The 110,584-nt window shown below is 42.0% G+C and overlaps 1 protein-coding gene across 1 annotated transcript; it reads right to left on the reverse strand.

Annotated features, from left to right (window-relative positions):
• Window positions 1-5,709: 5,709 nt before the first annotated feature.
• Window positions 5,710-76,955, reverse strand: LOC306793848 (cadherin-7; the record flags this gene model as incomplete). Its single annotated transcript, XM_079291640.1, has 11 exons — window positions 5,710-6,224; window positions 12,627-12,875; window positions 14,934-15,051; window positions 23,352-23,473; window positions 25,430-25,566; window positions 26,568-26,821; window positions 28,435-28,622; window positions 30,479-30,646; window positions 40,313-40,432; window positions 48,312-48,606; window positions 76,719-76,955. 11 exons carry the CDS (start codon window positions 76,953-76,955, stop codon window positions 5,710-5,712), a joined length of 2,403 nt encoding a protein of 800 aa, XP_079147766.1.
• Between the last annotated feature and the right edge of the window lie 33,629 nt (window positions 76,956-110,584).

Consider the following 110,584-nt stretch of genomic DNA (forward strand, 5'->3'; position numbering starts at 1 on the left):
CGACATGCCATACTATGACTTTTTCGATGACTTTCTTTCGACATGCTATACTATGACTTTTTCGATGACTTTCTTTCGACATGCTATACTATGACTTTTTTGATGACTTTCTTTCGACATGCTATACTATGACTTTTTTGATGACTTTCTTTCGACATGCTATACTTTGACTTTTTTGATGACTTTCTTTCGACATGCTATACTTTGACTTTTTTGATGACTTTCTTTCAACATGCTATACTATGACTTTTTTGATGACTTTCTTTCGACATGCTATACTATGACTTTTTTGATGACTTTCTTTCGACATGCTATACTGTGACTTTTTTGATGACTTTCTTTCGACATGCTATACTATGACTTTTTTATGACTTTCTTTCGACATGCTATAGTTTGACTTTTTTATGACTTTCTTTCGACATGCTATACTATGACTTTTTTGATGACTTTCTTTCGACATGCTATACTATGACTTTTTTGATGACTTTCTTTCGACATGCTATACTATGACTTTTTCGATGACTTTCTTTCGACATGCTATACTATGACTTTTTCGATGACTTTCTTTCGACATGCTATGCTATGACTTTTTCGATGACTTTCTTTCGACATGCTATACTATGACTTTTTTGATGACTTTCTTTCGACATGCTATACTATGACTTTCGATGACTTTCTTTCGACATGCCATACTATGACTTTTTCGATGACTTTCTTTCGACATGCTATACTATGACTTTTTCGATGACTTTCTTTCGACATGCTATACTATGACTTTTTTGATGACTTTCTTTCGACATGCTATACTATGACTTTTTTGATGACTTTCTTTCGACATGCTATACTTTGACTTTTTTGATGACTTTCTTTCGACATGCTATACTTTGACTTTTTTGATGACTTTCTTTCGACATGCTATACTATGACTTTTTGATGACTTTCTTTCGATATGCTATACTTTGACTTTTTTGATGACTTTCTTTCAACATGCTATACTATGACTTTTTTGATGACTTTCTTTCGACATGCTATACTATGACTTTTTTGATGACTTTCTTTCGACATGCTATACTGTGACTTTTTTGATGACTTTCTTTCGACATGCTATACTATGACTTTTTTGATGACTTTCTTTCGACATGCTATACTGTGACTTTTTTGATGACTTTCTTTCGACATGCTATACTATGACTTTTTTATGACTTTCTTTCGACATGCTATAGTTTGACTTTTTTATGACTTTCTTTCGACATGCTATACTATGACTTTTTTGATGACTTTCTTTCGACATGCTATACTATGACTTTTTCGATGACTTTCTTTCGACATGCTATACTATGACTTTTTGGATGACTTTCTTTCGACATGCTATGCTATGACTTTTTCGATGACTTTCTTTCGACATGCTGTACTATGACTTTTTTGATGACTTTCTTTCGACATGCCATACTATGACTTTTTCGATGACTTTCTTTCGACATGCTATACTATGACTTTTTCGATGACTTTCTTTCGACATGCTATACTATGACTTTTTTGATGACTTTCTTTCGACATGCCATACTATGACTTTTTCGATGACTTTCTTTCGACATGCTATACTATGACTTTTTCGATGACTTTCTTTCGACATGCTATACTATGACTTTTTCGATGACTTTCTTTCGACATGCTATACTATGACTTTTTTGATGACTTTCTTTCGACATGCTATACTATGACTTTTTTGATGACTTTCTTTCGACATGCTATACTATGACTTTTTTGATGACTTTCTTTCGACATGCTATACTATGACGTTTTTGATGACTTTCTTTCGACATGCTATACTATGACTTTTTTGATGACTTTCTTTCGACATGCTATACTGTGACTTTTTTGATGACTTTCTTTCGACATGCTATACTGTGACTTTTTTGATGACTTTCTTTCGACATGCTATACTGTGACTTTTTCGATGACTTTCTTTCGACATGCTATACTGTGACTTTTTTGATGACTTTCTTTCGACATGCTATACTATGACTTTTTTGATGACTTTCTTTCGACATGCTATACTTTGACTTTTTTGATGACTTTCTTTCGACATGCCATACTATGACTTTTTTGATGACTTTCTTTCGACATGCTATACTATGACTTTTTTATGACTTTCTTTCGACATGCTATACTTTGACTTTTTTATGACTTTCTTTCAACATGCTATACTATGACTTTTTTGATGACTTTCTTTCGACATGCTATACTATGACTTTTTTGATGACTTTCTTTCGACATGCTATACTATGACTTTTTTGATGACTTTCTTTCAACATGCTATACTATGACTTTTTTGATGACTTTCTTTCGACATGCTATACTGTGACTTTTTTGATGACTTTCTTTCGACATGCTATACTGTGACTTTTTTGATGACTTTCTTTCGACATGCTATACTGTGACTTTTTGATGACTTTCTTTCGACATGCTATACTATGACTTTTTTGATGACTTTCTTTCGACATGCTATACTATGACTTTTTTGATGACTTTCTTTCGACATGCTATACTTTGACATTTTTGATGACTTTCTTTCGACATGCTATACTATGACTTTTTTGATGACTTTCTTTCGACATGCTATACTTTGACTTTTTTGATGACTTTCTTTCGACATGCTATACTATGACTTTTTTGATGACTTTCTTTCGACATGCTATACTTTGACTTTTTTGATGACTTTCTTTCGACATGCTATACTATGACTTTTTTGATGACTTTCTTTCGACATGCTATACTATGACTTTTTCGATGACTTTCTTTCGACATGCTATACTATGACTTTTTTGATGACTTTCTTTCGACATGCTATACTATGACTTTTTTGATGACTTTCTTTCGACATGCTATACTATGACTTTTTTGATGACTTTCTTTCGACATGCTATACTATGACTTTTTTGATGACTTTCTTTCGACATGCTATGCTATGACTTTTTTGATGACTTTCTTTCGACATGCTATGCTATGACTTTTTTGATGACTTTCTTTCGACATGCTATGCTATGACTTTTTCGATGACTTTCTTTCGACATGCTATACTATGACTTTTTCGATGACTTTCTTTCGACATGCTATACTATGACTTTTTCGATGACTTTCTTTCGACATGCTATACTATGACTTTTTGATGACTTTCTTTCGACATGCTATACTGTGACTTTTTTGATGACTTTCTTTCGACATGCTATACTGTGAGTTTTTTGATGACTTTCTTTCGACATGCTATACTATGACTTTTTTGATGACTTTCTTTCGACATGCTATACTGTGACTTTTTTGATGACTTTCTTTCGACATGCTATACTTTGACTTTTTTGATGACTTTCTTTCGACATGCTATACTATGACTTTTTGATGACTTTCTTTCGACATGCTATACTTTGACTTTTTTGATGATTTTCTTTCGACATGCTATACTTTGACTTTTTTGATGACTTTCTTTCGACATGCTATACTATGACTTTTTTATGACTTTCTTTCGACATGCTACACTATGACTTTTTTGATGACTTTCTTTCGACATGCTACACTATGACTTTTTTGATGACTTTCTTTCGACATGCTACACTATGACTTTTTTGATGACTTTCTTTCGACATGCTATACTATGACTTTTTTGATGACTTTCTTTCGACATGCTATACTATGACTTTTTTGATGATTTTCTTTCGACATGCTATACTATGACTTTTTTGATGACTTTCTTTCGACATGCTATACTATGACTTTTTTGATGACTTTCTTTCGACATGCTATACTATGACTTTTTCGATGACTTTCTTTCGACATGCTATACTATGACTTTTTTGATGACTTTCTTTCGACATGCTATACTATGACTTTTTTGATGACTTTCTTTCGACATGCTATACTATGACTTTTTCGATGACTTTCTTTCGACATGCTATACTATGACTTTTTTGATGACTTTCTTTCGACATGCTATACTATGACTTTTTCGATGACTTTCTTTCGACATGCTATACTATGACTTTTTTGATGACTTTCTTTCGACATGCTATACTATGACTTTTTTTATGACTTTCTTTCGACATGCTATACTGTGACTTTTTCGATGACTTTCTTTCGACATGCTATACTATGACTTTTTTGATGACTTTCTTTCGACATGCTATACTATGACTTTTTTGATGACTTTCTTTCGACATGCGATACTCATGACCTTCATGACGTTTTCAACAAACTTCAATCTATGAATGAAAATAATAAATATTTTCTACCCCTCCCTCCACCTCTCTGGATCCTTGAGCATTTTGTTTTTATTCATTGATTATTCCTGTGTTGATTCTGGTTGTAGTTTATTAAATTCCCTTTATTTACTATTTACTCAGATGAACTCAAATAAATCCCTTTAGTCTTTTAAGGAACTGAATGTCAATTTTATTTTCAGCAAAAAGGATAAAAACATCATTTGCACAATTCTGCTTCTTCAAAATAAATAATACATATCGGTTGTACATGTTGACACCCAATTAATTCGTTTAAGCTGGGAAAAAAAGAGCATACAGTGTCCCTTTGCCATCATTTAACAAACAACCCACGGACATTATTGATTTAATTTCTGAATGACAATATATGCTTAAATCTGCAAGGCAGAGGCACAATCATTTAATTACAAACTTCGAGTTAATGTCACTTCAGAAACAGATTACTTTTTCTAGAATCTAGGTGGCGTGAATCTTGCCATCAAGCACAACAAGGACCCTCAACAAAGCTTCCTCTTGTCGCAGACGTTCCCCAGATCCCCCCCCCCCCCCTCGTACAAAAGCAGAACGACCAAATGCTGACATTTTATAGCTCAGAAATCATACATTGGACTTGTCGATTGAAAGGCGGAAGAAAAAACAGACAAACACTACTACATTGCAACATCTGCAAGATGTATTGTTTGGAGAATAAGAGAAATTATACTTTCCTGTTCCACCCAGTAGAGACATCAAACACGTGTCATATTTTTTATTATTTGCACAGCATGTCTTCACTTCCTTAGCACATCAATTACTAGTTTATGCTGTATGAGTGCAGCTGAACTTTTCATAGTGTTGAGAGGAAAATGTTCATGAAAAACACCTTATCTTTACCTTGATCCACAACCACAAAAAAAGGAGAAGAAAGTAAAACCCACAAAAATTTGTTGTCAAATTTCATATGTCCAGTCAAGTGACTGTTGGATTAGCATTTCATGAGAAACATTTTTTTTTTTTTTTTAGCACAAAGATAGCAAAGGAATGCATCAAAGCAAGAGAGCTGGGCCCATGCCCATCGCTGGAATGAAAGGACAGGTGCCTCTCCGTAAAAAGGCTCCGACATGTATGCATTCTGCAGTCAATGGTTGGACTGGAGCCCAAGATCTGAAACCTTTAATGTCTTTTGCACACAAGGTCTCCTCCTCAGTCAAAGCCACTTTTGAAATCGGTGTCAAAACTCACCATCGCACGCTTTTGAAAAATCCACACGAAGGAGGTAAACAAACCAAAAACCTTTTGAAGTCAAAGTGTTTTCTTTCAATCTCTCTTCTGTTGTCTTTGAATCTTTTCCTCCAGTGCACTAAGGCAGACAAAATCATTTTCTCTGACAATAAATTACTCGTTTTTTTTTCTTCTTTTTTTTTTAAGTCCGAGAAATGTTAAGAGAGACATTTAGGGGCTATGAGAAGACACTGGTGCCGTCGCTGTTGCCATACAGGTCAGCCAGCTTTTTGAAGCGTGGTCCCCAGTTGCTGAGATAGTCATAGTTCTGATCTGAGTCTGTACTTAGTGACTCCAAAGAGCTTAGTGACTCCGCAACAGAGCCGCTGCCTTCAAAAGCATATGTCTGCAGAGAGTCATACGGGGGAGCTGCCGGGTCCACATCAGCATCCTTAAGTCGCTCCCAAATGAACTCTCGAAACACAACGTTGTCCGGCAGGGATTTATAGGACGGACGAGTAGCTGATGAGTAATGAAAGAAGGTGGGAGTATCTGGTGTTACGTCTCGCCGAATATTGGGGTCTCTGATGACGTTTAGGTTGCGGAGGGTTACCATGTCGAAGGCCTCCGTGTCCTCCTCTCCCCCGCCCTCGTCGTCGTAGCGGACGATGTTCTCCCTTATGTCCCTCTCTTCCTCGAGAATCAGAGGCTCCTTCCTCCTCCGACGCATTGTCACAATTAGCAGAACCATCACTGCAGCGAAAGGGAGAAGAGATGTCAGAGTCAATATTAACTGACAACGTGCATATTTTTGCGTGCCAGTCAGCTGAAAGGATGCAGGGAAATGGTTTTTTTATGGAGCTGAATACAGTCTGACAGAGAGTAAATAATTGAAAAGTATGACTAAAAGTAACACATTTATGGTTGAAACACCCAGCTTCAGTCTCGCTAAATGGTAGTGGTACAAATGCAAACATTGACAGTTAAACTGTAGAGAGATATTATTGCAGCTAACATTACCCACTTTCATGAAATGGCCAGGCTTAAACAACTCCCTGTTTAAAGTCGATTCAAATGAACACATTTGAAACATGACAGGGGTGTCAGTGAAGGGGTGTTTGAGTTCATCTAGCAGGGCTGTGGGGGAACATTTGACTACTATGAATCCAATTATAGTTTACAAAACTCAACCTGCAATGTAATATATTGTGCCCCTCTGTGGTTTCCACCACCTACATCTTCCTTCAAGACTTGTACAAAACTCCGCCACACTGGAGTCGTCGTCCTCCTGAGATCTCACCAGGAGCCCTCCTCCATCCCCTGTTCCCTCTGCCATACATTATTGCTGAAAATAACTCCACGCCCAAGCAAACTGGCAAATGTCTAATGATCCTCTATCCATCAATGTCAAGCTGGTGCCAGTGAAATATCGCTCCGTGGGCCCATTTTTCTTTTCCTTCTCGACGTCGAGCTACTGCAGGTAGCTGAGAGAGAGGCCCAGGAACCGAATTCAAACACCACTTCACATCCTCTAATAAGGGAGCAAATGGGAGAGATGGAAGGGAGGAAAGTGTCACATGGAAAGGCTGCAGGAGATGAATGGGTAGCCCTCTGTTGGCTATTTGTACCTTGCAGCAGTTTTTTTTGTAATATACTTGGACTGTTCCTCCAGTCAACCACTACTAATATCCGTGACACTTTAAGACAGGACGGCAAACATTTCTGTGGAAGATTGTTTCCTTTAATTTTAGGAACTCGAGTCATTCTAAATTATATTCGATTCAGTGGGGCTTCTTCCAAAGTGAATTACAAAGTGGCACATTGAAATAGAATATTCTAAGTGCTTTCCAGCAAAGCTCTTTAGGGTTTAATGCCTAGAAGGCAGCCTTGATGCTTCACAGCCTGGAAACGGGCCAGCATCCAATCACATCCTACTAGGATGAGCAGGTGGATGGCTGGGCATACAAATAGTGAGTCTGTGTCAGGTACCAAGGGTCCTGTAAGAAATGATTTCCAGCGCCGACAGTTGAGCAAACACACACACACACACAAGCTACGACTCTTCATAACACATTTACTGATGATGTACACTAAATTTAGAACGCAAAGGAGATCAAATTTGAGTACAAAGGCTTTTTGCTGAAATTGAATTGTTTGAATGATCTACTCGGCACAATCGATATCGAACAAGGTGAGTTTTCTGAGCTGCCCTTTGCTTACCAGCATGCATCGTTGAATGAACTTTCTCATCACAGTATTTCTCTCCATGTGCTCCGTGATTCAGGTGAAACTGGCACTGATTATTCATTCATTTTGTGTCTCTATGCTGCAGTTCAATTTCTAAGAGAGGCATCAGTCAGCAACTGTCTGCTGGGAAGATCGTCAAAAATAAACCATTAAAGGACCTAAAAAAAAAACAATTTTCTCAGTTCACATTTTATGAAAAAAATCCTCCGTGAATGCAACATTTTCTGCAAAGAGTTTGACAGTTTTGGTCAAATGATTTGGTCATGAGATATTTCTGTATTTGTGTTTTTCTCTGAGCTCTGCTAACTTGTTTGAAATGGGCGGGACTCAGTTGGTATGCAATGATGTCATATTCCTCCATGCACAATCAGCATTTAGCAACATGGTGATCAAACCACACACACACAGTCATGAAGAAACACACTGGAGGAGGCTTTCAATGTTAAATCTCTTAATTAATGAACATTCCTAATTTAAATTTTGACTGTTGCTAACATGACATAGTTGTGACTATTTTGCTGTTCCAATAGATACTTTAAAGCACACAGTGGCACACAGTGGCAGTAAATCCTCACATTTGAGACGCTGGAACCAGTAAATGTTTTCCCCCCCCATAATAAATAACCTAACTAAAGTTGCAACTGGCCTTTGTTTAGCTCTAGTCACCTGACTTACTGACTTAGAATGTGTAACTACGAGAACAATGAGCACGGAAGAGAGCCCGCAAAGAAAACAAAGGTGTCTCGACGGAGGTCTCAAGCGTCCTCATCAACATGACAGACATCACTCTTCTGTATAGAAGACACTGCAACAAAATGCATTCTGCACCACAACGTGACAAAGGGCATAGAAACAATCACCACCTGCAAACACAAATCCTCCATGTTATTGGCTTCTTTATCAGCGCTGCCGTATGTTTGCTGCATGATTCAAACAGCTTTTATGCTTTCTTTGTTGTCGCTGATGTTATCTGTCACACTTGCGTATCCGTCCGGATTGTGGGCCTGCACGTCTCTCTTTTTCTGTTTTTATTTTGTTCTATGTATCCTTCTGCAAGCTGTTTTTTTCCCTCCCGACTCCCTCACAAGAGGTCTTTTTAAGCTTCTGCCAGGCTGTCATTAAGAAGACAAATCTGCTCTTAATTGACTTGCTTCGAAAAAAAGGCCCGATTTGATATTCTTCCTTTATGTTTAGCATGTCCACCAGCGTGATAGCTAATAATTGCACAGTTTGAAGACAGAAATCCGTAGGTTACAACGTGCACAGTGGAGCTTAAAGTTCAGATCTGGGAAAAAATAAATGAGTCTGCCGTCTGGATACAGACTCATAAATAGAAATGCAGATGGAGGAGCAAATATGGGACACAGACAGTAAAATAAGAGGCAGTTCTATAGACATGAAGATTTATAGAATGAGTCTGATAAGCAATACTCAGACAGAAATAACTGTCTGGAGATTTAGAGTGCTACGTAATGTCCTAATTGGCCCTCTGGAGGATTGAGCCATACCTGACATGTACTGGGGGGGAAAGCCACTGGATCTTAACAAGATCATGACTGGCTCAGTAGTTTGGGTGCATCATCCCCAAAGTGATATCATTAAAAAATGTTTTAAATAAAATGTACCAAAAAAAAAAAAAGCAACAACAAAAGAAAACATAGTCGTACCCAGCAAAGAGCAGAGGACAAGCTCTGTAATTAAATCTAAAAATATCAACCTATGATTAATGACCACTTAGCTTATGAGCGTGTAGAGGCAAAGCCATGTGTGACGGAGGAAAGAAAAAGAAGCCGATTGAAGAGTGGGTACTGAAGCACAATTTGGAGGTTCTTCGTTGAGAATTTCCATTTCATGCGACTTTATACTTCTACTTCAGTTGATTTGTATTTTTTTTTTCATTATATATATTTGATAGCTTTAATTACTTTGTCAAGTCAGATTATTAATGTAAAATATAAATCAACTGATAATTAATTCAGCGGTATATAAAGTAGTTCAGATCAGCTCCACCATTACCAACATTCAAGAGATTCATTATTTGAGAGCATCTGAGGACGACAGCAGTTCGGGTCTTATTTCGGCTTGTGTCACATCCACGACGATACAATCACAGCAGCAATTGCTACCTACAGATTGAAAGAGGTCTTGATGGAAGAGCATCAAGGAAGATGATAATAGATGATCACACATGGGCTATTAATACAAGGGGGGGTATGCACAAAGAGGAAACAGAGAAAAGAAGGAAAGAGGCTGATCCAATTGAGCAAAACAGACTGATGGGGACAGCGGAGGACACACACACGAACACAGAGACAAGGCGACTTGGTGGTATATTAAACTGGAGGCCATTAGTCCTGAGCCCGTGGCCTGGGGCCATGCCGTGCAGTACAGAGCCAGCTTTCATGAGCGATGCTGGGTTCAGGGTTTCACCGCCACATATTTCCCCCTGTTGCTCTTTTGAAGTTTTCATTTATCAAGATACAAAGTTGACCCCATCAAAGAACTCATTTGGGCTATTGTATATGCTGTTTAGATGCTCCACAGCTTTCAATGAAGATCAACGCAGCGTTAAAGTACGTCTCTGCCCTGAGGTGGTAACGCTTTGCCCGTGGCTTTTATGAGCAATAACGGAGACGACGGCTCAGTGCAGCATCATCTTTATTAAGGGAATGTTAATGAATCCTAATTTGCAAGTGTCTTTACTGATATCTGTGTTTCACTAACAGAAGCAGGGGGGAGTGCCTGTCCTTGAAATGCAGCACTCCAAACAATACTTCTCTCCATGACCTGAAATACTACAATCAAGTTTTTAAAATACACTGAAACGTATCTGGAGGAAAGAACCACGAGAGCTCTTTTTAGGAGGGGAAATTATCTAAAATCTCATCACTGACTCAGGCTGCCTGCAGGCACTGCTTTCTCACAGTGAAATTACACTTTCAGTTTTTTTTCCAGAATAGTATGCTCGAGCGCAGGAGGAGCACTGTCACATAAATGACACATAATATTAACTGGCAATGGAAAGTTTTAATAACAAGCTGCTGGAGACTTAACCATAAAGTACACATACTTACAAGACCCTTACGTTTAAGTGTCCAATCAAGTGAATGTATTCCTATAAAATTTCATTTCGAGTAATGACATCACAGCTAGTGCGTCTTTTGGACAAATCGCTGATATTTCACAAGGGTTGGACAAACAGTTAAATATCTTAAATATAATCAAGGTTAATACCTTAGCAGAATATATTTTATCATCTGCTGGGTCCGGCTGAACACTCACTACAAATACTCCACCAAAACCCCGGTTTACCGGCTCTACTTAATTGATCCTGTTGGCAATATTTCAGCGGTATTCTACTTGTAAACAGCAGGCTGCTATTGAGAGCCGGCTGACCTTTGGTCACATGTATTTACCAGAGAGGAAATGTGAGGGCAAGATATCTCCCTCCAGGTTTGACATGTGCAAGACCTCAAAATGCAACTCTGTTTTAGCGAAGCTTCTCACACACATTCAATCGCCTGCAGAATGTATAATAGCGAAGACAAGTCCGAATGGCTCGCAAAATACTGGAGGTAAGCAGTGTTTTGCAGTGCAGCACAAATCTAACATTACCACCACTTACCAAATCTGAACTTGAATCAGAACGGGAAAGATTGTCGGCTTAAAATATCTTCCCGCTGCAGCAAAGCCTGCGAGCTACTTCAGGCAGACAACTGGAAAGGTTTGTTATGTTACAGTCGATATAAGCTGTTAATGACCCGCCCGGCCTTTTGATTTAATAAGAGTCTGTACAAACATTACAGTGAGGGGGGGGGGGGGGGGGGGGGGGGGGGCTCCCATCACAGATTCATTCCCCCCATGTGAGATGTATTGCAAAACGAATTGTCATCTGACTCACATATCAGGCCATTTCATATATCATCATAATTAATTATATTTTATAATGTTCAAAAATAGTGAATGGCCTGAATATTTAATGTTGTGTTTGTCATCAATACAACCTTCTATGACATCAGCATGGAGGGTATTGCTTGTTTATTATTCATTTGTTTTGTTTTTTAATTTCAAATCGAGGGGAAGGTCCAAAGAAATATCATAAGACGATAGGGAGCTACTTACTTTTAAATAGAAATAAAACCAAATAAAACAATCCCGCCGCTCCACAAGCATTTTTTGCACGGCCCCTAATGTGATGCTGCCTCTGTAGAGTCCATTTGCTTACTATCTATAACTCTGATGCAAACAACTTTCTGCCATCCCTGCTGCTGCTGCCGGTCATATTTCATATGCATAACAATGTTTGTGTCGTGCTTTCTGCTGCTGCTGCTTTCTAACATTCAGTGATTTGGTTTTGCTTGTCGTCTGTCATTTCAGCTGTGAGGCTAATCGACTTGGCAACAAACACATTCCAAGCTGAAAGTATACTGCTATACACGAGTATGGCACGATGTACTTCATACCTCAACTACAATGTTGCACTTTGTTATAAGAATAAACTACAGAATAAACTAACACGCTGCATATAACATACTTGACATTAATTCCAACTCAACAAAATACAACAGCACAATTCTAAAGCATCAGTAAGATGAAATAATTCACCAATAATAGAATATTATTATTATAACATTGTGGTATTTGTATAAGCAAAGGATCTAAATGCTTCTTCCACCACTGCCAGGTAATATAAGCACCACCATGACGATTTAGTTAGTTATTTTGGTGAGCAACTACGATAAAATTGTCGAATAAAATGTCTTCGTATCAGATAGGAGTAGCGGCCAAAGCTGCAAAAAGATCACCTCTACAGTAAAGATCACTTAATAACAACCTCTTCAGCGACATCAAAAAGAAGAACCACACAAGTTGTTGTCACCGCCGACACCGAGGTCATACAGAGCTTACCCAGAAGCGTGATGATGCACCCTAAAATAGCCATGAGGGCGCCGGTGCTCAGGCCAGTCGCAGTGTAGGCCACAGCTCCACAGGACAAGGCCACGCCGTCAGAGTCACAGTCACACACCCGCACAGAGAGCGTGTTCGTGCTGCTTAACGCGGGACTTCCACTGTCCACAATCAACACCGGCAGCCGATACACCGCCTGCTCCCGTCTCCTGAAACCACCTCGCTTCGTCAGTATTGAAGCCGTGTTGTCTGCAAAGTGGAAGAAGAACATACATCGATCACACTTGTAAGAGATGGCTTGAGAGCCGTGTTTCATTTGCAAATATGTGACGTTCAAATGAAGAATGAACTGCATGTGTATGAGGAGCAGGCGGTTCGACGTCTATTCTGCAATGATCGCTGTGCTTTGGTGCAGTCTGAAATGGTTTTACAGTATTAAAAGCGGGAATGCCAACAGATGGTGTCATTAACACAATTCATTATATGACACACTCTGCCTGCTTCTGGCCACCTGTTGGCTAATAACAGCTTTGGTTTGATGGTGAAAAAAAATGTAAATGAAATCTCAGCGTATGAGAGACAAAGAGGCAGCCAGAGGAGAACAATATGCCATTACAGCAGTGGGGAAAAAAAAACAAAAAATCCATTTCATGACAACTACTTCAATAGATTGAAATGCACTTTCAAATTGAGCAGTCACACTTGAAATGTAGATTCTTCCTTGAAGGACAACTCCTTTGTTTGTGGATGTCCGGCGGTATTGAGATTTCTCTTTGAGTCTCAGAACAAGGTAAAGATGAATACATGCCACAATAGTCAAATCACCAAAGATGTTTTCACCTCTGAAACATAAACACAGTTGGTTGGGCTGAAAATGAAACAATTGGTGTCAAATAAATATCATCTGGTGGTGAATGCGAAACACTTGGTTTGTGTCTGTTACGTGTAATGTATAAAAGATGTTGAGGCATTAAACTACAGGGTACAAGTACTCTGTGGTACCCTTATATGAGTGCTGAACAGTGGCGTAAGTACGCAGATAGAAAAGTAGCAGTACCACAGTGTAGAAATACTGTTGCAGCTGCTAATGGTGGGGCGACTGCCTACTAATGCTCATAATCGATATGTTGATTATGTTTATTTCAAAGCCAAGATTTAGTCTGGATTCAGACCAAATCAGATTGACACTAGATTCATATCTTACCATTAAATATGAAGCTACAGCCAGTAGCAGGTTAGCTTAGACATGATAAATAAATAACATAATCATACATACATATACATATAATCAACATATTGGTGGCACAACCTGGCTGCTGCTGCTGCGACCTCTAATATATAACACTGCAGCTTTACCCGAGCTCAAACAAAAGACGGGGCGTTTACCTCACAGAGTGCATCAGCTCGACACAAAAGCATAAAACAGTGGGGATTGTGATGGACTCTGGCAGAATTATGATGCATTGTTAAAGCTGTATGCTCATTTTCTTCATTCACCCACTACCTTGCGTGTAGGTGGTGAGCGAATCATTACGGTACAAAGGCAGCTTCCAGCCTGTGCGTTAAGGTTCTGTGTACATAGACATCCTGCTGTCGTGGATTCAAGCACTCCGGTTGCTGCGGAAAGTTTGCTTTTGCATTCAGTTTTGATAAAGAATTACAGCAAAGGGCAGCGAGGGCATTGTCATGGCAGAATTATGGTTTCATTTGGCACCAGTTACGCTGTCACTCCTTCTCCTGAGTCAGATTGCGGAGTAGATTGTGAGCAGATTCGGGGCAGATATAGAGAGAGCCAGAGTGAGCAATGGCCAAAGTATCAATTGCTTTGCTGCCAGGCTCAATTCGAAGGAAAGTAAGCAGCAAATAGATCGTACCTAACTTGACCAACACCCTTTATCTGTGGAGGCCGAAGGCCACTGGCAATTTTCTCAAGGGAGCGTTTGATTTAGCAGCTGAATGCAATGGGGTTGATCTGACACGTGGGTCTTTGACAAGGTGGTAGACCTGTGGTATAATATTTTAATTGGTGACTCACTCCAGGGTTTCTGCAGCAAAATGAATACAAAAGTCCACTAAAAAGACTTTTACTTTGAAAAACATTGACGTGATATTCAACATTTTACTTTTTGGTATCTTCATGGCCTTTTTTTTTTGGTGGTATTGAATTCAATGCTTTTGTGGACTTTTACAGATTCCCGGGAATTTTTCTGCAAGATAGGAATATGTCTACATTTTAATCACAGATGATCACAAAACAGCAGTAACACCAGGTATGTTTCCAGCAATAACACGGACGGGTTGTCACACCTTTGTTATCACGCAGGGTGAAGTTGAGGTTGCCGGCTACAGGTGCAGCGAGGGCGAAATAGAAGCGGTGGCCGCTCAGAGGTTCATCCTTATCGACTGCGCTGATGGTCTGGATCACCTGAGGACAACAGGTAAAACAACAAGACATTGAAGATGAGTTATCTTGCTGCTCTTTATCGGATCTCACTGGCAGATTGGGTGTTAACTGAAGCTATGAATTGTTCAATGTGTGCATGCGGTAAGAACTATCAGTTTAAGGAAAGCATTGTATTTGCATCACTTTTCAGTCCGTCATAAAGTTATTTATATGGAACTGTAAATCTTTCTTAAAAAGCAGAGCAATGGTGTGAGTGAACCCGAGCAAATCAACTTGACCGTGATTGATGGAAAGGATTTGTTTTACAATGTTTGGCTGTGGTTTTGTGTCATTTATCTCTTCAAGTGCAGTAAGTGCTTATTTGGCAAGCGCTTGGCAACCTCTTAGGGATGAAGTGTTTTCTTTTGGGAAGTGATTTCTTCTGAAGCTAATTATTGCCCAGCAACTATTCTCTTTGTCCCCACACCTCAGACCATAACATCCATGTTGTTAATTAATAGCCCAACCCAGAAAAACCCCGATGGATTTTATTTTTTTTTGCAGTTTCTTTGGGCAATGACAAGAAAAATACATTTATTTTTTTTCCAGGCATTAGCCTCTACCAAATAGTTGAGATGTCCTTTCATGGCGAACATGCATCTCCACCTGAAGTCAGGTTACAGTAAAAGTAGACTTTTAACAATCTGTATTTTGGTGAAGTAAAATGCATTTTCTGGTTACACAGCTCTTTCATTGTTAAGAGCCATGTCCAAAGCAAGAAATTAAGCATTTTACATGTAACGTAAACACGAAAAGATGAAAAGTTACACTTTTTTGAGCGATGGATACATTTCTTTTGTGGATTTCTATGAGCCATATCTGACTCGTATACTTATAAGTATTTCTTCCACTTAAATTTGGACGCACCCTTTGGGCAGATGTTGCACTTCCTTCAGTGATAAAAGTGAAGTATCTACATTTTCACAACTGTTAAAGTGCTTAAATTTGGCATTTTTAACCCGACATATACTAAATGTCAGGTTCGTCTGACTGTTGTTTCTGCTCCTGCGTATGTTATGCAGTCAGACATGGACTTCATTAATACAAGTATGAAAATGACTCATGATAAGAGCTGCTGTTGCTCGAGGCGATGCAAGACAAGCATTCATATCTTTGAGTTAATAAGTGAATGCCATTTGTTTCCGGCCCACTTTATTTTTGCCTCTGAACTCCGGACTGCACAGAATCTTCCTCCCTTGTATAGCAGTGTTGCCATCTATAAATAATGCAGGAAATCAAATGACCAAATCATCCAATTTATTTCCACCCACCAGCATGTGCTGTAAAGATGACTTTTATGCATAAAAACATTCTATCTGAAAATCAAGTGCGCTCTTTTCAGCAAATAAATAAATTAAAAAAGGTTTTCATTTCTCCTGTGCAGCAGCACTTAGATGCAGTAAGATCCACTCGGTACATGCTGTCCAGGAGGAGCATATCACACACAAACACGCCATATGGACGACGAATGATAGCCACCATGACGGCCATCAAAGTGGGAGTTACTGCAGCAGTGTCCTTATAAATTTAGATCAAACCTCGAATCCTTTTGTCGGCAATCTAGGAACTCAACCCGGTGACAACTCACACCCGTGGACGGGATCCAGGAGATCCTTAGAAGCAACTCACACGAAATTATCACATCTCCCAGCACCAAGCAGCTCTGCGACAAACATCAAGTCAAAAACAAAATGATGAAAAAAAATAAAAGCAAATGATCCATCAGTGGTGAGACATGGATTATCAGTTGTCAGCTGTGATTAACTGCTGCTGGTTACAGGCTGTCAGGTATTAGGGGTTGGTGTAGGTGGCAAACAACATCCTGCCAATTATTAAAACTGGCAGGCGGGGTGAAAGATTCATGACTATTTTACTCTTGTTTCTTAACAAAGTTAAAATAGTTGCTATTTCATCAGCCAAAGTCATCATAAAGTCCGCTTTTTTTTTCCTGTTTTCCTGTTGGGTATTGCAGCGCAAGGGGAATTCACACTGGAAGCAGAAATGCAAAGAGGTTATCTGCTCCAGCTCAAGAACGTTTGGGATATCTGTGTACACAGACAGAATTGATGTTTGTGTCAGCACCACATCGGTGCCACAACCACTGAGCACCTAAACATGCAGTGTGTGCATGCCCGACTACATGTCATGAAAGCTGCCATTGATTCTGGGATCATAATAACTCACATGCCTCTCACTCTGTTATGGAAATTTCACATCTGATAGAAACCTCGCTTTGTGGCTCTCACACCGACGATGAATCCTGTACACAATCGCAACCCTTTGATGTCCTTTGAATGTTGCAGATGGATTCCCGAGCTTATCTCCGGAAAGGTTTCTATTTCCCTCTGCTGAGGGACAGGACTGTAAATCATCCTTAAATCAAACACTTTGTAATGTATAATGCCTTTCATTAGCGGGGCTCTGATGCGAGGCATTCCTGAGAACCTTTGGTGGGGAATTCTCTAATGGGTTGAGTGGCAGACAGGAGGGGAGAGAGGCATGGATGTAGACATAAATTCTGGCGGAAAGACATTAACGGCGGCGGCAGACTGGTGCCTGTCGCAAGGCAAGACTGAGGAGGCCCATGAATCACCGAATTAGAGGCATGTTTTGAGTTCACACATCGGCTGCTCAGATCAGATCAAAAAGGATATAAAAAGGACAACGGTGTCTCTGTTTGTCGCTTTGAAGGAGGAGGAGGAGGAGGAGGAGAAGGAGGAGAATGTGCAAACAACAGGGGCATGAACGCACACACTTCCATACACATTCATTGGTAGTTCAAATATTGTCATCTTGCAGTGACTGGCATTCGATTTTCTGCTTTTATCTCAAATATAGGGACATCTCCTGTGTGCTGAAAACCTTTGGACACTCAGTACAGGCGAAAAAAGTCAAAACAATTTAAAATTGTAAAAGACTTTTCTGGGTATAAACAGTGCCTTAAAACAGCGATTCCCTAAATGTTTGACTTGCTTCGTCTTCAAACAAAGCACCACCGAGGTTGGATTGAGACAGAAGTGGGCATTCAAGAGGCACGGAGCGTCTGCTCAAAGTCACTCAATGCCAGTATTTACACAACTAAATTTCCGTGATACCATGTTATGGCAAAATTGACAATAGCTTGCAAACAACAACAAAAAGAGACAAACTCTGAACTGTAATGTGTTCATAGTATTGAGTATTAAAACGTGTCTAATTTGAGATTGAATGCTTGGACAGATGTGCCGTTTATTTGTTTCCGATCTCCGATTTCCTAAAATGAAACAATTAGAACAAATTAGACACTTAAGATATTTTAATCAGGCAACGTTTAAAGAATATGCAATGAGCTGTTTAGCATATCCTGTTAAATGAAAAATAACTGCTTACGGATATATTCTCCACCACAAGGCATCGGTGTAAAGATCAGGCATCATACTGACATCAAGACTCCCACAAATGAGCTTCAACGACAATCAAAAAACAATTCCGTCTTTAATCCAATGCCAACTACTGAGTCCATCATCTTTGATTGAAGACTTCAGTCTGGTAATTTGGACACACATGTCTCCGGACTACGTATCACCTGGATGATTGCGCTGAACCTTCACACACCAAACACTGCTCACTCAAAACGTCCACACACATCAAATCCTGCCAATTAAAATGTGTGTGTTTTCAACGGTTATGGAGGTGGAACATCCGTGATTTAATCAATCCCAAACTACTGAGTGTCTTAGTGAACTACTATGACCATAATCCATTGCACCTTTGACACAAAGCCTCTATAATGAGGACAGAAATGCCAGCTCGACAGAGAGGCTTTGGTGTGTGAACAAATCGGAGCGATAACGAGCTTGAATAATACTTTCCACTCTTTGACACCAGCAGAGTAAATACGCTGCATTTTAAAACAGACTCATTTACTCCTCTCAAAATCTGCAGCGTGTTGATATTGTCTGTAAGAAGACTGCAATTATCAGATACAGTCAACCGGATGAGTCCCATGTCGAAATCAAGCCAGCCACTTAAAAAGTTGAACTAAGAGTATAAATAAGCATCGCGTGAAATAGGTGGCAGTTGTTGCCATGGCGGCAGCTGCCCCCCCCCCCCCGGGGGTTGTGTTGACGAAAGGAAGGAAGGACGGGAGAGGTGATCCTGCGTTTTTCACACCTTTCCGATGACATCGACGACCCAAACATCACCCGTGTGACACCCACAACTGTGTGCACCAACGAATCAACAGCACCTGCACACACATGTCACCCTGCTGTCATCACACACACACACAGACACACAGACACATGCACATTCAACACAAATGCTCTGTGATGGCCGTCAATATGTACAATTCAACAAATAAGCCGGTTCTCTCATTTCACATTGACTGACCGAATCATTTGCTGTGATTGGTCCTCATACATGTTTCGTTGGCCTCGTCCCGGTGAGATCTGAGATTACATTTTCTCCGTGCTCTGTCTTTTTATAGAACAGACGGTTCGCTGCCACGCACTAATCTCTTCCACGTCCCTCTGCGTCGACATATCTGTTTTCATCTCGACGCAACACTCATAATAACCTGATAATTTGAATGAAGACTGGAGGCGTGAAGATGTTTCTTGTGTTTGTGTGACTGATGTTGACAGCCGAGGCAGTCGTTTAGAGGTGTCGAGTAAAGTTTTGATTTGGGAAAAGTGGGGGGAGAAGACACGGTAAATGTTCTTGACGAAGAGTTTTCAAAGTATATCCACATGTTTTTAATACAGGGCAAGTACATGTACATCAAGTCATCATCTCATAAACAATATTTCAATATAAAGGCTTCGTCTTAGTTTTATTTGTGGGATAATCATGCTCTAAGTTTTGGAACGATAGTTCCTATAACACTTTGGGGAACGCAAACAGAAGATATAATGTTTGCAGTGCATGGATGTCCACAACTCCCGACTGGATTCATTTTTTAGAACCCATTTAGAAAATCTCATAACAAAGTATCTTTGCCTCACGTCTCTCCGCTGTTTCCCCAGTTTGAAAACTCCTGTTCCAGACGACCCAACATTCATGAACCTCGGGAGGATGCTGGGCCTCCTCGGGGAGGCTGCAGGAGTTCAGGGAGGGGTAGTAGAACAGATTGGGGGCAGCAGAATGCCAAGTCCACTCATGTATGTAATGGTTACACTGAAGTGATTGTACAAGGTGACCCCCCCCCCCCCCCCTGCCATCCCTACTGCCCCGGTCCTGTCCACCCCATCATAATATCAATTAGTATTGTGGCAGAAGACAGACGCACCGATGATCCGTAACAAGTGGCATCTCTGGAGAGAGCCAGTGCCACGAGACGGCCTTAATTAGGCCTGAAAAATGGCAGGTTATTCCATCCCTGCACTCCCTGTTAATCTGTGCTACAGAGCCACAGAGTCAACCCCGGCCCCAACTGGCAAATGTTGTTATTTCATCTTTGTCGCAGCTGTGAATAAGCCAATGGGCGTGACAGCCAGTGGGCGGCCGGAGATTTTCAACAACGCTTTACAGGGAAGCAAACACAGTTAGTACAGCCAACTGTTCGGCGCTACAGCCGGACATACAGTACACAACAGGAGCATTTTAATAAATTAGGAATCAGGGAGATGGCAGAGCGCACATCTGACAGGTTACGAGTCCAACCAGTCTGTCTGCCAACAGACAAGCCGACACCTAGTTGTAATTCAAACTGGGTTCTGCATTCAAATGTCAACCTCTCTCCTTCCCTTTACTCTGAATGCGTTTTTGGGGTGTAAATTTCATCATGAAATTTCCATTCTGCCTGCCTTCATTACTCAGACTGAAGGTGCAATCCTGCTGGTGCACTTCAGTGATGCCTAAACACAAGGCTGCGTTTGAGTGGGATTTAATAGAAATTTGATCAGAGAAAAATAAAAATAAGAGCACATCTGGACTGTAGGAGCAATAAGGTGGAGGAGATGAGGAAGCACACAACACGAGTGAAACACACATTTACATTTTATTTTGTTAACTGTACATTATACATTTGCATGATATCGGCCTATGATTTTCAGATATTTCACGGGTGAAATGTATGAAATATGTTACACATGTCATGAAGTCAGATGTGGTTTCTGAGCTTTATTGTGATTCTAGGAACAAAAACTCACAATAAAAAAACATTGGTTATGGGAAATTTCACACGTGAAATATCTGAAAATCACATATCAATGTGGAACATTCACATGAAATCTTTGAAATATTTAATATTGTGTTTTTGTGCTTTTTGCATTGATCATGTCATTTAACATGTATTCTTTTTTTTCCACTCAGCAAATCCGATCTCAGCAATCCTCCATATTTTTTAATAATGTTTTATAATATGATACAAATTTGCATGGTATCGACACACATGATCACGGAGATGTAAGCAATTTGTGTAAAACACACTTCAAATATCATTAATTCTTTACAATTTCACTTGTAACTTACCAACTTAGCGAAATTACCAAACTTACCAACTAGCTAAATACCCGCTGCAGCTATTTCAATTTTCAATATTCATCAGTCATTTGGAACATTTCCCTTCAGTTGAATATAAAGGAAGTTAAAAAACAATCCACCCACAACCACAGACACACAAACTATTAGCGTGTTTAAAAAACTAGCTCGTAGCTACAGCAGCTCGTGCGACGACTGCACCACCACAGGACGACACGGAGAGGATTTGATTGCCGCACGTCTTCTCGCCGGTGTGGACGAGGACAGAGGTCTCCGTCACCAACAGCTCCTCACTTTGCAGCAGAGCGGCTCGTACAGCTACACCTCGGGGCGACCTCGCAGCTCAGCTACCGCTGGCATTGAGTAAGCAATCTGTCTGCTTCAGCTGAGTAATTACAGATATGCTGTACCTTTTTCCTGCTGATGATGCTGTCATGGGCCATGGCTGTTGCTTTGTCCTCGGGGGTCCGGTTTGAATTGTTGGGGAATTACTTTGTTTCGGTATTGTCATAGGCTCTGCGCCATAATTTATCAGATGCTAGTGGGGGGAAATGTACAAATTATCTGTTGAATTTGAAAGCCAGGGTGTACTGATGGATGATAGACGGTTGCTATAGGATGCTCTAAATGTGATATTACTGAGCAACAACACTCATCCCAAGATAAGTGGCAGCATCATCAACCAAAGATAGACATTCAGCTGTGGTAGAAGCGCTTTCTTCAATAATGACGGCAACTAATGTAGAGGCAATGTTTATTTCAGCAAATACTCTGCACCCTAAGGCTAGAATGTGATCAATTAAATATAGATTTAGCAATATCTCAAAGCACCTCGAGGTAGGCTGAATTGTATGAACTTCATTAAATTGTTTTTTTTTGTCACAAAGAGAAAATACAACAAAGCAACCCCAGAAAGCTTCACCTGTGAGGCTCCACGTTGTGGTCAAGCATCATGCGCACAGAAAAACAAAACGCAGACATGAAATATGGTCTCCCATTATTGCAAATGAAATTTGTTCACCCTCCCGTGAGCACGGTGACAAACAACTCTGAAATATATAAATGCAAATAGCATATTTAAGAGGGGCATAACAGCCATAATCCAATACAGTGCATCATTCTGATCAATTGTACTTATTCAGGTCTACGCGCCTCTTTTACACTTCGCCTCTGATTGTATTTTCCAAATGCCAGGAACAGACGAATCGCCGCCGCACACACACAAGTCATTGAGCAACAATGAAGCCGAATGCTAACACGGGGGGAAATGCCACGCATGGCTGCAGCTTCTTTTCCTGCATCACATCGTCTTAAAGCCCTCGAATCTCTCTGGGTCCCTATTTGGTGATTTTGTGATGCCTCCTCTGCCTGGCTGCCCCTCTGTGGCCATCGTTTAATTACACAAAGCCTCAGAACGGAAAGTCAAACCACGGCAGTGCAGCAATCCTTCCCATCATGAGGTATCACATTACGTCGGGATATTATTGTGGATTAGGACCACAGGCAGAGTCAAGCACCGTCATTAATTCAGTCGTCTTTGACAGTATGGAATGAGAGTTACATCTCCAATGGATGATAACACCTACAATACCTGCTATTAAATCTTAAGGATGTGTCTCATACCAATGATGCCGTCTCCCTGGGATGACCTCGAGCTGTGAAGTGGATATGTGCACAGTGGACTTGTTTTGAGGAACAAGAAAGAGTTGTAATGGCTTTGAGAGTCAGCAGGCTGTCTTTGTGAGTCAAACTTCAAGCGAGCATGGGGAGAGAAAAGGAAGGGAAGCTGGACAGACTGCAGGGACGTTTCTGGGTCTTACCTGTCCTGGCATGGCGTTTTCACAGAGGATGGTTTCATAGTCTATGGCAAAGACCGGCGCATTGTCGTTTATGTCCAGCACAGTGATGAGAGCGACGCCTTTTCCAATTTGGGTTGGGTCCTCTGAAGGGAAAAAAAGAGAGAGAAGAGAGTCCCTGTTCGTGTCAGAGCTTTCAGCAAACTTTCTTTAGAACACTTTAATCCTTTGCCTTGATGCACTTGGCCATTTTATGGAATATTGATCTTTCTCATGTGTTTTAATTAATCGCGGAGGAGGGGGGGGAGGGACTGCTGCTGTAATGAAATAGTGTACCTCCAACAGCTGGCGTCCTCTGCCGTGGATCAGCCAAAGTGATTACACTCGGTGCCGGCTTGTTGTCGGGGAAAGGCTGCGCGAGCGGACGAGCCATCTTGCACTGTGGGCTTCACGCCTCTGTCTGCCTGACGCACACTGATGGCTAAATGGCTGCGTCTGAGTGCAAGATGATGATTAGGCCTGGCGTCGCCGCCAATGCCGGGGCCAGAGATGACGCGCTGACATTCGGTGGGCCGGCTGATTTGACGGTGATAAAAAGGACGCGCGGAGCTTCGGGCCACAGGCTTCTTGTCAGTGCCGCGGTCTGGCCAGAGCGGATGAAATGTGAGCGACTGCAGCTCAACATGCACAACATCCCTGAGTCCCTGCACTCTCTTCGGTTAGAGAGAACCTATTTACTATAAATACTGTAATCAGGCATGCAGGGCAGTGGATTATGTTGCCAGACTGTAAACTAAAAGGTGTTTTCAGCTGGAAACAGCTCCCAATGTCACGATGAGTCAGAAGCCAGTACCTCATGCATGAGGGACTGTTGTGACATTTCATATGGCTATAATTATATGTTGCCTTCTCTTTGTTGCTGTATCAGGCAAGCGCTCACACTCGGGGAATCAACCGAGTGGTGCGTCTGTGTGCCGTTTGACGTGAATAAAAACAAATCTTTGGAGCAAAGAATGAATAAAAATGAATGCTCTTCGTACACAGTGTTCAGTGAGACGATGTTAAAGCAGTCTTCTTTTTTAACTCATACTAATGTGACGGAGCTGTCGAGAGAGCTCTGCGGATCATGCGCTGTGGATTGTTGTCCATCGTGTTTGCATGATGGAAGTGGAATGATACGGGGAAAAAAAAAGGCACTCGTGTCCTTCGAGCCATTGAGAGATAATCAAAAAGGCAGGCGGCACTTCTTCACATCGTATTAACATAGTTCACCAGTGGGTGAGATCGCCCACTCTTAGTCAGCATCTCGCCCCCCCCCCCAGCTCATGGACACATGGAGGTCGACTGTCCTGTACGTGAATTAACATTCCCCGACAGCCCTACAACAACCCCAGCAACTGTCCTGCCCTCTGCACACAAGGCTATAGGACATCATGAGGATGATAACAGGGCAGATACAGTAGCGTCACAATGACAAAGTAGATGAAACCTTAGATCCCAACAAGTATCTGACCATTCGCTTAGCCCTGGTGGCAGATTTACCGCTCACATGTCTGTCATTTTTGAGGATTTTTTGTACAATTTCCAAAAGGCTTAGACAAAAACAGGCTTCTCGTTTCTAGCCAGGAAGCATCGATTTTGCCGGCCGAACTGACAACTGTTGCAAGCTAATTAGCTGCTGCAGCTAGCTTACTGAGCTAACTTGAGATCCATTAGTTGGTTGAGAACACTGTTGACAGTTTCAACTCCTTTTGAAATGAGAATCTTGTAAAAAAAAAAGAATAATATCTGTACTTGATGGCTACATGCATGATGTACAGAATTGAGCTCAATTTGGACATGTAAATAAACAGCATAACTCTAGCATTGCAGTGTTGAGCTTGTTATTTCAAGTACATTAAAGACAAATGTATGATCAAACTGTTATTTCATGCCATCAGAACCCTGTTTTACTGCTTAGCTTACATACTTGTTTTTATTTTCTTACAAACTCTTAAAATGGTGAGTTTCACTCGAACCACAAACCCACTCGGGGGCTTTAGTGACCGGTCAACTCTGGCTGGTTCGGCTGATTTGAGGACGCGTGCTGTAAGGAAACTCACGGCTCTCGATGGCGAAGATGGTGAGGTTATGGACCGAGTTGACCTCTCGGTCCAGAGGCTTGGCTGTGCTGATGACCCCACTTAGAGCGTCCACGTTAAAGAAGCGCTCCAAGTCTGTGTTTCTGTCAATGGAGTACCTGGACAAAGGATGGAGGTATTGATTGATTGATGACATTTTAGTCGTATTTCTTCTATCAAACTGCACAGAAATCACTCTGAAGATGTTCAATTGATACAGAGAGAGCTTTAATCAACCATCAATGAATTGTGCTTACATTTTATGTGACGTATGAGATGTTTTCCATTTTATAAAGTACTCATAATTAGCTCACTTGAAATTCAGAACTGCAGCAGAAACTTGGACCTTCATAGCATGAAACAAAACCCTATTCTATGTTGATCAAATTGAGGTCTCTCTGCTTGGCCCTCAGCACACAACACCCTTTCAATGCGCAGCAACTCATATTTCTAGAGAAAATTACAACTTCAATTAGCCTACATCCAAAGGGTATTATTGCAATGTAATTCGACTCTTGTGGCTGCATTAGTTCCACAATAATTTTAATTTCAACAGATGTAGTGAAATATATTGCAGACGCCGATAACAGTCACAGTAGCAAAAAGAGGCAATTTACAGCAACAATGGTGCAGTAATTTGATTTTCTGATTACGATCACTGACAATCCCAACAGACCAAGCATGAATACCGCCATATTCATTCAATTAATGCAAAATAGTAGGGGGATCCCGAGACTGACAACGCACAGATTGGCAATATGAGTGCTTGTTTTGACTCACAAATGCCACGACGCAAGTGTTGAGCCTTGACCCTCCTGAAGGAATGCCCTTCTCTTGTTCAAGATGGCATTTCACTTTTTGCAAATGTTGCACTCCTCGGCCTTCCCGCCATCTGGCGTTGTGTTTGCGACAGCCACATGGGGGGACTTTCAAGGGGTCTATGAATTCTGCGCTTGCAGATTATGTGGAGTAGTTGAATACAATATGAACACATTCATTACTTCATTTGGGATTCTAAGAGCACATTTGTTCTTTAACAAACAGCTCAGGAAAATTAGTTTGTACACTTTTCTGAAAACTTGAATGACACAGATGTTCTGGCAGATGGGCAAATGTTTACCTGATGGCGTTGTTGGAGGTGTCCGGGTCATGGGCAGAGACCCTCCCGATGGAGGTGCCCACCCTGGCATCTTCCGAAACAACCATCTTGCTAAGCGGTGTGGCAAAGACGGGCGGCTCGTTCACGTCTTCCACTGTCAGCCTGACTGATGTCGTGTCACTAAATGGGCCCACGCTCAAGAAGTCGGAGTCAATATTCCTGTTCGTGGCCTCGACTCTTAGAGAGAAGGTGCTCTTTGTTTCAAAGTCTAGAGGCTGGGGGGAGACAGAATACACAACATATGTTCACTTTACTTATTAAAATAAGAGAGGTGGCCGAAAACGCTGAGTTGTTCTTTGTCGGAAATGTACTTGAAGCCCACACTGCTATGAGTACTCCACATTTATAGTCAGTCAAGGGTAAAAGAACAGTTTATATACATCTGTGAATCATTCATACAATGTTGAGATATTGATCCCTATTAAGGATGTGGATGGAAAGTCAAACTTAAAGTCATTTGCTGATGGATTATAGTTGTTTTGTGCCGTGAAGCAACACTATTGATTTTTAAGAAAGGCACACAACATGGTGAAAAGCATCGAGAAGTAAATGCTTTTTGTCATTTTGCCTGGCTTATCGAACTCCCCACTGCGACGAATAACATACTGCAGAAGAACGTTGATTTGACACTTTCAGTATCAGCGACTCGCTCCGATGTTGTAACTGTCTTGAGTTCATGAATAAGTGGCTTTGGTTACACATTTAACTTGAGATGTTATATCTAATTTATGTAGGCAGATATCAACGATATTATTTATAGAAATCGTGGCTCCCATGGTGAGAGGAGTGTTTTTAAGTGTTAAAGTCTCTGCTGCCGTCATCGGTCCTGACAGTCATCTCTGTGCTGCGTTGGGGTAAGCACAGCTGCTGTGGTAGTAAACCTTCGAGTGACCATGGGATGTAAACTTCGATCCAAGGTGTTGGAGATAGTCAATGCTGATTTGTCATTGGTGATTATCACCGAATCCAAAGGTGCAGGAGACATCTTGGAACAAGGTGAGGAGAGGAGAAAGAGAAACCGGGGGAGGCAGTTGTGCTTTTCCTCCAGTTGAAATTGTTTTATTATCATTTTATTCTGTTTATTATAACCAAAGAAAAAATAAATGATTGTGCAGGAACTACAATCTTGCTACAATGCTCGTGTACGATCTAATACACCACAGATCCAAAGAGGAAAAAGTACAATGCTGGAGTTACTCGGATGTTCTCATGGTGCCAATTCCCATGAAAAGACCAAAATCAACAAAGCTGCAGTCTCTTCATACTTAATACTTTCTGACTCCCCCACCCTGTCTGTGCACTCAGCCCTATGCCCAGTCAGGCCTCCGAAATACTTCAAACATTTCGTCACAAATATGTAGTTTCTTTCTGAAATAAAAATGCAAAGTAAGTTCCTGAAGCAGCAGCGCACTCTAGAAAATGTTACTCAAACAGGAGTAAATAGTATGTGTGTGTTTGTTGGGGGGCTATTATCAGCAGTGGATTAATACAGTCCCAGTGCGGCTCATTGATGTGTTTTTGATGTATGGCACAGAGGATTCAGCTATCAGCTTTAGGAATCATTCATATCCGCGGGCTGGCTACACATTGAAGTGTACTGTAGTAACTAACACATTAGCTTCTGGACGAAAACAAAAAAAAAGTAGCATTTTGATATGTCTTTATGAGTATTTGCAAGTCGAAAAATATCAGAGTTAACTGTGTGTGGAATAGTCGAGCCAGTTCAATCAATACACACCAGCTGCTCAAGTACAGGGTTCTACCCAACAGCCCAGTGCCTTATGTCTCACTCACTGTGGCACCATTTGTGTGCAGAGATATGCTGTACCTTTAGGAGAATAATGACCCCGTCTTGTGTGTTCTCGTCTGTTGTTATGTTGAACATGCCAGGCCCGTCGCCGTCCATGATCCTGTAGTCCATCTCCGCGTTGGAGCCGATATCTGCGTCAGCCGCTTTGATTCTGGCCACCACAGATTGCACCGGCAGCGACTCCAGCACCGTGTACGGATAGCTTTCTGGAAGAGGAAGGACAGGAGCGGATGCCGGTAATGGATGTGCTTATTTCCCCCACCAACTCACCTTCAAGCAGCTCAGCTTCTTTCTTTTTTTTTATACCCCCTTCAGCTTTGATTCGGCTGCGCGGCTCCTCAATAAATTCATGTTGCATGACACAGACAGGCAGAAATTGTGACACACATGGAATAAAGCACTTTGCTTCCACTTCATACTGCAGCATAGGCGGTGGATGATACAATATATAGGTTGGATATACAATTAAGAAAGCAAAGACCAATTTCAGTTGTCATATTTCTGTAGGTGTTACAGCTGGGAGAGAATATTTAGCAAAATATAAAGCTCCCCTCGTGCTGCTTGGATGTAATGGGTTATTCAAAAAAAGCAAAGCAATAAAAAAAAGAGAAAAGAGTAATGCTAAGATCCTTTCCGTATCTTTCATGGGATGAAATGTCCACTTGAAGATTCTATTACTCAAAAGCTCTCCATTGTGTTCCCTTGGCTTTTCTCTGACCCTTTGGATTTAAAGTACTCGTATAAGAATAAAGAAGGGAATCATATTCATAATCATAATCTCCCCAATCACCATGGCAGAGCTCATTACCAGACCTTTCTGTGTTCCTCACAGTGTCTCCCTCAGCCACCGTCTAAATGCTAATCTGCCTGACATTGTTTGCCGCCATGTAATCTTTATAATGGCTTTTTAATTTGCCGTGGAATAGCAGCTCTTTAAAAGACCGAAGGATTGCTTTCCTCCCTCCGATTTGCCCCGTGCACCGACCTCTTTTCCCATCCCCCACCCCACCCTGTCCGCTCGTGCACGCTAACCTTGGCTTCTTCTTCTTTCATCTCTTCCAAGGACCAGCTCAAGGTACTGGACTCTTTATCAGCTCTGATGCTCCATAACGCTCTATTGATTCTGACCCATGACCCTGTGAGCGCAACAGCAGGAGCAAAAACCCAAATTCTTCCCATCATGACAGCAGTGGGTTAACACTGCATTGGTGACTTGTTGTGTAGTCTTGAACCTTTCTCTCCACCCCCTTGGGGGGGGGGGGGGGGGGGGGGGGGGCAGCAAATTGACTCTGCTTCATAGCGAGTGGCGAGTGCACCAGCCAGACAGTGGTTGCCGGCGCTTCGGATTATCATGAGAAGCACTGCATGCCTTTGAATCTTAAAGCTCGGCCTGGAAACCATTTGCAGCCTGTGAAATAGGCTGACAACAAAACGAAAATAAACGGAGCCCGATTGATCCCGGTATCGAACGCCGAGGCGGCCCCCGGCTCTGATGAAGAGCAAAGCACGGAGGTGCACACCTTGCAGGAAGGCGGCTTTTTAATTTAGTTGTAAAAGTCCAACTGTTTGTTGAAAATATAAATGCAGGGAGGTTGCAAAGATAAAGAGAGGATCGTGTCCGGACGGCAGTTAACACAACTTTGGACAGCGAATGAGATGAGGTTTAATGGTGAAGATTTAACGAGGGTATTTCGCTTCTAACAGTATTTTCAGTTCAACTTTATTCTACCACACAGGAAAAGTGTTGTTGCAGAGTAATAGAGCAAATTAAAATGTTTCCAATGATTTCCTTTCAAGGATGGAATAACAGCCCAGGCATTTTTGTACCACCATCCATTACATACAGAGTATCTGCCCTCGTTTGGTTCTGTGAGTTCAAGTGGCTTTCCGACGACAACAGATCTTTAAGCCCCATTCAGCTGGAACAAAGAAAACATGCAAATTAACCAAGGGAGCTGATGGCTTAACTGCTGATTGCTGAGTAGCTGTTGAAAACATGGCCTGTACTGTGCGTGTCAAACTTTAATTGACCACGTAGGGACAACAGGAACAGGAGTCTTACTGTGAGTAAACCGAGGCGGGTTGTCGTTGACATCGGTAAGCGTCACAGTGACGGTGGTGGTGCCAGAGAGGCCGCCCATCTGGCCGACCATATCTTTGGCCTGGATGACGAGCACGTACTGATCCCTCGTCTCCCGGTCCATGTTGGGCAGAGCTGTTCTGATGACACCTGAAGAGAGAGAGAGAGAGGCAGAGAGTCAGACGTAGATCAGCTCAAGTAACCCTTCATCCACATGTTCCATATGTCTTCTTTTGAACTGATTTTGATTTTGAAAGTGGATAGCCTTTAATAATGTTGTCATGAATGTATGTATTTTTGGTTCTATTCATGTTTGCAAATTAATTTCTGTCCATGCAACTACAACAGCATGTGTCATCTTAGGAATCCATTTCATCAAATCGGAATAGAAACGCATCTTAAACCACAATTTTCTCCAGATACCAATTGAGCAAGATGCTAAATCAAAGGATGTTTCCACGCTTCAGAATGATTGATCGGCATCATTAAAGCTATGATGTCTGGAGGTTGGCAAGTGTGCTGATCAACCGCATGTATTCATCATTGACTTGGCTTTTCATCTGAAGGTGCTGTAACATTGTGCTGGACCTTTTAATCAAAGACCCTGTGGGTTGAGTAGTGATGACCCCGACTCCCGCTGTGGGTCATTTCATGCAAGGCCTTCTCATAAAATGCACTGATTTCACCGATACAAAATCTCCCAGACTAAATACAAAAACGTGTCAGCCCTGATATACACACGTGTTCTCGAAGAAATGTTAAAAATAATCTGCAACAGCTTATTATTTTTGAATAACTGTGATTTAAGTCAGTCGTGAAATCGTGAAAAAAAATTTGAAATTAGTTGAGCTCTACAATCTGTCCACAATGGAAATCACTCATTATAATAGTTGTGTTTCAGTTATATTCATCCATATTTTGCTCGTTCGATTGTGGTCAGAAATGTGTTTCGCCACACAGCTTTCAATGCCTCCATTCACCAAAAGTATTGGTTTTTAACACAAAAGCGTAAAAAGCTCCATCTACCTGCCCGTACCAAGCGAGTTGACAGACCACTCGAGCACTGGAAGGCTCGATACATGTCAAAAACGGATGCTCACATGGGCACATCAACCAAGCAGCGATTACAAGGATACATGATGTGAGGTTAATGGGTTTGATGTCCAGCTCGGCTGGTAGCTTCTTCACACAAAAAGCAATGAGTTGTGACTCTTCCGTGCCCTCAAATGTGCTGTCACTCCAAACGGTTTAGGAGGAGTGACATGTGATGAGGTTAATGCTTAAGACGCTGTCGGAAAAGAGAGCACATGCGAGGGGACATTTTTTATTATGTCTTTCCTCCTGTCGTGATTGATCTGTCATCAGAAAAAAAGCGCCAGCGATGTGACAACAGTGGCATCAAATGAGTGGCATTTCTCTGTCTGTACCCGAGCTGCTGTATGAAACAGCTACTGTTACGCCATGGCACACGTGCACAAAATACTAAAAAGCTTGTCGAAAAAAAGAATCTTCTCACTAATGGCATTTTTCCAATCTCAACTTTATCTATGGACTGCAAAGAATTAAAAACGACCCACACCACGCATTTAAATGCAAAGAAGAAATGTCCTAATCCCTCAAAAGCAATCAATGTTGCTCTCAAAGTTAATGACTTACCACACAATGTGTTTCATTCATTAAATGCCACTTATTAAAGATGCATACAGAACATGGAAGATTGCTCATTAGGAAACACAAAGCCAAAGCACACGGTTCCTGGAGAAATAAATCATTTTTTGTTGCGTTATCGCATTCACGGCCTGATGAAGAAGATCAAAGTGCAGCTCTTGCTTGGAGTTAGTACCTGAAGATTCTTTCATAATCCTTTAAATTACCCAGAAATTTGACATATAATTGAGGTCCAATCTCTCGGGGATGCATTCATTAAACACTGTGTAGACTGTGTTGTTTCTGGAATCACCAAGAGACAGATTTCTGATAAACAGCCTTAACCGCCAATATTAGCACTGTGTATGCTCTGTTTGTGTGCTCTGCTTTGACTCTGAAGAAGACAGGTGCTGGTTGTATATGGCTGCCGGGGGTTAAAGAATAATGTGCCATACACAAACCTTTCCTCCACAGCCCGACTGCATGCCTAACCTTCAACCCTCATTCTTGTTTAAACTCGAGCATCTCTAAACGTTTAAAATCAGGTTATCATAGGAGTACAAGCACACACACTCTCTTAAACACACACACACACACACACTCACAAACACTCACATACTATTTGCAATTAAGCTCGATCCAGGACCAGAGGATGAAGGACAAACAAATCAAGTAAAGTGGGTCAAAAGACGTCAAGAGAAAAATGAAGATGCTTTTTGACCGTCAACCGCGGGTGTACTTGAAAAATAAACAATTCCATTAAGTGTTTAATTTTCTCTCTCTGCCATCCTATATTAATGTCATTACAGTCCCTCCAGCTGAAAACGGTTATTGGCTGCTGTAACTAAATGGCTCAGTTCGCTAAATTATAGTGAGCTGTCCGCTTTCTTCTCTCCAAAGTCCCTGCCAGTGGGCTCACGTTGGGATGACGGTGGTCAATAAAGCAATGATCTTTTGCTGTTGCTCTGCAGAACATGCCATTTTAGTCCTGCTACAAATAATGAAGAGTGGGATGTTGTCACGCAGTAGTGGGGAAGAACAACGCTCCCTTTCTCTGCTTTGCTTAAGCCCCGACGACGAAGTCAAACCATGTCGTCTGTTCCGTTCCTTTTAGTGCTTTTATGCTGAGAATTTAGACATCTATCTCTGTGCTGTGGATATTCACCCATCTGCTCCCTTCATCCCCTGCATCCGTCCTCCATCCGTCCTCTGACCACTTCTCTGAGGCTTTTTCCCACAGTGTAACCTTGTAGCCAATTAAAGAGCACCACCACTGCCCTGGTGTCTGCTGCTGCGATACCTGTGAACCCTGTTTACTTGAGTTGCATCAGAAAACTTACTTCAAGCCTTCAATCCGGCAAGGCTCTCATGTCTGACAGAACAAAACGTCTCTCTTCTTTATTCCATCCCACACGGCCATAGGGACAAAGCGTGCATGTCTGGACTTGAAAGAGGAATCTCTGGTAACATGCGGGTTCGGCATTCCTGAGGAGGACGCTGGATAATGGTCAGATTATAATAACAGCTGCTATAGATGGCTCCAAAAAAGGTGAAATCAACTAGAAAGATGTTGAGCTTGTGCAGCCAGCAGTGAGACAAATGAATGCTCTCACTAAACCATAGATAGGCTTCGCACACAATTGATATACTTATTTAATATCAGCTTGGTGTGTTGGAGCCTGGGAGATATTGGCGGCGGTTAATGATGCCATGAATCCTGATTCCAGCAAGCTAAAACACGAGACATGTCTCTCCCCCCGCCTGGCCAGAAGCACACATACTTGTCGCCGAGCAACACTGCTAATCCACACGGCGATGTTGCGAGACTGTTGTTTGTCTGCTGGTCCCCCCCCCCCCCCCGCCCCCGCGCTCTCTGTCTCTGTTACCCCGTGTGGCGCTGGTGTCATTCCTGGTGAGAGGCGATGATTAAAATCCTTCTGTCGCTATCTCGGCACGGCCTCGCATTGCGCCGTGACTCCTTGCCTCCGGTGCGAGCCAGACGCATTGTAGCCGTGCATTTATCTAGCTGTCTCCACACCACTGGCGGCAGACGGGTGGGCCACGCTCCCTGCTAAAGCCCAGATACGTGACATTTGTCTCGGGAAGAGGAAATAAAAGTGCAGACTTCGGAGGAACCCTCTGGCTCTGCGTGCAGCGATGAGAGGTGCTGATGAAGGTGATGAACACTTAAACATGAAGGGTGCAGTATGCGATTTGCTGAGCCCTCAGGCGGTCCACTTACAAAGAATAGATCCCACAACACGGAAAACAGGCCATACAAACTGGGAATAAAACCTCCAGACCAGGTCGTTCATTACCGAGTGACATTCAAGCATCATGCTCTAATCACGGGTCACCATATCTGCTCAGTGTGAAAGGGCCACAAGTGTTATAGAGACATGTTACAGACCACAGGATCCATTCGTTTGTAATGTTGCGCTGAAAGGGAGTGTGTTCATGCCTGCAAACATCCAGGTGGTGTGTTGTTGTTTGTGATTAGAATTGAAAAATTGCATCTCCCGCTCTATATTACGGGAGACAGCCAGATTTATATCCAGCCTTAAGCTGTAACGTTTTCTCGATTTAGTGCAGTCGCCGCCACAAGAGTCTCGTACGGCCTCGGAACAAAGCGCACTTTTAAAGAAGAGGGTAAAAGAAATACCACGCTAATAACTTAATCACGGGCTGATCGCAGCTGACCCGGCTCCTTCTGGCCTCTGCGTCACATTTTCACACTTGATGATTCCCCAAGGAGTGGACTCTGGCCTTTCCCTTTATTCGAGCGTATTCAGTTTAATTAGATTCCCAAGCTGAGAAGAGACAAAGCTCGGTCCGTCCCGGCTTCTCTCACCTGAGTGCCTGTCACATTCAGATGTCATACTCGTGTCGCTCCGAGAGGCATGCCGTGTCACATCTTAAATACAACCTTCAGAGTGTAATTAATCCTCTCATTCAGGCACCTGGCATTTTCAAACTAACAAAATTCTTCTCTTGTTATTCCAGCCATTTGAGGCTCGTGAGCAGGCGTGCATGCTTAGCGGGGCTAATGTGCGCGGATAATTGTCTCTGAAGGACTTTCCATAACGCCGCCAAGGTGTACGTGGCTGAAGGCAGCTGTTCAAACCTCCTTGAGCCTGCCATCAATTAGAACGCAGTCCTTAACAGAATTCACCATTTTAGCTTCACCTTCAAACTAAACTACGAGGAATCAATCAATATATATTACAAAATGCTGTCTTAACTGAGCACCTTCAGGTGCAGCAACTTATGTATTTTGCCGACATTACATATTGCTTGGAAGTTATTGGAGCTTTTCAAGGATTAAGTACTTTTCCCCAAGGCCAGCTTGTAGATTCAATTTGGGATTAAGAACCGGAGTAGAGAGACTTGTTAGACAGGATGCTATACCCACCGAAGACCGGGTCCCGCGCACCATCCCCCTCCCTGACGATGAGCCCTCTGCCACTTAATCGCTAGTGCAGCAGTGTGGGAGCTCAGAGTGTATTCCAGCCCAGGCACTTTGTCAAAGTCACCCTCTGCTGTGGCCCAGGCGTGTGCCGCAAATGGGACTAATTAGTAACTCGCAAAGACAGAAGAACGCTCATCCCACAACACTCAATCCTGCTCTGCAGTCGAGAAAGATGGTGTCTCACCCCCAGAGAGTATTCTGTAAGATACCTGGTATTGACAATATGTTAAAAACTGACAGTTAACACCAACAATGTGGTCCCTTTCACAGCCAATGCAGGAGGCAGACACTATATTGAACACCTGTGGGGATTGTAATGCCTTTTCGAGCGAGGCTATGTCAAGGAAAAAAATATATCAATTCAATACACCGAGTTGTTTTCATTGCCTTCTTCAGGTATCACCGGTAGCTTGTGGCAGTTCCTTTTAGCTGAAGTTACCAAAATAAAAGAACTCTTTATGCCGAACAATCCATTTCAGAGTCAAAACATTACTGCAGTCTAATAAGCATGAATGTGTTCATCAATTTAATGTTGCAGCTGGTGAAGGTGCAGCTCATTTTGAGTCATCTATACACTGCCAGGTAGACAATAGGAGACAGTAAAGTATAGATGTCATAATTTACTGGTTAAGTCTTATTTTGTCAGGATATTCTAACAGGTCAGAACAGGTTTCAAAGGGGCTCGGTAGCGAATAGTATCATACCATTTGTAGATCAGATTCCAAAGATGGCTGTCTAGGATTGTTTCCGACTTGTGTGAGCGGGGTTGTCAAATAGACACATTGAAACCTTTTAGTTTACTTTTTTTAATATCGTCTATAAACCTTTTCACAGTTGGAAATTCTGGTTTTTTTAACCGGGCTTGAGTCGGGCTTGAACAGATTTGCAGGTTGACTTGGGCCTGGTCATAGTTCTACTGAATACAGGTCACTTACAGTAAGCAATCATAACCCGTTATAATCATTTGAAATATCAAATATTAAAATAACCCACTTAGCTTAATGAAAAACACTTCAGCAACAGAGGCTGTGAATGAATGATCTCTGGTCATTGAGCTGAATGGCTCTAAGACAAACATGATATGAGAGTATAATGGAGAGTTTATGGGCCAGACTTGCTGTTGGAGCATCACTTAAATAAATCTCTGCTCTCGCTCTAATTGGTATTGGTGTCATGAAGTCTAACTGGAGACTCGTCGATGGGTTCAAGTGTTCTCGCAAACTTTGTTAAAGATCACTGAAGAGCCAGAGGCAAGTGGTCAAGTTTCTGGCAGTCGCTGGTTTAGACAATTACTGCTTGGACACAACTTGATAAATGAGCCTCCTTTTTTAGTTCCTCATGAGATCATTGCAATTTAATTTTAAAATAAGAAGTAGCAGAAAGTGAGACGAGTTGCTTTTGGATAATTAAATCATATTTGATACTTTTTTTTAAGTGCTTTTTAAGTGCTGTGCTTTTTCAGAAAAGGTAAAATAAAAACCCCCACAAAGAGACAAATAAATACAAAAGTTGGAAAGTTTGTAAAAGGGGCTACGGAGTTAAAAGTTGATGACACAACAGGATGTTTTTAAGAGGAAAACAGCACAGCGTTTTTTAACAGCGTAAAATATTTCCCCAAGGAAGTTCTTCCTGTAAAGGTAACTAAATTAAGACGAGGACAAAGCTAACCATGCGAACACTTCCTAATACATCAATAATAATTACAGATGTGTCTCGTACTTTTTCCAGGGAGCAATATAGGGGGAAAGGATCTCAAAAGAAATCTATCAAAATAACTTCCACAAACCAACAGAGACCTGGAGACAGTCACAATGCTGCGATAAAAGCCTGCAGGATTTCCCCCTTGTCGCACAAGTCACTGTTCCATGAGCCGTGTTTTTACACTCGGGTGGCGTTGAAGTTAATCTTGTCCAACAACATGTCGACATGCTTCCCCGGCATCTAGTCCCACACGGAGTCGTACCTTGCTGACAGCCGTCCGTGCTGTTCAGTTCTGACACCAAACAGTGCGTCTCGTAACCGTGAGTCTTCTAAGAGGAGGCAAGGAGAGCCAAGTATAATCAGCCGTGGTCAGGGAGAGATGGGCGGCAGAAAGCGAGGCGCTGGCGGGGACCCAAGGGCTGTGTCTGGGTGCACATTTAGGTGTGTGTGTGTGTGTGTGTGCCTCTGGTTTGACAGGTTAATAAACCAGCCATGGTCCTACAGAAAGAGTACCAAACTGGGATTTATCTGTGAGCTTCAAGTTTTACGCTTAAAGCAACTTTGCAGTCTTGAACCTATAAAAAAAAAACACACTTAGAAGACAGCAGTTCTTTCCACACATTGGTAGCAAGTTGGGGTTCACTGTCTTGCTCAAAACACCTTGGAGCCACGAATCAGACCTCATTGGCCTGTGTAGCCTCTGCAGCAGGAAGCTGACAATTCGACCTATTTGTATTGTAAACTGTTGAAGTAGTTTCCACGGCCGGAAGAAGATGTCTATGCCCAGCGTTAGCATTACATTTGGGCCAATACTGGGGATATGTGGCATCTTATCAGGGGAAATTGAATGGCCCAGTGTTAATAAGACATCCTCCGAGGATTCTCTTTCAGAACATTTGGTTTCAGTTCTTGAAAGTGGATACGAAAAAGTTTTCTATCAATAAAAGGGTATGTTAAAGAATGTAAAGAATCCTTTTCAATCTTCACTCATGACCCACTAGAAGTGGGAGGAGGTGTCTGGATCTGCCCTCTGCCTGTATTTTCTGCCTGTAGCCGCTAAAGATCAAGATATTTCCTTCAGGAAATGGTAGAGACCAAATCTGTTCATTGGGACAAATACGCTGAATTTGTGGGGTCGGGCTGCTTCAGCAACATGTTGCCAGCAACGTATCAGTAAAGATTTAAGATCTTACAAACTTCTCTACAAAGTAAAGTGTAGGATAGTCTAGATAGCCATCTGTCCTTAAATGGTCTAATAACCACCAACTTTCTTCACTGATAACAAAGGTCCATCTATGGATGTTCAGCTGCTTGATCACCAGCACAATTAGTTAAGGAACTCAGAAAAACATTAAAGCACAAATAAGTCACATGTTCCAAACCAAACCCATCTTAATGAAGGTGATCACAGCATTTCTATCACATTAATTAGCCCACAGAAGTGTTAGCTTCAAGCAGCCACGAAGAATCACTTAAAATCAAAGATTCACATCCTTTAGAGAAGTCCCAGTGGAACCGTGGGAGCTTAAAGAGTATCCACGAGGAACTTTTTTCATTTAGAGGGGAGTAAAACATGTAAATGTTTGCCCCCAAAACACGGAAACACAGAAATGTTTCCGAATGAAAGCTTCAGCGGGAGGCTTCATTAGTCGAACGTCTCCAGAAAGTGAAAAACAACAGAAATTCTGTGACTTCGCAGCTAAGTGTGCTGAAATCTTGACGCTCACAACATCTTTTCCTCCTCAGACACCACATCCATTATACCGACACAGTTTGAAGTCATTTCCTTTCTTGTGATATCATCATTTTTCTCGAAGGCTTTATTTTCTTCCGGTGGTTAGGCTCATTGAATGTTTACAGTGCACCTCACGGGTCACCGCGGAGTATTTGTTGTCGAGCCTTCCCTCATATTTCTGTGTGGAAAAATAACCGACATTAATCCCTGCATTGCAGTGGCTCTCACCAGTTCATGAACTACATTCATAAAAGAATCCTGCCGCGTGCATGTGTGTTGCTCCCGAAGCGGAGGATGAAGCCTCATGGGATGGCCCATATTTTTCTGTTTTCTTTGCAAGAGTGCTTTGCATGAAGTAGCCAAAGCCTCGGCGGGGCAGTGGCTAATGAGCCAGCTATGGAGATGTAGCGATGTAGCTGCACTTCTCAGGATGAAACGCCCCACAAGTCAACAAACTGCCTCACATCTTATCTTGCAGTTTATTTCAGCCCTTCTTTCGCAGGGTTTAGTGTTCCACTGTTTTCCGATTGCTGATTTGCTTGTTATGCTGCCGTCTTTAAAACTCAGTGCTTGTTGACTGCAAAATGAAAGTATTAACAGTGTTTTCATTGTCCGCATCGATGCAGTTCGTAGATGTACTCATTGTATCATTTTGTTAAAACTAGTTCTAGATACAGATTCAGATTATTAATACAAAATATAATCCACAAATATAATATATATTATTGTAGGTTGAGCTACAAAGCAGTCTGTAAAAAAATCCTGCAACATTAAAGATACGTACATTAATCGATCAAAGACTATAATCCAAGAAAATAATAAAACATATTCTGAAACATGTCATTTTTAATATAATTTTTAAATCATGGAAATATACGTTTTTAAACATTAAATAATGATGACAAAACAAGCAAAAAATATAAATCATTGTTTCAAAAATAACATCCTAATCCATTATCTATAAAGCATTTACCTAAATCTACCAACTGTCCTCTTCATCACCCAACTGTCATTTGATTCATGAACACAAATATAATGTGTAAAATCAAATATAATGTGTAAAATCAACCAATATGTAAAATCAACCAAACCAAATCTGCAAAAACACTGAAACTGTATCTGATAATTCTATCAATGCAGGACCTCAGCACTCATAGCAAACAGCTGATTGAGAAAATGCGTTTTCGGGGCAATTAAATGAGTGACTGTGGCCACACCTGTGCATTACATCACCACCACTTTGTGTGACAAGCGTTGTTCCTACCTGTCTTGGGCTCCACTGAGAAGTACGGCTGTCCGTGGATGATGCTGTAAACCACCCTGGCACTGTTCCCATATGTTGGGTCATCCGCATCTGTGGCTGCCACTTGCACTACCATGGTTCCTATGGGGAGACAACCCTTCATTAATTTCCAAGACAGCATCCAGAAGCCAAGTCAAACAGAGCTAAATGTGGAAACAGTCATCGCATCATCAGAGCGTGTGACCAATTCTACTTGAAAGAGAGGGAGGACAAAAAGGGAGAAAGCAATGAAAATGAAACTTCTGAGGCGGTAAATAATCTCATTTGTCATTAGTCATAACACGCATTCTTTTGTTGTTCACTTTAGTTTTGTTTGGAGTTTCATTTTCATACAAATGCCGGAGCTTAAAGCACTCCTTCACCACCGAAGGCTCTGACATGAGCTGCGTACCGGCTCTCGGCCTCCAACGCTGCGAAACAAATAACACTTTTGTGTTTTTTTTCGCAATCATTTGCAGGGATGCTGCAGCGGGATTAAAGTGTAACTCCGAGCCTTTGGAGACCATTTCACTGCCATTGTTTCCATTTCCCTGCCGCAGATCAGTCAGCAGCAGCTTTTCCGGTAACTTCAATCTGTTGATTCAAATTCAGCAGCCAAAAGGGTTCTGAGCTCTGTTAAACTGGCACTTTACCCCCACCCAGAAAAGTATTATGCATCTCACATCACACTGAGTCAAAGGGTTTGAACTTGTCCTCCAACGATGTCATAGGACGACAGTGTGTCTTTGTGTTTCACGAATAAGGGCTCAATAAAAAGATTTTATCACACAAAGTTTTAGAACTTGGCACAGTTGGGGAAAACGTTTTTTCCTTTCTTTTTTCCCCCTTTTTGCTTTCCACTCACTGTATAATTTCCCAGTAAAAATCATTGCAAGCATGCATGCACAGATGGTAGCCCATTCAGTCACTGATTTCAGGATCCGCAAACTGCTTCTGGAGAAGACGTTCATCTGCAGAGAGGAGAATGTAACTAGGTAAACAAAATAAAATCTGTAAGCGAGAGCCAGGGACAGCAGTTCTGCTGCACACACATCTTCAGTGTCGTTTGTTTAGGATGCTCTGTGAAATTCTGGTGCTAGTACACAGTGCAGGGAAGATCTCCTGGATTAGATGGATGGATACAGCTCTTCGTGAAATGAAAAGGGGGAAAGGGGGGGAATTTAATTCAACCAAAACAATGCAAGTTATCGATGCAAAAAAGGACATACTGAGCCTGGAATCCATACGGTATAAGAGATAATCCCTTCTATTACCAGAAATGAACACTTAATCCACCCATGAAAACATGGATAAAGGTATTAGGTATGGAGCGCACAGATCCTGTCATTTCTGCATTCATCTAAAAAGGTGAAAACCAAGCCCATTAAAAACCTCTTCATTTAAAAAGCCATAAATTGACAAACTCAGTACAGTATAAGGTATGAGTCGCCTGTAATTCACACATACAAAGGCCAGCCACTTAAGAGGCTTTCAATGGGTGATTTTGGCTGTCAGATAAAGAAGCCAATTAATTAATCAGTGCAACTAATAAGTACCAATTCATGCGTTAATCAGTATTATATAATTCACACATCAGTTAGCTATACTGCTAACACAACACCATCCACTGCCTCAAGCCCCAGTTAACGCCGGTCGGTTTGACTGCCACCGAAAGAGATCGTCTGAAAGAAAATACAACATTTGCACTCTGTAAAGAAATCATTGCTGTACAGTTATATCCCATAAGCCTCAGCAAAATATAAAAACTGACATTATACAGTGGAGCACTGCTGATAAAGTTATAAAACCCGAGATATAAAGTCTGATTTTGGTTTAGTGCCCTTTAGAGCCCCGATTCCCCAAACTTCCTCCCAGTTCACAAGGAAGGAAATTTGTTTTCAAACTCGACTGTGAACTCTGCTGACAACTGACAACTGTTTCTGCGTGCAGTACAGTGTTGTCCTCTCCCACGCTTCCTCCGAGGCAGAGAAGACATCAGACATGACTCCTTATGCATTTTTCTTTTTAAACATAAGCGGCTGAACGCGGTTGACGTGACTTGAGCTGACAGCCGTGGGCTTGGAAGGTGAAGGCGGAGAAGCGTTTGAAGATTACGCTGGGAAAACATAATCAGGCGCCCAATCATTGCCAATCAATTTCAATAGGTCGGTGTTACGTACCATAACCGCTACAGATTTTTAATGACAATATATTATTGTGGTTCAGAGCTATTGTTTGGTGTTAGACTGTACGTCAGCGATGGCCTTAAAGCTGACGCCTACCGAACACTTTGCGGCGGTGAAATCATCAACAAAAGCCATTGATGAAATAACCTTGAAAATGAAAAAGAAAAAAACAAAACGTGCCTTTCCCAGTGTGACACATGAATAGCTGCTGGAATATTTCACTTTAATGGGTAGCTGCACATATACGAGCTATAATATTGTCGCATCGGACAGAAAGTGCTGTCTGGCAAGTTGGTGATATTTTACTTTGACGAAAACATCCTAATAAAAACCTCACTTTCTAACATGAGATGTTGTTTTTACAGAATGAAAGTGATCATGGAAATTGAAGATTAAAGTCCTCCATTCTGGCCATGAAGCACAATTAACAGGCTCTGGCCTGAACAATGTAATAGAACACAGCTTGGAGAGAAGCTGGAGAAGTTATCACCAGGCCGGTTGTAGAAGGACACCTCGATTATATCATCACCTCTTAGTCATGACAGCTTATATTACAGGTAGTTTAAAACACCAGGGTCAAAGGATGGCTCTATGACAGAGAGCTCGGGCGATGGGAAAAAAGCTCTATTACGGGTTGACAGAGTGCCCTGCAGACGAGGCTGTAAATTAGCATTCAATACGGACTCGTATGGAGCTTTTAAAGGCTCTTCCTACATGGTTGTCCAACAAACATCGTATTCAAACATATTGCCAGAATGACAGGAAATCCCATCCGAGTGAGCTGGTTGTAAAAAACAAAACATTTTGAAATTTGAATAGATTCTTTCTGCTCCTCGAGGCTGTCATCTGCTACTCAGTTTGCCCCGTCCATGTCCCTTCGATGTCTGTCCGTCTTCACTGACGTGATGGAGCTGATCTCCACATTTGGTTTTTTTTTTATTCCCCTGCAGCTGTGCACAAAAAGCAGGTTTCCTAATCAATTCCGCATCTTGAGTGAGCAACTGTCATCTGCCAGTGATGAAAATAAACGTGGCTCAAACGTGAATGGGAGACAGGTATTCTTCAGCCTCTTACATAAACAAGCCGCGTCCAACTGTCAATATGCATTTCTGAGTGCAGAATGTAAATGGCACGCGTCGTCAAATGAGGGGCAATCTTCTGCATTTACAAATACAAGCATGTCAATGAAGGAGAGCAACAAATAAATAATCTATTTTATGAATATTAAAAGATTCCGTTCATGCCAATTAATCCTGCGATGCCTTCATGAGTATTCAAAGATGCCACCGTTGATTAAGTTGATTGTATTTGTGCACATTCACGTCTGCTTCAGATCAACAGGGTTCAGAGTTCAGTTCGCTTATATTTGCAACAACATTTATCAGGTACACGTGTACAATCGAATGCAATCAAATACAACTGCTCTGCCATAAAGTCCACTTTTATGACGCCTATAATGTTCAATTCAATGGCAAAAGTAAAATAAAAGAAAAATTGAAACAACCTTCAATATAATGCGGCCAAGTACACCCTGAGGTGGAAGAAGTAGTCAGATCCTGTATTGTAGTAAACGTATCAATACTGCTCTGTGAAAATACTCCACTACAAGTACAAGTCCTGCATTCTAAACCTAGAGTATTGTCCGCGAAATACACGAAACATATGAAAAGTAAAAGTTGTAATTGTGCAATAAAATGTTCCCTGGCATGGTTTTCACAGGACAGGAAGGGTTTGGATACGTAACTAAAGCTGAGACGCAAATGTAGTGGAGAAAAAAAGTACAACATTTACCTCTGAGATGGGGTCCAGTAGAAGTATAAAGTAGGATAAAGGGTACCAGGCCCCTACATTTGTAATTAGGTTCAATACAGCAAATGAACTTGAACCACATTTGACTCGGATCTCAGAAATAAACACGATGTAAAAATAGAAGTTGTATTGGACTGCAGGTGTACCTAATAAAGCCGCCACTCAGTGTACATTAGGATCACACAATGCAAAAAGTTAACAATTTGGGTCAACTCTCCCTCAACCGGAAGCCCTTTTTCACCAGCATTATAAAAACGACTGTCCCATCTTTGATCTGACAGCTGGATGGAGGACTGGCGAGTATAATGCAAGAGCTGCGTGGCCTTGGGTTGACATTACATCCTCTATGCCTGTAATGAGCCCTCAAACTGCTCCTATGGCCCCTTCGCTTTGCAGTATAGGGGAAGACTGTCACACCTCCAACTGTCCTCAAGCCCTCTTGTCTTTTATTTGACACCCCCCCCGCCCGTGATTAAGACAAAAGCCTTCGGAGATCCCCGGGCCAAAAGGTCTCCGTGTGTATGGACGAGCGCTGCCTCTAATTACTTTAATTAATTAAATTCATGATTTCCTCTAAATTGAAGTCATTCATCAGCGGTGCCCATTAATGATTTAAAGACATCTATAAAGGAATTATTGAGGACAGGAGGTGCATGCTCTTTGCTGCGTTGATGATTGCCATGTGAGCAGATATTTACAAAAGGTAGGCGACGCATTGGTCGCTCAACTTGCGATGAAGACCTTCACAGGAGCTGGCAGAGTAAACAAAGTGGCGAGGGTGACCCTGCGTCTCGGTCCTCCTCTGTGGTTGATGTACCGAGGCGCTGTCTTATCTCGGGTTGGACACGAGACTCCGAGCCCTTGTACTCTAATCCTCTGGTTCCTTAAGCCGGAGCTCTGTACCCCCCCGTCACGCCGATATGCAGAATGACCTTTTTAGTTCTTTGAGTTTATTGGTGGGCAGAAGAAGTGCAGTGTGCTTTAATTTACCATGCTGGTAAACATAAAAAATAGCATCTAAAAAACCTACTGTACACTCAGCAGCACCCCGCAGACAGACACGGTTAGCGACTAGCTGGTGAATATCAGTGGAGCATTTAGCAGCTAAAGAGAGTGAATATTGGACAAACATTTGTCAGGTGTACAGAAATACAACTCAAAGTGAAAAGCTAATGTTGCTAAAACTTCTGACATAAACTTAAAAGGTTTGTCAGTGTTGTTTTCAGAGCTTGTTAGTGTTGCCCGAGGTGTGCTAAGAAAATCAAATGAATCATCATTGCAAGTTTAAAAAGCAGTTGAACACCCGGTTTAGCTCAAATAAACTCTTTATTTATTCAAAGAAACGCATTAAGATGCAAACATCACTCTCCGTGTTGCCCCAGTTTCCACAGGCCCACTAACGCACGTTCATTCTCTCCTTTTAAATTACAGTCAGCGTTATGATCGTCGATACATTTTTAGAAGTTCTTGATGGAACCAAAGACGATGTGGCGACGTCGCAGAGTTCTGCCCAGAGACCGGTACCAGAATATGTTGATGGTATAACAAAGTGACTGACCATGTAGTCCAAAGGTGGACAGTCTTAGACATTCTCACACACTCGCTGCCTGTTGTGCCTTATCTCACATATTTGAACAAAGTTGTATTGTTTTAATTGTATTTAATAAATGTCTACAATTAACAATAAACAAAAAAAACACCTCAAAAGAAAAATAAATATCATGTATTATTCACCTAAATGTTTAAAATTGTGTTTGTATATTTACAAATTTCAACCTTTTTTCTGTCAATTGACTCCCAAGTTCAATCCTGCCTCCATCCCACCACTCATAGCTCACTTGTGATTGGCCCACAGCTCGCAGCATGCCTGGGAGCGCCTTGAGAACCCTTGGGAGGAGCTGGAGGAAGTTAAGGATGCCTGTGCTGCTGTGTCTAATGGCCGGATAGAAATGTATTTTTCCGTCTCAGACGTTATTCAGAGACGTTTTTCAGCAGAGCCCTGTGAGTAGCGGGCAGTATGAACTCTGAGCCCAATTTGTGGAAAACATGCCCATGGCCTTCAAGCGTGATTCAGACCTTAAAGTTTTGCTCGAGTCACATGCGTCACTCATCAGCATTCCTAAGCCTGGAGGTCTGTGCTGGCATATGTGAGGCGATAAATATGTAAATTTAGGTACATAAGGCTTACTTAAAGAAACCACAAAATAGCGTTTTGGCAGCATTTTATGCTCAGCACCAAACATTACTTCTTGACCAAAAGGTAGAGTTTAACTAGCATGTATTGGTAACCTGAGAAATTCATAAGAAAGACACAACAAACCTTTAAAAATACAGCAAACAACCTTTGTTGAACTAATATGATAGGTGCTATGTTGAGTTCACGATAAAGAGCGCATACACTATGGAGGTCACTCTCTCTGTTTCGTACACACCTGCTAAGCTGAAAAGCCTCAGGATGTTGTTGTGGCTCATTTGCATTTACCAGCATTTGGAGCTGGAGCGTGACCCCGTTCTAAACCTGAGAGGAAATCTTGACCATGCAGCAAGTAGCAGTACGTTAAAGGCAGCGTCTGATACGATGGCTTCCTCCAGGACTGCATTTAAAACAGACAGATAAAAGAAAAATGTCTGCTGTGATAAATGCCAATGATAAATGACATTGGACAGCTACAGCTGTATGATGTTTTTAACTGTGCTAGCAGAGTTGCTCTGTAAGTGGCAATTGTGGTCGGTGCAACACTTTGATCCTGACTGAAATATGGTCACAAATATTGGATAGATTACGATGAAATGTTCCGGCATTCAAGGTCGGATAAATTATAATAACTTTGAGGTTCATTTGTTTTGACTTTGGTGATCATTTGACTTATTTTCCTTTGTAATGACAGCATCAGTGGATGAAGACCTACCCATTACAGGAACAGTCTTGCTGCTTCATTTCATTGTTGTCTGTCTTGATTGCCAGGTAATGTGGCGGTTCACTCTACACTGTGATCTCTACGCTTCAGCTTCAGTCTTTATCTCTTTAACCTGTTTTCACTGCTCAATCAGTTTGACATCCTGGATATGTCCTTCAGGTGCATATTGTAGACCCTTCTGTCTGAAATTGGACAGTTTGATGGAGTAGCCGCGGGGGGCGGGGCTTAGGGAAGGGTGAATCGGAACGATGCTGAATAGAAGGTAGATAAAAAAAAGTGTTGCTTATTACATATTTTGTCTAAATCAATTCAATAAATCAAATGGAACTGATAAATAATATTGTTAAATATTTAAAGACCTAGCCCACTGCTTTTTGTTTATACATAACAGAAATCATGGAGCTGCTTTCAGCCGCTGCTCTCCAAAAGGAATCTCTTCATCATTGCTTGTAATTCGATTTTGCCAGCTTCAAATACTGAATTCTAATTTGCATTTTTCCTTCTATTATTTTACTTTCAATATCTTTTGTGGAGCTCTTTGAATTTCTAAATGTGCCACATGAATGAATTACCTTTGTACAAACAGTAGGATGTTTGTACAACAACACAAAAACTCAACTGAAGGTTTTGAAAAGCTCAAAGACCTCAAGAGGTGGAAAGTACTACCATGTGCTTATTTATCAGCATACAGAATCAGTGAAAAGAACAAAGAAGACAATACACCTGCATGCTCTGGATGACAAAATCCAAGTTGTTGAACCTGGACCTCCATTGATGTCGAGCTCAATTCATGCACGAGAACATGCTCATGCAGTTTAAATTTGGCCCAATGTGATGAGTGCATATTGAGTGTTACAAAGCGAACACGCTGGATTCAAATTAATATTGCAAACTTGCCGATTCCCCCCATGACCTAAAGACTGAGAGAGATGAAGACAAATTCAGCGAGGTGGAAAATGATCAAATGCAGACGTCGGAGCGAGGGCGAGTCAAAGAGAACGTGAGAGGAAGTCAATGAATGGAGAAGGGGACAAGAGGGAACTATATGGGATTATATCGAAGGCTTACCTAAGGGTGACATCTCGGGTACTCCTGCCAAGTACGGTCCATCCAGAAACTTTGGCTCGTTATCGTTGATGTCCTGGACCTTGACCACGAATTCAGACCTGGGCTCCACGGGTATATTGGTGATTCGGTCCACAGCTTGAGCTTGGAGGGTGTAGTAGGCCTGTGCCTCCCGATCGAGGCGCTTGGTGGCGTGGATGTCCCCTGTGTTCTCATCAATGGTGAAGATGGAGCTGGAGCCTTCCCCAGTTAACACATACTTCACCTTGAAGTCCCCTTTGTCCACATCTGAGTGTAGCTGAAGGGACAAAAGAACATCAGATGAATGCGACCATATAAGGAATCTACTGGAGAAAAAATTGAATTTGAACTTGAATGTATTTTAGAACATTGCATATCGCGAATTTTATTGAAGGCAATGTATAAATATCTCATATTAAGTTTTACTAAAATATGTAAATCTTGTTTAAAATATCCACTGACACCATGTGAGCTTCACTGCTGATATGTACAGCAAGCACACACACACACACACACACAATACAAGCAAATACACATGTTTATTGGACAAACAGCTGAATCAGATCAAAGCATGCCGCATTCATGCATGAATTCATTTCGCTACAAAATAATGGAATAAAATGAAAATGGTGCCACTTACTGCAATGCCACTGGGACTGTTACAAATGTAATGGTCATTACAGATGATCAAACCAGCAATTTTACAATGAAACCTCCAGAAATAACAAATGACGATTCACCAAATGGATCTCAATCTTTGTGTCCAGAAACCTGTAATTTGGAACTTCTAGATGAAATGTTTCTTCGGGAAAACACGTCAAAAACATTTTGCCAAAGATTTAACGTAAAGCTTTAACAAAAGGTGCACTTGGAAGTGTTTCTTGCAAAAACACTTCTGCCTGAAGAGACCCTACATTGACCCCGTCTTTGGCATATTTACTTAAATCACACTGATGTCGACACTTCCTTTTCGCCCACAGATTCAAAAAGCCTTTTACGCAGCAGTGACTGAAGCCTCAGTGGTCCATGTTGTGCTTCCTTTCATTCATTTTCAGCCCTTTGGAATGAAAGGCGCACAGATGGTTTGGTAGACCCAAATGTTCTCTTGTGCAATTGCTCAAATGACGTTCCTTTTTGACATAACATCTGATTGTTAAAGTTGAAATATTTTCGACAGTTCCCTCTTGTTTCCATCAAGAGCAAAAAACGATTCTACAGGTTTTTACCCCCTGATAATCAAAAGCAAGAGCTGAGGCCACACTGTCAGTTCAGTCCTTTTTAACGGCCACATTAAACACCCTTGTCTGAAATGATCGGCAAAACAAATAACAGTCGAATGCAAATCTTCAAATCAAATCTTTCCAGCTCAAAGCATGTCGGCTTACACTGCGAAACCTGAGCTGTGTTTCTTCTAAACTATGAATTGGAGTTGTTTTAATGTTTGACAAACAGACATACAGGTCTACAAAGAAGTCAGACAAGCTACATTTGCATCGTTGAACTCGTGCGCTGACAACAACCGTCTTCTTATGGCAGCGTTTTTAATCTCAGAAGAACAAGTCGTGAGTTTCAAGATGACTTTATGACCCCTCCTCAAAGTACGACCGCAACAAAAATAATCCTTGAGCAACTCCGAAGAAAGAACACTTGGAGCTGTTGGAGCATTGAAATCACCATGACAAGTAACCAACCCTGGAACATCCTGTTTGAAGTCGGAGCTGTGTGATACCCACCGACCCCTTCAATGTCTCAACATCAAAGCCATCACAGGAGCTGCCATATCGCTTAGAGGGAGGCCATTGTTGCTGTGTAAAGATGGACAGATGGTGCATTTTCAACTGTCAGCATTTAGCAGAGTGTGTATATATGTCTTTACTCCATCACCTCCAACATGACAAAACACCTCAATTAACAGCATGCAGATCAAGCTTTTAGTGGGGTTTCTTTCCTCTCTCTCTGATTCTCAATATTTGGTGTTAAAAGTGCGCAGATAGAAAAAAAGCTTCAATTGAAGCTGTCATTTCTACTCCTCAACAGTGTCTTCAATCTGATTTGATAGAAATGATCAAAGACGCAATTTACCATCAAAACATCTGGTAATAATTAGCTCATCTCATATAAAACCCAACTTCAGCCAATTTTAAAAGCACAAAATGTGTTTGTATCAACGACTATTTGGTATATTTTAAAACAGGCTTCAGATTCTCAAAGCAGCACTACGAAACACTTTCAGGAAAAATACTGCTGTTGCAGTTGAGACCGATAGCTAGTCCAGGTTATGAGACAGGACATCCTACACTACTCCCTGGCTGTGCTTCAAGATGATGTCCTTGACAATAACAAACGCCGCGCAGGGAGACGGGTAAGGTTCAGAACGAGTACGCCGAAACATCATCATTTGGGTTCAGGAGATCTTCGCTGTATTCCAAACACTGCTTGATCCCCCTGTTGAGGTCAGCAGCCGACTATCGCTGATGAAAAACAGGGTAAAGGTCAGACATCCACACACAGTAAAAGGTACTCAAAGGCACTTTACGTGGTGAAAACAGAAACAATAAAATAAATGCAATAACATCAACAAGGCAGATAGGCGACATTATAAACAAACAAAAACATAAAGGGCAAGGAGGTGGGCGTTGGTGCAGAAGGTGCGAAAGGTATGAAGGGACCAGGTTGTGGAGGGCTTTGAATGTAACGAGGATCATTTTGAACTGGATTCATTGCCGTATGGAGGTTTTTGAGGACTGGGGTGACGTGGTCTCTGGTGCGGGCGTAGGAGAGCAGATGGGCAGCTGAGTTCTGGATGTATCGTAGTTTGTTGATGATTTCAGATGATTTTAATATCCTTACCACACCTGACCCACTGCTCAATAGCACAAAAAGCAGTTCTACTGTGTGCAGAAATAGTTTGAAGAGAGAGAAATTGGAATTTTTTTCATCATTATGATTATTTTCTTTGACCATCAAAATGGAACAGAGTATTTCCGCGTTGCTTACAGTGAAGTTGGCCTCTCTTGTTGTTTATTGTCTCGCGCAATGACAAAAGCCAATTATGAGGCATTTATTTTGAGATTACAACGCACTCCCACGGCACTATTGTTGAAACTCTTCCTTCAATTTGTCTGTAAATGTCAACATCTCATTATGGGATAAATAACAATGGTATTTGCAGGTTCGGAGCCCCGCGCTGCAGGGGAGGTGGAATGATTAGGTCAACAATATATTGGTGGCACTGAAGGAGTACATGCTGAACAGTGGATACAACAACAAAGGTCTTTTATTCATGGCATCCATCAGCCCGCTTGATGGATGCTGCGTTTGGGCCGTGATGATTGCGCTGCTTGTGTCCTCGAGCCTCGGCCTGCATATGTTGCCTCTCTTACGGAGCTCGCCGTGTTTGCTCGCTGTCTCCCGCTGTCAGGAGCAAACTCGAGGTAAACTGTCAAGTCGTGGAGAAAGTCAACATTTAATCTTGAGGAAGCCATCCGTGGCCGTTGATTTCCCGCAAATGCCGTGGACGAGAAGGACAAAGCCGACAGGTCACAAAGCAAGCAAGCTGGGGTCGTAGGTCAAGCACACCATGTGGTCTTTTCAGTGGACTCTTTGCTCCGTTTCCCCTTCTCTGCCTCGCAGCGCAGCAACATGTCGCCACGTATTCCATCTCTGAATCTCATCAACACTGAGGGCTGCATGAAAATGTGTGGAGCGTGGCAGGGCTGATTAGAAGTATACCCTGGTCAGATACTTCTCATTAATCTCACCCATTTTAAAAACCGTCACTGCTCATTTTCAGGTGGTATTTGAAGTTTCAACTCGTATTACTTTTACTCGGCACCATAGTTGCTTCACTTGCAAAAAAAATGCAAAGACTCCGGTGTAATTCTTTTCTCTGCCTCCCTTGAGGCGGGTGTAACAACATGCGGCGTGGCGGTGTAGCTCAGAGGCACTCGGAGGGATTGAGAGGGCGGGGTGGAATCTGAACACGAACCCTTCTGAAATCAGTGCTGACACTTATCATCACTTTGTATGCAGGCAGTCCTCCAGGGACCAGCCTGTTAGCTTTGTGTTTGCTTGTTTACCTTGTAGCGAGGGAGAGGGGTAAAAAGGCATAAAAGAGCCCATAACAGCTCACAGAAGCAGGCTTGTCCTGTCACTAAGCACTGCTGCACAATGTGCTCAAACAGTTCTTGCATTTGAATTTTCATTTTGGCAATTCTACACTACATGAGAAATCATGTTGGAAAGTGTGTAATTCCATTTAGGTCCTCTTTACGCCCATTTGGCTTGGCTCTGTGCAACACGACAAGTAGAAAAGTATAAATACATTTGGAAATACAAATGCTCAAACCCCAAGATGCATGTTTCAAGCTTTGTAGTTGCACTTCCCTTGAGGAGAGTACAAATTCCCCTAGTCAATGGACTGTGCACAATCCAAAATGGATACAAAAGTCCATACCTGCAGGCAACCTGTGAGCGATGCTGGATCCGGTACACCGAAACCCAAGAGCCCTTAATCAACAATCGCCCTCGAGATGTTTCACAGAGCAGCTCAACGTCGAGGCTTCACGGGGTCTCTACGAGCAAGGTATGTTGCACGAACAACCTAAAAATAAAATGTGAAGCATGGGCGACTGCACTCTGAGATTGTTTTCCTGACGTTGCACAAGAAACCTGCACATAATCAGCCTTCCCTCAGTGTGAATCACAAACTGTATCACGGGGTTATATCCAACAGAAACCATCAATTTGCCAGCGAATAAACGTCATTACAGGACTGACACAATACAACATACATGGAGCGCACATAAAGAAGGCGAGCAGGCGGGCAGGCGGGGGAAAGAAGGGTCATTCTGCCACATAAAAGAGTCGAAAATGTAGAAGGGGGGGGGGGGGGGGGCTTCGGTGCAGCTGTTACTGACATGCTTGGCTTTCCATCTATTCACTCGGCCATGTTCTGGTGAGTAGCCATGGTGCTGTGCTCTCGGCCGCCCCTCTTTCAGTTCAAGTTGGGAGGCGGGGAATTCGCGATCGCCATGGAGGAACTGTTAGCTGTCACCCAGTGGTGTGCAGATGCATGGGATCATGAATTATGTCTTTGTGTTTCACTGATAGATCCTCCATTATCTTTTATGTTCTTAATGTTAAATCTTAAAGCTTTTGACAGTGTGCGTTTGTCTGCTGGTTGTCTGATTTTATTGCGTTGCAAAGCACTTTGAGACTTTGTTTTAGAAAATTTGCATTATTGTCACATTCAATCACCTAAACACTAAAACATACCATGATTGCGTGTACTTTTTGGATTAGTGCGATATGAAATGGAGTCTTTGAGTTGAGGTGGATTCCAGCGTAAAGACACACAGTTTATGAAAAGCATAAACCTCTCCGCAATTTGCGAAGCAATTTAAGAGATTTACTGACACGCAGAATTCTCTCCAACAAAGCTTCATGTATTTTTCTGAGCAGCAGTGTTGTTTTTGGACTCATTTGCAGTTAATCAGTCTATTTTCCCAGAATAAACTGGAAGTTATTTACTCTGCCAGATGAAAACCTTCTCAAGCACAAAGATATCGGATGCTGGTGGAGGGTAACATTTTCCTTTTTAGCTAAACTCCCTAAAGTATCTGAGGTTCATGTGTCATTTGAAGAGTTACGCTGCCCTAAAGAGCAAATTACAAGATATTTCACAACAAGTGACGGTTATTTCTGCAGTTAGATGTTCCTGTCTGGAGAAGTTAAAATGTCAATTCAGTTTACACAAAGTATCGCGGCCGCAGTTGAAACACAAGTTAAAGTAGCGTGTCACAGAACAGAGCGAGCTCACTTTTTAAAATGTATTGCACAATTTAAAAAAGGTGAAATTCTATTTTCTGTCCCGGATAAGATAATTAAAAAGTGAATGAGGGTATACTGACCTTTCTTTAGCTCTACTCCAACATGGAACCAACGTCTCCTGTCCTTACTATAGATAAGCAGATATTTTGCTGACCTGTGTGTTTTTAGAATATTACACAAAATGAACAGCAATGGATCGTTAATGAAGTAGGTAATAGAGCGATCTGCAGCCATTCTGATTCGGCAGTATGTGCCCGAGTTGCATTTTAATGCAACATTCAAAAATGTAAAAAATGTTTTCTTGTTTCCACTAACGTGTGAACAACTTAAAATGTCTTAAAACGTTAATTTGCCTGTGAAATATTCTACGGCGCTTGCAGTTACGGTAGAAGAACTGAAAACACTGAAGCGTCAGCTGTTGTTTCAGCACTGAAAGGAGTTGAGGTGTCAGTTGAACTGTTCCAAATAAAAGCAGTCAGTTGAATCACTGAGAGCGTTTTCAGTTTGAAGTTCAAGACCCGTTAGCGGTTGAGTAGCCTCTTGAAGTGTAAGCAATGAGAGCAGTTGAAGGTAAAGCACTAGAAACAGGAAACAGTGTGTGCATTGCAGTGACGCCATTGAAATATAAGTAGCTGAAGTGTCACTTTAAAGAGTAAAAATGTGTTGAATATTCATCAAGAGAAAAGGAGATATTCTATTTTCCGTCCCAAATACGCTGCTTCAAAATGAGTGAAAACGGCAGTTTAATAGACTGTTAAATCTACACAAACAGATGTGTGTGATGGCTTGACAGCAGGTACAAAGGAAGCGCAGAGAGCTTTTTTTAGAGAATAGATATGAAGATGCAGAGAGGCAGTTCTCAGCGGGGATAAGGGACACAGGTTCACGGCGCCCTCTCTCTCCGACGAGGGCGACTGTTCACGTCCGACAATCGGCTTTCAATCGAAGTCAGAAATGATCTTCTGAATTGTGACGGCCATTTGTTGGACACTTTGTCTCCATCCGACAGCCGCAGCTCATATCTGCACCTGCTGGCTGAGTCATAACACCGAAGAGATATCGGCTCTGCTTCCATGCGGCGAGAAAGAAATGGGCTTGAACAATTTCAGTCAAGATCTACAGACATTTTATAAATCCAAGTTCTTTATTAAATGAGTCATTTATGTTTCCTTCCGCGTTTTCACATTCAATCAACATGAACGTGAATGTCAGTTCCGTGTATTTACACAATGCAATGCGCTTTATATAACCCTTAAACATAATGCACTCAGAGCCCGTGATGCATTCAAGAGCCGCTGTTTTGACGAACCGGAACAATCAGATCTGACAGGAAATAATGGAGCAGCCAGTGTGTCGTGTTGGTGAAAGTTACAGGGCCAACAGATGAATAAATAAAAAGGCTGAGAAGAAATAACTAACAGTAAACACCATTTAAAATATTTAAACACTTTAAACATATCGGCAAAGTCAAAATCGTAAATATGAATAATTAACCATTGAGGTGTTTGAGGAATAAAATCGAGTTACATCTAGTTTTGACTCGTCATAATTTCAATTGAAGATATTCTCTCACATATCCCTCTTGAGATCCTCAATACAACTCAAATCATTAAATTCTTGCTCGTCAAAATGTAATTGAAAAGATCTGAAATTGAATTAGTGCACTGTGGATATCTGAACTGTGAATCCCATCAGCATAATAAATAATACATCATAAAACATGCTTTCTGTGAAGTCATTATAGATATCTTAAAAAGATGTCTGACCAGTGGAAATCCATCAGAAGATGCAGCATCTATCACGCTACAGCTGATTATCTGCCCAACATGAGCTCGCAAATACTTTTCAAATGTGACAACAAAAGTTAACTTTGATTTACTGTTGCACAACACGCCGGTGTTCGATGTAGCCTTCGACACGGGCGTGTTAATTGAAGACATGCTGGAGAGCTGCCCAGGTCTGTCAGTCTGGTGCCGTGTGTGGCGTGCCAGCTTTGAGCTTTGCCACCGTGCAGATTTGTCATCCACATCAATGAAAGCAATCAAGCAAGCAATCAGGGCAAGCTTTCACTTATTTTTTATTTTTCTGTCCATCTATGTCGTTCTATGTGTGGGTGTAGCATTCAGCTGCCCTCATCACAGAGATGCACATAAATGGAAGACAGGAATAGGCATCCCTTTCAAAGTATCACGGGTGAGGGACTCAAAGCTCTTTTGTCACAATAAGGCCCCTTAGATGCTATCGGTGTGACGACTGTTTGCTTTTTTTCATGTGCAAGTGAGTACAGGCTACAGCTGACGGCCTATTGAAGGACGAATCACAAGCAGAAGGTGAACATGAAGGAGGAAAGCGTATTCCCAGAGCAGGTGGCGTCAGTGAAAGAAATCATCTTTGCATGCTGGAGCTACAATAGTTGTTTTTCCGCATGTTAAAATGTAGAAAAATAACAAAACTGGATAAACAAGCAGTTAACTTGTTTACTGAAATTAACTAAATCACTGAACATACAGTGGAAGTTTGTATCAGTGTAAATGAAGCACCGACTACAAGATGCTGAAGAAGCAAACTGTACCTCCATCAGCCTCTCAAAGTCTCTCACGAGCTTCAAATATGAGTGTATTGCACATGTTCTTTATCAGAATAACCTGGACGATCTGAAAATGAGTATACATTTGATACGTAGAATTCGGGTTTGTCGGAAAAAAATGTTGCAAAATGCATTTTGTGAGATTTTTGGTGAAAGTGACAGAAACTTCGAGGTTACGACATCCCCAGAATCAACGATAATTGGAGAAAAAGAGGTGAAAACAAACATTTTTGCCATGAAAGCACACAGGGTAGAGCTACAAACAAGCATCATAGCTCATCATAGCTTATGAGGTCATTGATGTGTTGATTGGCAGCGAGACGGACCAATCAGACGAATTGTGTGGACGGGACAGCCGGCGTTCTGCAGGGACTGAGAACGGAGAACTCAAGCTCAGCGTTTTAATAACTTTATTTTCAAAGTACGCTGCAATAAAACAGTAGGAGTTTTGTTTGGGTGACATTGCCGGGGGCTTAGAAATGACATAGTTGCAAAACTACATGCAAAAAGTGACAAAAAGTGACAAAAAGAGCTGCTAGGGATGAGAACAGGACATACAGTACAGTATAAGAGGCCACGGTGGGCTATAAATATCACTTGACATACTGTACGACAGTGTATATTGGTACAGTGCAATTACATTTCTAGAAACAAAAAAAGCAATTCATAACCTTTAACATTTTACTGTTAAAAGTAGATGGCAATCTGAAAGCTATGCATAAAGTATTTCCATTACATGGAGGATTTAAAAATGTCACGATTATAAAAAGAGTCCAGTTGACACAATTAAAGCAACACATAAGTTGTTTTCCTCATTAAATAACACAGTGCTATTGAGAGCAGTTACAAAAACACAAAGACAAAGCATGACTGTGTACATGCGCAGGCTTCAGTTAATGCATTGCGTCTCTTTTGGTCCCTGCCTCGCTATAAACAGACTGCAAAGTTATTTACGTTGCTATGTCACATTGATTGATTTCAGCCTGAGCAAATAAAGTGCCGCACTTTAGCCTTCAAACACGACAAGTATGACAAGTCCAAAGATGACATGAACAACAATGCATGTTAATGTCGGCGACAGAAATAAAAGCTGATCTCAAGTTAAAAAAAAAAAGATTCTTTGGATAGACCATGAACGTGAATGACCTGGTGGACACTAAAAATGGCGATTGTTGCTGAAAGGCGACAAGTTTGAGGGGCGTATGAGCCTCACGGTGATTTTGCTTTCATGATTGAGTTTGAGTTCTACACTTTTCAATGTGACAAAGTAATGTGATCTTGTTTTCTTCTCGGCTCTCTAGAAAAAACATTTTCTGTCGTGCAGACATCAAAAAAAAAGGTCAAAAGATGTTCGTCAGACAAAGAATCAGCACAGCTCCGCAAGGACTTCAAAACCACTCCAAACCAATCTACCGTTATATTGTTATCCTATTGTGTCAGCTGAACTTAGTCTGCTCACAAAAAACGCAGTGCACTTTGTGTGGTGACGTCTGTAATGTTAAAATGCTGTGCAACTTTAGACAGAGCACCACTCTGCCAACAAAAGTGACAGGCCTTTCCAAAGTGGCTGCTTTCCATCTGTCTTGCAGCCACTCACCATTGGCTGTCATAAAACAAAAAGGCCCTGGCAGTTTGTTTACACGCCTTGAAACGGGCCAAAATAGGACGGGGTGTAACAAAACAACTGCGGTTACAAAGGCCTTGTTACCTACTTTTTCGGGATGTCTATGTGTCTTTGTGTGAAAGGTAACTGGCGGTTTGAGTTCAAACGGCGCTCACGAGTCGTCAAAGTCAGGTTTATTAAACTGTGAAGCGGTGTGCAACCGCCTGGGAAGGGGTTTCAGGCCAGCACTTCAAGCTGATGATCACAGACCTGTCCGTCACGTCACACAGGAATACCAGCACGCATCAGATGAATCGCCAGGAAAGTCTTCATGGCTGTAGACCAGGGGTCTCAAACTCCCGGCCCGCAGGCCGAATCCGGCCCGCCACGTCATTTTATGTGGCCCGCGAATCCGCCAGCAAAAAAAAAAAAAAAAAAAGTCATTTTTTTTTAAGTTAGACTTGACAATAAAACTATCCCCATAGTCGAAATGATGAGATAGAAAGTTGAAGTTATGAGATAGAAAGTCATAATGATGAGATACTTAAACGTCATAGAAGCAGCTCTTTGGCTGGTTACTGTACATTTGAAATGGAAATGTATTGTGAGTACATTGAAGACTACTTCAAACGTGACTTTAAAACACATGAAATACTTCATGTGGGATTGTGCAAACGCAACCTTGAAAGGATTTTAAGCTTTGAACAAAGTTATTGTAATAACTTGTTTGATATTTGTCTTTGATGTTTTCTTTAATAGTTTGATCTTTGATAGAGTAATGTGGGTTTCTTCACCATAAATTAAAAGGATTTAAGTTATAATAACAGAAATGTGCTTAAATATATGTTTACATTTATATAACTGCATGTACAATATTTTTACACTTGAATAAACAATAATCAAATGCAGAGACAGTTATTGACCAATATGTTAGGAGTAGTTACATTTACAACCGGCCCTTTGAGGGCGACCGTGATGCTGATGTGGGCCGGAGTGAAGATGAGTTTGAGACCCCTGCTGTAGACTCTTCGTCCATCGCAAATGAAGTGTTCTTCAGTGTCAAAGTCACCTTGTGATAGTTGTCTGTACATGCACAGGTACATTTAAAAAGAGAGAAGTGTTAATAGCTATTTCTGCATGACTTTTAATGGTGTCAATTTGCCAAATTGTCAACGAATATAAGCGTAAAGAATGGGGCTCAAGTTGTAAGTCAGAACACGGTTATCCCCCATATCAACAAAAAGAAACGTCTGATGGCATTAGCGTCATCGTGAGCACGTCAGCGTGCACACTGTGCTTTAAGCATTCACACAGCTGCTAGCATGGCTATAGAATCTGTTTTCTTGTTAAGATGTAGAGAGCAACTCCCTTAACTATTCATGTGTTCATCAGTTCCCATTCTTATAATGCACCCTATGTGTCCCATTGTGCCAAAAACGTCAATCAGACCACATTGTGTGGCAGCGTTTTGTCTATGATAATGTATATGCATGCTCTATGGAGCACAGTCAACAGACATCCAGCTGTGGAAAATCAAATATGAATTCATGCGCCTTAAAAAATGAAATAATCACAGAAGGTATTCTCACCATAAATTCCTCTACTCGCGTTTTCTTCGGTGATTCTGACAAATACTGTTTTCACGCCATTCATTTTTTTTGTTTTATGCTTCGGGAAGCATAATTGCCGTTGTTTGCTTACTTCAGTTATTCACACGCACTCAAGCTCTCCGCAGCAAACAGGTTTGAATGGTGTTTGACACACATTATTTTGATTAAAAACCTGTTCAGCGAAGAGTACTCATCGCTGCGAGCACTCGGAGGTGACCGCCTGGTGACAGTGACATCAATAAAATCTTCTCAGGCAACATTCACCTACAGTACACGGATGAGGATGACCGACAAGGACAATGGACAATCCAAATACTGGAGATGTGGATCAGGAGAATAACCGCCTTATTATTACCCATAAATCAGGCTCTTTCAAGAACTGGAGCCCGACATTACTTAACCATTTATGACTCCAACACACAAAAACTGTTACCCGGGGTTTAGGACATTGGCTGTGTAGTCGTAAAAAAGCCAGGTTCGGGCTGGGACATTTATTGTACGTCATCTTCCCGCCTCACTTCCTGTCGGCCGTCTACTCTCTAATAAAGCTGCACTTTGTAACTGGAGTGAAACAAGTCGTCACCAGTGATGGGATGGGAAGGGGAGGGGCTCAACGTTTGGATGAGTGGGGACGTGAAGTGAAAGGGCAGGCCTCCTCAGTGTTGGGAATAAATAGCGTCGGCACCAGTGGGAAATGCTCCATTTGTTTAATGTGCCGTTTTTACGAAGTGGAACCTTTGTAATCGTGCAGACATGGCAACCTCACCATGTATACCACCCCTCTGGAATTTGATCAGGGCTAAAACTGTTTACCAATGTTTGCAGCCTGACATTTATTGAAAGTGGCCTTTAGTAAAAGTCATAGCTGAAGCGTGAAGAGGTTTTCTGATGAGCTTCTCTACTCGCTGGGCCAATAAGGCAGACACTGGTGTGTTAAAAGAGCAATATATCATTCAGTCACATCAGCTGAGGAACAGGTGCACACAGTTATATCTGGATTTACTGAGACGTGTGCAAATCACTCGGGCGGCATTCAATCTTCATGCTTTTTAAGGTTTGCAAGACACGGGATCTCAAATGTTTGTGATGACGAAGGAAGGGACATTGTGGTGTTTATATGCATCTGTGTTTTAGCCATTGTAGTGTAATGTGTATAAATTATTATTGGATGGATTGCAACTCAATTTGCCACTTGACGAGGGTGGCCTGAGGTTATTCGGCCCCAAGCTTTTTGATCCGTGTGAGCGGTTGGTCACCGTGAACTCTACAAGTGGTTTTCACTGAATTCATGACATACCAAAGTTAAAGTAATTACTATTTGGACTTGTGAATGGGCTAGCATAGCACATCTAGTAAATGTGAAGGAAATGTCAATTGTTTTTTGAAATTGTATACCCTGTAAACCCTGATGCCCTTTTCACTGTGGCCTTTTGCACGTCTGCTAACTACAGGATTTATACTTTGTATTTATAAAGACTTGTTCTTCTGAACAGTCACCTCGCCTTCAACTCTTTTAACCTTTTAGTAACGGACGGTTTCTGAGCAGGCAGCATCTTCCCTTCCTTTTTTTAACAGTCTGTCTCTAAGCAGATTACATACCAGCATTCACACCTACATCCTTCAGAGGAACGGTGTACCTTTAACACCGTGCTCTTGTTTTGTATGATCGGAGTCCATTTGCAAATGCAATAATAAACTCTTGAAAAACATCTTGGTTCTCAATCTTAATTTCAGATTTCCGCCACAAAAACTTCCCAAGTTATAATAACGACTGAGACTTGCATGTTTCTGAAGCTTTGCTTTCTCCAGCCTGAACCTTTCTGATGCTCGAATACCAAAAAAACACGACGGATATGGAAACGTCACACCAGCCAAAGCCGTCGTTCAACTAAATGAAACCCTAATTTAATGGCTATGGGTCTGTCAATGCACAGAATTTGAATCATCGCATTATCGACTCTCATCTCGTCAATGTGAACGCTCAGTCAAGTCATTAACATGGGAATCCATTTACATGGGAATATTTCCCATCACTTCCATCCACCCCAAATGACCACGGCATTAGACTCTTTGTCTTGTTAGCTTGCACTCATCTGACAACATTTTCATGCAGCCTGCTGTTAGTTTGGATGATTAACATACAGTTGAACCAGAAAATCTGGCGACTACATTGAGAGGAAACACTGAGCAGTGCAGAACACCCCCGGATATCCGAGCAGCATGTTTCCTTTGTGAATAATGCGGTATTGTGGGCTACTGTTCAATCTTTTGCTCACATGACATTTGGGAATCTCACTGTCAAGAACAAGTCAGCTTTGATTTTTCCTGCCGCTTGTGGGAAACCGATGTGTTGCACCCATCGCCGTGTCGCTGCCTGAGGTACCCGAGACAGCGCACGAGTCAGCATGACATCTCTGTTGTACGTGCCACAGTCTGCTGAAGAGACCCCGAAGCCAAGAGACGAACAGTCAGCAAAAGTTTGGCCAAACATTTGTTTAAATCTTTAACAAACGATAAGCGCAAAGTTGTGCGATAAGCACAACTCATTTTCAACAAGATATCAGGGACATCATTATAAGCGCTGAACACCATGTGGGCGAGTTCAGAATATTATCCGTGAGGAAATCAGATGCAATCCGCCTGTAATAAATATAATAATTGTGTTTGACAAATCAATATGAATCAGGTCATAAAGTGCAACATGTTTGCATCTTAACCACCACATTTGTATGCAGAAAACCCATTTCAACAACGTAGATTCATTACAGATTTGTTCGCTTTTAATAATGTTATTTAGCCGACACAAGAGTCAAATAGAAAGTCTCGCTCTATGCCTACAGGCCATCATTAATGCTCAGCGCGAGTGCTGGAGAACAGCTTTTTCTCTCCCCATTTAATCTCAGCTTGTCTTCCTCTACTTCACTAAATGAGTGCCTACATTTCCCAAGATGCACAGACAACATACCAGAGGCAGCTTGTATGGATTGTATGTGTAGGTGGAGAGACCAGTCCTGATACTGTAAATACATCTCTACAGTAAGTGCGAGAGCTGAAGTGTTTTGAGACAAAACTCAACATGTCTTGTGGGTGCACTCTGGTCCAATATCAGAGTCTCTTGACAATGTTTTAGACCTTTAAAAAAAACAACAACTAGAATCTGTGAATGAAATCTACGTCAGAAGTTTCTTACGGTGGTGTTTTTGCATTAAATCCTTTCTCGATCAATATCCATGGAGGGTGTCGAGCGAGACAATCAAGCTCGAGACGGATGTAAATACATTCAGGAACTTTAAATCTAGTGTGTGTGGTGAGAAAAAAAGAATATGGGTTACATAACATGAGCGTATCATAAGCGTGTGTCCCAGAAAGGATAGTAAAAATCACATTTTTTAATCCATGTACACATCTGCATGTGGCCAGTGTACTCGAGTCTTGCTCCAGGACCTCCTGGCAAGCAGACAGCTTTATATGATCTACTTTAATTGATGGAATGCCATGTAAAGTAGAGTTGTGATCATATATAGCAAAATAAAACAATAAAACAGACGTGAATGACCCCACAAAGCATTTACCCATTTGCATTACAGTCCACAGCTAATTATGATGAAAGCCTAAAGTAGCACACAGTCAACAGCGGCTGACTCGTGTCCACACTAAACCATTCCAGTGTGTGTTGATGCCAATCTCCTGAATAACTACTGCACTACATCATGCTGCGCCATCCTTTCTCTAAATGGAACACTGTTGGAGGTGTGAAGAATGCTGAAGTCAATCTTTTCCACAGTTTACAAATAAAGTACATCAGTGAATAAAGACAACGCCACTTTTGTTCTCTCTTTTTAAATACCTTCCATTTGCCTGCTATCAGCTAGCAGTTCAGCTGTTCTTATTGAATCAACACCTCCCACCTTCAGGTTCATGAGCGAAACAAGAGCACATAAGAAAGGAGGTGGAGTTGCTGTTTTATTTAATGCTTCAGTCACTGATGTTAAAACCCACAAACCAAGCCAGAAATCTAGGTGTAGTTATGGATTCAGACCTCAACCTGAACAGCCATATCAAGACAATTACAAAATCAGCCTACTATCACCTGAAGAATATATCAAGGATTGGAGGACTTATGTCTCAACAGGATGTGTAAAACTTGTCCACGCATTTATCTTCAGCAGACTGGACTACTGTAACGGTGTGTTTACAGGTCTCTGTAAAAAGTCCGTCAGAAAGCTGCAGCTGATTCAGAACGCTGCAGCTCGAGTCCTCACTAAGACCAGGAGGGTGGATCACATCACCCCAGTTCTGAGGTCTTTGCACTGGCTTCCTGTCCAACAAAGAATTGACTTTAAAATCCTGCTGTTGGTTTACAAAGCACTGTTGTGCACCTTGTTGTACCTTCTGCACCTTGTTGTTGAAATGTGCTATACAAATAAACTTGCCTTGCCTTGCTAAAGGCCTTTGTGTGCATATAATTGGATTTTTTTTCTGACACAAAACAAATTGTCTCAAGGACAATGTCTTTCAGGAAACAACCAGATATGCATTCAACTCGGTGAAGACTTCTTTTCATCTTTGACTTTTTGTATTTGTAGAACTAATGCTTATTTTTATTGGAGCTGAATCTGTCAATTCTTAATTAAATGACTCGCAGACGCCTATAAGCGAGAAAATGTCAGACGCTGATGAAAAATGTCCAAGGAGAGTATTCAAATGTCTTGTTTTGCCCAACTGAAGCCCAAAGATATCTCACTATATGATATATGAAAAGCAGGGAATCTTGCTTGAGAGGCTGAACAAAAAGCATTTATGGATTCATATTTACTAGCGATTAATCATATAACGAAGTAGTTGCAAAAATTATTCTGTCGATCCACTAATTAATTAACCTTTTGTCTATCACCACTGTAATTGTTATATTCTTAGGGCTACGATTCAATTATTTTATTGTTGATCAATGGTATGATTTCAATCCGGAAAAAAGTAGAAAAATGCAATTTACAATTTGAGATGACACAAATAATTATATTGCTAAAACTGACACCAAAAATACTGAGTTTACTATCATGCAAAACAAAGAAAAGCAGCTAATTTACCCTCCTTTAATTCTGTGGGGAAAGAATGAAAAAGCCCACCTGGATTATATGATGTGACCAAAGACGCCGTGTTGGTGAGAGAGAAAAGAGAACACGAGGATAATGTCATCTCTTTTACACTACTGACAGTGCGGCTACGATCCAAAGGGATTATAAACAACTCAAACAAGCAGTACTACTTCAAACAATAAAATGCCTGATTGAACCTGAACATGAGAGGGCCTTTGGGAAGGAAGACTTTTGATGTGTACACAATCCCTCCAGTAGTGAATATATTTAGTATTGCACCAAGAAAAAGAGCAAATCACTGTCCTGCCGCCATTCTTCATGGTGAGGGATATCAGGAGCCAAATTCAATAACTTTAGATCATCGCCTAATCCATCTTTGAATCATCACATAGTCTTTGCATAGCCTTAGCCCCACGGCATAATTTAACACTGTCAGACTATGAACTCATCTCCTCCATGGAAAATGAATGGGCTTGGTTCCAAGAACGGGATATCTTCACAAGAATCCCTCAAACCTCTCTGGAGCCACTCAATTTAACTGACTTCAGGCTGTGTCAGAGCGATATCTGCTGGAAAGACAAAAATAGAATCAAATGGAATCAAATTTTGTCCGATTGTTTTGCAGCTTCAATATACTTTTTAAATAGACCCTAACCGAATCATAAGGCTAAGGCCCTATTGGCAGGAAGTAAAGTTTATTACAGGTAGTTTGGAAATTGTTATAAAAGTAGTGACTTTTATTCGTGTTTTAGTGGAATCAATTACATAAAGTAGGAAGAAAAGGAAAGGAAAATGAAGAAGAAAGGGATCACAGACAGGTTTTTGGCTATAGCCATATAAAAGAAAATGTCCTTGCTTTGTGATTGGCATAAAAAAAACTACAGTCCACTATGAGAAAGAACAATTATGAACCACACGACACAACATTACTGCACCACCCAAGATTCACTTAACCCTGTCGTCCCTGAAATTGAATGAAGGCTTTGGGCTAAGGGAATGAAAAGAAAGGGAATCGATTCAGCCACCGGCTCTTTCCAAGACGGCTATTGTGGTTCTGAATTCCACAATAACGGCGGCTCCGACAGTCTGATCATGACTGGATCGAATTTCCAAAATCAGTCATGCGGAGTCGGTAATGAGGGGGTTAGTTCTGTTCATTGAAGCAACCGAAATTTAAATTGGGCAATTATGTTTTTACAGGCATGCCTGTTCCTCAGATGAAGAGAGCGAGCGGCAAAGGTCACTTTTTTTGCATTCTGATTATTTACTCGATCATTTGGTTGCCAAGCTCAGGCTTTGAGTGAAATACCTTTTTGAACAAATGACAGGTTTGTTTCCCTGTCTACGAATCCTCCAGTCAACCACTTTGGTTCAGACTGAAAAAATCTCAACTCTCGGATTGATTGGCACAAATGTTGCTTCAGTATATATATATATATATATATGTATATATATATATATATATATATATATATATGTATATGTATATATATATATACATAAGTTTGTCTTCCAGTACCACATGATTGATAGTTGAGGCCCATTATTAGCCAAGAATAAAATTGTTTTTCCACATTCTACAATGCAATTAGTGACTGTATGCAATTAAAAGAAAGAGAGACTGTAATGTATTCTACACAATGACTCAAACATGCAAGTCAAAGATAGAAATCATGATTAAACCAACCACTATGCATGATTTATTTTCCATCCATGGCCGTTCGAAACAGAAAAACAAAGTAGGCTTCATCTCTGTGTACTCCTGCTGCCAAGCCTATGTTTTTTTTCACACAATGAACCGGCGACAGAGATCTCGGGCCGCTTCCAACATGGTCTGCAAAATGATAAAATACGCGTCCAAGAGCAAAAGGTACCGAGGCACCATTGTGAATCACCAACATTAGTCCGATGACTGGCCCATACAAAACCTTAATTGCCTGGTGTTACTATGCATGGATTCTTTCTCCACAGAGCAATGAGCCGCTGCACAGCCGATCGCTTTCCAAGTCACGAAACGTTAGCTCTGGAACCAGAACATAAAAAGTAGAAAGAAAAAAAGAGATTTGACCACATCATTGAGACTTAACTTGACATGACATCCTATGAATCTTTTGAAGCCGTTACCTGATTATGTTAACGGCACCTTGTGTGATGAATATATATATATATTTATATCTAAATGAAGAGCACTGATATGGAAATAAGCACACCACATTTACTTTCAACACAGCTCAAAGTGAAGTTTGTGTGTTTGCCATGCTTTCAGAGCAAACGCCAAGTTAGAAAGCTGTAGTAGAAAGGCTATACTAAGAGCTTTTCCAGTACATGTAGGTCATTTCTGCTCCCTGTGGAAATAAAGCCAGTTTTAGGATTAGGGGCTATGATTCATTATGACTGAATTTAATTACAGCGAGAGGTGGTGAATGCACCCTCCGTTTTAACATATATCCATTGGATGGTAAATGTCTCGTAGAGGGTGTGTGGGTGTGTGTGGGTGTGTGTGTGTGGGTGTGTGTGTTGGGGACGGAGGAGGAGAAGAGGCTTCAGGTTACTCTAGTAGAGCTGGAATTTGAACACGTTTACATGCGCACACACACACAAGCAGATTACTGACCGTAATCAAGTTAAGGCTAGAAAGTCTGATAACTCGTTTTTTTGTGTTTTCTTCTCCTACAATTTCCAAAAAACAGTCAGACATCAGAATCAACCCTTCGTGCACTATCGTGAAGACAAAACAATAGAGTGAATGGCAAATTATTATGAAGACTGTCTACCATTGATATAAATCAAACAAACAACCAGTTAATTGTTATCAGAGATAAGGTAGTGCTGTGCTTTTGTACCTTCAAATCTCAATATCAATTACAAAAGTGGATTTTGTTCAAATCATTTTAACAATGTCAACAGCACGTCTCCAGGGACAGACCTCCACTTTGGTCCAGGCTGAAATATCTCAACAACTAATGGATGAACTGTAATAACCTTGGTGGCTCGCTGACTTTTCATCTCGCGCCATCATTGCATCAAAATAACAATTAGTTCGATACTTTGATTTATTACCAAATAACTGCAAAACTAATGATATTCCCACCAGCCTCAGTTTTGTTTCGTTTGGTTACGTTCGCATGCTACCCGGGGATGCGCCGATATGGAGTTCCACAGAAATGATGTCTCAGGTCCATGCATTTTGCATTTACATGCTACCACTTGATCATATCATTAAAAAACACAGTTAGCACCTCTATGCTGACGATACACAATTATATCTTTCCTTTGACACTAATGACACCAATCAATTAAACAACCTCAACATGTGCATTGCACAAATCAATAACTGGATGACGTCAAATTTTCTGCGGGATCATGTTTCCTCTCATCTAACATGACTTACTCCTGAAACCACCTCAACTTTGACCAGCATCATTAAATGGATTACAGAGCTGCTTGCAGTTTCACCATTTATCCATTATTTTGAGTAATTTCATGTTCTCTGCTCACTTGCCAGCTTTCTATTGCATTGTGTGGCCTTAATAAGGTGTAACTGACTCAGGTTAGAGTTTACTGGGGAGTTAATTTGTTGTTGTGACAATATAGATATAGATATATAAAGATCAGCTGCACACCAACTTCTACGTCTACTTGTGTTTATTTTATTCACAATCACATATACGTAATTATTATAAACTGTGTTCCACCAAATCATAGTTTCTGCCCAGATTTTCCAATTATCAATCTTTCCATCTTCTCCCTAGATACAAGTACCCTTCCTTGGGAACCATTAGTGTTCCTTCAGTGGTATTTTCGACCGAAGCATCACATGCAACAAATCCAAGGAACCCAGATGCGGTTATAATATACCAAGTAAGTTGGTTTCCCCTTCACAAATCAACCTCTGTTAATCAAATTCTTCTTCTTCTTCCCTTAACATGAAAAATGACACCAGGTTTCTCACTTAGATGGATGTCTCGGAAATTAGGCTACAAGTGAAGAACAATCGGATTACTACGACGCTTCGATGTTCGTAAGAGTCGATGGAGGTTTGATAGGCGTTAACCTGGGGTCCCAGAAGCAACAGAGGGTAATACAGAACCAACCAATCTGAAAGAAAAAGCGTGATTCTTTGAAGGAGAAATAATTGAGAGGTGAGGAAACTCAATATTGCTGCAATGATCCTTTAAGGAAACATTTATGATTCTGTCTGGTGGTGTATCAGGCTGTATGAAAACCAATTCCAGATACACTTAGACCAAACGGCTTTAATTTCTTACAGATGTGAAATGTAATTAGTCAGAGCATGAAAAATGGCCGCCCCTTTATAATGTCTTTGAGGAAAAAAAGTCAAGTAGCCTCTGCACACCGACGCCTGAGCAACATCTTTGTGCTGTGCCTCCTCAGATCACGTATTTATTTTCTGTTCTCCAACTAATACAAAATACAGATTTCACAAAAGGTAAATGGTCTTCCAACCTCTTATTTAAAACACAAAACCTTCAAGTAGCAGACATTTAACGGACTTCTTTGTTATACATGAGCTGCTGTTAAGCCCTGCCACGCTTACATTATTCATTGGAATGAAGAAGAGTGCATGATACCAAACACAATAGTCTCCGGGCCACCTGTTATCCATTTTGGAGAGCAAGAAAATGTAGAGATCTAAAAAGGTAACTTTTGTGTATTCATGGTATGTCTATACTCTCGGCACAGGCGGAGGACCTCTCGTGAATTATTCAAGGTCAGACCTGTTGGGGATGTGGAAAATCCAATAGATCAGCACTTCAGGAAACTTCCCCATACGCAGACAAGAAAAGCATATAAAAGAGGATTCAGACAGAAAACGTGAAATGAAAAACAACTCCAATCTATCTCCCAACTCCCTCTTGCCCACAATATCCCTTACTGTTTAATTAAGTTACAGTATTACCAGCGACAGGAAAGAGTATTCGTCTCACACAGTACATCCACCTCAATGCCACAATGACGGACATTTGTTTTTACAGAGCCGTAAAAACACCTCCATAAATTTGAAGAATTGAAGGCGAGAGGGAGGTGAGAGGGAGTAAATCCAAGCTCTAAATAACAACTCAGGTTTGCCAAAAAGACAAACTGCTTCTGTGATGAATGCAAACACATGTAGTGTAAATCACGGTACAAGACCAACACTCCTTTCTCAAAAATGACTCCTTCGTCGCTTGCCTACTTTGACTTGCACGGGTCTTTTTTTGTTTTTTAGAAACACGTAAACAAAGGAGAGAATGCTGGGCTGTAGCTCATTTCATGCACCGTGTCTGGAGAACAGCACTTTTATTCGACAGATTTATCAAATTTAGAGTGTGCAAGCTACCCACTGGAGCACATTTGCCTTCGGAGTTTATGGGTCAAAGCAGCTGCAGGCCTACAGTCTACCCACGCAGGTGTTTTTACTGATGTTCTCTGATTAGACCTTTCTCAGGACTGCGTAGGCAGGTACAAATTGTGCTCGGATGATATTTCTCTCACTCTCTCCTGTGACAATTGTTAAAGGTGTTAGGGCAGGCACTCTGTCGCCATTATCATTCTTACAAAACAGTTAGGTGATGATGTATGTATACGTCTAAAAGCTCCGAACGTCCACCTGACTGGAGGTCAAATCAGTCTCTTGCATGGCTACATTTAGACAGCCTTGAAAATAGAGATGCAGCTCTTGACCGGTCAAAACCGGTCGATGGTCAACTGATTGGCCATGACCATGTCGTGTACCTGCCAAAAATAAGCCGTAGAGGAACATCCTTTTGTTCTGTCCTGTAATTGGGTGCAGTTTGGGAGAAAGTTAATGTAATAGTCAATGTTTTATTATGAACACACAATTGGATTTCAATTTTCTTTTTTTCTTTTTTTTTTTTTAATGATAGTGTTTGCTGTCAATTTAGAAGAAAATGGAAATTGGCACAAATCTGAATTGTCGGGGCAGATTTAAAAACAATCGGCCGGGAATATTGCAATAAGTGCTTCTTACAAAACAAGATGCAGCTAAACAATACTGTTTCTGTTGGCTAGCCATGCACATGACCATATTTGTATGATCATTTAGTCCACACAATCAATAGTTAAAAAACGAAAAAACCCTAAATGTGCGATAAATTCAATATTTAGTTGGCACGCAACCCTCAAATTTGAGATTTTAGTTTTCTGAAATAGTGCTATGTAAACTGTACGAACCCATCCATACATTTGGTGTAAAAATAACAATACAATAGCTGCTGAGCTCCAATCCACCTGGGCAGTTCTGAGGTCTTTGCACTGGCTTCCTGTCCAACAAAGAATTGACTTTAAAATCCTGCTGTTGGTTTACAAAGCACTGAATGGTTTAGGGCCAAACTACATCTCTGATCTGCTACTACCTTACGAACCATCCCGACCCCTCAGGTCGTCTGGGACCGGTCTACTTTCTGTTCCCAGAGTCAGAACTAAACATGGAGAAGCAGCGTTCAGTTTTTCTGCTCCACATATCTGGAACAAAGTCCCAGAAAGCTGCAGGTCTGCTGAGACCCTCAGCTCATTTAAATCAAGATTGAAGACTTTTCTGTTTGCTGCTGCCTTTAATTGAACCACATTCAATTCATATATTAATCAATTTCCTGCATTTCTGCATTTTACTACTGTATTTTATTTCTTACACTGTTCTTAATTGCTGTTAAATCTCCTTTTCTTTTGCCTTATGTTTTGATGCTTTTAATGGTTTTAAAAGGACTGCACAATATGTCACCATTTCCTCCGGGACCGAGTTTGTGCAAGGCGTACACGATAAAACGCAGATCGGCAGAGATCTTTTCCAGACGTGGTTTGTGTGCGAGTAATTGCAGAATTGTGGCAGTGTATGGTTGATTGCGTGCAGCGTAATGTCTCAGGGAGACATCGATTATTGTTTCAATGTATGTTTTAAATCTCCTTTACTTTTGCCTTTATGCTTTTAATGGTTTCATGTGAAGCACTTTGAATTACCTTGTTGTTGAAATGTGCTATACAAATAAACTTGCCTTGCCTTACAATCAAAAACAATAATTCATCTTGAATGTGCCATCCACATGAAGTGGAAGAAACATTTACAGAGACTTGTGCAGATGTATCTGAGCCGACAGCATTCATTTGATCTTTTTAAACACCCCTTTGCAATTATGGGAATTCATATTTTGTTCTGGAGAAATATACAGTTTATTGAGCGTTTACACTACATCACACGCTACACTGTCTTGACTTTGTCCTGGCCTTTTTGCTGGACATCTATAAATTGCTCTGCTGATGTTGATCCCAGTCTTGGCCCCTATATGTGAGAGAAAGTGTAAACAATGTTCCTCTCCCGTCCTTTCCCCTACCCCGCCGATAACTACCCTCCAGTCTAGTTTACACTGCTGTTTTCATCCACTGTGATTCCCTGGCTCTGATAAAGGCTTTCCCACCATCCCAGAGGGCCCCCGGATGTCTCATGAGCTCCCCCCCCCCTCTGTGAGCTCTTGTCTCTGGGTGCCGTGTGTATGATGTCCCCTCTGTCAGCTTGAATCACCCTCCTCTCCGGCTCAACATGCTGCTCTCGCCGCTCCCCAGCTGCACCGCTGTGTTTGCGGCACCAGCGAGTGTGAGTCGACGCTACTGAGACTGACCTTTGCGGCGGCGCCCCGTGCTCTGTGATTCCAACCCATTTGACAGCGAGCGTCGAGTGGAATGCTAATGAAGTAGCTTGCATCGTAACATGCTATGTTGGCTCCATTGTAATTACCTGTGGGATTATCCCTGATGCCCATGATGCAAATTGTTTGATTATTAAACAGAATTACTGTCATGCACGACACCAGGCCCCTGCTGCCAGGTCACAGATGACTCATGATGCACACTCGTGAAAATGCGTAATCGCTGTTGCAATAAATCAGATCAAACAGTGGCACGGTTGCAAAGAGGAAAAAGGAAATTTCCAGTTTCCTATGTGAGATAAGTAATTTCCTTTCTGCAGTCTCGCTTGACGACAAGCTATAAGAGATTCTACCATCAAGAGATGTTTGCCATTTGAGGTTTGTTTCTTCTGTGAGTGTGAGCCTGAATGTTTCCTGAATTATAAGGTGATATAAATCCAACTAGTACTCTGATGGTTAGCCGGATTGCCAACTTTGAAGAAATATCTACAAATAAAGTGAGATTCAGCATAAGGGCTTTGTCTGTGTGCTTGTACCTCAAAGGCATTCTCCAGTCATCTTGAATTGGAACTGATCCATGAAAAAAAAAAAAGGAACAAAAGTTATTGAATAGAAGAGGGGATGTTCCAAAGGGTAAAGAGAGGGAAGTCGGTGCATTAACAAAACAAAGATCCAATCATGTGTTCCAATAATTGCACGCCTGCTAACGTTGCTTGTTCAGCAGAAGCTACAGATTGGTGCGTTTCAACACTTGCAAATATTTAATCACATGAACACCGGGCAGAAAATGTTAATCACATCATGTTTACAAGTAAGTGTTTGTTAAGTGGATGAGTCGCGCCGGCATTTTGCGCTTGTTTAAATATGTGCGTGGCCAATTTGCAGCAGGGAGGCTGTGCAGTTTTTGTTCTTTAATGTATGTTTCCGATGGCTTGATGTGACTGCAGCTGATTCCAGGTCAGTACACTTACCCGAGGCAGAATGCCATGGCATAATAGGACATTTGGTTGTGAAATTCAGAATCTGACAGAATGCATTAAAGCCAATCAGACTGCAGATGCAAAGGGAGTAGCCAGGCCAAAGTGATGACTTCCCATTTCCTACCAACTGTATGATATTTCCCTTTGCTTCCAGCCAAACAAATGACCAAATTGTGCAGCAACTGTGCCATTGTTTGGACACAGAGTCCTGTTGTTTGTCATATTATACCCGCACACAGCTGACTAAAACAATTACCGTTTATGTCACTCTGGTGTTTTTGCCTATAACCGGCTGGCAATTTGAGAGCCGAGTGAGAAGCTTTGGTTCCATGCTTTTTATTTTTCTGTTTTCGCAGAAGCGACATAACAAAAATTCATTTCTAAGGTCATTCTCCTGACATGGCAGGACCTTCCACACCGCTCACACTGAGTCACGAGGTCAGGGTGTTCTGCCCTGACTTTGCAGCGTTGGCGGCGTGCCCTTGTGATACCGAACAAACACACACCATGTGACAACTATGATCTTAGGGAACAAATAACGTGACAGCCCATCAAGCGCCCAGGCAGTCTGCTCTGCCAGCGGGGACTAAATGAATCAGATTTTCCATATTTCTGAAAGGGTTAGATCGGAGCATGAGGTCAGATGTAAAGATGTGGCTTTATACACGTTGTATTCACCCTAGACTGCTAGGGCCACCACCAATACAAACACACAAATACAAAACAAAAAATCAATCAATACATGTGTTGACAAAAACGGAGAGAATAGCTTTTAGAAAAGAGGTTATAAATGTGTATATTCCTCGTGGATAAGCAGGTCTCTACACATATATGAATAAATAATCAGCATGTTTGCGTCCTGCGGGATTTACCGACGAGAAAAAGCACGTGTAAAAGAAATGAAACACTTAAAATGTACTGGCCTCTCTCCTGCAACTTTCAAACGGCAAACACAGGACAAGGACACAACATCCAAATCAGAAAACAGATGTTCACGAGCAAAGAAATACTCTCGCCACAAGTCAGCTAGAGTGGGTATCTGGGGACACACAGATCAGATAAGAGGGGGTTTTAAGATACTGCGGACGCCTGGACAAGAAGTGAACCGCCTGGACAAGAAGTGAACTGCAGCAGTGTCACAAAATACACCAGCTCTGGTTTGCTTTACTCCAGCATCCAATAATAGGGCAGTCAAATGTATCCGAATTCCAGCTGGAGACGCTAATCCAGTTCAGAGACGGCAAGGAAATGGGCTTGTGAGAGCAGACCCCGGCAAATGCATGCAGATGAGAATGATTATCCTGCAGATGAGTGGAAAGATGAAAACTAATTTAATAATAAGACCAGAGATAACAGGGATCTGGAGACCAATCCGAGACCCATCTGGCCCGCGCGGCACACACACTGGAGCCATTTTACTATGCGGGAGCTGTCCACTGACAGAGCGGTGCTGAAAGCTTTGTGTACACCAAACACTGTGATGTAAACCAGCAAGTTTACAATGAGCAACTTCAACAATTTCTATTTGATTCGAAGAAGAAATCCTAAAAGTTGATATGATTTGGATATTTAGATGGGAAAGTAACAGTGCAGTGCATTTTGAGGTACTTGTGCCTGCATGAGTATTTCCATTTTATTCTGCTTTATACTTCTACTCTCCTACTTTTCAGAGGGAAATGTTGTACATTGACAACTTTAGTTACTAGTTACTTTCAGTGATGGAAAGTAACTAATTTCAGGAGGAAACATTTTACTTTTTACTTTTGCCATGACAGTTTTTTATCCGCTTTAGTAACTAGTTACTTCCAGTAGTGCAACATTACTTGGTACCTATTCAGGTTCTGTATTTAAGCTCATTTGAGGTACCTGCATACTTGAACAGTTCAATTTCACAATATCATTTCAGCTACTTAACTACATTTCAGAAGGAAAACTTGTGCTTTTTACTTTAGATTTGTAAGAGTTATAGCAACTAGTTACTTCCAGTAGTGGACTGTAACTTAGTACTTATATTCAGGTTCTGTACTTAAGTACATTCTACTTGACTCTTTTAAATTCATACTGTCTTGTACATCTACTTCACTACAAGTATTTTTAATCAAGTTCTGGACTAAAACACATGTATTTATAGGTGTGTGTGTTTGTATTTTTACTTCAGTATTTCCATTTCATGCTACTTTATAGTTCTGACTGTCACTACATTGATCTGACAGCTCCAGTTTATTTTGCTGATTGACAACAAAGGACGACAGCCTCCTCAGCAGCCCAGCAGTATAGAAAGCAGCGTAAAACAGCTCATATAAGAGTAAAACGCTGCTTACACAACACATAATATAATTAATAGTCATTTTCAGATATCTGAACACTTCTTCAACTGGTGTGCATACATTTGTTTTTACCTGAGAAAATGTGATCCATAACAGAAAAGATTTGTCGCTGCGTCCTCACGTTAACTGTAGCGCCATTTGTGACACTGGGAAGGTTTCAAACCTATTTATCTGCCAAAACATGCATTACTTTGATCTAGAACACCTACAGTATAAAGACACATTTGAGTAATATATATATATATATATATATACACATATACTTTACCTTTTTTCTGGGGACTGATTACAATGCAAATGACCCTGTCACGTTGTACACCGCCATCTAAACTAAAACTGCGCATTCATACGAGCACATACTTCAGCCTGGCTGGGGGATAAAATGCAGAATACCTTCCTACGCTGTCTGTTCATACTTCATTTGTTTTACATTGTATATAGGGCATTGGGAATATGTACAACTCTGTAAACCACTGCTGTGTCCCAGGTTTTGCAGGTCATTATGGTAAGAGCTTATTGATATGTGTATCGCTGTTCAGGTGCACTAAACCTGGTGCCAGACCTGCAGAAAATAGTGTGTGAATGAGTTTATCATGAGAGTTTCTTTTTCTTTTTTTGTTATTTTATGTGCGTGTAACAACACATTGTGAAGCCGTGCTTGTACCGAAACATTAATAGTCACAGATCGCTTACCTTGCCGACATAAAGTGGTTCATTTCCTGTGTACTCCTCCAATACGAAGAACTGGTTCCATACCCAGCTGCGTTTGTGCCTGTGCAGGGCCTCCCAGGTGTCTGGATCAGAGTGCGGGGACTTCTCCAGATCCCCAGAGCTGGGATTCAGCCCCCAGCAGCCCCTCTCCCGCAGGGGACACAGGAGTGCCAGGAGAGCCAGGGCTCCGCATATGCCTGAGCAACACCACCCCATCATCTGGGCCCCCTCCAAAAAGCACCGAGGCCAGAAGAGGAGCGGGAAAAAAATGCAAAAGAACAAATAGACAGCAAGAAATGAAATGTCAAAACCCTCAAGGTTTTATCCACACAGTCCTGGTCTTGTGTTTCACCACAGAGCAAGAGCAGTCAGACCAAGAAAAGAGCGCATGGGTTGAAAAAGAGTCAAGCTCTGCATGTTGCCGTGTTGCTCTTCTTTTTGTCCTGATTGGAGACTAGAAGTGGGATAATTCCCTCCACTTAGGAGCCGGGCAGTTGACATTAAAGCTGGGTAACAGGGTCAGGGGCGACCGGCTGTATTATTGGCACCTATCAGAACAGAGAGAGAGGAGAGGGGGTGGGGGAGGACAAAAAGAGAGAGACAAAGACATAGAGGAGAGAAGAGAGAAGGTACCGTCAGCAATATCGCCTCTGTGACCGCAGTCACTTTAGACAGCAAGTAATGTGCTTGCTGATGCAACGATAATGACGTTTTTTCACCAATCCTGAGAAGGTTGGTCAAAAAATGAAGCCACTGAATATTTATTGTCCGTGCAATCAACACGGCGTCCTTCACCTACACGCAGGGCGAAGAAACATTGTCCGAGGTCGAGATGTTAATGAGGGTAAGATGGAGGGGCGGGGGGGGAATGACAATGATTTCACAGCGGCTGAAACAACAGTGGCTGCGTGGAATAGCAATCAAACGGCATTCATCTGGCTCCCTATTATCTGGGCTTCACCTCGCCAAGGTCGTTATTTTGTCACATTTTCTCTCTTTGTGTAAGAGCGCGCGGCGTAACGGCTCAAAACTAACAAGCCACATGATCTGCGCGGCGGGCTCTCATCGGCCCGAGATTAACAATAAATCGGCGCCGTCAGCAGCATGATGGCCCGAGCGCTCCTGACCTCTACTCCGAGCAGTGTGTTCGTCCCGGGCCCGGACTCACGCGAGGGGATCTGTCTCCCTGCCGTCGTCATGCCGTGACAGATGAAGCCCTGTCAGAGCGCTGGAGAAGAATCAGCTCCTGACAGATAATGTTCTTCATGTCACAACACATCCAGGGAAGTCCCGAGCAGTTGCGCAGTTACACAAACGTCCTAATGTAATGTCGCTGGTGTTATCCGTCTAATTTGACGCGTAACAGTGACTTCCCTCAATGTATTATTTTTGAAGGAGGAATATGAAAAGACGTGGGAGAGCTTGCACATTTGAAGCTACATCTTTGGGATGTTGCCGATTCAGAAATGGCATTTAAACTTCAAGAGGTCTTCCAAAAGCAGTCGTTTAAAAAAAAAAGAAAGAAAGCTGAGAGCTTGACCACACATGTGTATTTGCTCGCTGACCTCTCTTGCTCTCTCCTCTACGCTGAGTATTGGCAGGGCCCTGGACTAGGAAGATAATTGCTTTGGCATAAAGTGACCTCTTTCTTCCCACACAGATTCTTCGGTTCTCATTTCACTTCGTCTCTGTTCCCCGTAGCAAAATAAAAACAGCACACCACGACATCCTGTGGAAGCGATTTGCTATATTTCTCATTCGCTGTGGCGAAAGTAATTATCCGGTGCTAACAATCAACGCGGATATGAATACCATCAGCGTGATTGACACCTCTGCAGACACCTCGGTGTTTGCAGAGGAGCACCCCAAGCATTGAAAGTTCAAATTGTTAATGGAGGCATCTTGAAATATGTGTCTCCCCCCCACCTCCTCCCCCCCTCCTCCCCCCTATCCCAACTTTATCCCAGAAGCCATAAATCTGTGGAAACATCCACCCTGATCTGCTCTAACATGGACTAGAAAACAGAATGCACGCTAGGGCTGCAACACATGACTGTGGACACACACACACACACACACACATTCAAAGTCACTGCATGACAATTTAATGGTAGAGGTGGAAAGTGGAGCAGATCTGTCTGCAGGGCAGCTGTGAAGGCAGGTTGCAGCGGTGGTATTGTGGGGGAGAACATCGGCGCAGGGTCAGTCCGAGCCCGGCGTCCAGGTTAATGCTTCTCATTCCGCTAAACCCTGAACACTGGAAGAGATGGGAGTCACATAGAGGCTGGAGACAGCACTAATGGAGCTCTGGGTGCAGCAGATATTGGCTTGTTATTAAATGAGCTTTTACCGATTTGCTGGCGAGTTGATTTGTCCAAATTATTCAGCAATTGATGCTGCGGAGAAATCCATTTTTTCCAATACATCTCTATTGTTGATCATTTTGAAAGATTACAAGCGCGTAGCGTCAAATCTAGCTTGAAATGAGTTGCTCTACTCGCGAAGAAAATACAAGGAGACGCATGTGACGAGAGTGTTTTATGAAGTGTATCTTCCCCGTCCTCTCCTTCCTGTTGGTGTCAGGTGATTGACAGTAAGCAGAGTGGAACGCAACGCAGAGTTGATGTGAAAACGCTCGACTCGGGCACACTGAAGTGACAACGAAGCAGAGAAAGAAAACTTTGGGGCCCCCCCCCCCAAAAAAAGAAAGAAACTTGGACTGAGATGGATTTTCTCACTCTGTCGTTGTTTTTTCATGCTGTACAGGAGTGTCAACCAGTCTTAAATATGTCTTAAAGTATAATGACTGACTGTGGAGCTACAAAACAGGAAATGTGTAAAGAAGAAGAACTGGCACTAATGTTTAAGAAAAGAAAACAGAGGCACATATCAAACCGCCTATTAAAGGCAGTGTTAGCCTTCTGATGATGCATTAAAGCACTGGCAATATGTTGGCGCCAAATGCGCTACATGCTGTGGCCTTTAATTAACATGAACAAATATCAACGCACAATATCATATTCTGGCAGAGTCTATACCAGCCTTTTAAATCAACAGTCAGAGCCCATGTTTGACTCCCTGCGGAGAAGACTCATCGTGTCATCGCCAAGACGCCAAATGAAGTGAAAATGTGAGATAAAGCCGTGAACGTAAAGCCTCCCCTTCATCCCCCGGCTCTGTTTCTCTCACACACAGTGTTCTAATCCCATTTGCCAGCCTCACAACAGGATTACCAGTGCTGGGGCGCTCGGTAACCAATCACACGCTTCCTCTGATCCATATTCCCCTCAATCATTCGAGTGTCTTCAGTCACAGGCCAGATCATCACAAACCGCTGTGAACTTCACTTCGTTATGGTTTCAGACACTTCGCGACGGCTGTTTGATGTTTGATGTTATGGCATGAAGTCAACCGGCAACTTTTTTGTTCTTGTGAAAGCTCTGTTTGCAATGAAAAGAAAAGCTAAAGGCAGCAGATGAACAGGTTTCAACAATGTGGCTAGTCACTGATTTTCTCCTGCACCTCCGGGGGAAGATCAGAGCACAAGTTCATCGCCGGTGGGTCGTCAAGGACACCTTCAGTACAGACGGGCGAGACTCTCGCTGACGCCGGAGCTTGAACCCGGTTGGTTCCCCCATTAAAGGATTTCTAATAACTCATCTCGCATTCATTTGAATTCCTCCCTGCATGCTTCGCTAGCAGATTTGAGGCTGACTGACACTGTGGGCAAGACACAACGCAGCATCCGTAAAGAGTTCCATAATTGGGTTTTTACAGTGTGATACACATGACGTACTCGCCTTTTCTTTTGTTAAATCACTCTTGAAAAAGATGCTTGAGCTGCACTATGAAGCACCGGTCTGTCCACCAAACAGCAGTTGGATAATTGATAAATGAAAAGAGGCAGAGGTGCGACACTGTATGAATCCTACCTTGAATTTGAATTCATGTTCCCCGTAATAAAAGGCAAAAAAAACCCTGAATGAATAATGAATATATTTGAAATAATGATTCTTACAAAGTCACTCAACTGAGACCTTAAGTTCCGCACATGCACAAACAAATCCCTGACCTCACAGCGACATGATCATATCAATCATAAATGCTGCTGATGGGTTGTGCAAAACACCATCACACTGCATAACCTCTCACTGTGGGGACTGCAGGGCTCACAGGCAACCAAAACACATGTATCGCTCCGCACAGTCGGAGATCTCATACAACGTGATGCGTTTTGCTTCAAAATCAACTTGCAATAAATAGCCATCATTCTTGGTCATCTCATTGTGTATTGATCTATGTTTTGTCCCTAAACAAGAGGAACATTTCTTCCTTTTATTCCCACTGCAGTTATCAGATTAATGAATTCCCTTGAAACAGGTGGAGGTATATTAATCTGAAATAGGGCAGATTTTATAATTTAGAAACTCCTGCGTTTGATTGAATATATGATATAACTTGTTGTTTTCCCTGCTTGCAGTTTTTCCCCACTTCTCATTAAAAACTGATATCTTTTTCAGTTCTGCACTCCGTGACTCTTTGACACGCACTCTTTGCAGTGTAAATCAGCAGGTATCCCTCCGCTCGGCCTTGCGACCTGATTGCTTTGACCCTCCTGTTAACTATCAATCATTGCGCATTCGCTGTCAACACCTGCACGACGCAGAAAAAGTTCGCAGGGCGCACCTGTTCCCGACTCGATGAGAGACGGGTTGTCCGATAGAACGAACTAAACTAAACCACAGATCGATTAAACATCTTAACAACTTCGGGGTTTGGAGAAACAAAGCGGAAGAGGACAGAGGCAAACAAGCGCATGATGGGAATCAAGCAGCACGGAAACCAACAGTGAGATCGTCGCCGCAAGAAACCTGTGACCACGGAATACTAATTACAGACGGGACAAAAAAATGCCCAGAATACATAAGTAGAACATAAATTAACTGAGATGCATTATGGGAATGTAAACAACACAACAACAACAAAAAAGTCGGCACATGATTGGAACTGTCCTCACTGCGCTGAGAGATCGAATTACTCACCGACAGGAGATGGAATAACTTCACCGCCGCGCACAGATGGTGTCTGGTGCTAAAAGTTGTGGGTTTTTTCCCCTCTCTCTTCCTCTCTCGCGCTCTCTCTCTTCACACAGACAAAAACAGCTTATGTCAAAATAAATAGTTTAAAAGTTGTCATGATGAAAATAGTCCCGGTGGCAGAGCAGGGCTGCTGGAGATCGGCGACTGGATCGCGCGTAAATGCTTTCCTTCGGAGAGAGGGACCAGACTTACCACAACCCTCTCTCTATTTCTCTATCACACCTCCCTCCTTTTCTCTCGCGCTCTCTCGCTCTCTCTCTCTCTCTCTATCTCCTGCGCAGTGCTGCCTCCGTGCAGGGAACCCCAGCTGCAGGGTTCGGGCATGTATCTATCTATGGCTCTCTTACACAGGCGTCAGGGGACGCGCAGCAGCGAAGAAGAGTCACAGCGCCGCGCGAAACGCTCGCATAAGAGTCAAATCGTCGCTGACTGTGGAAGGAGCCGATCTAAATAGTTTGACCAGAATAAGTTGGCCGGGAGGGAGACAAACAAACGCACGCAGCGTTCCTGGCACAGACAACGAGGCTCCGAATTTCCAAACCTGCCAGGTTATTGGCAGCAGATGGTATGTGTACTGTTCAATCATTGCCTCGCTGGTGGAAGGAAAAAGAAAAACCGATACAAATTTCTTGACAGCTTCAGCCAATGAGAAGGACTGAAACACCCCCCCCCCCCCCCCCTCCTCCCTCCCTCCCCCACCACCACCCTTCACAATGCGAATTAATTAAATAATTACATTACATTTTCATGACAGAAACACACTTGTCCTTCATTTCACTTGCATAATACACACTTTCCAAATTTACTTTTTTGAAGTGCATTTCCACAAAGATATCTGGGCGCTGGTTTCTATTCAGAGGTGTGGATTTATGTCCAATTAGAAGCAAACTGAGCTCCAGTGGTGACAGAAGAATGCAGCATGAGGCTGGCCTCTCTAAACTACTGCACCTCTGAACTCACAGACCTTTGAAACCAAACCAGAATAAGTTACATTCCTAATTAGCGACAGTAAACATACGGTGTTGCGCCGGCGTCTCCAATTAATAACACAGACATTTGCACAGAATATAACACTGTTCTTCTCCAGCCTCGCCAGTGCAAAGAGCTTGAACTCTCATTTTTTAAATATATTACATTTGACATTATTTACACCTTTTCTCACACAAACAATATATACAATATAAACAATATACTGATGACTTGTCATCCAAGCATTCTGCTTCCGTGTGTGTTTTTATGCATTTTTATGAATACATTACAAATGCGCAGCTCCTTCTGTCATTTAGGAAAAGGAGCACTGACACAAACTAATAGAAAGAGCAGCCTCTGTCTGTCATACCTGGAAGAGCAGTTAGCAAAGATGAAATTAGACTCAGGGGACAATGGACAGGTAGGAATAAGCTACAGTACAATGGATTGGGGGGGGGGCAGAGGAAGAATAATGTTGTTGGAGGCAAAGGGATCGTAAAAGGAGTATAATGCCAAGAAGATAAAAGTGGGGAAAGCCAGACTGAATGAGAACTCAACTTAAAGGGAGACAGAGTGCAGAGGGAGAGTGGGTGTGTGATTATAGAAGGAGAGGTGAAAGGGAAGGAGAAGAGGGAGGTGTATCGCAGGAGGGGGTGAACACAGTGGTGGTGGGGGGGGGGAGGCTGCAGTTCAGCGGTGAGAGTTATTTAATTGGAGAGTGACATTGGGAGCTCGGCTTGTCAGCTCTTCCCCATCAATCACTCGCGGTCAGGAGATGCCCGAGGTGATGTGGCCCTGCGTCACGCTCCCTCCCGGCATTTAGCTGCCGTGCCTCCATTAATTCTCCAGCCCCCCCCCCTCCCCTCCTCGCATCAGGATGCTCTGACCTCCGCTCACCTGGCCTACTGTTATCTGCTCCCCTGTGACGCACTGCTTGATGGGTCTTTTTGTTCACAGGCTAACAAGAAACACAGTGAAGGGTTCCGGTATAGCAGCCTATCGAAGCGCTAATAAAATAGGACCTCCAAGGACAAGTTTGGATTGTTGCGTAATATTTGCCACTATATACACTCAATCTCAGCAGCTGGATTCAACATTATGGCCCTTATGCATTCAGATGAGCTGGGGAGAGGTGATCTTGTTTTTTTTTATTGTTATTGCCTACAATAATGTTGTCATACAGTTTAACCATCAATGTCTGGGTGGTTTGGTCTATCACTTGGAATGGCTGAAGCTGGACTGTTTTTAACGAATGCGATACTTTTTACATTACATTGAGCTGTTTAAACTAACAGACTTAGCTGACCATGTTTAACTGTTTAGGCCTATGTAATGTTTAAGTTATTTATTTCAACCACTATTCTGTTCATCCATTACTTTTAGTTGTATGTTTATCTGTTTTAACCGTATATGCATTCGGGTACATTTGACGATTTAAACACTTAATCCTTCACTTTTAGCAAACAGTGCTGCCTATCTTGACTGTTTGACCCATGGAAATAGAATGAGAGAGGAGCAGGTATATTCACATTCAATCATTCAGCTCGATGGTCAGAACGGCGGCCATATTTATGTGTGCTGTTGTCTTTGCAACTCGTGGTGTGTTCTATGGTCAATGCACAAAGCTGTCAGTCATTCTAATTCATTGTTTAACCGCTATTGTTAGCTAACAATCTCGACCTCAATCTCAATACGTTTTAAACATTTATCCCAGACATATTTCCAACTGTATATCCAATATGTCCACCATTCATCCGTTACTTTAGCTAAGTTAAAAAACGGTTTATCTATTCCATTAAAGTTAACTATTTTAACTGTTTCTCCATTACTTTTGTCTAACTCTCTGCTCACTTCACATACTCTGTAAAGCTCAGTGTTACAGCTGACTCTATTCATGGATATATCGTTTCATTAAATTGTCATTTTTATCTCTAATTATGAAATGTAATGAATACGGATTGATACTCTTAAGAGCGAGGAAAGTATATCGCTGGTCAGTCTCTGACCTGCTGAAAGACAATTGACATAATTATAATAATGCCAGCGTCTGCCTCTCACTGTAATTGGAAACAGATGGAAACAGATGATTGTAACATTGACCGAGCAATTTCAGCTGTAAACAAGGTATTGATTTCCCCAGTGGACATTTAAAGACAACATGTCACGGTGCTCACAGCTAAAAAGCTGTCATAACATGTGTTTTTTACTGAACAGCACTGCAGAGACAAAGCACTGAAACACACAGGCAGGCACAGCGAGCACAAGGAGGAGAATACCGTAGAAACAGCCACACATGATCCGGTTGTTCTCATTATGGGGATGCAGATAAGAAAACCCACATTGAAAAACAATGTCCTTGAACTTGCAGTTTAATTCATTTAGATTCAAGTTTTTAGGTTCATGAAAATAGCATTCACTGCACTGCGTTGGCCTTCGTGTTCTTTAGTGCCGGCGGAGCCATGATTCACAGCTGGTGACCTTTTTCACACCGCGATCTTGACAGTGGTTTCCTGATTCATCATCAAACTGAATTTCATTTCGTGGTTGTTCTAATTCATCTCAGACTTCTCTTCGCCATAATCGCACCGAGACACTTGCCCACTTAATTGTTTTATTTTATTTTATTCTAATTCTTGATTGATTTTTGGGCTCGGACACTTTCGGGCGCAGCGTTTCTCTCGGAGGAGGCTTGGCTAGTGCAGGCTTTTGCATTGCACGTGGCAGTATGTGGACATGCATTTCTCTACACGGTGTTGGTGAGGCTGCGGAGGGCCCGGGATCAGAGGGGGCCTTGATGTTCAAAGGACAAGGCCGAGTAGTTGACGTCCCCCCCTGACTCCGGCACCATGACCAAAATACAAAACCTGACTCGTTTGCATACGATGCCTCTAAACATTCCTGCTGCTCCTCTTCTAAACGCAGGGATTTGGACGAATCATCCAGCAAGTATTGAGCGATTACATTTCCATCGAACGCTATGTAAGAGGGTCGAAAGATCAAGTGAACTAATGGATGACCTAATCATGGGGGATTGGCGGTATCGATTCAGATGGTCATATCCGCATTGTCTGTCAGGCCACTGAAGCTGGAGGCGGATACAAACCCCTCACTGGCTGAAACGGCCACATTCAAGAAACCCTCATTCAGATTACACAAATTTAGCCCATACCTCTCCTGTTCCCCTGGGGGTTAAGAAGATTACGGGGGAGGAATGGCAATCTTGCTGAGTTGCAGCTTAGAACTAGTCTTCGAATAATTTAATGTAACAGGTTTTGTTTTTTCTTCATCCCTACTCCCTTTTTAGGTATTTTTGTATATTTCTAATATTTCCTCACAAGGAGATTCTGCAGCGCCCAGTACCTCGATTTGCACCCTCCATATATAAATTGTCTTCATCCTTATTGATATACAGTGTATTGGCAATGTTGTCATGCTTGCAGATGCAATTTTGCGTGCAAGCAAAATTATGACTTGGTGACAGTGGCTGCCGACGCTGCAGAGACGGCCATTCTTCAAGGACAATCTTCCGCATCTGTGCGAATAATCAATGTTTCTGAAAGTTTATCATGAATTCGTGGCATCTCTCACATCCCGTCAGGCAATATCCCTTCTGCAAATCGCATCTACAAGTAGAGTGACATTCATTCTTTCTCGAGACGATCAAGGTAGAAAACCCTTAAAAAGAGAGAAGAAAAAACAAATCTATAGGTAAATACTTGAGATAGATAACAGACAAGTACGGAGGTCACTCTGAGCAATTTCTCCCCCCAGACGAGTCACAGCAGGTTCTGAAAGAGAAGCGTCTCACTGCAGACAGACATGTTCATTCACCTCGGTTTGTGTCGACTGAGACAGCTTCCTGATCCGAATGCTAATGACACACCGACTTGCTAGTGTTCAGTGGCCTGTGTGTCACAGAGCCGTGGCAGCTCGGGCTGTGCTCTCAATTCACACTCGCTTCTGCGCCTACGAAATCTCTGCTAAAGGGAAATAAGGCTGTCAGATGAGATCCTCCTTGTCAACGCAACCATTAGAATATACTGTACGGTACGTACCACTCTTGAAACTTTGGGTTAAAACTCAAAAAATGCTTTTGACTCATGGCCGTCCTTCTTTTTCTCCACTGACCAAACAAAAAGGAAAACTGAAAAGCTCCACAAATAAAAAGTATTCTAAAATAGAAATGGTGAAGGGGGTTTGTTATAAATATAACATTATGAACTATTTATTATAAACTATGCAAGTTAGCTCGCATCACTTCATTAACTCTCTCTGGTCGGCCATGGAAGTTGTGCTAGTTGTTTCCTGCATTTATATCTGATTTAAACATTTAAATCCACCTCTGTGTTTGGCCACAGTCAGTTTTCATTGTTTTCTCGTAGTAAATTTAAATAGTACCAACAATCTTTCCATTACATTCTCAATTGCGTGGCCGTTAGTCAAGTCTGTTTAAATATAAATCACCGATCATCCTTCAGGCGTTTAACAATGACGAATGAGATATCATTGTGTTGATGGTTTGCGTGTCCATGTGATGAATCAGTGGTACAGGAGCTACATATTCACAGAGGTGCGGAGTAAAAGCAGTTCTTCATCCGCAGAAGTATACTATGGACATAATAATGCGCTTCTCCGGCAGCTTTGACAACTTTAACAACTCTCGTCTGTGTTCTCGTCTCAGTATCCGCTGGCTTCACTCTAAAGGTTTAACACCGCGCTCTTCCACCTTTCCGATAAGGCTGACAAGTTGTTAACCGTGGTGCATACATTTAATCCTTTCATTTCTTCTGATAGGTTTCTCTGTCACAGAATTGTCAAAGACATCTTTATGTCCCAGGTGCTATTTTTATTGTCTCCAAGACAACAGGACATCCTTAATTCGGAGCGATGGTTATGATTTACACATCCAGAGGACATACGATGTAAGATTTACTCTGAGTATTTCTGATGACAAATAAACGACAGATGGTCAAAGTTCAGTATCCACTCTCTTTTAGCTCTGGTTTTGCCTCCACAAACTATTTATGGAAATAATTAGCTGTTTAGCTGCTGATTGACTTTCTTAGCTATTCGCTGGCTTTGTCAGTTCCCAGTTTCATGTGCGGCACAGTGGGTTTACCGAGGCTTATTTTGGTGAAATGATGTGGATGAAATTGGAATTTAGAGGATGTACAACCGAACCATGAGATAAAATAGGCTTAAAGGTGCAATGTGTAAGATCTGGCCAGATGCTGCGTAGAAACAGGGAGCAGTATTTCACCACTACTGGGTCAATAAAATCCAAATTTAGAGCCCGGAGAGACGAGAGAAAGACCTTCAGTTAGTGGAGCTTCACCAACACTAATTCAGCGCAAAAAAACAACACCGCAGGTCTGATCCCAGCCATGAAAACATGAGCCAAAATAACTAATAAGTCAAGTTAAAGCTTGATATTCTATTTCAGTTTGTAAAAGTTATCTTGCAGGTTTAACCTTAACTGCAATTTTGCAAATACCAGAACGACACACTTGTTAAACATAGCTTGGTTTGTACAGGCAGCTTAAACCGATATCACCCAAAATCCACCACTTTAGAATCAAACACTGACCCCTTGTATTGCTTGTTCTTTCAGTCGACTTATATTTACATCAGTTATTCCAATGGTGAACCTGTTTCATGGTAAAAACTTCTTGAATCCTCAACTAAACACTTATTGTTGGCTAACCAACATTGAGCTGTACATGGTGCTTTTGTCTCACACATAAGCCCATGCTAGCTCACTCTCACTCATTAGCTTTAGCGTGGTGCTGCACCAATCACGTCGTGGTCAGACCGAACTTTGCCGGAAAATATTTGCTTATTTAGGGTTGTGAAAAGTAGGCAGAACTGCAAAATAGGTTAGTGTTGCCATCAGGGCTAGCAGGCTAACAACAGCAGTCCAGACAGAGATTCCCAATCGAGAAACGTCGCAACCTTTTCCTCACCGATATGAATGTGACCACAGCGTCAGAAGCAAAATGGAGCATGCCATCTAATATGTGAGGTTTTCAGATCAATGGAAGAGCAGAAGGTAGCTTCTAGTTTAGCCCTGAGAGAGTCGTCCCTGTGCATTGTGATCAAAGTGTATTTAGTCGTACGGTATTAGTTCTATGAGCATTAAGCAGTCAAGATAAAGGGCAGACAAGTGGAGTTTGCTACAGGGAGTAGTTTGTGAAGTTTTTGGTTTTAAACTTAAAAGGATTCCTTTTATCCATTGTGACTGCTATGAATCCAAGGTGACTACAGCTACCACCAGGCGCAAAGGAGCTACAACTTACAAATTCAGCGCATGCAAAACAAAGCTTTTGTGAGGAATTATGCAACCAAACAGTCGCCTCTGAAGCCATTCTTGTGTGGGATCGTCTTTCGAAGACGTCCCTTCACATTTAGACACCCCGTCATTTCAAGAAACGTCTTGAGGTTGCATATCAGATCGCATCAGCATTCATTTCTAGTTTACACATTCGTGTTTGTTTCCTGCACCTGCAGAGCCAGGCTTTTCAATTAGGATTTCCTTGAAAGGTGGCAAATGTTCCGAGCTTTTGACAGCTAGCCTAGACCGCATATCACCCAGATGCTTTTCTTTCCATTTTGAAAAGAGGGAAAATAATGTCACCTTGTGTTACACACAATGAGAAAGAAAAAGGAAGACCCGAACAGGGAGCGAGCACAAACAAGACAGAAATGAGGACAGGATGAGACAGAGACATAGACGAGGAGCAGGAAGGGATAGCAAAAGACAAAAAAAAAAGAGGCAAAGGCATTGGCTTTGTCATGACAGTCTCCTCTCCCATGGCGGCGAAGATGCGTGCTCACATGCTCCAGTAGTCAGACTGAAAAACACGGGCCTGTTGCATTCACTCCAGCAGCGTAATAGCACTCATGGCTGCCTGGCTGGCAAAGAGCTTGTAAACCCCCCACGCCCCCCCCCCCCCTTCATCTGCTTGCTGCTCTTCTTTCCACATCCCTTTTTTCCCTCCACGCCACAAGCATCTGCATTCTGTGTGCTTCAACGAACGAGCCCCCGCGTTTCCTGGCCACCATGTAACGAGGAAACGAGCAGCGCCCTTCTTCTTCTTCTTCTTCTTCACCGAGCCACAGGTGAAGACAAGCAGCCCGGCCAAACAGCAGCCCGGCCAAACAGCAGCCCGGCCAAACAGCAGCCCGGCCAAACAGCAGCCCGGCCAAACAGCAGCCCGGCCAAACAGCAGTTGGCGTTTGCGTCCTGATCCTGAAAATCAAACGCAGTCCTATCGGCTGAATGCGGTGGCCCCCGCAGTGCCCTGAGCCGTCACGCCAGTGATGGACGAGAGCCCCCCCAATCTCAAGAAAAGGAAATGAACAGAGATAATCTCATGAACTCGATCAACCAACAAGTGTCAAATGGGAACACACAAACACGCGTGAGGAGCCGGGCTGACTGAATATCCTGGGTAATGAATGACGGCGGGAAAGTCAGGTCTTCTTCTTCTCATTGGGCATATTTCAAATCCTCTTATTAACTCCTGGAGTTGCTATTCTACCGATTGAATGTTCTGTCTTTATGTGAATGGGATTGTGTGAGCCAAGAACTCTTGCTGAGTCAGTGGGTGGAGGGAGAGCAGAACAAAATACATTACCAATATTTCTTTTTTTTCTTCTTTTTTTTTTCTTGAACACAGAAAGGGAATATTAAGTGGGGCGTCGTTTTAGGCACGAAGTAAAAATGGTCTTTAGAGGGGGAGCGGAGCGTGTTGAAAATGGGAAAACAAGGACAAATATATGCTGTCAGGTGTGGAATACCTCAATTTGTTAAAACTGATGCCGCGTTAATGCATCCTCACAATGGAATAAACTTTCAGGGGCATCAGCGTAATTATGAAACTACCTGTGCTGCTTGAGATTCAAGGATGAAATTGCCAAAACTTTACTTTGCAATTTGTTGATTTCCCATGAGGCCACTGGTTTTAGATGAACACCTCAACCAAACGGCTACTGTCGAATTATAGCTGAGCAACTGTAACTACATAGGCACTTGTTGGAGCAGTGTGCACGGGGCCGTGGTAGGAGCTGTACTTAGTCTCATTTTAGCCAAATCGCAGGAGCAAAAGTGACATGAATGGATTAATCAGCGTTCACTGCTCTAATAAAAGCTGCAGAAGTTAACACATCCGGATAACTTCCAAGGCCAAAGAGTGCTTCATACATTTTTTATGAAGTATGCTACATTTAAAAAAAAGCCCACAGTGTGATCTTACATTTATCCTGATCCAATGAATAATGCTAGCACTAACTGCATGGCTCTGCATTTTAATATGAGAATAATATTTCTATATTTACAAGTCTTTTGTTCAGTCCCAGTTTTTCAGCATATTAATGTCAAGTGCAAATTTCGGATCCTTTTATTTTGTCATTATTTTATGTCGTGGAGCTAAGGTCAGCAGTTAGCGAGCTAGCTCGTCATTACAGCTGGCCGACTCAACGCAAAATGAAAAACCTGCTTCAATCTACTTCTGTCTAGGAACAAGAACACATTTCTTCAAAACAAATACGAAGAATTTCAAAAGTTAATTAGGAATGCAATTAACACACAAGTCATAGATTTTTGTTTGACCAAAAAAACGCATTTGAACACTCAATTGTTTGAATGTATGACATTCCGTGCACATACAGATGAGCAAACGAGTAGGATGACAATTAAATCCATTGTCTGAAAAATGGATGCAATCAGTATGAAATAAAGATGACGCGACAATGAGCTCCGTTGATTATCAATGTGAAAAAAAGTCTGCACAAAATAATGCTTTCTGTCCCATTTCCCACTTTTTTTTCTGTTTCCAACTTCAAACACTTTGATTTCTCATGTGAGGGACAAAACCCCACGTTTGAAATGAGAAAAGTCCTGCACAGCGGCGGCAGCAGCAGAGCTCAGTCCAGAGTGGCACAAGTTGATTGAGCTGATGGTGTGAGTGTCTGAAGCCCCGTAACACTTTTCTAGAAAGGCCCCCAGTGGGCTTTCCATGGTTCAGGAGTGTGCCGGGGCCACGCCGGCTTCAGCTGACAGGGCCCCCCACACACTCACACACTCTGACGGCCCGGCAGCTGCCAGGATGAAGAGAATACTGAAGACTGGGACACACGGTGACAGGAGCTGATGTGGTCGCCCACGTCAGTCACAGCTTTCATTTCCGACGCTAAGCCATCGATTCCCCGGCCGGGTGACACTCTCTTTTAATCTGTTGCAAAGACCTTGACCTGTGGAGCACGTCTCCTGAGGATGAGAACAAACTCCAAATGGAAACTATCACTTTCTTCCTGGTTGTTTCAGGGGAAACCTCATCACAGCGACTCTTCTGGACGCAGGGGTTGTTTTGCTGTCACAAAGACAGAATCCCAACGGGGGCAATATAAAGGCTGGGCTACCCGGGAAAGAGCAAAAGTGAGAAAATTGCAAAAAAAAAGGGGACTGGGCTGAGATCAGTGATTAGTTGTTAGAAAGAAACTGTTGGACACCAGGACTCTACAGGGAGGCGTTGGCACATCATTTTCCCGTGGTTATTTGAAACCAAGAGCGGCTTCAATTTGAGCTTTGAGACGAACGGTGGGCTTCCTACGCGTGTCGTCAAAGACGTTTGACATATTGTTTCAGGAGCGGGAACGGGGAGGGTGTGCCGGTGTAGACGCAAGCCTGCATTCGGCGAGCGAAATTAAAGGTCATTGTGAGAAAGTAAAAATTAATGTGAGCTATCAATTTCAGACTTCAAAAAAAAGAAAAGTGACATATTTCAGCCTGACACATTTTAATTAGGCCATCAATAGTATGGCACCAGTGGCTAATGGTGCAGGAGACACAACCAGGATACGTTGCCTTCACTTTAACTGTTGTGGACACATTTGAACCGCATTTAAACCGCTGTGCTGACACAAACCCACTTTTTAGACTTTCTGCAAAAGAACTTGATTCATGCTGTCAATGTGTGCTCTTAAAATATCACCATCAACACTGACTTTCAATGTAATCTGCATGCTTCTGATTTCGTTTCTATAAGTGATCATGAGAGAAAATTGGGCAATCTGCATGGATCTAGTACTGTACGTGATTTAATTAAGGGTTTTTTCTTGAGAAGCAAAACAATCTTGCCCTGGCAGATTTGGGGTTTCCGAAAGCAGGAACCTTCTTCATTAGCGGCCCACTCTTTAAACTGTTCCTGTCCCCCCCCCCCGTCACCCTCCCTCCTCTGCCCAGAGAATAAATAAGATAAGGGAGACCAATGAACACATCCATCATTCAAAGTGGAAAAGGGTAATTTAGCTTGGCCCTCCTGACAGCTTTACAACTTTGCACGCTATTCTATTTTAATTGGCAATCGTGAATTAACTGAATGAAAGCCCTGTTCACTCTCTCATTGCAGCTTTTAATTGGGTTGACTTGATGAGTTCCTGAGATAAAACCAGACAATATATTCTCATGATTGGCAACTCGTTTGTTGCCATATAATTAGGCCGCAGACAAATCAAGTACGCGACTGTTTCCTCCTCAGCCGGAGTCGCATCCTTTCATCAGACGGAGATTGAAGGAGCGCCGCCGACGGTACAGTGAAGTGTTAACGTGTGACACGGTGGCGACTTGGAGCGGGATTCGGACACGCCGCCCTCTTGACACTGTAATCTGTCATTGTTCTATGTCTGCAATTATTGATTCTCCAGGAGAGGTTACCTGCTACGCTGTCACATATCTGTTTTCTCACCCAAAGCGTGATCATAGTTTTACAGGAAAGGGGGAATAATCAAATGCTGCAATAATATGATTTGAATAATATGTAAGTCCGCTCCAGAAGCTGCTGATTTTTAATGATGAAAACAACCCCCGAGGCTCAGACTCACCCTACACTTTTACATATAAGGTCAAATGTTCAAAGCTTTCCTCCATTCTCCCTCCATTTTAGAAATAGGGGGGAAAAAGGGAATTCAACTTTAATGGGCTGATGAATAAATATCCAGGACTCAGCACTTTCTCCCATTCCTACAGCCGGCTTAATTAACACTTCCTCAAGCCTTTTGGAAATTAACACATCTCTTTCAGTGTCCTTCGACATTGTTTTTCTTCTACTTTTTTTTCCACAGTCAAAATTAGTTCGACAGCTTTTTATGCAGCGGTGTGCCACATGCAGGGATGCATAATTATTCGACCTTATAGTTGCCGTTTTACCTTACGGTGCAGATTTTTCACTTCGGATGTAAGTCAGATCGGTTGCTTGAGGCTAGAGCGCACTTAGGATGTTTTTGTACTCGCCAAATAGTGTGCGAATCTCTTCAGAATACAAGACTTGTATTTCTGATATCAAGAGCTAACCTGATGCGCCAGATGGTTTGTTACACAGAAGTGTCTGAGAAGCAATCGTTGGAAACTATTTGGAAAAGGGCAGGCGCTTATAAAACAAAACGTGGCAGGTGATTGGATGAGCCATCGGTCAATCAAACTCTCAGTTGGGAGAAGAGTGAAAATATGTTTTCTATCGAGAAAAGCTGTCCGTGGCGTTCTGGCCTTTTGTGCAATGAAGACATACTCTCTAGTTCTGATACTGGGTATTAAAATATAACGACGCCAACAATGCCAGTATACCTTTAAAGTGATACGGACACCAACTGAGTGATTCATTCAATTCCATTCCAATGGAAGTTTTTACGGCACCTTAAAGCTGTTATCATGTTTGACGTGCTTCCCACACAGCGCATAGCCTACATTTCATGATCCTCATATCATGATGATCAGGCCATGATATTATTACATTGAAGCTTTTTGTAAAATACAGATACCGATCGTTGATATATCTGCAGTGGTACCGTAACAAGCCGGGACAAACTGACAATGTTTTTGACACAAAGAAGTAACTTAATGTATCTTACATTCACAGTATTTGCCATAAGGCACGAATAATTACAAATATGTTGTTATCTTTCAGAAAAGATTAGAATTACATGAATTAGATTGCTGTTGCAATAGCATGAGTTGTATTAGAACTGGGGCTGGGTATCGGTACTCCAAACCTTTACTGCTTCTCAGATGGTTCTGTGGAACAAACTATTAGGTACATCGGGTTAGCGCAGCGTAGGTTATAGCAGATAAACACACCTAATCCATTCCTCTCGGCTAAAAAATATGCTACACACTCTCTCAATGCTGAATGTCGCTTTTCTACAGGCCACCTGGGAAAGCAAAAGGAGACATCACCTTCAAGTAAAGGCCTCGATCCGACTTTTTCCCCTCAAAATGTAATTCTCGCTGTCGTTTTTTTGGGTTCCTGCCGAAGACATCTTTGGCGCAGTCATTTTGGGGACTTTATCCTGCATTACTTCCACTGTCAGTCAGAGTGCAGCTCCTCTACCCGGCTTGTATTGTTTGTTTTTAGCTTTGGCCTGTGCTCGCCCCTCACATTCCGCCCTGTCACATCTGCCGGCGAATGATAAATGTGATGTTACTCCATCAGAGGATCATTAAATGTCCTGCCGTGACAGCGGAACGTCATGGCGGAAAGTCAATGGAGTGGGGGGATGGGGCCGTGCGGGTGAAAGGAATCACCTGGTGGAAAAGCCTGCTGGGAAGGATCAATGGCTCATCTAACACCCACATGCCTGCTCCTGAACCAGGCGACACCACTCCACACCACTCTCACACTCCCCGCCTGGCAATGAGGTTGTCCAGCTGCTCGGAATGAGTGTGCACAGTCAGATGCAACCACTTGTGGCGATTTCGTTGATGAATTACGCGGAAGGGTCAGTGACAGAGTGAGGAAAGTCAACTTTGCACTCTCCTATGTGTTCTCAAAATTGGCTGTCTTGTATTCGTCTCGTCCCTCTGGTATCCTTTCATATAAAGCAATTCTGTGTGAAGTTTACCACCATCATGAGCAGGGTTTAACATTTATATCAGAAATGTACTTACCCTAAGTATATTTTGACTTGCCCTTCAACAGACAAATTACATCAAATGTCGAATGACTGTTCAAACAGCATTCGAATCTAAAAAGTCATATTTGTAGTTGACCTTTCAATACCGACATTAAATAATTCTTATCGGTTAATGTATTCTGCTTAAAGAATCCTCTTGCAGGTTATTTTGATTTCCTCTGTCATGTTCCATGTATTCAATGTGGTGAGAAGGTAAAGAAGACAACAGATGAAGGATTAGCTTGGCAATATTTGGAATAGGCTTTTTCGGTCCCCTGCTGAGGGATAGATGAGAAGATTGATACCACTCTCATGTTTGCAGGGTAAATATGAAGCTATAGGTAGCAGCTAGTTAGCTTAACTTAGTATATAGACGGAGGGAAACAGACAAGAACCCATATATGACATAATTCATGAGCTTTAGAGGAGGTGGAAGGTGGATTTTGTTTCCTTTGGATAGGGCGAGGATAACTCGCTGCTCTCCCGGCTTCCAGTCTCTGTTGTCTATGTTAAGCTACGCTAACCCGCCGCTGGATGGTAGCTTAGCACAAAGTCTGGAAACAAGGGAAAACGCTGGGTGAAATTGTATTTCTTGACTGGGAGCAGTGATGTGTAAGAGTTTAGGTTTTTGTGCAGTTTAATCAAACAAAATAGGGCTGGGCGATATAACGATACATATCGCCAAACAAGACAGAAATGTATAATCTTTTATATTTTGTCTGTATCATTTCTATCATTATGTACCAAGCTGTGTTGCGGCAGTATTTACATCATTTGGACGTCGCTTTACGTTCCTTGCACGTGGGAGCCGAAGCGGAACTGGAGCCAACATCTGTTTTGCTTCGAGACCAGAGAGAGCGCATCACGAGGAAACCTTCTCAGATTCAGCCCAACCGAATCAAGAGAGGAGCTCGTAAGAAAGTCAGACAGGACCCGAAAACCATCCTCTGCAAAGTTTGCCACTCGCCAGTCCTCACCACAGGCATATTTGGAGTGCAGGCCATCCGTTGTCATTAACTGGCATGGCGTGCCGTTTTCCTTCTTTACCTTAAACAGACAACGGTACTTCGAAAGATACGCCAGGCGAGCTGTTTCCTCCCGTTTCCTGTCTTTATACGAACCTTCTCCTGGCTGTAGCTTTGCATTTAGCGTATGGACATAAGAGATATCAATGCTGTCATTTCACTTGATGAAGCTCATTTTTCTATGAAGTTTAGTGGCGGCAAGCTAAATGGCGGTACATTAAATCAATGCAATATGGTAAAAATATATATATAAACAGACTTAAGGTTTCTGTGTTTGATCAGCTGATGGTACATGTAGACATAACACAAACTTATTTAATTAATAAGCTCTGAGGATTACAAGCGAGCAACGTTTCATTCATCCAGCAAGTGTGTATTGTCATTGTTACCATGGTATCGCACAATGGACAAGGAAGACAATGTTCATTGGAAATGGCGCCGGCTTTTTTTTGTTTACGTGGTAATAGTCCAGCCTATTGAAACAGTAATGTAGCTTCGACTCAAGGAGTGCAAAAAGCCAAGACAGGCAGAGGAACAATAGGGATTCATCAAGGAGCCGCCTCTAAAGCCCCGGATCGTGACAGAGTTAAATGAATTGGTCTATCAGTGCGACACCTGAGAGACAGTCTTCGGGAGTCTGTCAAGATAAACTCTTAAGGATCTCGCGGCGGGTGCATTGCAGCAAGGTCATCGTCACATTGCATCAAACAGGGCGCTGAGAGGAGAGCTTTTGTTCTTTCGTGTGAAGTCCCATTTGCCAGAGGTAACAATTAAGACTCATCTGTCAGCGCACGCTAATGTGTTCATTCCTGATTCCACACTGGAAGACTTCACTTGCTCATTTGCGGTTTCATGGCCATCATTAAAGTCCAAGGTGTTCCAGGCGAATGTTGCTCCCAGATTGCAGCAAAGTCTGTCGTCTGGAGCTGATTTTAAAGAGCTATAATATTGTTCAAGTTCGGGCTCTGCTGCCTTTGAGGCTGGAACTTCTTTCTTTTTTTTTTCAGCTTGGAAATGATCATCTGGTTAAAAGGTGCATTTTGGTGTCACACGAGTTTGGCACCAGCCAATCTCACCGGTCTCCTTGCTGTCCCTGGGTCGCCCACTCTTGTTACAGTGAACTTTATCAGATGTGACAGCTCGGGTCCAATAAAGTGGAGGTCTTTAACAAGTGTTCTTTTAGTTGAATTTGTGCAGAGGGCGAATGGCAGATTGTATCTCCCCATCTTGAAGTCATTTCTTTCTCAGATTCCTGTGATGTTTTATCACAGCTGAAGGTCAGAGTCGGCCTTCCAGGGTTATCGCAAAGTGAACTTTACTGGCATTTTATTGCCATAAAAAAAGAAAGTTGAACTGTGATAAAATGGCAAGCCCTGTGTAAACTAAATTATCATGCAAGTGTCACACAAGCCAAGTCATATAATAGCAATGTATACTTGAATTCCGAGCATATTCCGAGCAGCAATGGAGCCACACTTGAATGAGAGGGAGCTGTTTGTGATGCGGGCGTTTGGGAATAACAGGCTGCGAGTCAATTCCAGCAGGTCCGTTGGAGAGTGTGGCGGCGAGATAAAAAGCGAGGCGACATTGTTAAGTCCTGATCCTGATGCAGCGCTCCCCTGCTCGCACATTTAGAATGTAGAAATCAGCCTCATCCATTGTCCTCTTGCCCCCATCGCGCAAACGCGGGGAGAATCCAAACAGTCTCCCTCCATCTCAAGATTACACTTTGCTTGTTTTCTTGCCCTGCCTCTCTTTCATTTCACAAACATCTGTTGGCAAAGGGGAATCCCTAATCTCCCAAGGGCTTTCTTTCAAATTCCATTATTGAGACTGAATGCAGATTTGAGTTACTGCAGATGCTGCCGTGTTTTTATATCTTCTTTTTTTCCCCCATTCACTCCACTTTAATGGATTTATGAAAACAACTATCTAATGCCCACCATACACTAAATTACTAAGGTTTCGATTCTGCCACAAACGCATTCTGATGGCTTCTGTGATAATGTCACTTGATTGTTGTCTGCTCAGGCTGCCTGTCGGCCCCCGTTAACTGTTTGCGAAGGGAATTCATGTGTTCAAAGGCCTAAAGGAATAGTTTGACATTTGGGAAATTCACCGATTTGCTTGATTTTTGCAGTGACTGAGAAGAAAAGATCAATACTACTCATGTTTGTACACTAGATGTGAAGCAAGAGCCAGGTGCCTATTAGCTTAGCTTAGCATAAAAACAGGGGGGCCCAGCCCATTCCTGCCGGCGATCACAAGAAAGCGAATAAACAATACACATTTTATGTAGAAGTAGGCAAGTAATCCATAATTAATGAAGTAAATATCATGATTATACCTGCTTTAACTTAAGAAAACAAACGTGTTGTGCTTAAATTAACAGTTACACCACAAAGGTAGAAAGTTCAAGGACAGTTTGTTTTTTTAACACTGATTTAGTACAGATGGAAAATGAACACTCTGAATTGACATTCAATGAGGAAGAATGAAAGTCAAATCAAATTGAAGTCGCTCTATTCTAGGCTTGTATTATTAGGCTTGAACCTACACAGTCCAAAAGCAAAGCCCTTTATAATCATTTCTTCTATTTTTTGTATTCATTTCTGAAGGAATCAGCTCAAGGCTTTACATTTTGATGAAATTACCGCTTTGAGTAGAAGTGGTTTTACTATTCCATCATTCGGAAATACGGCAGCTATTCACGTCATCGTACTGGTCTTTCTCAGACAACATGAAAGACACATTTCAATGTTTAAATTGACTTATATTCCTAATAAATCTCCACGCAAAACTATCAGACTTTCTATTTAAAAGAAAGTGAAAGCCTCGCTGCCTTCACTGGCCACCTCATCGGCTGCAACCAGGAACCTGGTGACAACGGAAACGGCAGCTTCAGCCTCACAAAGCTTTGTTTTGTGTTGATTTGCTCATCTTCCAGATTTGGACGCATCTCCGACGCAATGAGCAGATTCCAAGAATGCAGCCCGCTCACGCCAAGATGGTTACACTTCAGATTCTAATATCGGAATTAATTAGCTTCTTTCATCTGTCAGGACCCATTGTGCCTTCTGCTAATGACTGACAGTGACAGCAGAAGCTCTCTCGCTGAAGAAAGAAGCCTAACAATAGCAGCAGCAGCTGGAAAATAGCACAGCACATGAGAAAGTGAAGTCCAACGCGAGGAGTTCTATTTCCACGGTGCTTTTCAATATATAATACAACGGACTCCGTGTGAAGTCAAGGTGTTTTTATCTGAGCCTCCTGACAACCCGAGGAGGAGGATGCCAGCCATTTAAAAGATTTACAGTCACTAAATTGGCCCCGGAGTCCCAGGACAGAAAGAACCGATCGTTCTGACGGATGCAAAGTGAAAAACCTGAGACCTTTGTGGTGCCATACGATGCGAAGCTTCAGGTTTGAAAAGTAGGAGTTTCGACTTTATCTGGGCATCATGGAAAAACATTTAGCAATATAAAGCTAAATCTGTGTTCATGGACACTTGTTTTAGGTTGATAATGTCTTGTTTTATATTGCCTCACTGACTTGACACTTTTGGATACACACAGCACTCAACAAAGCCTGAGCTGGTGGAAGACGCTACTTTTTAAAATGGATTTTCCAACAATCAAACATTCCCAGTTTCTAAATCCCCGCAGAACACATTTATCCTCTTTTACGGAGCGCTTACGTGGCTCTTAGAGAGTTCTAATGAAATGCATATCTCTCCTCACATTGTTATTGTTGTCTTTTTATTGAAATGTGTATTTATTTTGTACCCTGCTGTGCTAAAAATAACTAAACTGTTTCATGAAGTGAGTTTTGTTGTCATCGTCTCACATTGATAAACGGCTTCACTGTCAAAGCGACTTGGCACAGATTATAACGGAGACAGATCAGAGAACTTCATCCTTCTCTGATGATTAACAGCATTTCAGCTCCTATTAACTGATATCTCCGATTGATTCAAATATATATCTGGTATTTTGTTTTGATTCTGATCTTTAAAGGTACAAACAAATACCAAGTAACACATTAAGTAAACGGTGATATTTTAAAGTAAAAGCACTGAAATGATAATTTCTTGTAAAATTTCCAAAAATAATCGAGGTAACAATTACAGGGCCAAAAACTCTTTTTTTTCAGTGTAGTGTCACATCATTAATACTTAATACTTTTTCATCTTTCAATTATCATATGTTTTACAATGCCATTAAGCTTAATTAGTGGTCTATTACTCAATGATCATGGTACCAATTTCCTTTAATATTTGTTTATTATACGTCACTATCATCATCTGCTTAGCTGAAACCATTTGCTGGTATTAAAATACATGACTTATTCAAAAAGATAATTGAGCGCAAAGGCCATATTCTGAATGCAGAATGTGAAGCACGGTCCACAAAACAAACACTGGCTCTTGTGTATATTTAGATTTCAAAAGCAACAAACAGCACAATTTGATTTGAAATATATATAATCAAATATATATATATATACACACACACACACACACAACTGCTAACTTGTAATTAGCCGCTGTGCAGCCGTCAGCAGTGGTAACATGCAGCTGCTCAGCACCGAACACAATGGAGAGGGAGTGTATTTACTGTATTCTTCTGTCTTCTGAGCAGTGGAGCGCGGCTGTGCTCATTATACAGTGTCACGCTGCTGATGCAATCCTTGTAACCGGGGAGCAGCGGGTCGCGCTGTGCCCATTCCACTTGTGCGAGTCAACGTGCGCGGTCGGCTTCAAATTACGGTACGTTGTATTGATGCATGCTATGTGTGTATCTTATGGTCAATTGCACGGACGCTGGGGTAATTGGTGGCCAATCCAACAGAAAACAACCCAGCTGGGTGGCCTATCTGGTCCCAGAAAGAAGAAAAAGTCATAACAAGAAGTCATTGCTTGTAGTTTAAATTGGCTAGAGTGCAGCCAAAGGTATCTCAATAGTGTCTCACCACCGCACATTCCCCCTGTAGAAAAATCGCACTTTGGTATGGAAATGAAAAACAAAATGACAGTTATTAAAAGGGAGGCCTTCATCTCCTCACGGGCGCGTTTGGGCGGAGGGCTCGGGACAGGGCTGAGGCAGCCAAGCAGTTTAACCCCTCTCCAATTAGCTGTGAAAGTCCTTTGATTTGAACGCAGCGCTACGGACCGGCAGTGCAGTGCATCTCCCTCAACCCTCATTGTTCCACAGCCTCATTTTCTGACATAGCTCGCAGTATAGCTCCCCAGATGTAACGAGGCTGCTAATTACCGCTGCAGAGCCGGAGACGAGCGGTGTGAAGGACGGAGGGAGTGAGAGGGCCGGCGCGGAGGAGTAACCGGACTCTTTCTTTTATTGTGGTATACGAATCTGTGGAAAATGTATCGGCGTGCAAATCACCCAAACACCACCGAAGGGACTCGTGCAGTGGCAGAGTATGCTAATCAGGGCTGTGTTCCCAAAATAAGAGCACACATAACTTAGAAGATGTTTCTTGTTCTACATTAATGATCATTGGGGAGGGTGTCTCGCCTGACTGCTGCGTAAAGGCTGAGTGCGGCGCGCCTCTCTCCGTGCACCTGAAGTCAGGAAATGTATTTCTTGTTGTTAACTGACACCTTACGCGACATCAAAGTGCTGAAAACAACGCGGCGCGCGGTGACTCCCAGAGAAACCCTGAACTCCCATCCTGTGATTCTGTCACGGTGACATTGCATGAGAAAAAAAAAAAATTTCCATCTTCGTCTCCGCTGTGCAGCGGAGTCCTTTGTGACAGCGCGCATGGTGATCCAAGCACTCTTCTTTGTGCGGCTGCGATGTACGAGAGCACTGCTAAAAGGCAAAACACGATGATTTAAATCATAGGAAGGAATAGACGGTGCAAAAGGGCAGGGCAACTCATGAAATAAAAAACACCAGGAAAAGTATTCTTTCCCACACTTTCTCTCTCGCACATCCCCACTTCATAAAAGTGCCACGTGCAGCTATTCTAGACCGACCTAATAGACCATAACTCCGCGCAATTAGGGACGACGTCAATGGAGGACGCTTTTCTGATAAGTGCATTGTTATGGGGTTGTTACAGGATTTTATTTCATTATTCTAACAATGTTAGAGGAGATAGTTGCGAGGGAGAAGGTCAAGCCATTATTTTTTTTAATTACAAAGGTCATAAAAATAGCAAGATAACAGCAAGGCGTTATTCTGTAAAAAGACTGGAAGTACATGAAGTACTGGGATCTGTAACGCGGTCTACTATTTACAGTTTGCATTGATTTATTTTTAAATAAAAAAGGAAAATAAACTTCTTGGGTCATAATTTCAGTGTAATTCTATAAAATATGACCCGTGTTGGACATCACAATCATGGTGCGTTTCCCTCTCTGCTCTGTTTTCTTGCATTATGAATCGAAATGGATATTTCTGGCGTCACACGGTTTAATTATTCCCTATTCTCTCTGGTGCATTTGTGTGTCGAATAACTTCCTAATGATATATGACACAGTGCTACGCTTTGGAGAGAATATATAAGCCTGCAACAATCCACTGTGCTTCATCAACGCGGTGTATATTTTAACTTATTAATGATTTTCTTTGTGACCTGTGGTGCCGTGATGGAAAACAAACACAGCGATGATCACTGTGTATCAGGCAATCTTAGAGTCATAACTTATTGCTCATTGCATCACAACCTGCTGTATCTTGTCATCTTTATGACTGGGTCCGACTACTTTCTATAGAGATCGAGCCCATTTAAGTCCTGCCCACACCGGATGGGAAAACGGTTCATCGCTCTCCATTGACTTTGTATTGCGTAAAAGGTCTGAAAACAGTGCAAACGACGGCAACAGGGCTATGGCAACGTCATTGTCACAGGTAATCTCCTCATAAGCGCAGTGCAGTGCTATTAGCTAGCCACACACAGGACTCACGTGCACTAACATGCACGCAATGCCGGGCCGGCTGTGCAAAGAAAGCATAGGAAAGTGTTGAAAGGTGGGCAGCTGAGGAGGTTTTGCACTTATATGTATGCCTCCCTTTAAAAGGTTTTCTGGGTACGTCGAACTGATCAGAGGACCCGAGGGTAGACCCAGAACACGCCGGGAAGAGCTGGAAAACGTTGCTGGGGGAGAGGGACGTCTGCCTGGTGCCCCCTGCATAAGCGGAGGAAAATGGATGGATCGATGCTTTATTTATGCTCTGAAGGAAAAAAAAAATCCAAAGTCTTAAGACATTTTCAAGCCATTCGTATCAAAGAAAAAAATAATAAATGGGTGCCATGAATTCTTAGAAACAGAAAATGTAAGTACGAAAAAAATAAAAACTGTCTTCGGCTTGATGAATATAGAATCCATGTGAGATTCATTCAAAGCCAGAGGCAGCAGTAAAGGATTGACAAGGGTCTCAAAGGTATATACCACAAAATATATGATTTAAATGGGTCGCCCTTGAAGCAGACTTCATCGGTAAAACTTGTGTAGAAACTATTTATCGAAAAAAGCTTTTATTTTCACGAGTTGCAAATGGTTCACGAGGTCATTCCTCCTGCTGTGCAAGGAGCATGTTCCTTGTGCTATTATAAAGAACTATTGTTCAGCCCATGCTGACCTTATGGACACAAGTGGTTCTCCCGTGGCTCCCTTCTCCATAGCGGGCCCAGCAATACGCTGTACTGTTTGCTAACAAACAAAATCGAGTTACAGTTTAAGGACTTTCTGGTGAACCTGCATGATCTCACAGATAACAAGCATTTAAATAACTGTGAAGAAATGGCAAATCTTCTTGCTGATGGTCTTGTTTACTTAGGTCACGTAGAAGCATCAGTGTTACATTGAGACGGTTTCATAACCAGTTAAAGGTTCCTCCTCACTCTAACATTACGGTTCTGGCCTCCCCAAACGAAGGCCACAGTGCCTTGCCTCATTACTATGCTAAAGCGCTGTAGGCTGACCCCATCGTTTCATAATGTATTGTTTTCACTGTCCTGTTACCAGGGCTATTAAAATGATACATTCATTAAGCCAACTGCCCATTATGGCCGGCCTGCACATGTAAAGGTTTTGAAGGCTGAAATGGATGTGAAGAAGGTAAAGCCCGTAAATGAAGAAGTGGGTGTCTGAGCAATAGAAAAGGTGAGCTCGCAGCGGCGAGGTTACCAGTTTCCAATATCTATGAGAGGCCTGTCCATTTATGTGATATTGAGTTTTCACCGCGAGGCCCATTTGAGTCCTGTTCCACTGCTCACTTTATCTGATTTACTAGGCTGCGCGTGTGCTATGGCATCTATTCATCTGTGTTTAACATATCCAGGGCCACGGGTTCACCTGCCTCCCCATGTTCCCACTGGAGCTTATTAACCGTTGTCGCTAACGGGAGCACTCCCAGTTAATTACATAAATGGATATGTACACGGCAAAATGGAGCACATCCTGGTTTTATCTCCTAAATCATTTCACATAAATCTGACTCAATGTCCCCCAAGCAGCGGCTCCCAACGATGATTGCATAGTTCACTCCGGCTTCTTTCAGGTTATTTTCCCAGATTGGACTCCTGTTCGAAGCTCCCATGCTGTGTGTTGTATGGAGCAACGCAACATCATCATGAATCCAAAACACAACTGAATACATCAATAAATAATACTCACTAAAATGGAGTTTTTAAAAATATGAAGCATTGTACTTTTTCTTCAACCTCTAAGTTGGTAGGGAGAAAAAATATGTTTATTTTCTTATTTAATCACCAATCAACGGATAAAAAAATATTGTATTTTCCTCTTCTATTCATTTTTTCTCTTAACAATTTGGTTTCCTGTTATTTTGGTGGGCACACAATGAGATAGTTGGCACTAGCAGGTAAAGCCTCATTCTTGGCCACCAAGCGAATTCTAACAAAGCTAATGCTTGAAAGTTCACAGACATTACACTTATATTTATCTTCTTTACATTTTTCACTTTCAAGTGCACGTGTCTTGTCTTCACCAAGGACCACAATGAAAACATGTTTTGAACTGCAAGTTTTGTGTGACTGTGAACTCGGTGGAGCTATGAAGCTAGCTAGCTTGAGTAAAAATATTGGTGGCTAACCACACTGAGCACCAGTCTTTACATCCGAAAGTGTGTGATTACTTTGCTCAGTAACGCAAGCTTTATGCTCCGTTACTTGCAGGTTATTCACTTTTAATACATTTTCAGGCAAGAGAGTGAAGATGTGGATTCCCAATATGTCATCACTTTATCCAAATACCTGCTATTTGAAAAGGAGCTGCTGGCTATGTAAGACCGGCCGGTCCATGTACAAAAACGACATGTCCACAGTGTTGTTGTAATTACTCTAACTACCAGACTGGGTAGACACCACGTTTTTATGATAGGTTATTCAAAAAATCTTTTCTTTTTAAATCAAGAACCACCAATTCAGCAATAGCAAGCTTGCTAATTACTAGCTAGCAGACGGACAGGTTGGTTTAATTTGCTCTCTAGTTGAAGTCATACATAAAAAATAAATGTCAGCTCTCATTGCCGACCTTTTCCAACCCTTCTGGTCGTGAGAGTATTTAAAAAAACACTGTTGACGTGCTTTTGCATGCCGAGTCCGACCGGTAGGTGTACCGATATGCTTCGGTACTTTAGTGGTTCCTCACAGCGTCATCTACTCCAGGAGACACTACAAATGAATTAAAATGTCCTGATAATGTATTTCAGTAGACTTTCATGAGTCGTCTCACTGTAAAACCATCCTATTGTCGCCGTGTAGCAGCTGAATGTTCCCAAATATTGTTCATTGTTTACACTTGCGCAAAACCTGGAAGAACAAATATGATTGCGCTTGACTTGATAATGATCCATCACAGAAAATGAAAACTTGAGAGGAGGAAGTGTTCTCATCTGAAGCACAAGACATCATAATTCTGTTAGAATAGATGCGCGTTCCTCTGCTTACCACTGCATTTGGATAGCTATCTAGAGCAGGGGTGTCAAACATACGGCCCGCGGGCCGGATCCGGCCCGCCACGTCATTTTATGTGGCCCGCGAATCCGCCAGAGAAAAAAAAAAAAAAAAAAAAAATTTTTTTTATTTTTTACAAAAATTTAAAGTTAGATGTGAAAAGTGATGAGATGGCATGTTGTCTGTGTGCCGACATTAAAACTATCACAACAGGTGGACAGGAGATGCAACAGCCCATAAAGAGGATTTCCAACAAGTTTCTCAACATGCGTACTTCTCTGTACTGAAACGTCATCAGTCTCAGCCCAAGTACTGTTCCAATTCAAAGTTCACATCGAGCCAAGCACGGTCCTAATGCCCGGATGTGGCTCGCTCTGCCCATTTTACCCGGGATGCATCGGAGGTGACTTGTCTGTACTTGGGAGAGCCAAATATCCCAGAATGCATTTTGCACCAGCAACAGGAAACAATGGCGGAGGAGAAATCACACAACTGGAAGTACGTGTTGTGGAAGTCACAGATATCCCGGGAAACTAAACTAACTATGTTAGGAGTACCGTAGTTACATTTACAACCGGCCCTTTGAGGGCGACCGTGATGCTGATGTGGCCCCAGAGTGAAAATGAGTTTGACACCCCTGATCTAGAGGGACTTACTTAAAGCCCATAACGGCATGCAAAGTGACCAATAGTGAGACAGTTATTAATAGTTTCTTTTTATGTAACTCCCACTTCCCTCTTACCCTCATATAATTAAATCCACAACCCGATGTAAGAATCAAAATGATTATGAATATGCTGACAAAAGCCTTTGATGCTTAATAACATATGTTGCTAAAAGAGTATGAATAGAAGTCACAGGAGATGGCATTGTGAAGCAACTTCTCTAATTCCACCAAAAGTACACTTGCTTTCGAGGTAAGAGACAAAGAGGGAGCTAAAAATATCTGTATTTGATGTTAATGCCAAAGGAAATATGTGCGGTTTTTAAGAAAATACTTTTTCTGACAGTGTGAACACACTTCCTGAGTGCTTTCAATTTCCAGACAAAAAGACAGAAGGTTGAATTTCAGGGGTTTTGTTTGACATGCTGTTTATTCTTGATAATTCCCACTGATTCCAGGCAAACAAGAAGAAAGCTTCCTGAACGCCTTTTCTTAGCAACTCAAAACCTTTAGTTGGTAGACTGCTGGGCATGTGTAAGGTTTTCAAAGTTCACTTTTTCTAACCTTGTAGGCAAAAATCAATTATTCCCCTTCAGCCCTGAGGTGCTTAACACGTACTGTACCTCCCCGCAATCAGCAGCTGCATCTGACTGTTTTTCATAAATCCCCCAAAACAGAAAAAGTCCAAATAAATTGAGCGAGCCCGATGCACTTGACAAGTAAGCCAAGGTTGAGACCCAAAGCACCAAGGGCCGTGTGGGTGGGAGGAGAAAAGATGGCAAACACAGCTGTTTGTGACCACGGATTCATCACAGAAGTTGTGGTAAATGGTCAGAGTTGGTGTTCAAGGTGCTTTTTCCTTCCTTAAAAGACATAAACAGGAAGGAAAGAGCACGAATATGAGGAAGATGTTATTAGACAGTCGACGACCAGCTGATGTCCGTCGCCCCGCGAGACTGCAGGGTTCCTCGTGCAGCCGCCTTTGTCACTTTTAGACCTCACCGGCTCATTAATATAATATCATATTAATTTAACATTAATATTCAAATCAACAATAAACTGTATCAGCCGGGACATCATATCACCGCGTAGAGGTTGAATTAAAAGCACCTCCTGCACATCTCGCGTACTTGCTCTCCACTTGCTACCGTGTACAAAGGCGGCGACGCCATTCATGTCATCGAATGTGGTGCAGACATTCGAGCAGATGCAAAGAGTTCATGGGGGTGAGAACAAAGAGCGACGGAGGGGGGAGGGGTTGTGTTTAAATACAACACACACACACACACACACATAGCAAAAGGTAAGCAAAAATAGCTGCCTTCGCAAAGAGCTGCTGTTCAATATTCAGAGTTACTTGATGATTTCCACCTCAAAGAGCGCATCCGTTTATTATTTCATACGCACGGAGGAGGGTAAATTGAACCCACACATGGATGTGTCCAAGCTCAGAACAACACAAGCATGAGATTTTCTTGTTCAGTTGCTTTCTGTGAGGTATGAACGCATGCAAGATTCAAACGGAGAAAGCACAAAGTCACACCCTCTTTTTCCTCCAAGATAGCCCCCAAAGGAACAAAGGAGACATCTATAGCCGTGATATATAGATTTCTATCGTGTCTCAGACTTAATGTCTTTCTTTGTAATTGCAAGATAGTTATTGCCAAAGGAAAGCACTGATCCACTTAAGCCCTGGAGATTTTCTGTATAATTCTGTCAACTGTTTATGAGCCCTGTTCTCAGTGTGAAGGGATTGTCAGAAATGAAATCATAATAATAATGACTGTGAAGTTAAAAAAAACCCCAAAAAAACAACCTGCAGTTCTTCACTCATTGTGACAAATGTTAAATCGTTGAGTAAAGATCGATGGCTTCATATGAAAGTGACTTCCACAGGTTTTCCTAAATGTCACCTGGATCAGCATGTTGGTGGATTTTATCACATCTGCCGAAAATGAAAGCCTCCAAATCCTCTTCTGATCGAGGCTTCATAAGCTTCGCGGGCTGGAAATATCAAAGAAAATGTTTGCTCCCGACATCGAGAGCGGCCTCTTTATGGTCCGCCGCCTTCGTTCAGACTCCGCCGCCAGTGCATTCTGTGGGAGGCTTGGCATTTGCAGTTAACACCTGAAGGGAATCTCATTAACAAGGGGCCGGAGTATTTAATCACGTCTCACCAGTTTTGCAGTGCACCCTGTTCTTCATTTATTAAAAGTATTATGATTTTTTTAAATAAAGCCATCAATCACTGTCATGGCTCGGGGCATTCTGTGCACACTGAAGGTCTGATCGTAGATATCGTGACGAGGTTTCACAGTGAGAACGTGGAAGTGTTGGAATATGCACAATTCCAGGTTGGCACTAAAGAACTGTTGGCTACTGGTGAAAGGTAACAAAGTAAAAGTGTTTGAGGACAATTGACCCGTCGCAAAGTCCCAGCCCTTGAATACAGTCTGGCCATAGTCACAGCGTAAGCTCCAACCGAGGCCCGGCCACTGACTGGATCTGCTCCATAGACTCTTATACAACCGTTTCAAATTTCCTTCAGTTTGGACTAAACCACCTCCAGTAACTGCAATAAGGTATCTAACTAGCTCTACCTCGACCAGCTACAAAAATGTTATATTCTGCTTAAAAACTGATGCATCGGTATCAACAATCTAGTAAAAATATTAACAATAAACATTTTTGTTTTACTTTTTATACTTTCAGTACATTTTGCTGATAATACGTCTGCACCTTCCCGTAGAAGGATTTTGAGCACTTGTAATTGATTATTTTTCCTGTACTTAAGTAAAGGATGGGTGTAGCTAATTTATCCTAGTTTTTCTGGAGCATGACTTTAACGTGTGTGAAACATGTCGTTGCATTTAATTACAAGATTTAGGAGGTACAATTCACGGCAGATTGAAGTAGATATATGTTATATGCTGTATCCATTAATTCTATCCAGTAGGTTGGTTGAGTGATTACATTTGATTAGTTAGAGTGGCTCCTGATTTATTCTCTCCTGTTCTTGTACCAGATGTGTAATAATCGGTTCCAGAGTTGTAGCGATGCAACCGACACACACGCACAAGTCTTCTGCTGGTGGATCTGCTCCACAGATGCATGATTCACTTCAGGAATTAGTCTAATCAGTGCGCACTCGCAACTGAATCACATGTGGCAGAAAGCTGGCAAGACTGTGTCGATTTC

Source organism: Melanostigma gelatinosum (assembly GCF_949748355.1).
Source record: "Melanostigma gelatinosum genome assembly, chromosome: 20".
Taxonomy (NCBI): Eukaryota; Metazoa; Chordata; class Actinopteri; order Perciformes; family Zoarcidae; genus Melanostigma; species Melanostigma gelatinosum.